This window comes from Dipodomys spectabilis, unplaced genomic scaffold (genome assembly GCF_019054845.1).
Source record: "Dipodomys spectabilis isolate Male_0828 unplaced genomic scaffold, ASM1905484v1 ptg000120l, whole genome shotgun sequence".
In the NCBI taxonomy this organism is placed as follows: domain Eukaryota; kingdom Metazoa; phylum Chordata; class Mammalia; order Rodentia; family Heteromyidae; genus Dipodomys; species Dipodomys spectabilis.
In genome coordinates, this window is record NW_024870797.1 from 3,185,062 (window position 1) to 3,329,240 (window position 144,179).

General features: G+C 38.2%; 1 pseudogene; it reads right to left on the reverse strand.

Annotated features, from left to right (window-relative positions):
• Positions 1-33,809: 33,809 nt before the first annotated feature.
• Positions 33,810-116,793, reverse strand: LOC122115529 (annotated as a pseudogene).
• Between the last annotated feature and the right edge of the window lie 27,386 nt (positions 116,794-144,179).

Below are 144,179 nucleotides of genomic sequence, written 5' to 3' on the forward strand. Positions count from 1 at the left end.
TCATTCTTTAGGTTGTGTTTCAACCCCCAGTCCAAATGACAAAGAAGCACAATTATGTAATTTTAAATAAGAACAAATAAATTATATAACTAATCCTTCAATATTAAATATTAGCTGGAGGATTAGGGGTATTCTTAATGACTTTTAAAGCAGAAAACTTGTTGAATGAGTAAAGGCACTTAGTATTTTTGTAAACTTTTACTTTACTGTACCATTTGTACTATTTTCCTGAAAGGTAATTATGAATTTAAAAACATTTTGTTGGGCTGGGAAGGTGGCTCAGTGGTAGAGCACTTGCCTTGCATGCTCAAGGCCCTGGGTTCGATTCCTCAGCACCACATAAGAAAAAAAAAAGCCAGAAGTGGCACTGTGGCTCAAGTGGTAGAGCTGAAGAGCTGAGGGACAGCGCCCAGGCCCCAGAGTTCAGGCCCCATGACCGGACCCAAAAAAAAAAAAAAAACATTTTGTGACAATAGGCATTCTTACAATACTACTAAAATGCTTAGAACAAACTTATTAGCAGTAATTTTTAACATTTTGCTCATATAAATGACAACTGTGTCTATATCAACCTACTGGCTTTCAATTCTAAATTTGCATATGTATATTTTAAAGTATTACCAAAGGGCCTTTCACATGACGAGTGGCCTCTTGCTCTGCCACTTCCTCCTCCTCCATAGCTTAGACTTCTTTGGGTCACTTTATTTCTTGAAAGAGGTGGGTATCTCCCTCTACTACGATGGTTATCAGAGGGTTTACCTGCTGGTTCTACTTTAATTTCCTTTCCATCCAAACACTGAAAAGATCAAGAATTTTTATCAATAATGCTATCTAATTTCCTTTATATTTTATGGCTATGCAAATATAATGAATTATTAAGTCAATGTTTTAAATTAACAATGGTCTTCCATCTAGAGGAAGTGTATTCATTTTCCTTCACAGTAGATAATACTACCCATAGTACCTGTTCTCCTTCAGACTAATTTTACACTACTGTATTATGGTGTAACCCATGCTAATAACTGATTAAAATATTATTTGGTTGAAAGATTAAAATTTTAGTTTACAGAGATTGTTAGCTGTTCTTTTCCTGAAAACTGAAACAGAATAAATATGTCTTAATTTCTCTTGAACTATCAAATTTTTCTCTATAGTTAATAAAACCAGGAACCAACTACAACTATTAGTTTCTTTTAACTATCATCATGTACACTGAAGAAAATGGTTTCAAGAACTAGTACTGACATACAGGAAGAAAATAAATTAAAATTATGAAAGATAACTGAAAAGTTAACAAGTATAGTACATAGTAAACAAAAATGCAGAGGATATTGGAAAGATAAACTATTTAGCAAATAGGGCTGGGAATGTGGCTCAGCAGTACACTGCCTAGCATGCATGGGTTCAAATCATCAGTACTACATGAACAGAAAAAGCCCAAATGGCAATGTGGCTCAAGTGATAGTATGCTAGTCTTGAGCAAAAAAAGCCTCAGAAACAGCACCCAGACCCTGAGATCAAGCCCCAGGTCCAGGTTTTCTCTTTCTTTCTGTCTCTCACTCTGTGTGTGTGTGTGTGTGTGTGTGTGTGTGTGTGTGTGTGTGTCTCACTCTGTGTGTGTGTGTGTGTGTGTGTATACATTTATATATACAGATACATGCACACACTATATAAATGCACACATAGACATATATATGTAAAATACATGAATATTTTAAAGGGATTAATTCTTATGAGTCAGATACAGAAAATAATATCTTCTAAGGACAAAGAGCAAGGGTTAAAATACAGGATGGCATATTGGGTAGAGCCTAAAGAAATATAAGAAATGCAAAAGATGTCAGAATTATGTAAGAAAAACCTAAAAGCAAATATCCCAAAACAGAGAATGACTGCAATATTAACAAAATCAAAAGTTTATGACAATAAAAACATTTTGACGCCAACTCCTGGTACCATAACTTGTGCTCTTGGTTACAAAGGAGTCTAGACATCTTAGAACAGAGATTTAGTACCAAACAGGGCAGCAACATCCACAAGACTATCTCCAATTAATTTAAAATGTCAGATTGACTACATGTTCAAACAGAGTCACCTGTGTGAGGAAAAAGTGGAGAAAGAGTTTGGGGACCTGAGTTCATCTTGATATTGGACCAAAAACAAACAAACAAAACCAAATAGGCTAGAGAGACATTATCTTTAGAATTTAAGATTCTAGACCCTGTCTTCAGCAATCACTATTATAAAATGACTAATTATAAAAGTGACTACTAAATTCACTCTATGAATGTAAAGAATTGCAGGAGAGAAAGAATTCATCAATTTGTCCACATGAGTTTCCATCTAACAAAAATGATTATGTATTTGAATGTAAATCTTGCTCAAACCCATCTTTTTCAAAACTTTTCTAACAGGAACTACATAATCGTTTTATTTCCTAGAAATACATCCATGATGCTGGGCATAATCCAGCCACTCTGGAGGTCACGTGACAATGAGGAGGATTAAGAATCAGGGCAAGACCTACAGACCAAGCTAGTGTCAGTGTAAGTCAGTAGGTTAGCCTGGCCAGGCAAATAAACAGTACTTTTAGCTCAAAAGATGTAACAAAAACAAGAGGCTGGAGATCTGATGCCAGAATTAGGATATGGGTAACACAATCTGAAAGGAAACATTCTTTATTTGTGTACCTCTAATCGCTTTGTACATCATCTCCATAGTAATGAGGCAAACAATTTTTAAAGTTGTAGAATAGTTGTTTAGCAGGCATGAACCTTGAGTTCAAACCCCCAAGCCCAAGGAGATACTCGGAAGTCCTCCCATACCTTATAATAGATTTTATTTTTCACTGTTTTATTCTCTTATTTTTCCCTTGTGGCAATTTAAAGTTGTTGCTCATTTTCTGGTACTAGGTTTATAGCTTAAGACGATAGTCTCATTATGCTCATTGGGCTCAATGGCATGACCTATACTACTTGAGACACACTTCTAGCACCAGGAATTTTGGTGTTTTTTTTTCCAGTCTAGGGGCCTGAACTTTGGGCTGGGCGCTGTCCCTCAGCTCAAGGCTAGCACTCTACCACTTGAGCCACAGCACCACTTCCAGCTTTTTCTGCTTATGTGGTGCTTAGGATTCGAACCCACTGCCTCAAACATGCAAGGCAAGCACTCTACCACTAAGACACTTTCTCAACCCCTTTGTTGGTTATTTTGAGATTGAGTCTCAGGTAGTTAAAGCTACAAACTTCCGGACTGCAGCCACTAATGTGACTTCAATTACAGGAATGAACCACTAATAACTTGCAAGTTATTAGTTATTATTTTAATTTTTGAAAGCTAACATCGTATCCAAAATGATGTTGGAATAGTACCATGAAACAAGTTGAATGTATCTACTAAATAATTTGTTTCCATCTACTTCCATTTGCTATATTTTGCTCTGGATGATACTGAGACTAATTCAGGACTTCTAAGGTCTTGCTCAGCTTTTTCCCTAAATAGTGCTCTAAATCTTAGACCACCTCTGGGTTTTTTTGGGGGGGGAGGGTGCTAACTGATGATAAGGGTGTCATGCTTTTGTTGCTTACTTGCCTAACAAAATGGTCTGAGGATCTCAAGTGCCTAAGTGCATAGGGTTTTAGGCATGAAGGATAGGTACATGGCTCATAACCATTTCTGAGTATACTAAAACACAAAATATCAATAGTTCAAGCAGGCAGCATATCACCTTAGAACCTGCAGAAAAAAATCAAACCATAATATTATAAAGTGCTAAACAGAAATAGAATGTTTTTTAAAGATGCTTACTTTTCCATTCATCTCTTTGGCTGCCCACTGAGCATCTGCAGGTCTTTCAAAAGTAATAAAAGCAAAGCCTCTAGATCTCTTGGTTTGCCTATGCTTCAGCAAAATAACTGCAAATACAGAAAACATTTTAATTTACATAAGTATATGGAGATTAAAATCTCATGAACAATTTTTTAAAAAAAATATCATGGGAACAGCACTGTAATAACATTCCAAACTTTTTTTTGTTGATCCTGGGGCTTGAACTCTGGGCTTGGGCACTATCCCTGTGCTCTTCAGCTCAAGGCGAGTACTCTACCTACGTCTGAAGCCAAAGCACCACTTTCTGTTTAGTGGTTAATGGAGATAAGAGTGTCACGGACTTTTCTGCTAGGACTTTTCTGGCTTTGACCATGATCCTCAGATCTCAGGCTCCTCAGTAGCTAGGCGTACGGGTATGAGCCACTCTTTTTTTTAAATCCGAAAAATTTACATTTTACATTTTGACTGGTATTTTCTATATCAACAACAAAAGCATTTAAACTAAGTCCATCACATTTTATGTCATGCTCTAGTTCCATAATATATTTGTTATTTTAATTTTTAGTGTTATATGATGCTAGGGCATTACAGCAAGTCAGTGCTTTTTTTAAACATTGTCTTTATCATGCAAGTTTCAAGAAGAGGCATTTTACTTTACCTGTTTCAAAGATAAGAGACAGAGTCTAAGAATTACCTTCTTCTAAGTGTCCAAACTCACAAAAAATGCCTTCAAGATCCTTTTCAGTGGTGTCTGCACTAAGGCCTCCTACAAACAGTTTCCTAGGCTGATCAGACTCCATCCTTTTGCTGTAAGTAGCAAAAAAATTATGTTTTTACATATGCTTAACACTCAAGTGAAAAAAATCTGACAAGTCAGTCCTTAATGATTCTTTCCTACAATCAACAAGTTCTCTTGCTGGCCTATTAAAGTACCAAGCTTTACAAGATACTAATAAACTTATTTCATGTAAAAATAAAATTTTAATCTTTAAATATAGGGTATGTCATTAAAATATGGCATTTTCATGAAAATATGTCATTTACAAGTTTCATTACAGTATGATATAAAATATATCATGGGATATTACAGCAAGAAAAATCAAACTGAAATATACCTTGTTTACATATTAAATGTCTTATTGAGAATTACATTCATTTACTGTTTTCGCTCACTAAACTATAGTAACTCATTCATTACTAATTTTTATTTTCCAGTCATGGGGTTTGAACTCTGGCCTGAGAATGTCCCTCAACTCTTCATGTCAAAGCTAGTGCTCTAATACTTGAGCCACAGCACCACTTTCAGTTTTGTGATGGTTAATTGGAGAGAAGAGCCTCACAGACTTTCCTGCCCTGGCTGGCTTTGAACCGAGATTCTCAGATCTCCAGATCTCGGCCTCATGAGCATCTAGTCTAACGATGGATATACAGATAGTAAGATATTCCATCGAAGCACAGATAGTGAAATGTGGATAAAATAAGTTTCTTTACACTATTTACACCAGAAAAGGGTCTTGACATTTCCTTGTCCTGGGCTAGATACCTAGAACCAAGAACAGCCTCAACCACCAAACCTCCAAGCCTCCAATAGGCTGTCCTGACCCTCTGACCTTTTCTTAGTTGGTCTGCAAACCTCCAAACCTCACACCTCCAAAGCTCCAACGGGGATGGCTTTTCCCTTTTTTCCTTTCCTCCTCCACTGCAGGCCTCCACTTTCCACAGGCCTGGCCTGTTCTGCTCCAGGAGGCACCTCTCCACAGGCCTCTCTAGAGGAAAGTCTCAAATGGACTCCAGAGGAGGCCCCGATTGACCACCAAAGAAGCTTCCAAATGGCCCTTTGAGGCCTGCCCTCTCTGGCAAGCTTTCACCTCCTGCCGTCTCTTTCTCCACTCGTACTACTGTCCTCCCTCCGAAATAACTAACTAACTCCACACTAACAGTTTATCCCTTATTCTCCTCTCCTCAGGACTTCAGTCTCCTCCAGACTAAGTTTTCCTCAGGAATGCTCCCTGTTTCCTCCAGACTCTGTTTTCCTCAGGAGTCTCCCTGTCATCTCCAGACTACCCTCTCCTCAGGTCCTCAGTTTATCTCCTACTCCCCCGAACCGCTCCTCCAGTCTCTGGTTTTTCTCCCACACCCCCTGGCCTTGGATCACTCAGGGTATATACACCAAAATAAGTTCTGCTCCCCGTAATGGTTTCAAACCACCATTCATGCTCCTCCCCCAAACTGCCCCCTCTTTAATCCCAATCTGCAGTTTACCATGTTGGGCTCCATGCCCCATCACCCCCAGTAGCACACCCTGCCCCCTTTCACCAGCGAGTCCCACCCCCTTTCAGTGGCATGCCCTGCCCCTTTTAGCGGGATGTCATGCCCCTCTGACATCAGCCTCTCAATGCCCTGCTCAGTCTGGTGACCGGGTCTGTGGAGCAGTGACGCTTGTCTCTTTATGCCCTGCCCCCTGCAGCAGGCCGGCTACCGAGCCACACTGACTATTGGGCCCCTGCTGATTATCGGGGTCCCACGGGTTATTACACTAGGATTTCAGGCAGTGCCTGACACCACTACCAACTTTTAGGGGGTATTTCTATCCTGAAAAGTTAAAGAAAGGCAAGTACGGGCATGTGAACACATGTAACAGTTAGTATGGTAAGGTTTGTAATAGGTGCACAAGTATCGAGTATTTTCAAATATTTTCCCTCTGTCCCCATTTACCACAGTCACCAACAAGAATTTGTTTCAGCTTTCACGTTGTGCGCGCCAACGTTTTGAACGTGCCCAGAAGAGTGCGTTATGCACAAGAGAATTCCGCCTTCAGTTGTGCTGAGGTAAACGGTGAAGGTCTCTCTCGCCCTCTTAGGTATCGAATGACTAAATTAAAAAAAACTGACAAAATTTAAAACGTCCAAATTTTCTCGCTTTTCTGTGAGGTGGCGAGTTTGCTCTTAACAGGTCAGCAGTGCCAGTTTTTAGATTCAGCGTTTGACTATCCTGCCTTCCTTTTGTAATTCAGACTGTAGGTACTAAAACTGGAAGGAAACCGAGAAATAGACGCGTCCGCGCGAATCAAAATGGCGTCCGGAGCTTTCGCCAGCGAGAAACCTTGCGCTAAGGAAGAAAAGTCGCACAAAGCCCAACTGCCACCGAGAAGCACAAAGAATTAAATGGAAATTGTGTTTCTCCCCCAACAAAAGAGCTTTTTCTGCAGTTCTTCCTCCCGGACCCACAGAGTTTAAGCCCATCCCCCTCTGAGGAACAACCTTACGGCCCCGCCAGCTTCCTTTTCAAGGGAGGGACGGACGTCTGTCCAGCATAGGAAACCAAGCTCCCTCTGGTGCACACAACAACGTATTTTCACACACACACAGACACACGCGCACACCTAGCGTACATGTGCATAAATGTGTCGTTTGAGGAAAGGATGTTTGGCGACGTCCGATAAAACCTGAGGTAAAGAAAACTTCTGCGCTACCGCTATTTTATCTTCACGAGAGGTGATTCCGCTTCCGACAATCTCTGCAGACGCTCACAAGTCACGTCAGTGTTGAAGTTTCCATATTCCTTACCTTCTTTCCAGAGTACTGTGTCCTGACGCCACAACACGCTTGCTCACCTCCCGAGTCAAGGCGCGAGCAAGATGGAGGGATGTGGGTTCCGGATGTAAGAGGAGGTCAGGCGGAAGTTGGCAGGGTGGAAGATCTAAAGGTGAAGGGGTGAGCGAATAAGTAATTTTGGACTGTTCCATCCATGGTGATGGAATGCAACAGTAAAAAAAACACTCCTTGTGAATTATTGTATTTATTTATTGTCATTGTTTCAATACAGCCAAATATTAACAAATAAACACATTATTACTAAGTGCTAGTTTTAAGGTCCCCCCCCCTAAATATTGGCATTATGTCTTCCCATTTGCCTCTAAGTAAAATCCACTCAAGAAACGAAAGTTATGACATACATGACACCGTATTACCTCTAAAGAACAAGACAATCCATTCAGGCACAGTTAAATATAACAACAACCAAAAAAATTATACAATTTATACCAGAAAACGAGCCTGCAACTACCTTGTGCTGGGCTAGATACCCAAAACCAGGAGCAGCCTCAACCATCAAACTCCCAAGCTTCCAGTAGGCTGCTTTTAGTTGGTCTGTAAAACACCAATTAGTCTGTAAACCTCCAAACCTCAGATTGCCAAAGCTTCAAAACTGCAAACCTCCAAGGGGGAAGGCTTTTCCTTTGCTTTCCTTCCTCCTTCTCTGCTGGTCTCTCCAATCTCTATAGGCCTGTCCTGCTTTGGTCTGCTGTGCTGTGCTCTGTTCTGGGAGGCACCACCCCACAGGTTTCTCTAGACGAAATCCTAAATGGCATCTCCAAGAGGCCCCAAATGACCAATTGAGGAGGTCCAAAATGACCTCCAGGTGGTCATTTATTTTTAATAAGAAAAGAGTGCATCCATCTTCATTCTGGTCTGTTGTATTGGGAAAGAGCACTGTGCATTACTTGGAAAACTGAAATAATAATAATAATATTTATTTCCCTAATAAATGGTCCCCAGATGCAGCACTTGAGTTCAGAGAAGCAAATTTTAGGATTATGATAATTATGATTCCTTTGTAGTTTTTCAAGAACTGATAAATAACTATGGCCTTGCAGCTTATTCAGTTGGGAGAACAACTGAGAATAAACTTTCCTACTTCCTGGGGAGGCAATCAGAGAAAAAAAAAATTTGGAAGTTTTCCCCTACTTCCAAGTAATTTTGGGGAGAGTTATAAAGTAGGAGATTTATACATGCATTTGCAGTATTAGGATCAGCAAATTACGACGTTGCTCTCTTTCAAATAGAGACATGCTTGCATTGTAGGATTCATTCAGTGGGTTTCTCTAGTTCTGGAATTCTTATTACAGTTGTTTGTTCTATATGTGTTTCCAATAAAAAAATTGTATGGGTATTTTTTTTAAATTTTTAAATCATTTTTTTTAATTTTATTTTATTTGTGAACATACTGTACAGAGGGGTTACAATTACATGGACAAGATAATGCATACATTTCTTACCAAGCATTTAGCCTCCTCCTTTGTTTACCCTTCACCTCCCTTCCAAGCCTCCTCCCTCCTCCCCACCCAATCCTTCCCCCCCCACCGACATTGTAAAGCTCCTTTTTGACATGACAAGTGTTAGACTGCTAGCCTTTAGCTGAAGAGCTCAGGAATGCTGCCAGGCCCAGAGTTAAAGAACAATGCAAACAAACACAAAAGGACAGGAGATTTGACTCAAGTGGAAGAATGCCCTACTAGGAATGAGAGGTCCTAGTTTCAAATCCCAATTGTGCCAAAGGGAAGATAAAAAGGGCAAGAACTTACTCTCTCTTTCTGTTTTTCTCTCTCTCATTAACTATCTACTCATGTCTCTGTCTATATGTCTGTCTTTGATAATAAGCACTAAGAACCTATAAATTCACAAATTTCTTAACAAAAAATGTTGATGAGGGTGAAAGTGGCTTATACCTCTAATCCAACTCTGGTGGCTGAAATCTGAGAACACTGTTTGAACAGGGATGTTCATAAGACTCAACATTTCCAATAAAGTACCAAAAACTGCAAGTAGAGAGGTAGCTGAATTGTAGAGTACTAGCCTTGGAAACACAAGTCAGGGACAGCAGCCAATCTCTAAGCTCAAATCCCAGGACTGGCCAAACAGAAAAGTTTATGGGAGTTTTCTTTTTGTTCTAACATACAGGCAACATAAAGACATTCACAATGATTTTTTTTAATTTGTTCATCTAAATGTTAGCATATATTAATAACACATACAGGATAATCTGAAAGAAGAAAATGACCACATTCTGGAAGCTCTCATATGCTTTCAGTCTTCTAGCTTCATCTGCATTATCCTTTAAAATTGCATTGTTTTGTTATCCTTAGAAATAAATAATCTCAAAAGTGCCTATAGAAAAATATTATGTTATTTCTTAAATGACTTTTAAAAACACGCATTAGTATAAAGCTCACCCTGCTAGTATAATTCTAGCTTTCAAGGAGGCTGAGATCTGAGAATTGGGATTTGAAGCCATCCCAGAAGGGGAGTTCATGGGACTCTTTACCAATAAATTACTGAGAATAAACAGGAAAATGATGCTGTGGATCAAGTGGTAGAGTGCTAGTATAGCTCAAAATGAAGCTCAGGGACATTGGCTAGACCCTCAATTCAACCCCAGGACCCACTCAGATGGGGAAAAAATGCTCAAAAAGCTCATTTCCTGTTTGGTTACAATCTCTTGCTTTTCCTTTGCATACTCATTACCCTCTCAAAGAACTTTTCGGTTTCAATGAGTAAAAAACATTTCTCAAACACCTGAATTGAAAGTCATATCACCAAAAGGATTTCTCTAGTTTTACTTATACAATCCACATGCAAACTTCATCTTTACTTAAAAATTTTGATTTTTATTAAATGAATGTAAGAAAGCAATGTAAAGTTTTAGGTCAAAACAACTTTTGAAAACTGAAAGGAGACCAGCACATTAGTGTGAAATACCAAGTTCAAGGGTATTTTTCTTGTATCCTATTTTCTTTCTGTTTTGTTATAACAGTCCAAATAAAGTAAGGGAGAGCCACTAATTTGGAGAAGAATAAATTATCAGACACAAATGTGTTTATTAATGTATATTTAGGGAATATAAATGATAAACATTCTATGCTTATATATAACACATATCCTTTGATTATATGATGTACACACCTACACACATACATATACACACCAATCTAAGATATATATTTCTTAAAGAGAACTGAAGAAACTAAGACATTGCTTTATAATCTTGTCCCATGCGTTAAACTATCTATTTACTACTGCATTATATATTCAGAGTTTTCTAGTTTCACACATATTTCCATGAATTAAAAAAATGTACATTCCAAGTCGTTATGTCGAAAACGAACTTTACAACTTTGGTTGGGGGGGGGCAGGGAGGATTGGGTAGGGGAGAGGGGGGAGGATGGGAAGGGATGGGAAGGGGAAACAAAGGAGGAGGCTACAATGCTTGATAAGAAATGTACTCATTATCTTGCCCATGTAATTGTAACCCCTCTGTACAGTATTTTCAAATAAAAAAATAAAAATTATTTTAAAGATCATCAAAAAATGTACATTAACTTCTTTGGTAGTTTCTGTAGTCCCTTTTCATCTAAAACAATTCTTGGGCCTTTTTCCTTTATATTCAACATTTAGTTCACTTGAGACAAAGTGGTTCATAGACAACTTGCTTTCTCAGTGTTACATGCTAACGTATATTTCTGGCAGGAATACAATAGAGAAGGAGAAAGGAATGATCAAACATCCTCTTACCTTAATTTCTATATCATCATGTAAGTTACTCCTGTATCACATTTAGAAAACTGCAAAAATTTCCTCTTACTTTAAAAGGAATTATTTTGGTATCATTTTCTTGTTGAAGATAAGCCCCACAAATTGAAACCAAACACATTTCTCTTCCCACAGACTCTACTGGTCACTGCTTCATCATCACCAAGGTCCTGTCTTCAGATTCCATGCACATTCAAGCTCTGAAAAAAGGCCAATGTCATCTTAAAACTAATTATCCAAAGAAACATTCTACCCAAAATCACTCTATTAGCAGTAGATCATCCATAATTATAACAAGGATAAAGCTCCTAAGAGTTGCATAGTATCTTACATAAGTGAGAGGCAGGGCAGTTTTTTTTCCAACTCACTATATGACATCAGCAGTATCCCAGTACCAGACCACCCAAAGATATGGTACCAATAGAAAATTTCAGTCTAGTAAGCCATTAACTTAAGTACAAACAGTTCCAACAAATACAAAAAATGGAATCCAGCAGTATATGACATACACAACGCAATGCAATTAATCTCAGATATATAAATCTGGTTGAATATCTAAAAAATAGTTCATCTTCCCAACAACCTATATGAAAAAGCACATCATCATGCCAAGAAACTAAGAAGCACTACATGATAAAAATCCCACTTCATCTATGATAGCAAAGAAAATCAGCTTTCTAGCAAGTAGTAATGCATGAAAACTAGGTGAAAAATATCAACATATACACTACAGTGACTAATAAAAAGTAATTCAAGAATATCTACAAATACACTGCAGTAACTAACAGTATACTTAACATTGAGAAATTAGGATCAAGGATGGATGTTATCTCTCACCATTCCTTTTAAATTCCAGAGAGTTGTCTCAATGCAATGAAAAATATGGATGAATGGATGAATGATAACATATTCACTTTGAAAGAAACAATAATGTCCTCATTGCATAAGCAAATGCCATTGTGAGTGTCAGTGCAGAATGTATACAACAATAAAAGAATCCTGAAAATAGCAAGTGATACTTCTCAAGGGTGAAGTATTAATACACCAAAGTAAATCATTTTTCATATGCTATCTATCATTTAACAAATGAATGAATTTGAAGAAAATGGTAAAATATAAATGGTATTAATAGAGTATATGGTATGAATATATATGGTATCACTTATGTTAGATTGATGCTGAAAAGGGAATTGTATAAATCTAACTAATATAGAGTCCATTTGGAAACATACAAAAATCTAATATAGTAAAATGAATTTAACTAGAGCAGGGATATGATAAATTTATGAATAACAAAAAGGAATATTTCCAGGATATATCCTCTCTTGCCAAGTTTATCTCCAGATCTAATGAAATGTCAATAAAAAGCCCATAATACAGTTTTATGAGTGTCAATATTAGTGTAAGCTTTAGCTGGAGAAACAAAAGCAATCATGATGTGAAGAAATATTGTTAAGTATTTTCAGAATTCTTAAGGAAAATATCAGAGGATTGACACTACTTAGTTTGTGAATTAAAAGTTGTAATTATCAAGAAACCATATTAATGGAAGAAGTAGAGAAAAATATATCCAAGGAGTAGAAATGGACCCACATAAATATTATCAACATACCTTTGCAGAAAGAGAGAAGATATTTTCAAAGCATAATATATATTCTTTTTAAAAGAATGGTTATACCACACCAAGGCATCCTCATATAAACAAAAATGAACATAAATGAAGATTTAGACTTTATACCATCAAAATTTTAGTTCACAATTGATCATAGCTTCAATGAAAAAAAAGCAACACTACAGAACTTGTTTAGATAAAACCAGAAAATAAAGTATGGTACCTTCAGCTTGGAGATAACTTTTTGATACAACATCATCAACAACAGCAAAAGAGTATTATCTGTGATAAAAGACATGATAAGCAGAGCAAAAGTGGCTTACACCTGTAATTCTGGATATTCGGGAGGAGGAGAACAGGAGAATCTCTGTTTAAGGCTGTCAGTCCAGGCAGAGCTCATCAACAACACCTCATTACAGTTGTACATATAACTGTCATCCAAGCTACCCAGGAGTCCAAGGTAAAGAGGTTTCAAGCCAGATGAAGGTGATAAGAGAGGTGGGTAGGTGTTTGAAAGACCCCTTGTCACTAGAGAAAACCTGGAGGAGATGGTCCACTCATATCTTCCCAACTGTGGTACAAAGATCTCCATCCATCCATGCAGTGATTGAAAAAAAGCAGGAGGCCACCTGGAAAAGAACCAAACAAAAAGAACTTGAGCAAGAAATGGCTTTAAGGGCAGACAACCTATATGACAAGAACAGATTTCTGAGTTCATATGTGAGAACTAGCCAAAAGAGGAGATAGAGAGAAGGGATTAAGAGGAAGAAAGAGGAGGGAAAAGAAAAGTCAGGACAAATGGAGGGAAATACAAGGGGAGAATGAACACTGAATTTAAGCACATTAAGAAGAAATCTGTTCACAAAATTCTGTTCTAGAGAGAGAAAGACTGTATGGTGAAAAGTTACAAACTGCATTTTATCTATATAAGAGAATGACATTAAAAACTCACTGAGATCTGTTTAAAAACTGGGCATGAGGAAAGGGAGAGCAAGAGACCACAATAACAAATATGCCCATTAAGAATAAGGTGATGAAACCCCTTCACACAATATCCACAAAAAGTGAACTAAAACATCCCTGTTGGTGTGGGTTGAGTACCAAGGAGAGTGTGGTATAGAGTGAATGGAGTGATGGCGGACAATATGGCCTAAATTCTCTATATGTACATATGCAAAGGCACCAAGGAATCTTGTACAATTCATTTTAAAAAGGGAAAAAAAAAACAAAATATAGCAATTGTAGGCCGCACTGTGATCCCTGCCAGTATAAGTGCATTGGCAAATGCAGTGAGCCATGCAAATTAATGCTATCTCTCAGCCTTGTGCTTCAGGTGGAAGAACAACTCTACCTACTGATGAGATAGCCATAAGAGCAAGAAGTAGGCCTTATCTTGGAGCAAACTGCCCATCACATGATGGTGCAATCCAGCATCCAGTGGTAATTAAAGAGAGTTCAGGCACACCAAAGCTAACATACAAAGCCAATGAATCACTGCCATTATTGAGTGGAGGCCAGGGAACACATCATGAGTTTTGGCCCACTTGAGGCACAGACTTGGAGTGAACCTGCAAGAGTCACACCAGCCCAGCTCTTTGAACTGAACAGCTCTTTGTAGCCATGGAATTCCAGTCTGAACCAGCATTTAGAATCACACTTGGTGGCCAAGGGTCAGTATTTACAAACCAATCCCTGGAAAACAGGTATTGCTAGGCAAGTGCTCACAGACAGAGTTCTTAAATTACTTGGACCCAGGAAGAGACCGGAAAGAAATAGGAATAGGTCAAATGTTCACCAGCTATGATGTAAATACTGATATATCCTTGAGACTGAGTCGTGCCTTGTGACTCTGATCATCAGGCACAATCCAACTTAGTTGAAGAACTGCCTCTCCAAGAACTGCCTACCCTCAAGCAGCAGAGGGTGATGCAACAAGACCCCAATAAATGGGGTTAAAGTAAAATGTTTCTCGTGGAGATTAGTGCTAGGTGAGTGAAAACTAACACTGTGGCCCTTATCCTAAGACCAGTACATGGACTGAGTAACTGATGTAACAGCAGTTCCATACTGTAGTAAGACTTGTATTCCCAAAGCATTATGCATAGCCTGTTATAGTGGTCTTTGGTCTTTAGTCTTGGGCTTTAGTCTTGACCCAGCATTGGACTGGTGGGCTTTGGAACTGTGGTATGACATAGGAGCTTCATGTCTGTCTCTTTATGTCCAGTTCTAAGTAGAGTCCTGCAGTGCCTGCTGTAGGCTGGTAACTGAAGATAAGGCCTCTAGGTTTGCCTGGAACCAACATATATGACTGTGGGCACAGACTACTTACCCTTTCTAGGTATTCTTCTATTTCTTTCTGAACAGTTCAGGCATGAACTTGCATAACTCTGGATTGTGAAACGTAATACCAATGGCAGGTTCAATAGTACACCTGCAGGTAGGTTCCCCCAAGTGCTGCAGTAATGGAAATAACTACAGAACTGGGAGAAATAACATATTGCTTGAAAAGTCTGATACAAAGATACAAATCAAGCTTAGAAAATCTGGAATAAATACTGAGGAGCTATGACATGCATCTCCTAAAGCGTCTGACAGTTGGGAAAATTATAACACCTTCTAATATTCAACACATGATGGCTATAAATGACCAGGACAGATAAATGTTGACAGAATTTAAATTACTTGTTTTAAGGAAAGTCAATGAACTAAATGAGTAACTTTGTGGGGAAACTCAATGTTTCTTAACAGACAGAAATATTCCAGGCAAATATAAGAGACATGGAAAAATATGTGTGTATACATATGTATATATGTACATATATCTGCATATACGGATATGTGTATATGTAAATATGTATATGTATACATGTGTATATGTATATGCATGTATATACACTTTTTATATATCCATGTATATATATACATACATACACACAATTTTTTTAGTTGGTCATAGGTCTTTGACTCTTGGCCTGGGCTCTGTTCCTGAGTTCTTCAGTTCAAGGTAAGATCTCTACCATTTGAGCCACACTGCCACTTTTGGTTTTCTGGTAGTTAATTGGAGATCAGAGTCTCACAAACCTTTCTGCCAAGGCTGGTGTTGCAATGCAGTCCTCAATTTTCAGCCTCCTGAGTTGCTGAGATTACAGGTGTGAGCCCTCAGTGCCCGGCCAAGATGGAAAATAATATATGAACTGAAAATACACAGAGTGAAAATTTTCATATAAGAACAGGCAGCCACAACAGGTTAGATCAAATAGAAGAATTAGTGAGATAGGAGGCACCCTATAGAAAATAACCAGGTCAAGTAAAAAGTTAAAGTAGGGAAGATTTTAAGAGCATTGGAAAATTATTTAGAAGATTACATTTGTGTGGCAAGAGGTCAAGAAATACTTGAGAATACCCATAGGTATACACCTTACTCAAAGAAATAATAACAGGAAACATACCTAAGCTACAGAAAGATACAGTTGTTCAGATAGAAGAAACCCAATGGCCACAGTGACATTGCATTCAACCAAGTCTTCCAAGATATATTATAATGAACTTTTGTGAGTGAATGATAAATAAACTTTTACGGCCTTACATGAGAACAAAGAAACATTATGTAAGAGTGTCTACGCTAATGAAATAAACTTCTTGGCAGAAATCTTAAATATCAGGTAAACGGCTTGACATTGTCCACATTACTGAAAAAAAAAGGAGAAACCCACAGCAACAAAAACTGAAAATTGTGTGCCAACAAAGCTATCCTTTGAATATTAAGAAGACCAAAGATGAACAATCTCAGGCAAAAGCTAAGAAAATGTACCTCTATGGGAATTATTATTCGGGAAATTTAAAGGGAAATTCTTCAAACCAAAAAATGAGAATAAAGGAATGAGGAGGAAACAGGAAGAGCAATTATGCTGGGAGAGCACATGCTGAAGACTGGAGGCTTGAGGCACGGCCTGTTCTCTTGGCCTCACTCTCACCTCCCACCTCATTTCTCCAGTCATGAAGGAAAAGAATCCTGAAAACTTTTGCCTGAAGTCTTTTGCCTACTTATTTATCAGCAGTTTGAGGATTTGTTGTTGGGGGATTTAATTTTTTGAGTGCCAAGTATATTTTAGATGAGACTCTTGTCTACTATATGGCTAATGAAGATCTTCTCCCAATCTGTGAGCTTTCTGTTGATCTTGCTAGCTATGTCCTTTGCTATGCAGAAGCTCTGTAGCTTTATGCAATCCCATTTGTCCAATCTTTCTTTGATTTGTTGTGTTTCAGGGTCTGTATTAAGAAAATAATATCCTGTGCCAAGGAAACCTAGGGTTTTTTCTATTTTGTCCTGTAATGTTTTCAGGGTGTCTGCTTTGACTGAAAGCAAGGTTTTGATCCATCTGGAGTTGATTCTGGTGCCTGGTGATAATGTAAGGATCTAGCTTTAGTTTTCTACAAGTGATTATGCAATTATGTCAGCACCATTTCATATACATATATATATATATATATATATGATATATATATATGTGTGTGTGTATATATTTATGTATGTGTGTATATATATATATATATATGGCCAGATAAGATGAAGTTAAGTGAAATGAACCTAAACATAGGGACACAAATGGTTCTTTCTTGCTTGCTTTTGTTTCTAACATATTTATAAGATACAATGTGATTTTTGGTTGCTTTGCATGCCCCTCAGTATAACCCCTGTTGTCACCGTATTTGATGCTGGTATAATTTGTGGAGAAAAGGGAAAAAACAAAATGCTTACATAGGGATACAGGCAGACTCATTGCAACAATGAGATGTACAAGAAAATTATGTTGAAAAATGAACTTTACAATTTAGGCGGGGGTTAGAGGTGAGTGTATTTGTGGAGGTGGGAGGGAAGGTATGGTAGGGGAAAAACAAAGGAGGAGGCAACAATGCTTGATAAGAAATATATTCATTACCATGCTCATGCAACTGTAATCCCTCTGTACAGTATTTTCATAATAAAAATCTTATTTTTCAGGATTCTTTTTTTTTCCTTTTTTTAATAATAACATTGGTTTTAATGGTAACTCTTTTACTAAAGTGACTATGTAAATAAATAACAAATACAAAGGGAAACAGGACAGGGACAGGCACATTTCTCAGCAAGATAGAAAAGAGGATGATGGCTGTTAGTTGTGTTTATATTTCTTGCAAGCAAAGCACAAGCAACAGTTTAAATCAAAGGAATGGTCTCTTGCTCCCTGTCAGACTCTGTAGGTATAGATTTCATACCTATATCAGTTGTTCAACTTAAGTTTCTCAGTCAGATCATATGACAGAAAATGGCTTGCCTGAGATCACAGACAGCAGAGCCAATCACACAACCAAATGAAGAGGAATGTCACAATGATACCCCAAGATCTGAATCCAAAGTTTTCTCATGAGCCTTTTAAAAAATAAACACCCAGAGCAGGGTGTCGGTGGCTCATGCCTGTAATCCTAGCTACTCAGGAGCCTGAGATCTGAGGATTACAGTTCAAAACCACCCTGAGCAGGAAAAGTCATGAGACTCTTTTATTTTTGGGTCTGGTGGTGGGGCCTGAACTCTGGGCCTGGGCACTGTCCCTCAGCTCTTCAGCTCAAGGCTACTGCTCTACCACTAGAGCCACAGCGCCACTTCCGGCTTTTTTCTTTTTGCTCATGTGGTGCTGAGGAATCGAACCCAGGGGCCTCATGCATGCAAGGCAAGCACTCTACCACTGAGCCACCTTCCCAGCCCCGTCATGAGACTCTTATCTCCAATAAACTACTCTGAAAATCAGATGTGGTGCTGTGGCTCAACTGTCAGAGTGCTTGTCTTGAGCTGAAGAGCTGAGGGATAGTGCCCAGGCCCACAGTTCAAGCCCCAGATCTGACAAAAAAAATAAGCAAACACCCAAATGAGGATGCTTGGGACATAGGTGGGCATGAGCAGAATTTAGAGGGCCAGCCTACCAGAGCTTTGGTTACAGTAGAAGTAACAGAAGCACCATCTTTATCACAGGATCAAGATGAAAAAACCTTAGTCATACCTGGTTGCACTGCAGACAAGAGAATGATGAAAGGAGTGAAGAGGAAGTATCCTCAGAAAAAGCATTTATATTGCAAACAGAATTATACTTATGGAGGTTGAAACTTTTATGTAATAAATTGGGAATTCTGCTTTACAAGAGAATCAGGAGGTAAAATAAAATACTTTAAGATTAAATGCTCTTAAGATTTGTATGTGTCAGAATATAAAGTGTCAAGTCTTTTGAGTCCTCTTGAGAGGAATGGGTTTCTACCCAAACCACTGTTGACTGGGTTTATAATTGTTTTCCATGTTCCCTGCTGAACATTAAATTAGAATTAAAAAATATCACTATCTTCAAATACAGTATACCATGAGAGTATCAAATCATTCTACTGTGTCTCTGTGAAATCCACCAGTCCTCTCAATTTTTAAACTTGTTCTTCACATGCATACATTGAATTTTATGCCTCTTTTATCTCATGCTTTCTTTCTTCATTTGCCTACCCTTTTCCCATTGAGCTTACAATCCCCCCACCCCAACAATGTCACCTTAAATTTGAATTTCTTGGTATTCATTTTGTTAGACCATGAGTTAGTTCTTCAAAGGAGTTATACCATTCTAATTCTCTGTTGAATATACCATATTTTATTTCATATATACATGTATACTCATACTGTGCTTATAAAATTATATATATATTTACAAATTAGATCCAACATCCATATATGAGAGAGAATATTTCTCCATTTCTCTTCATTTGATATATCATCCTTCCTGATAGATGAGTGTATATATCAAGACATATCAGATACATACCTAGATAGATAAATCAGTGTATAGCAATACATATGTATATAGGGATCTCTATAGCTACAGAAATATGCATATCTGTATCTGTATTTATCCATGTGTGTGTGAGTTTGTGTGTGTATGTGTGTGTGTCACATTTTCTTGATCCATTTGTAGAGTACAGGGCATTGGGACCATTTAATGTACTTTGGCAATGAATATGGTTATACAGGTGGCTTTATTATATCCTGTGTTGAAATCTTTTGGATACATGCCTACATTGGATCATTGGGTAATTCGATGTTTAGATTTTGAGGAATCTCCAAACTACGTTGCACACGGGTTGCCCAAGTTTACTTTCCTACCAACAGTGTACTAGGGTCCTTTACTTCATGTCCTGGAAGGCATCTTTTGTTTGTATCTGTGATGACAGACATTCTTACTTTCTTTATTGCCAGATCATTCTTCATGTATGTAATGGCTGATTTTACTTCTTCTGAAAAGTTTCTCTTCAACTGATTCTTTGTAAATTTAATTTAATTATTTGCATAATCGGGATATTAGGCTTCTGTCCTCTGTAGAGCTGGTAAAAAATGTTCTCCTTTTGTGTAGGCAATATCCATGAATGCCATATGTATCAATCTCCCAATATAATTTTTCACTGAGTTACAGACAGTGATAGAAAAATTCGTACAGGAACATAATAGTACTCAACATGTAAAACAATCTGTAAGGGTGTGGGGTGCAGGAAACAGTGCTGGAGATACCAACCACTCCAGAGTTCCATCTTTACTACAGAGCTGCAGTAACAAAAACAATAGTGTAATGACAAAAAAATAGGCTCAAAGACTTGCTTTCATTGGAGTAAACAGGGTTTTCTTGGTATCCTTCCAGGGAATCAGCAAATAAAAGAGAATTTTAGAAGTGGAAGGTATCAAATTAAATAGTTCTCTTCACAGAAAATGACATTGTTCATGTGCTAAGAAGCTTTGAAAGTTTTTAAACAATAAGGAGTTCATAATTTGTAAGATGATGTCATTTGGTTTCTGCACACTACTCTAAGCAGAAAGTGTATTTTTTTTCTGTCTTATGAAGGATGAGTGCTATAAATATAAGCAATGACAGGAGACATGAGATCTCTTCAAATGCTATTGGGCACCTGTTTTTAAAATTTTTTTGGCTTTGACAAATGTTATGGATGTGATACATTTGTTTCTATATCATCCTTGGGGATGGGCAAATGTGAGTGGAAGAAAACCATACAGTATGGGGAAGAATTCATTTTACTTTTCGAAGCAAGTTGACAGATGCTTTAGGATTACATAGAATCACTATAATTTGTCAACATTTTGAATGAATTAAAATGGTTCTGAATAAATTTCTATAAGAGCACATTTTGTCAACTATGTTTATATATATAATCTGTTGCCGGTCATTCAGATTAAACTCAGGCCAGAGCACTATCCTTGAGCTTTGGTCCTCAAACCTGCCATCCTGCCATTTGAGCCATAGCTCCACCTCCAATGGCTTTCTGTATTTAACTGGAGAATTTAATAGTCTCATAGATTTTCTTGCCTGGACTGGCTTTGAAATGTGATCCTCAGATCTCAGCCTCCTGAGTAGTAGGACTGTAGATGTGTGCCACTGAAACCTTTCTTCTACTATATTTTTCATCATACCCAGCACAGTGATTATGCTGAACATTATTTTCACATTTTCATATTTAAACTTCAACAACCCTGACACAATTATCAGCTGCCAGGTGTATACAATATTTTCAACTGTCCTTTTTTTATGTTGTTAGAATTTTTAAATTTGTATAAATAAGATTTTGCAGCATGTAGTATTAAGTTTTTAACTGCATTTAGAAGTAGAATATAATTGTATCTTTTCTTTGTGTAAAATGATTGCCTAGATACTCATTTCACTACTCATTTAAGACAATAAATATTAATGTTATGAAATATAGTTATCAAAATACAAGATAATATCTTTTTAAGTACAGTAGTTTTAAGTGCAAACATGAATCTACACAAAACTCAGGCAGACTATTACTGACAGTATATCCTACACTTAAGATGATCAGCAGGGAAACTACTTTTGTATCTTTGACCCCTTACATTACAAAGACTAAAAACATAAAAGTAACTGGGCTCATTGCTGCTACATGATGGAATTATGATATGCCTGGTAGTCACAATAAACACAAACTACTTAAAAGGAAAATTTCAAACATTATATGCTTTTCAACAGCAGCAAATTTTGTGTGGCCCCTATTGTGCTCACCTATTACATTCTTTAGTTATGGGATTTTCTCTGTGAGGACAGTATATAAACATTTAATATTTATTATTTATGAAGTTTTCTTTAAAATGATGTTGAAATTGTCAAGGAAGCTATTCTTTAAAAATAAGTGACCATTTCCCCCCATTCTTTGGTTGAATTATACTTTTGATTTTCTGAATTCATTATATTTTCTGGATGTTAATCCTCTTCCTAAACAATAGTTTGTGAAGATTTTTCTCCAACTCTCTGAGATTAACTCTTCACTCTGGTAATTCTTGCCTTTGAAGTGTAGATTTCTGCATTGATGCAACCCCACTTGTCAATTATGCTCTTATGCGTGCTTTATTGGAAATCTGTTTAGAAAATGCTTGCCTATGCCTACACCTTCTATTTCCTGAGTCTTCCTGTAATGGCTTTATATTTCCTGTGTCTTCCTGTAATGATCTTACATGAACACTCTCTCTGAGCCATTTTTAGGTGAACAGAACTTAATTTCAGTCTCCTCTATGTTTATATCCAATTTTCCCAATGCCATTTGTTGCTGATGGTATGCTTTTCCCAAGATATGTTTTTGAGTCTCTGGTCAAAACCAAATGGCTGTGGCTCTATGAGTATATTTCATGACCCTCAGTTGGTCCCTGTGATCGTTTTGTGCTGTGATGGTTTGGGGGCTGTTTTTCCTCATTACACTGTGAAATACAGTTTTAGGTAATTTTGTTATGGTGACTACAGTATTCCTATGGCTCAGAATTCTTTGGCAAATTGAGATTATTTTTTCCTCATAAATTTTTAGATTGATTTTTTTTGCGGGGTTCGATTTCGGGCCTGAACTCTGAGCCTGGGCGCTGTCCCTCAACTCTTCAGCTCAAGGCTAGCGCTCTACCACTTGAGCCACAGTGCCAAGCCACAGCCGGCTTTTTTCTTTTTGCTTATGTGGTGCTGAGGAATCGAACCCAGGGCCTCATGCATGAAAAGCAAGCACTCTACCACTGAGCCACCTTCCCAGCCCATCTATGATTTTTTAATTCATGAGAAGAATGTCCTTGCTCTGGACTCTGGTAGTTCATGCCTTAATACTAACTATTCAGGAGACTGAAATCTGAGGACTGTGGCTCAAAGCTAGCTTGGTTAGGAAAGTCCATGAGACTCTTATCTCCAATTAACCACCAGATAACCAGAAAAGATACAATGGCTCCAGTGGTATAGGACTAACCTTGTGCTGAGGAGGGCAGGGACATTGCCCAGAGACAGAGTTCAAGGCCCACAATGGACAAATAAATAAATAAGATGTATAGATATTTTTTTACAATGGTGATATATTTTATGCATGAGCAATGAAAATATTTGCAATTTTAGTATCTTTTCATTGTCTTTCCTTAATATTTTATTCTTTCCATTAGTTTGAAAACTCTGATATTATTGTTTGTATAATTATTTTTGTTTTTTTTCCTTGATCTTTTCATTTTTGGTGTATGGACATAGTTACTGGATTGATTCTGTATGTTGATATGGTATCTTACACACTTACCAAAAATAATACTCAGATCTAAGAGATATCTGAGTGTTTTGATGTTTTACACATAATATCATACTGTGTGCAGATAGAAATAGTCTTTTACCTTAATTTCAATATTATAGGATATAAAACAGTCAAACTGTCTCATTGATATCCCAAATATACTTAATTATTAGTCAATGAAAAATTGCACATATTTATGAAAAATAATATCAACAATATTAACACACCAACTAAGAGGAGATATGGAAAGAGAAAAAATGGGATATCTGAAATTTGCCTTTATAAGTGAGTAGAATTTCTGATATTTGTGTGTATGATAGTACGCACACTTACATGGTTTCTTTTCCTGAAGTGATGCTTATACATTTTGGTAAATCTCATGCTAAGAAATATCTGAGGTGGATAAAATGATAGCAAAATCTCAAAGAAGAAACAAGAGCACTCCACTTAACTAACCAAATGAAGCCTAAAAGTAGGAGAGGTAGAAAGAACTACCAGAAAATTAGACAATTGATTATATATCATACCTAAGAGCTGTTGGTAATTACTTGAATATAAATGGCTAAATTTTAAAAAAAGACAAAGAATGACAGAATGGGAAAAATAACTAACACCCGACTACATGTTGGTTATCTGAAGTTTATACCACTCTAAAGATACAAGTTGTCAAAATAAGAACAGATAGACTGTGACACTTCAGTCAATGGTATAAAACAATGAGGCAGTTCAGGCAATTAAATTTTTTTTTTACTTATTTATTTTTTTGGTTGATCATGGGGCTTGAACTCTGGGCCTGAGTGGTGTTCCTAAGCTCTTCAGCTCAAGGCTAGCACTCTACACCAGAGCTACACACCACTTCTGGTTTTCTGGTGACTTATTGGAGATGAGAGTTTCACGGACTTTCCTGCTTGGGCCCGCTTTGAACCGTGATCCTCAGATTTCAGCCTTTTGTGTAGCTAGGATAATAGGCGTGGATCACCAGTACAGCAGGCAATTTAAAAGTTAAGGTGAAAGCAGTAAAAAAAAACACCCAAAATATGAAAGTTATACAACATTTATATATTATTATATATAAATATATATGCACACACATACACACAATGAACAACTCTCTATCCATTGAAAGAGATATACAGAATACAATACTATAATAGTTCTTGACTTCATCATTGTATTTTATTTTAGAAAGATCAACTGGAGAAAAAAACAACTGCAAAGAAAGAGCAGAACTATGCTACACAAAAAAATACCAAACATATACACCTTTCAGAAGAATAGAGGAAATTTTGTGCAATATTAAGAAAATAGATATTTTAAACTACAACATACATACTATTCAACTGGATATATCCATTTTGGTCATAAGTCTCTACAAACAAATACATTTGAAATTTTATTTTATTTTTAAAATTTTTTACTTAGCTAGTCTGGGAACTTAAAATCTGGGACTGAATGCTGTTGCTCAGATTTTATGCTCAAGGTGACCCTGATACCAACTGAACCACAGTTCTACTTCCAGCTTTTTATAGTTCTTTGGAGAAAAGAGTCCATTGGCCTTGCCTGGCTGGCTTCAAAATGTGATTATCAAATCTCAGCTTCCTGAGTTAGGATGAGAGCCTTGTAAAGCCACTAGTGCCTGGCCATTCCAAGTATGTTTCATGCCCAGAGTATAGTAAACTAATAGCAAATAAAATGCCAATTAACCTACCAATTTTAACAACCAATAGGCCAATGAAGAACTCTAAAATATTTGTCAAAAGAAAGTGAAGAATACAAAGGACTGCTTTTTGCTGTATTTTATTCCTGACAGGAAATTATAGCAAGAGATACACAGTACAAATAAAAAGACATTTCAATAACGTATAACCACATCTAAGGAACATGACAAAACCCCAAATCATATTAAAAAATGTTAAAGGTCCCAGGAAAGGTCAAGGGATGTGGCAATTAGAGCCATCCAACAATTTGTGACATCATCAAAAATCAGAAATAAAATTATCAACTGCACCATGGCACACAGATGTCACCGTTCTGGTAAGACACAGAGTATAAAACTAAACATGAAGCAGGTAGAGGCAAGGTGTCAAATAGAAGGACTGAATTTTATAGCTTTGTAAAGCAATGTGGGATGATAACATCAGCCACTGAGCAAAGTATAAAAATAAAAATGGGGGTCCCGGGCGCTGGTGGCTCACGCCTGTAATCCTAGCTACTCAGGAAACTGAGATCTGAGGATATCGGTTCAAAGCCAGCCCGGGCAGGAGAGACCATGAGACTCCTATCTCCAATAAACCACCAGAAAACCGGAAGTGGCGCTGTAGCTCAAGTGGTAGAGCGCTCGCCTTGAGCTGAAGAGCTGAGGGACAGCACCCAGGCCCAGAGTTCAAGCCCCACGACCGACAAAAAAAAAAAAAAAATGGGAATTCTCCCACTGAGTACTTTTAAGCCAAGAGAAACAAAAGTCTCAGTAAGCTCCACAGATACATATGCCAGCATCTTGGAAAAATAGTTTAAGAAGGGAGTGCTGAGATTCAACAGGAAGTCTTAGAGTCCCTGGTAACATAATGGGAAGTTACTGTTGCTGTTCATGCAGCCAGACAGGGGAATGCAGTGTCTGGTAGGCAGAAAGGGACTACACCAAGCTTATTGAAACATCTTATGCTTATATCCAGTATACAGGCACAGAAAGTAAATCAGCTGTCAGGGGGGAGTAAGCAGTTTTCCAGGGGTGCAGACAGTGAGCCAACAATCCTTACTTAGCAAGCAGGAAGAGTTAGTTGTTATTAAGAGAGGTGAAGAAGTTTCATGTGATTAACATTATAAAGAGATAACAAGGCACAGGTGAGTTGCCTCAGACACACAAAAAGGGGATAATGCATTGTTCTACAGGATCATTCAGAGGAGCATGAATGGCACTTTCCCCATGTCCTCTACTCAGATCTTGGTTGGCTGGGCATCTGGACCTTTGTCCAGATAGGGAAAGAGCTTGCTCTTTGGTTGCAGTTGGAAACCCCAACCTTTCTCTGTTTTATGGAGAAGCTTTCCCCTCAATCATCAGCATAAATCCTCACACATCACACAAATCCTCAGGTGGTGTCATGGGAATCTGTTTGTCCTATAGTTACCTTACACTCACAATCAAAACATGAGAAAGGAGGAACCAGTCTAAACTTGTGTGGCCGCAAGACCCCTAGGCCTCTGCTTTTACTTGCTAATCAAGGGACCAAACCTCCAAGAAGCCAGGACAGTCATTTTAAGAAAATGGGCTGAAGAGCTGGGAACTTGGGTCTACATGGAGATACAAGGAAAGACCTTTCTGTTGAGCATATGCTCAGCCTCTGGTAAGAAAAGTGAACTCTCTGTATGGGAATTTGGATGGCAGCTGAGACCGAAATGGGCATGGCACCAATAGTCAAGATCATTCACTGATCATGTCTGGCTGTCACTTAGTGTGACTGGACTTCTTTCTATGCTCTCAAGACTCCAGGGACTTTTGATGGTAATGCAGCCAATTTTTTTCCAGGCATTTACGACGCCCATGCATAATTCAGCATCATGCATTCAGTGGGGTTACTGGAGTAACATAAAAGCAGTAACTTTCTCAATTGCCAGACCTGCATTCCCAGAACCTAGAGGACATTCCATTAGCAATACTACGAGTTCACAGTGACAAAGACAAAGACCTTCTAACAGTGCCCCATTCAAAACATACCAGTTAACTGCAAAAATCAGTCAGTACCTTGGAGTAAAGTGAAGCATCTTCTTCCTTTCTGTATCCTTTCTTCTCTACTGTTACAGTGAGCTTCATTTATATTTCTCACCTTTCTCATTTATTACTCTATTTCTAATTCTATACTTTCTAGATTTTTCAATTAATACATTATGCTGGAAGCTCTCCTCTCATTTACCCTGTGAGCTACTCTCTTTCTGTCATTACTGGGTAAGAGTTCTTATTAAAAAATAGTAACGAGTCTCTGGTGGTTGTTGACTTTAATAACATCATTTAACAAAGCATTTTAATAGTATAATGTGTCTGTTGGTGATTTTCTTGCAACTTTGATCTATTTTATCTTCCAGTTTGGTAGCATGGATGGAGACTTAAGAAAGACATGCCACATAAAAATGAAAAGCTGTAAACATCCCAACATATCACACATTGTAACATAAAAACCAGTTCCTAACTGAATTTGAAGACATGCTTGTAGCTCATGCTTGTAATCCTAGATACTCAAGAGGCTGAGAGCTGAGGATGTTGGCTTGAAGCTAGCCCAGGAAGAAAAGTCCATGAGGCTGGATCCCAGTTATCTAGCTAAAAGTTGCAAGTGAACCTGTGGCTGAAGTGGTAAAGTACCAACCTCCAGTACAAAGGTTAAGGGAGAGCTCAAGGCCTTGAGTGGTAGCCTCAAGATTAGTCCCAAAGCATTAATAATTTGAACCATGTGCACATAAAGAATTAATGCACTATGAAATTTTTGTACATGTCTGTCTGTCTATCTATCTATCTATCTATCTATCTATCTATCTATCTATCTATCTACCTATCTATCTATCTATATCATTGTACTGTCTTAATGGTCATGTCAGTACAAATAGTTTTTTTTCAACAAGAAGAGAAATAGTTCAGATTTCTCTCAGCAGATGGAAAGGTGGTGGCAATCTTGGATAATTACAGGAGATATCTGAAAGAAATCTGACATCCAGATGGAAGAGAACAGAATTAAATTAGAACCACAAGAGTCAACATAGATTCAATTACTACAGCAGATGGTTCTGCTTTAATGAAGCTGGGGAAAACTACAGTAATTTGTGGAAATTGAAGCACCACCAATACAAGCCCCTATAAAATAGATATTGATACAATATGAATCTGCCACCTTGGATCACTGTAATTTCAGCTGGAACTCCAGTAGAAGAACCATATATGCCTTTGAAAACTCACATATAATACATAAAGATGTGCATTTCTTCTGGAAAGTTTGCTTGGTTTTATAGTGTTATCTCATTTACCTCCATTATGATAGAAACATTTTTGATGCCTGTATCTTTACCACCTTAGCAGCTCTAAAAATGTATGGTTGCCCAGAATCAGTACAAATAGAGAAACTCCTGTGTTAAACCCTAAAGTAAGACCCTTATATGTCACCCTACACCAGAATTCCAAATGGATCAAAGACCTCAAATTAAAAGCAGACACCCTACAGGACACACTACAGGAAGGAATAAAAGAAATGCTAGGGCTCCTTGGCACAAGCTGAAATTGTTTTAATAAAGACCCAGAAACACAACAATTCAAACAAGATTGCATGAAACTGCATGGCTTCTGCATGTCAAAGGACATAGCTAGCAAGATCCATAGATAGCTCACAGAGGCCAGGGGATGGTGTCTCATGCCTATAATCGTAGCTACTCAGGAGGCTGAGATCTGAGGATCATGGTGCCAGCCCATGATGAAACTCTTATAGCCAACAAATTACCAGAGAACTGGAAGTGACATTGTAGCTCAAGTGGTACAGTGCTAGACTTGAGCTGAATCACTAGGCCCAGAGTTCAAGCCCCAGGACTGACAAAAAAAAGAAAGTCCATAGAATGGGAGATCTTCACTAGCCATACAACAGATAGGGCTCATATCTAAAATATACTTAGAACTCAAAAAATTAAATCCCTGAAAAAATCCTCAAAGAACAACCTTCCCATTAATAAGTGGACTAAGGAGGGATTTCTCTGAAGAGGAAATAAGAATGGCCAATAAACACATGAAGAAATGTTCAACTTTTCTGGCCATGAAAGAAATACAAATCAAAACAACATTAAGATTCCACCTCGCTCCAGGCAAAATGGCTATACTCAAGAAATCAAAATGGAAAGCTACTGCACTATTCGTGGGAGTGTAATCTTGTTCAACCAAGCTGGAAAGCAGTATGGAGGTTTCTCAAAAATTTCACATAGAGCTCATCTATGTCCAGCAATTTGTCCAAATGACCACAAACAAAGCCATACTAAAGCTACCAGTACAACTACATTATCACAGCATTATTCACCATAGCTATTATATGGAACCAACCCAGTGTCCCTTAGTAGATGAATGGATCGAGAAAATGTGGCATCTATATACAATGGAATCCTATGATTCCATCAGACAGAATGATACTGGCCCATTTGTGAGGAAATGGAATCATATGAAGTGAAGTAAGTCAGACTGAAAGAATCATAGTTCCTATGATCTCCCTTATTTGCAATAATTAGAATATGTCTAGGTTAATCTTAGCAGATGAGCAGAATAGCCCAATAGCTCTGTACACTTGACTAAGATGATTTGAAGCAAAATGTACTCCAAGATATGGACATAACAGGTTTTCCTTTGTCACTTTTGTTTTTAATGTACTATGTGATTTTTTGTTTCTTTTTTATGATCCTCCGCCTATAATATATCCTCTGTTATTGTATTTTATTTTAGTGTTGTATATATGTTTATTTGAATTAGGGAAGGGAAGGGGAAGAACAGAATGGTGAAATAAAGGACAAGGGCAAAACCTATGCAACAGTGGTACTCACAAGACAACATGGTTGAAATGATCTGTAAAACTTGGACGAGATTGTGAGGAGGGATAGTAGAAGAAAATTAAAGGGAAGGACAACAAGTTTGACAAGAAATGTACTCATTACCTTACTTACTGAAACCACTCTGTACATCACCTTAACAATAAAAGAGAGACATAAAAAAGAGGAAAAGTGATCTGAATATTAGAACATATCCAGTTACAATTTCCTTTGCTATGTTTTATGCCACTTTGTAAATAATATGACCAGACTGCAGAGAAAGGATATCTGGCAACAGGAACCTTAACAGTGGTAATGGGTGAGGAAGGCAGGCTTTATTGTCGACACAAAGCAGACAGAAATTAACTGACTGTAGTGAAGCTTTAGTCCTGACTGAGCTTAGCTGTTCCAAGACACAAAGACTAAAAAAAAAATGTATGAAGTAATTTAGAGAATGTAATTGATTGACCAGATACCACATTTCCAAGGATTTATAACCCCCCCACACACAAAATAAAACATTTGAAAGAATATAATAATAAACTACCAACTTCCACCTAGAGTCAAACTGTATTTTACAAATCAAGTTGGGTTCAGTATTTATCTGTTTTCTTGAAAGTTAGGCAGTATTTGTTATGGAAATGTGTTAGATAAACATGTAGACTAACAGACATTTGGTACTTTGGTATATTGCCTCCATCACTGTGACAAATACAGTTTTTCACTAAATGAAAAGTATTTTTTCTAGACATGTTGAATACGATCTGTACAACTTGAGGGTGAGTTTGTGGGGGTGGGAAAGAGAGAGAAAAATGAAGGAAGAGCTAAGAAGTTAGACAAGAAATATAATCACTACCTTACTTATGTAACTTTAATCCCGCTGTACATATCTTGAAAATACAATTTATGAAAATATAGCTCCAAATTTCTCCAACGTTGTTTGTATCCCAAAGAGCCAATGTGCCCTTCAAAGTGATATTATTTAACTAATAAGTATGTTTTAAAACAGTTGGACTATCCTATAGAGGCTTTCTTTCTTTGCATTATGAAACTACTTATGAATGTGAAATTAAAAGAGAATGTAACAGGAAAAAAGTGGTTTGTCTACTATGAACTCCTTGAACTCAATGAACAGCTTGAACTCTGTAACTGTTCAAAATAGAAACAACTCCATACTACTCTTGAATCTGTTTTCATTTAGCAGCAGCAATGGATTTGATCAATGGGATGAAAGAGGTTGTTTTCTGTCAAATATGTGCAACAATTTTTTGTAAGAAAGTAATTTTTCACCATGTGAAATGTGCAAATAATTTAATATCATTAGTTGGCTTTGTCTCTCTTCTTAGGGTCTAACTTAGGAAAATCAAGTTACAAAGTCATCATCACATCCTAGATTTATTATAACCGACCTAAAGGTAAAAGGATAGAACTATTATATAAACACTTTGGCTTCATGTATGTATCTTAATAGAGAGGAATTTAAACAAGAATACGGGATAAAATATTCCAAAGCTCTAAGAAACAGTTGCCATTGAGCTCCATTTTTACAGACTGAAGCACAATATCTCTGCATGTTAGCATCCTTGATAATTTTATACACTTTCGTATGGTACAAGAGAAAAATAACCAGAGCTCATAATGTATAGTTCTTACTCTATTTTCACAGCTGGTGAACACTATGCACACTTTTGTTTTAATAAATACACACTGTAATAAACTCCTTGCCCTTAAGTTTATAGTTCATAATTATCTATGATTGATATTTTAAAACTGCACTTTTTTCAATGTACTCATCCACACAACACAATGGTCAGAATAGCTCCTGGACAGCCAAAATTACTTTATTTTATGTTTACATAATGTAGAGTGAGCCTGCACTGAGCCAGATAGGAAGTTGACAGTGGAGAAGCAAATTCCTCTTGAATCCTGGAAGCCATGGAGAACGATGCTTTGGTATGGTCCAAGGAAGACACAGCAATGCTTCCTTTCAGAACACTGTGAAGTCTAAGGATTAGGTTGCCATGGGTTTGGGTGGGAGAAAGAAAATCAGACCAATGTACCAGGTACAAACCATTTCTGCATTCTTCAATTCACAGGGATTTCACTTGAAAAAGCAGAATTCTCCTTTTATTTTCTCATGAGTCTTTGTGAGGAGGAGACACAGGACACACAGGATTTGGTTTGGGAATGGCATAACCAACTGAGCTGGCTGGTGGTGACGAGGAGCAAATTATAATATTTGCTATCCAGTGTTTTGAAATTTAGACTTTTATTTATTGGGGGTAGGAAAGGGACTAAAGGAGAATTCCAATTGAAAGCAATGATGGTGAATTGCTAAAAATTTAGCACCTGACAAGCTTATCTCATAGATTGCCCTTACAGATCCTCATCTACTCATAGAAGTTCCTAGAAAAGATTGCTTCTTCTTTGCCTACATCAGCTGGGACCCATTCTTTCTTGTGTATGTGAGTCTCTTTATCGCATTTGGCTTTTGTTTTTTTATAAAATCATGGCCCTGTACTAATTGTATCAAAAATCCATGCTTTTTTGCTGGTTAACAGGAGACAAGAATGTCACAGACAATTTTTTCAGGCTGGCTTTGAACCATGATTCTCTAATCAAACATATGCATGTGTGGAGCGGGGGGGGGGGGGTGCAAAACACTGCATTAAGGAAAGTTCACCTGGTGGCAACAGACCACCAAAATAAAAACTGAGGACTTTAGAAAGTGAAGACTTGCAGCAGTGATAATAAAAATTAAACAACTGAGATTTGGTCTTTTACTACCTGCAAGAAATCTTTAATCAATAGCTACCAGCTCCTTCTTCCTGATAGTGAATTATGATGGCTTAAATATCAGGCCTGGGGCAAAGAGGGAATACACACACACACACACACACACACACACATCCCAATAAGATACTAGAATTAAAAACATCTCTAAACTTTCCCTTTATAACTTTTTCTTTTTTTAGTCCTGGTGGTTTGTGGCAGGAGGAACATGAAGTTGACAGCAGATCAAATTCTGACAAGGAAAAATAGTTAGGATCAGCACCTTCTTTGACAAGTAGCAAATTCTGGATCTTCCCAACAAACAGCAGAAGGACTGATAAAGGAGAAAAATGACACATTCTATCCTGTCTTGATATTTTAATGTTAACCTCCAGGAACACAACATGATTTTTTCATTTGGTAAAGATAAATTCATTCTAATTTACCAACATATTTTAAACAGGAAATGTGGCTGAGCATATAGAGTCCCTAAACATTAGCAGGGACTAGTAAAGCAACATAGTATCAATCAAATAAGTTTGTGCAAATCTATTGCACTTGCGGAAGCAAAAGTAAAATTCCTTCTTTGTCTCCCACCTCTAGAAAGACAATTTGTCTCACCAGCTGTATAAGATCTTCTTGTCACTCAAACGCAGGAGTTTCTATATATTCCAATATCCATTACTGTGCCTATTACTGTGCCCTTCCAGGAATTACAAGTCACAAGACGGAAACCCCATTCCTATAGCTACATATCCAGGTTTTGAGTCTAGAAATGGATTTCAGATGTGATCTAATCACAGTCAACAAGCTGATCATACAGATTCCCATGGCATGAGTAGGCTCACCATAAAAGAGCAGATAAGGCTCTCTGAGCAGCACAAACACTATGCAAGTGATTGGGCATTACAGAGAGGCAGGTCCTAGGTGACTGAGTACCCATTCATGATGAACAGAAACACCAATCTTATTGTGCATACTGTCTTGGTGAGCAGTTTAAAAACCTGTGATAACAGGATGAAAATTCTTTACATCTTGCTTTCTCTCATCCCCTTTCCTTAGAGTCAGATGTAGCAGCAGTATCAATCAACATACATGGGAGAGCTGGGAGTTGCTGCATTTGATCCAGGATTTTACAAACATAGCATGCAACCTTGACATACCTTGATGTATGTTCTTCATACATCAAAATAAAGGGAAGTTCCAGAAGCTCTTTATACTTTGGCCTTTTGGATTCATCCTTTGTAAGGGAAAATTTGACAAAACTGGTTAAACTTGGGTAGAATTCCCTCTCCTCAAAGTTGCTCAGCTGTGGTGGGTCTACTTTCACGACCTGTGTTAGCTAATCAAACACACTATTCCACTTTGGATAAGGAAATCAGCCTGGGGCCAACTCAAACTATGTGATTCCCAAACTCCAGACATTTCAGTGGATGTCCTAGCCTTGTCCAGATGCATAGGGCCTATTCCTTTAGGTATCACGTATGGCCTACACCCAGCATTTCTTGTCTTGGGGATGGAGTACACAAGCTGTCCATTGATGCCAAACTCACCGAACTTGATATTTCCATTTCTGTCTAGAAGGATATTTGAAAAGTTGATGTTTCTGTGAATAAATTTCAAGTTTCTTATAAGTGGTTTATTGCTCTCACAGTTGCTAAAGTGTTTTGCCTAAAATTTCTTCTGCTATAACATCATCTAATACACTATACACATATTTGTAAAACTTGTCAAATGATGTAGATCAGAGATGCATCTAGATCCTGTCACCCTCTTTGAAGAATACACCGTAAAATTGAACAACGTATGGACATTCACTCATTATTCTGCATTACTACATTCAAATCCATAAGAAGTTGTTTTTGTAACTTTTCATCCATCTTTTAACTGAAATTATTTGCAGTTTGGGGTTTGTGGATCATTTTGTTGACAGAACCATAGACTCATCCTCCAATCTTTCCAAGGTCTTTCAAGTCCTCTGCGGTGAAATCCCTCTGTTGCCCTGGGAAGAGAGATCTTCAGTTTTTCTAAGGATCTCAGTCTCTCACTCTGTAGATTTTGGACTCCTGTCATGTTGGGATTCAGAATAAACCTGGTTGTAGGATTAACCTTCAGATTTGCAAAATTCAGCTTCCATGATTTTCATGGAAGTGCTGAAAGTCAGGTGACCAGGGTCAGGAACACTTTGCGACCCAGGATGCCACTGATGGTCCCACCCCGGAGCCCCAATGCTGCTTGGCCTCCAGTTGCCATTGTTGGGAGTCAGGAACCAAGCAGCACTGTGGTGGCTGACAAATATTCACAAGAATTTTCAGTCGATTCTCATTCAGTTCTGGGATTTGAAGTCAGGGCAGAGGCACTGTCCCTTAACTTTTCTACTTAAGGCCGGCTCTCTTTCATTCAAGCAATAATTCAATTTCCATCTTTTTAGTTGATAATGGGAGTCTGCCTGGGGTAGATTTGAAGCTGGATCTGAGTATCTCAGCCTTGTATGTAGCTAAGGCTGCAGGCATGAGACACTGGAGCTCAGCTAATGTTTTCTCATCCTCACATTCTTTCTCAGGGTATACATAGACATTTTTTCAGGTTTAACATGGCCTTTGAAATGGTGCATTTGGGGATATATTAACTATGTACCTCTTCACAATCTGTTAACTTTCCATACCCTTCTGTTGATGATAAAGAAGACTTTTTCTCCAATGACTTCAAATATGCCAGAAAAAAAATTCTTATCTAAATGTTGACAGTTAAGTCAATGTTATACAGTTCTGTGACATTTTAAATGAACTCAGAAATCACAGGAGAGGAGGATGGTTTGAGGTAGGAGATGGGTATAACTCTGGGGTAGAACCCTTGCCTAGCATGCCTGAGGTTGATGATTCCATCTCCAGGATAGAACCACTCACGGACCAGACACACATGCACATGTGTGCTCATGCTCACACACATACACACATTTCTAGAAAAGACACTCTGATCCAGAGTGGGCAAAAGTACATTGCTGATGGGGCTGATAATCAGCTGGAAAGGACAGAATTCAAAAGACTGGTGCTGGGTTATGTTTATCACCTCATCTCTGCCAATGGTTTATACAGAGGATACAGGAAACTCTCTGCCCTTACGAAAAGACAAGCACCATTCAAGGTCTTGTCAGGAAATACTGGTAACAAGAAGGGGAATTGAGGAGGCTGAGTTATGTTAGTTCTTACAGACATCTTGGTGCGTCTTGCTGTGTGGAGGGAATTGAATTGTAGATGCCTAGGTCAAGGTGAGCTGGGAGACCCCTGCTTCAGAGGATGCAGATATCATAGCCTTGGGAAAGCTTTTCATGGAGAGTCTGAGTCTGCCTTTATTACCTCCCTAAATGCCTTGAAGGATCTGCCTCTCAGTAGCCTTTAAGATTTTCCCTATATGGAAAGGCTAAGGCCTATCTTACATTGATGAAAAAGTTCTGCTGGTACCTAAGCTTGTACCTAAGTGTGTCAAAATATCGTCTGCTTTTGTTGAGACTGAGTGTCTCTACTCCATCATATGGCTTTTGTCTGTACAAACTTTGAGTATGCTCTATTTGGGGCTATAGATCTTTGAGACAGGAGTTCATCTGCAAATGCTGGCCTCCAATAAAGACTCCCAATTAGACCTCTCAAAATGTGTCTTCTCTATTTTCTCCTGACTAGATTTCCAACTGGATTTTTCTTATAACAAAGGTGACTATACCCTTGTGTATATTAGACCCACAAGCCCAGAAAGAGGACGGTGGACAACAGTGACCCATTTCAAGTCCTCTTGTTGCTATGGAAAACCAAGTGGAGGTGGGTGACAGTGGCTCAAGCCTCTATTCCAAGTTAGTTAGGAAACTGAGATTTAAGGATCCTGGTTCAAAGCCAGACCAGGCTTGCGATTCCTATCTTAATCAGCAGAAGACAGGCAGAAGAGGAGCTGTGGGTCAAATGGCAGAGTCTAATATTTGAGCAAAATAATTTAAATGAGAAAGCAGATTTTCTTCTAAGTAAATCTGTGTTGGCATAGAATCTTCTTCTAATGACTTTTCTAGCTTTTCTGGATTCCCACAAAATTTTGAGTGAAGAGCCATTTGATAAACTTCAAACCTAAGATGTTAGTGTCACCAGGGATAAAGGTTTCATGTCAGTCATTGATACAAATGCAAAGATCCTGAGAAGGGAGGTTTGCTTGCTTTGCTTTCAGTCTTCTGAAACATGAGAAGACAAGATTTGTTCCTATCTGCTCTATCACCTTCTGCTATGGAATTTTAAAGAAGTCAATGCCTCATACCAGCATGTTGATCTTGGATTTCTTGGAATCAAGAATTATGACACGTTAATTTTTGTTCTTTTCAGATTACTGATCTTGTGTTGTCTGTTGTAGCTACTAAGAAAATGGAACCAAGATATATCACCCTTTCCTGCTTATTTGTAGGCTACATTTCTTAGCTCAGCCCTTCTAGTTTCAAACCTATCACTTCCTTCTCTCTTCCTGAAATCATATTGCCTTCTCTTGGGCTCTAATCACTTGTGTCACCCACTAATAAACACCATTTTGGGGACTCCTGGATGATCCATGAATTTTGTTATAGGAAGGTAACTATCATATAACCTAGAATTAAGACATGGAATTATTGGGGATCATTGTTCAGCTTTCAACAGTCACAAACAAACATACACATAAACTAGTGTGTGTTTTGTACCTTGGAACTTGGTATTCTTTTGCTTTCCTTTGGGTTATTGGGTTATCATTTCCTTCCCATATTCCCCTTCACTTGGCAATCAATCACTTTACTTTTCTTGGATTGTCCTAATTTTGCCTTTATTTCCAAAAGACAGTTTTAAGGATTAAAAAATGTTTGCTTGTGTGACAGTTCTTGACTTTCATCTCTTTGACACCTCTGGTTTCCATGCTTTCTGATGAGAAACTACTTGCTTTGCCATTGACACTTTCTTGTGTGTCAGGAGAGGCTTCTCTCTTTCTGGTTCTTCTCTGCTTTGTACCTAGCCCTTAATAGTTTTACAATAGGTCTCCCTAGGGACCTCTTTAAATGCAACCTCCTTTGATTTTTTTTCTTTGTAAATCCTTTTCCACTAAATTTAGGCAGGGTTCACTCACATGTTTTCCTTTATAGTTTTGTTCCTGCCAGTGTTCTGACAAATTATCTCCAGAGGATGTGATTCTCCCCTCTTGGGTGTGTTTCTCTGAGCCCATTCAAACACAGTAAGTCTTGTGAGGTAGGTGAGTGCTTCAGGGGACATCTTAGAGGTGGGTTGAAATCTGCTAAATTTGAGGGATACAGTGGTACAAGGTACATCCAGTTAGGACTCCAGTCAGGAGAAGACAAAGAAGCCACATGTTTTATCATACATATTTTTTTATTGTAAAAATGCTGTACAGAGGGGTTATAGTAACATGAGTGTGGTAGTGAGTACATTTCATATTGAGCATTGTTTGTTTTTTCCCTACCATCAGTTCCCTCCCCAACTCCACAACTCCTCGTCAACCGCAGAATTGTAAAGTTCTTTTTCAACATAGTATCTTGTACATCTTATTGTTACAATGAGTCAATCTGTATCCTTATTTAAGCATTTTATTATATCATTTACCCTCTCTGAATTATAAAAATGTATATACAAAATACAGGACAATGGAATCAAGTACAGTGAAAACATGGGTTATACCTTAGAGGAAGAACATACAAAAGAAACAAAAAAATCACATCGTGTATTATAAGTACATTAAAAACAATAGGAAGGAAGGAAAAACCACTTGTGTCCTTATCTTAGGGTTCATTTCACTTAACATCATCTTATATTGTCTTATGTATCTAAGTTTTGAACTTTTCTGCTTATCCTCGACATATAGTAGTTACTGCAAATAAGAGAAACAATGGGACCTATGTTTCTTTGGGCCTGGCTTTGTTTATTTAATATAATTTTTTCCAAGACTTTCCATTTCCTCAAAAATGGGCCAGTGTCATTCTTTCTGATGGAGGCAGAGATTCCATTTTATGTGTGTGTGTGTGTGTGTATGTGTGTGTGTGTGTGTGTGTGTGTGTGTGTGTGTAACATTTACTTGATCCATTTGTGTTGGTTCCATATCTTAGCTATGTTAAATAATGCTGCAGTAAACATGGTCATGCTGGTATCTTTGGTATGACCTTTTTTGTGATCATTTGGGTAAATGCCCAAAGTGGGATTGCTGGGTCATAGGGGAGCTCTATGTGGAGTCTTTTGAGGAACCTCCATACTGCTTTCCAAAATGACTGAACAAGTTTACATTCCCACCAAGAGTGCAGTAGGATTCCCTTTGGTCCCCACCCCTTCCAGCATCTGTTGTTACTAGATTTCTTGATTATAGCCAGATTATATATCTGGGGTGAAGTAGAATCTCAATAAGTCTTGATTTGCATTTCTTTTATGTATACAGAAATTGAGTATTTCTTCATGTGTTTATTGGCCATTCTTATTTCCTCTTCAGATAGTCTCTCTTTAAGTCTTTGGCCTACTTGTTGATGAGGTGGTTATTCCTTTGAGGATTTTTTGTCGGGGGATTTAATTTTTTGAGTTCTAAGTATATTTTAGATATGAGACACTTGTCCATTGTATGGCTAGTGGAGATCTTCTCCCAGTCTGTGTGCTTTCTATTGATCTTGCTAGCTATGCCATTTGCCATACAGAAGCTCTCCAGTTTCATGCACTTCCATTTGTCCAAATATTCTTTGATTTGTTGTGTTTCTGGGTCTCTACTAAGAAAATTTTGGCCTGTGTTAAGAAGCCCTGGAGTTCCTCCTATTCTTTCCTATAATGTTTTCAGGGTGTCTGCTTTTATTTTGAGGTCTTTGATCCCTTGGGATTTGGTTCTGGTGCAGAGTGATATATACGGAGCTAACTTTAGTTTTCAACAGGTGTTTAACCAATTTTCTCATCAGCATTTACTTCCATTCTATAATTTAGCTCCCTTGTCAAAGATTAGGTGGCTATAGGTTTGTGGGTTCATTTCTGGGTCTTCAGACCTATTCCATTGGTCCTCAGGTCTGTTGTTGTGCCATTACCAAACTGTTTTTATTACTATGGCTTTGTAGTAGAGTTTGAAATTTAGTATTGATATTCCTCCAGTGCTGTTCTTTCTGCTAAGGACTGTTCTTGCTATTTAGGGGTCTTTAATTGCTCGTTGCCAAACCTGGACTTGGACCTCTGGCTCCCACAGCCACCAATACACATGCTGCTACTCTTTTATGGGCACCATCCCTGGCACAGCCTGTGGCCTCTGGTCACTGCCCCTAAGTCTGCCTGCTGCCTCCCACTGCCTCTTCTGCACACCTACATGGAGGCCACCACCTGCTGTAGCCTGCCACCAAGCTCCACTCGGTCCTCTCAGCACCAGGACTCCCCAGGTCACATATCATGATCCTTCAGCTGCTGTGGACGCTATCTCCACCTGGTCCTGCCAACATCCAGACACTCCAACTGAGAACCTGCCAACACTTTCCTGGCCTCCACAACACAGGCTTCATGGTCCAGCACACTACCAGCTACAGTCCTTGTGAGTAACCCAGTTGGGTCTACTCCCAATTGGCAACTCTCTTTGGGATGCTAACGCCTTCTGAAACAATCCCCCTTCCAAAATGGAGTGATCACATTAGAGGCAACCACAGACCTAAGCTCTGTTCCTAAAGCTCCTATGGCTACCTGGGAAAGCCTGGGACACAGATCCAGGTCTGGGATAGCAGTCTATAAATCTGAAACCCCCAAAGTCCATGTTATTAAGCCTGGGAATGGGATTCTGGTAGCAGTCAACCACCCTTGCCAAAAGGCCATCTGGACCCAAATAAGCCAAAAGAAAGGTGAACTATTGCAAGGCATTCAAGGTTTTTTTTTCAGGAATCAGCTTAGAGGACTACGTGGAGACTCAAGCTCCCTCAAACCACCAAGTTTGTTGTATGTCTGAGCATTTGTTGTTTGTTTTTGTTTCTGTGTGTTACTTTTGTAGATTGTAATTTAGCATTTGCTTTTTCATTTACATATTCTATTTTTCACAATTATTTAGTTTTTTATTCTACTTTTCAATTTCCTAATTTTAATTTTTGTTTCCTCTTGCTCTCCCCTTTTTGTTTCTTTCCACATTATACTACTACTCTGTCAGAGCTACCCTATCTAGTTCTAAGGCTTCCTTCAATAATTTCAGGATTTATCTAAGATTAATAAACTTTGCAATTCTCTTTGAATAAAACTTTTTCTAATCTTAGGAATTCTCACAGATATACTTATATATAACTTCTTTTCTTATCTTCATCTAGATCTCTAAGCTATTCCTTACATAACCTTTCCTCAAATTCTTTTCTACCTCTTACACTCTAAAATAAGGTCTCTATTCTCTTCCTACTACACATAATGCTCCTCTAAGTTGTTCTTACCCCTCTACTATCATTATACCCAATTTTTCTTCTGAACTTAAATTTATATCTCTCCAATCCAAATGCTTCTCTTCCCCATCTCCTCCAGTCCATTGTTTCCATAATGGTTTATATCTGCCCCAACTTACAATTGCTTCCATTTTGACTGAGTACAAGGGGCCCATCTTGTTAACACCAAGGTTCAGATTACTTATCAATCAAACCCAGATCATCTCACAAGTTTCAACTAAATGTACTCTCTATCCCAGAACCACAACATCCATCTCCAAGCAAAGAAAAAAAGAGAGCTAAATAGAGAAATGCCTACCCATAATTCTGAAACCCTAAAATCTATATTTCTTCATGGATCAGTTTGGCTGCAGCCCTGAAGGAATGTTCTATTATTGTAGCAGTATGGTTCTTGTCTCCAAGTGGGTAGAACTAACCACAGAAATACAAGAAACATGGCCAATCAACTAACCCCAACACCAATTCCATGTAACCAAGCTACAGAGCGGTCCCAGAATGTCCTAGAGATAATGATCAAGATATTGTAAAAGCATGCCTGGTAAATCTGCTGAATGAAAAATTGGACAGCCTGCATAGGGCTATAAGAGAATGTGACAAATCCAGCCAGAAACTAATAGATGACTTCATGTCCTCCACAAATAAAAGGATAAACTCAAACAGAAGGAGAAAGAATCCATTAAAAAGATTGAAACCCAAATAAAAGAGTGGAAAGAGAAGTCTGAAAACCAACTCCAGGAGGTAAGGCAATCTATTCAAGACTTAAAAGAAAATCTCAATAAAGAGCTGACCATCCTTAAGAATGACCAGCAAGGCCAGGTGCCAGTGGCTCACACCTGTAATCGTAGCTACTTAGGAGCTGAGATCTGAGGATTGAAGTTCAAAGCCAGGCTTGGTATGATTGTCTGTGACAGTTTTGTCTCCAATAAACCACCAGAAAACCAAAAGTAGCTCTCTGACTCAAGTGGTAGGGTGCTTACCTTGAGCTGAAGAGCTGAGGGACAGCAACCAAGCCCAGAATTCAGGCCCCATGACCAGTAAAAAGAAAACAAAACACAAAAAGTAAGGCCAGAAAGAAGGGAGATAAACAGCAAAGTAAAAGCCTTGAAATTACAATAGGGGAGGCAGAAGAAAGAATCTGAGGCAGAAGACAGTTTAGACGCCATAGAGAAAGAGTACACAGATATTCATAACAAAACCAAGAAGCATGACAGATCACTGCAGGAAATACGGGTTACAGTCAGAAAGCCTAATTTGAGACTAATAGGTATACGGGAAGGCCTGAAGAGGGAAGCCAGTGGATTAGGAAATATATTCAGCAGTTTCCTAGCAGATAATTTCACAAATATACAAAAAGACAGGCCCATCCAGATACAAGAAGCTTTCAGAACCCCAAATAGAGCAGACCAGAATAGATCATCCCACCTCCACGTTGTAGTCCATACAGCATCAATAGCCACTAAGGAAAGAATTCTCAAAGCTGCCAGGGAGAAGAGAATAATCACATATAAAGGTAAACCAATCAGAATTACCTCAGACTTCTCAGTAGTGACCATAAAAGCAAGGATGGGAAAAAACGGTATGCCTTAAAGACAAATAACTACCAAGAATAATCTACTCAGCTAAGCTTTCATTCATAGCAGGACAAATAAAAACCTTCCACAGCAAAGAAAAACTGAAGCAATATATTGCTACCAAACCAGCTCTACAAAAATTCCTCAATGACGTTCTACACATAGAAAACCAACAAGAACAGAATATATACAATGAAATGATTCACAAACAAGAACTACATAAGCAAGCAAGAACAGCCAAGGCACAGTTCCCCCTGAAAATGGATAAAAAGGCAGAGACAGACACCTTTCAGTGTTACCTCTCAATATTAATGGACTTAACTGTCCAATTAAGCCACAAAGGTTGTCTAGTTGGAACAAAAAGCAAGATCCTTCTATCTGCTGTCTTCAGGAGACACACCTTGCCCACAAAAACAATCATATTCTAAAAGTGAAAGGCTGGAACAAAATCTACCAAGCAAATGGCCCCCATAAATGGGTAGGAAGTGCAATCCTATTATCAGATAAAATAGACTTCAAATTAAAATCAATAAGAAGACATAAAGAAGGTCACTACATACTAATTAAGGGATCTCTCCTTAAGGAGCATATTACAATTCTAAATATCTACTCACCAAATAACAGAGCATCCAAATTTATCCTAGACACACTACTTTTCCTCAAATCACACATACATCCAAAAACAATAATTGTTGGGGGCTTAACACACCACTATCCCCGCTGGATAGATCAACCTGGCAAAAACTGAACAGAGAAAGGTTTGATCTTAACAACTGCATAGATCAACTAGACTTAATAGACTTACTGGATATTTCACCCAGCAGAATCTGATTACACCTTATTCCCAGCAGCTCATGGAACAGTCTCCAAAATAGAACACATTCTAGGCCACAAAGCAGATTTGTTCAGATTCAGAAACATTGAAAGTATGCTCTGCATTCTCTCAGACCACTAGGGGATAAAATTAGAATTCAATAGCAAAAGCCATCAAAGGAAATCCTGTAGCACATGGAGGCTGAATAACACATTGTTGAACCACCAGTTGGTTATGGAAGAGATCAGAAAGGAAATTCAAACGTTCATGATATTTAACAACAACAACAAAAAAAAAACAAACACACAAATGATCAGCTCCTCTGGGACACAGCAAAGGCAGTACTCAGAGGCAAGTTTATAGCTCTGAGTTCCTATATTAACAAATTGGAGTGATCCGAAACCAATAATTTAATGAGGCACCTAAATCTCCATTAAAAAGAGCAACAAGCTAAACTTCAATCCAGTAGATGGAAACAAATTATTAAAATTAAATCTGAATTAAACGAATTAGAGTCCAGAAACCTATAGAAAGAATCAACAAAACAAAGAGTTGGTTCTTTGAAAAAAATTAACAAAGTTGACAGACTCTTAGCAAATCTTATCAGAAAAAGAAGAGAACATACACAAACTCAGAGATGAGAATGGAAACATCACTACAGAAAAAACCAAGATCCAGAACATAATAAGAGGATACTTGTCAAACCTTTATGCAAATATTGACATGCCCAAATTAAACCAAGATGATTTAAACCCACTTAACAGACCCATATCAAGCATCAAAATAGAAACCACAATAAGAGATTTACAGCTGAATTCTACAAGCCATTGAAAGCAGAACTCATCAGTGCTTAGGCCCACAGTTCAAGCCCCATGACCACCACCACCAACAACAAAAAAACAGAATTCACACTTATATGCCCCCAACTTGTTAATGAAGCCACATTTTTGAGAGGTCTAATTGGGAGTCTTTATTAGAGTATTGATGGTCTGCAAATGGACTTCTGTCTCAAAAGCTCAAATACAGCACACACAAAACTTGTAAACCCAAAACCGCATGCTTGGGTGGAGGCACTCAAGCCCAGCAAAAGCAGATCATATATGGACATATTCAAGTACAAGCTCAGGTAGCAGCAGAACTTTTCCCTCTAGGGAGATATGCCTCAACATTCCATATAGGGGACATGTTAGAGGCTACTCAGAGGCAGATGTTTAAGCCATTTAGGGAGGTAATGAAGGCAGCCAAAGAACATTCTCTGTGCAAAGCTCTCCTAAGTCTATACATCTGCAGTACTCTGAAGCAGAGTTTTCCTAACTCACATTGAGCTAGGCGTCTGAAACTCAATGAATGGCCTCTCTCATCTAGGCTTTTCATCACTGAGTGGAGAGCTCCCTCCAACCAGCAAGAGGATGGCTGTACAAAGTTACAGACTCAGCCTTCTCACTTCAACAGCAGTTGCTAAAAGAGATCACTATGTACTCTCTTCTCTTTTATGTCTGGCAGCCTGAACCTGGAAGACTGCCCCACCCTGTTTTGCAAGTCTGCCTCAAGGCTAGGAAAAGGAAGACTGGTTTTAGTCAAAATAAAACTGTCATAAAGCTTATTCTTCTTACCAAGATCTAGCTGGATCTCTTGAATAAATAATTACTTTCTTCCGTTGAATTAAAAAAACATATCCATTTCTCAATGATCTACAAAATTTATTCTGATAGTATGGACAGCTTCTTCACTGCTTTATGGTAGAAAAAAAGGATTTGGAAGTCTTAATGTCACTGTTTATTCCCCACGGTGATCTTTAGGTTTTTCTTCCTAAGGAGAATACGGAACTACATCCAGGTCTCAAATCAAAAGTGTCCAAGGAAAGGTCTTGATTTCTCACAATAACCATTTCTATCCCCCAGTTTCTACCTGTGTGCTCTGTGGTTGGTCACTTCAGCTGTCTGAAGTTGTTTTCTCTTCTTTCAGAATGGGACGTTATGGGGATCAACTATTTTATGATGGTTTTCAAGTCATTGTCAACCAGTAACAAATCAGCTTAGGGAAACATGAAGGAATTTATTTTAAATGGGGCTAATTATATTTTGTATTTCATTTTCAAATTTATTTTAAATGATGCTAATTAATGGCTGTATTCAAAGTTTGAAACCACCAAGGATGGTCTACATCTCTTGCTCTTCACAGGAATTAGTTCTATGGAGGTTTAGGCAGTTATGTGAGTGGTGATAGGGTTTAGATCACTCCATAGGAAATTTAAGAGAAGCAGGGGAACATTACAAATGGCTAACAGGAATGCAAAAAAGGGCAAAGCAGTGTGGCCCAGTCCAAAAAGTACTTATGCATATGTGTGCATTTGTGCAGGTAAAATTCTGCAGTGGCTCCTGTCTGTCATTCTGGCTACTCATGAGACTAAGATCTGAGAATCATTGCTCCAAGCCATCCTGGGTACTAACATCCTTGTGATTCTTATCTCCAGTTAACCACCAAAAAGTCAGAAGTAGAACTGAGGCACAACTGGAATACTAGCATTGAGTGAATAGGCTAAGGCACAGAGTCCATCAAAAGGTTAGCACACACACAAAATAAAAGAAATGTGAAAAATGGAAGAGAAGACAACAAGGAAAAAAGGAAGAAGAGTATGAAGTAAAGAAGGAAGACATAAAGAAGGGGAAAAGGAAAGAAAAGAAGGGGAAATAGGATGGAAGGAAGTAGGAAGGAAAAGGTAGGAAGGAAGGAAAGAAGGAAAGGAGGAAGGGGAGGAGAAAATTCTGCTGATGTAATAACTGAATGTAATAACTGAATTATGACTACATATAAAGCAAGCCAAACCAGCCTTAATCCACCTTGATTTTCTGCCTTGACATGGGAAAAAATACACTAAGATCTGAAGATAGTGAGCAGCCCTATAAAGTTTGCATCAGGATCATTAGTTTTGTTCTAGTTCATGGAATCATGATACACATCTGAGCTTCCTTCTGAGGCTCTTTTTGTAGAGGCTGGCAGGCATGTCCCACCAAACAGAATCCTGCCTTCATTTGACATAGTCTTTCCTGGTTTGTCTGGATGATGCTAAGCCACAGCAATGGGATAGAGATAAGAAGAAAAGTTCTAGACATGGTGTTTTTGGAAGTGGTTTTGAAAATTGGAGTGACAGAAATGAGTAGGCACACGTTCCAAGTCGGGAAAGCATAGGGCAAGGAGATGCTTTCAAAGTTCTTCAATACTGTCACACAGTTTATTTGATAAAGGAAACTGAGTTACTATCACAAAGAAGTGAAAAAGAACAAATGGATAGGACATGTATATGTACTATCAATTATGCCTTATTCTACTAATTATCTTCTGCAGGCTGAATGCAGGTGGTGAACAAGAGAGAAAAACACTTGTTCCCCTACAAGTTTCTCATTCCAAGTGAGGGCAGGGGGAAAAGAAAGCAAAAGGAGAACCATATTCTATGTTCATAGACAATATGGTCCTAGAGGAGTGTCAACCATTTAAGGAATATATCACAGAAGGAGATAACTTTAAACAGGGAAAGTAGAAGCAGGCCAAATTGAGGATGGATTTGTGTCAAGGGATAAAGAAGATCTCTGTCTCAAACTAAGTTCTGAAGATAGACAAACTGGCTGCCAAAATAATTAAGACTGAAGTGCAACTGGAAACTTCCCAGAAGTTTTGAAGAGATAAGTAGATAAACAATACCTAGTGGAGCAGGGAGAAGTAACAGAGTTGAGTTGGAGGAAAAATGGAAGCTTGCTCTTGTGGACCAGGCCACCACATGACTGGTTTCAGTGTTCTGAACACTACCATGCCTTTTTTCCTGTGAGTTAGTACATTATGCTGTAATCCAGAGACACTACAGTCACAGCAGAAATTAATAAAAGAAAGAAAAATGTGTGTGAGGGTAAAAGTTGGTAAAAGGAGATGGAGAGAAGTATACCAAAAATGTTAAGGAAGGTTAGAAAGGTAGAAATGAAGGCCATGGGGTGGAAAACAGTATTCTGTTCCTACGGATCAAGTGATGAAGCCTGTTACAGAATAGCCTCTCTTTGAGGATAATTTTAGTGGCAAAAAGCAGCCTATTGCCATCTATCATGGAACATCCTACAATGAATATAACAGAAAGCATGCTGTATATCCAGAGTGGCTGGCTAATGCCAAGGTTCATATGTAAAGCAGTGTCCTCTGGTCTTTGCCTTCTTAGAGTTGTGCCTGAGGTAGAGTTCTATAGCTCCAGAGCAAAAGGTGTCAAAGACACAGGAGGTAGTTGGAGAAATAAATATAAGGTGAGGACCTAAGATAGGAAGACATTGGATATGCAGGTGGCTGGAAAGTTGTGGGCAGATTTGGGGAGAAGAGGAGAGGAGGAGGGAGTGAACAGGGGAAGAGAGAAAGGAAAGCGAAAGAACACAGTAGGATAGGGGTTGGAAGTGGTGGGGAAATGTAGTAACTGGAAAGAGAGACATGATGTTTTAGCACACATCATTGTCTAGCTTCCTAGGCTGCTGGGAGGTTGGGAAGAGGTCTCAGAAGGTATCTATAACTGGCACAATAATCAAAGGAGCACAAAAGGGAGTAGACAAAAATTCTACACTACACATACTTCAAGCAACTTGGAAAGAGAAATACAACCTGAGCTTAGTATCACCATGCCGGAATTTAATTAGGCATAACTAAGGAACAATTCTAGTAGGTTGTTACTCCCCAAAAGGGTATATTGTCTGTTTGGTAGTTCTGAACAGGCAGCAAAGCCAGAGGAATTACAGCTTTGGTGTTTTCCAAGGGAAGCTGAGAATAAGAATGCAAAAATGTGTGGGAGAATATCAAAGGGTCCTAGAGAAGGCATCTATAAAATCTGTTTGGGGAGAGAAACATAAACACCAGTTAATTGTGGTCTAGGAAACAGAGTGATATCTAATGTTAACTAAACAATCCTATCCAGGCTAGAGATGGGAAAGCTACTAGGGTAGTGAGAACTTAGGAATGATCTCATTTTAAAAGAACAGTTACACAACAAGTGTGTAAATGTGATTGGGAGGAAGAGAACATACTTTGACCTCCAGAAGAATAACTGAATACACACAAGGATGTTGGGCATTATATCGAAAGACAGTAGAGGTGGTATGAAAGAAATGGGAAAGAAGAGAAAGTAATGAAGAGAAAAGCCCAGGCAGATTGTGTCACTAAAATATAGAGTGCTACGTCTCAATGTTCCTGCAGAGCCCTCCCAGCATTTGAGCCTATTAAAGAAAGTCATCTTCATAGCCTGCATGCAACATGGAACAGGAGAGGCCCCAAAGTACTGATTGTCCCTTAGACAAGACTCAGCATTCAGGGATACAATCCCATAAAAGAGAGGACAATTCCATACAAGGGAAGAGAAGCGGACGAGGGGAGTGGGGAAAACAAAGACCATGAAAAAAATGTCAAAGGGTCCTAGAGAAGGCATCTATAAAATCTGTTTTATATGGTGTACGTGTTTTATACAAAGACCAGTATTCAAACTCTCTGCTTACTCAAATCAAAAGTTTTACTGTAAGTAGATTTTGTAATGAAGAGGCATTAATTTTTTTAAATATAAGGTTGTTATAGGCACTACTGGCTCATGCCTATAATCCTAGATTCTTTGGAATCAGATAACTGAAGGTCATGATACAAACCCAGGCTAGAAAAGAAGTTCATGAGAATTGTGCACAAAAGGAAAGGAACAATATCCAGACTTTGAATGTAAGCACAGCTTCTTTCTTCCTTTCTCTCCCCCTTCTCCCTTTCTCTCTCTCTCTCTGCCTTTCGCTCTTTCTATCTCTGTCTCTCTGTTTCTCTCTCTCTCATACCTCTGAACCCCCCCACATAACAGAAAACTGCTTGCACCAAGAACATGCACACACACAGCATTTCCCAAACAGTTGAGGACTAAAGGAAAACAGTTTTATTTTTTCTCTTTTATCCATGTCAAACTTTTTATATTTGTTATTGTAAAAATACTGTACAGAGGTTTTATAGTTACATGAGTGTGGTAATGAGTACATTTGCTATCAAGCATTGTTACCTCCTTTTTGTTTTTCCCCTAAGATAATCCTTCCTTCCCCACCTCCACAACTCCTCCCTCCCCACTCCAAGTTGTAAAGTTCATTTTCAACATAGTGTATTGTCATCTCATTGTTTCCATGGGACAAATTTAGCCTTATTTAAGCCGTTTTATTATTTCCTTTCCCTTCCCCAAACTAGAAAATTGTATATTCATTATGAAGGGCATCGGAATCAAATAGAGTGAAAATAGGGTTATATGATAGGGGAAAAACGTACAAGAGAAAGAAACAAACAAAAATCATATAAATCATTATATAGTCCTTAAAACAATAGCAAGAACAAAAAAAAACCTCTTGTGTTTAGGGTTCATTTTGCTGAACATCATCTACTTGTACAGACATATGTCCATAGCTTTTGACCTTTGATGCTTGTCCTAGACATATTCTAGTTATTAAAAATAATGGAAAACCTGGGAACCTATGTTTCTTTGAGCCTGGCTTATTTCATTTAACATAATTTTTTTCTAAGGTTTTGCATCCTTTGTGATGGAGGCATAGAATTCTATATATATACATATATATATATATACACAATATTTGTATATATACACAATATTTGTATATATACCGTATTTGTATATGTATATAGTATATATATGCCACATTATCTTGATCAATTTATCTACTCAGGGACATCTGGCTTGGTTCCGTATCTGAGCAATGGTAAATAATGCTGTAATAAACATAGTTGTGTTAGGACCTTTAGTATAGCCTTGTTTGTAATCATTGGGTAAATGCCCAAAAGTGGGATTGCTGGGTCATAGAGGAGCTGCATGTGGAATCTTTTGAGGAACCTCCATACTGCTTTCCAAAGTGGTTGAACAAGTTTACACTCCTACCCACAGTGTATCAGAGTTCCCTCTTGGCTTCATCACCTCCAGCATCTGTTGTTATTAGATTTCCTTTTTTTGTCAGTCATGGGGTGTGAACTCTGGGCTTGGGCTCAGCTCAAGGTGAACACTCCATCACTTGAGCTACAGCACCACTTCTGTTATTAAATTTCTTGATTACAACCTTTCTAACTGGGGGGAAGTGACATCTCAGTGTTATTTTGATTTGCATTTTTTTATGGCTGGAGAATTTGAGCATTTCTTCATGTGTCTATTGGCCATTCTTATTTCCTCTTTACAGAAGAGGCTGCTTTTTAATCCTGCAGTTGTTTCTTTGAGGATTTTTTTGTTGCGAGATTTAATTTTTTGAGTTCTAAGTATATATTAGATACGAGAACCTTGTCTATTGCATGGCTAGTGAGTTCCCAATCCGTGGCCTTTCTGTTGATAATGCTATGTCCTTTGTCATACAGAAGCTCTTCAGTTTCATGCAATCACATTTGTCCAACCTTTCTTTGATTTGTTGTGTTTCTGGGTGTTTGAAAAGAAAATTTGGGCCTGTGCCTAGGAGTACTAGAGTTTCTCCTATTCCTTCCTATAATGTTTTCAGTGTGTCTGCTTGACTTGGAGGTCTTTGATCCATTTGGAGTTTATTCTGGACAGGGTGGTTTAATTTCCTTTTTCAGGTTTTTTTAAGTTTTCATCTAGAGGTCCTTCACTTCTTTAGTTAACTCCTAAGTATTTTATTTTTTGTGGGGCTATTACAAAATGAGATGCTTTCCTGATTTCAGCCACACTCTTCTCATTGTTGGCATAGAGAAAAACCATTGTGTGTGTGTGTGTGTGTGTGTGTGTGTGTGTAAATGCATATAGAGTGGTTACAATTACATGAACAAGGTAATAGTATAATTCTTATCAAGCATTGTTTCCTCCTCCTTTGTTTCCCCTTCCCTTCCTATCCCTTCCCATCTCTCCCAGGCCTCCCTCCCTTTCCCCGCCCACCCCAACTCCAAAGTTTGTTTTTTGAGGGTTCATTTTATACCCTGCTGCTTTGCCCAAGTTTTGAGTTTTACTCTTCTTAAGGAGTAAGTCTCATCCAATCAGGTAGGAGTAGTTCACCGCAATCCTGAGAGATAAAACTGTGAGAAGCCAAACATAGCATCCAAGAAGAGCTTCAAACTTCTCTGCATATTAGAAATTACAGTTGAACCAATGATATTGAATTAGGAAATCAAAACACATTAGGAGAAATTAGATCCTGCAGTGAGAGCACCTAATTGTGGCTCTGTGTGTGTGTGTCTGTGTGTGTGTGTGTGTGTGTGTGTGTGTGCCTGTATGTGTGTGTGTGTGTGTATTCATCCAGGGACTTGAACTAAGTGCCATGGCTGCCATGTGGCTTTTCCCTTTTAGGATGACCACTTGATCATCATATCTCAGCCTTAGGAGTAACTAGCCTTATAATCATGTGCAACTAGTTCCTGGGCTTTACTATACTCTAGCAACTGCTTTGATAGAGAGTCAGAGTCTTCACAGAACCAATAGCAGTTAGGTGACAATATGCTTGCATAGTTGGTCCTCACTAGAAAACTAGCATCCATTTCGTGGAGCTCTTTATCCCACATGCAGGATCCATAATCCAGCAATTGTGGGATTGAGATGGGGAAAGAGAATGGTGTCATATACAATTACCCTAAGGTTCTCATTTGAAAAAGTTTTAAATCTTCATCTCTGAATGTTGAATGAGATACAAAAATACAAAGATAAGCTTAGTAACAAAATAATGTATGATAAGAAATATATTATTTTTGAGACATTCACTTAATTTGTGGTTTACCCATTTCATATTCCACACAGTGTTGTGATCACAGGTTCACAGGCCTGTGGCAACATGTCCAGCCTCCCTTTCTGGTGATAAAGTTTCCACAGAGGTTTGTTCTGTCCCAAATTGTTTTTACCTGAGATCCGCCAGGGAGGGAGAATTATACACCTCCACCAATGGTCCCTGAATTAATTTTTCAGATAGGTTCTCACTACCTCCTTTGTCCAGACAGAAGATGAGCAATGTTCCTCTCATCCACAACCCCTCAGTAGGTATGATTATAGGTTGCACACCAGGATGGCAGAGCTCTTTGAGTAATTTGTTTCACCTTCTGGAAGTTCAATTATCCAGACATAGGGTCAGAGCACAAATCGAGGAAGCATGTAGGAAAGGAAGAAATAGCTTTTAAGTATTGGAGACTGATCAACTGATTCAATCACTAATTGACTGGGAAGGTTCTGTAGACTTAGATTTTCAGAGTGGAAATGACAAAAGTCCTCTTGTAATAACGTAAGAGTAGTTATCATGGCTTAAGTTTGTGTATCTGTGTAGGTCTACACAGTAGGTCTACTGCAGCTGCAGTGTTTGAAACTGCCCAGTTAGGAAGAGTAAGCGAGATAAAAAAGTATTTGAGATGAAGGAAGGATGCTCAGATGTGCAAGATATTTCCAAAAATGGACTCAGATATCTCCATTTTACCTTCATTGAGGGAGCACTCACTCACTGAGAAAGCTGAATTAACATTCCATGATGGCTGAGGAAACTGCTTTTAAAGTTTTGTCTTAGGCCCTCTGGGTAAAATGACCACCTTCCTTCTTCTGAATCAGATGAAGACAGGGATTTTGTTTCCTTGTCTTGCCCAGAAAACTTTGGAAAATAGCAGAAAGTGACAAATTCAAGTTTCTGTGGTAGAGTGAGGATAGAATTTCTGTTGTGATTAAAGAAAAGCTCTTTAAGGAAGAAATTTTTGGAAGAAAAGCTTCTTTAAAAATAGTTGAAACTGGTACTATGGAAAGTCTAGTTCAACAACTTAATCCTTATGGATTTTAGTAAAATTCAGCAAAGATCTATTGCCAAACAATAGAAGCCTCTACTTTAAACAAGGTATTTACACATATATTTCTCTTCACCCCTTACAGTTAATTTTCACCCCTTATAGTTAATTTTGAACACATTTCACATGTTAATATACAAAAGTAAAACCATATTAAAAATTTTTCAATCACTTAAGCCTGAAATCTTTAGGATTAAAGAAGATTTATTAGCAACTTTGAATCTTACCAGGAAACTCAGAATAAAGCCACTTAAGAAGGAGGTCTATGTTATGATAAAGATAGAGCATGTCTTTCACTTAAAGATAGAAATTTATGTATTTATTTTCTACTAAATACATTTTAAATAAGTAAAGCATACATGCATTATTTGATGTCTTTACCAATTGGGCTAAATTGTAGTCTCTGTTGTCATTTACTAGGTTTGACACTGATTCTTTGTTATTAAACTATATCACTTCCTCCTTTTGTTTTTATGATAATTCAAATTGTAGGGAAGGATGTTCCAACTTTTAGCAGGGATAAAAAGAAGAGTCAGGATTAAAAAGGTTCCTCCAGCAACTGCTTCATTTGTTCCACATATAGACAACAAACAGGACCTTGGAGTAGCAGGTAATGTACATCATTCCCAATTCTGATTTAGTTGCTGAAAACACAGTGATGAAATTTGGAAGTCTGCAAAAAGGCCTGATCATTTGCACTTCTTCCTTTCAATGGCTAAAGCCAGGACAAAGAGTAGATTTTTCTTCACAATCAACCTCATATTCCATCTTTATTTTCCTTTGTTCTTTTATCCTTTTCCTTGTATACTAATCTGCTATTTAATTTTTTATTCAAATTTTTTTATTGTGAAAATACTGTACAGAGGGATTACAATTACATGGGCAAGATAGTGAGTATATTTCTTATCAAGCATTATAGCCTCCTCCTTTGTTTACCCTTCCCATCCCTTCCCATCCTCCCACCCCCCATCTTAATCCTCCTCCCCAAGTTGTAAAGTAAGTTGTAAAGTTCGTTTTTGACATGACAACTTGCACTTCTCATTGTTGCAACAGGTCCACATGTATACTTATTTAAACGACTTGTTTTTCCCTTTCCCCTCCACAAATTATACTGACATCAAATACAGTGAAAGCAGGGGTTATACTGTGGGGGGGAGGGACATACAAAGCAACAAAGAAATAATCTTATAATTGCGTTAGAAACAAATGCACGAAAGCAAAAAAAAAAACATTTAAAATACATATCTTAGGGTTCATTTTCCTAACATCACCTTATCTGACCTTTTCTGCTTGACTCATGCATATACTAGATATTTCAAATAAGGGAAATCATGGGACCTATGTTTCTTTGGGCCTGGCTTACTTCACATAATATAATTTTTTCCAAGTCTTTCCATTTCCTAACAAATGGGGCAATGTCATTCTTTCTGATGGAGGCATAGAATTCCATTGTGTATATATACCACATATTCTTGATCTGCTATTTAATTTTATACTGGTTTTTCCCTCTCTTGATCTCATTCAATGGCCAGCCTTATATTGATAAAAGAACCATAAGTGATCCTAACATTTTACTAACAGTTATTCTTTTTTTCTGCTTCAGTTTCTTCTCTCCCTGAGTTTTCTTCTAGTTCTTTGGTTGGTTCAGTTCTTTTCTCTTTCCTTGTCTGTTTTCCTCCCAACACCTGTCTTCTTGCCTTTTTAGAAATATATTCCTGCTATTTTTTAATTTATTTTACCTTTTTTTCTTCCTTCCTATTATTTTTCCTCATTACTACTTTGCTTGCTTCTTCTTATTTTCCTTTACCCTGTAACTGAAACCTGTCTTCATTCCTTCTTTCATTCTTCTTTTCCTGTCCTTTCTTTCCTTTTTAAGTGTTTTTACTGGTGAGGACCAAATCACAAAATATGTGTGATATCTACTTACCATTTTGCTCAAGGAGAGCTATGTACAACTTGATATGAATTTCCATGTCTAGTTTTTTGAATATTCACTGGATGTAAGTCTCAGAGTCAAGCCTGCCAAAGATGATTTGAAACCAAATCCTGAATCTCAGCCTCCTCATTACTGAAATTTTCAACCATATCCCTCTGATGACAGAAATTTGCTCCCTTCTTTTACTCTTAGTATTTGTTTTTTCACTTTTAAATCTTCTTCCTACATTGGAGTCAACCTATCTCTATGTCTTTTCAGCTTGTTCTCTTCCTTGCTTTATTTTTTCTGCCTTGGATTTTTTAATAACCAGCCTTTATGTATTTTACCATTCTCTTTCCCACCTTCCATTTCTCCATTACCACTACCTGCATACCTATCCTTTCATCCTGACTATCCTTTCTCAGCTTTTTATAATAATTTTAAAATAATTTTTATTATTCTTTTATTATTCTGTATTATGTAATCTTCTCTTTTCCCCTCTGCCTTTCTCCTGCCCATTATTGGTTTTACTTTTTCTGCTCCCATGTATTAATTTCTTCTAGTTCCTTTCCTGTTTTTATGATTTTCAATGGATTTACAAACAGAAAAATGTATAGAGCAATAAGATTTTGGGGCTGTTACACCGAGGCTTCAGGATATTACCTAACGACTATGGACTGAAAGACCTGAAAATCACAATTGAAAGACATCCAAAGAAATATTAAATAGACAACTTGGACCTGTGGCTGAAATACCACAGCTTGTACTCAACAGAAAGAATCTCAGTGTTAATGCCTAGACTGTGTGTTCCAAAAACAACAATGGGCCCTAAAATAACAGAAACCCAAACACATTTTGGATGGTAATTTTGGACTTCCACCCTGCTACCAACTCTTTGCACAACAGGTGTCCATGTGGTGACTATCTTGTGCATCATTCTGTGTGGAGACATGCTCAATCTTCCTCTGGCTTATATACCTTTTCTTAGCTGCTTTACAGCTGCAACTCTCCTATCAGATGCTTAGGAAGAAACAGTGTTTCAACAAGGTAGTACCTCTTGTCAGGTAACTCAAGATATTTGAACCCTATATGTCACCTATCTCTCCAGGCAACTTGTGGGTTTTAAAATCTATCAAATGCTTCTCTGCATGTAGAAGAGAATCAGAGAGCCTGGAGTAGAAGAGCAAAATGGAGAAAGAAGGGGTTTAAATACTGATGAAAAGGCTTGTTTTAGGACTATGAGAAAGCACAGGAGGTGTGGTCAAGCTTCTTCATGCTGGTTTTAGAAAGCTCTACAACTCTGCAGTGTTTCCACTGATTCATTGAAACAAGTAGTTCAATTAGTGATAATAATGCTGAGAGTCTGAGACTTACCTTCAACTGTCCTCCAAGAAATGAGCAATGGAGCTGTGGCTCCAGAAATAAAAGGCTAGCCTGGAACAAAACCACACAGATATCACTTTGTACCTGTGTGTATGCCCATGATTGGGAAAAACAAGAACAAAGCAAGGAAAGGGACAAAAAGGATATGATAGGATGAAGCAAAACAGGAAGGAAAATGAAAAGATGAAAGTAAGGAAATAGAGATGGGATTAAGGAATAAAGGAAGGACAGTAAGAAGAAAGGTAGGATGGAAGGAAAGAAAAGAAAGGCTAAAGGAAAAGGGGAAAAGGAATAAAGAATTAGTGGAAGGACAAACAGGAGAAAGATGAAATTAATGATAGAACATGATAAAAATTTACTAAGGAGAGAAGTATGTAACAGAGCAGTTTCAAGGAAGGACAAAAGGAAAGAAGAAAAGACAGAAATAACCAAAGGACTGAATATAAGATGAAGGAAAGGGGGTGCATTATCCAAAGTTTTGGACTTTGAAGGGGGTCAAGAGAGGGTGAAAGGGTCAGAATATTAGACATGGCAAAGAATGAAGGAAGAAACAAAGGGAGAAAAACAACGGAGGAGAAAGGACTGGGCTGGAAATAAAATCTAGTCTTTGTCATTGCTATAGCCAATGAAAGGGAGAAATACAAAATTTCATGCCCTTCTGCACACAGAAATGTACATGAGAGTTGTGTAGTCTCCTAATACCATGAGGTATAAGTAAGCTTGCTAGACCTGCCATGAAATGCTAACTTACTCCAGAAAAAACACACAATCACATTCATCCTTCTTGACATGGCAGTGGGATGGGGAAAGCCTAAATAGGTGATGGCTTTGTCAAAGACAGTTTCTCAGCTAGAACTTACATTCACACCCCAGGATAAAAGAACCTGCACATGCCAGAATAGGATTGCAGCTGAGGTGAAGAGAGGAAAAGGAGAAAAAAAATATTCACTGGGTTTTAAGTAGGGAGAGGAGACAAGGGGAGGCCTTGTGCAGAACTACAGTTCTGAGGTGGGGTTGGAGGAATCTGCCAATCATTGCTCTCCTAGGGTTACAGGGAAGAGACTGAAGGGAACTGAATTGCTTTCACTGCCACTATCAGCTGGGAATTACACATGAACACAATCAAAATTTTCTAGCAAAAGAATCCTAGAAGGCAGGTCTGGATCCTTAAGGTAGGTAAATAACTGCCAGTGTGTGGCATGAAAACACACAAAGGTCAAGAGCTACCATAGAGGTCATTCAAGACCTTATAAAAATAGAGCTGCCTGGAAAACTGTCTTGGCACAGAGTCTTGGCAAATCAGCCATATTGCTGCCCTTAGAGCCTATACTGCAGAAGTCTGGTGCTTACACAAACTTAGTGAAAATGATCAGGACTCTAGCATTACTATGGAATAAAAGGAATTCCTTCTGATTAGACTTCCCAAGTTACTGCTTGCCCAGCCTGCTTCCTTCCTTCACAGGTTTCAACACTCCCTTGCAAGTTTTCAGCTGTACACTTTCAGACTGTTTCAAAGGGAGTGACAATTTTTCAAATTCAATCAAAACCTTGGGGTCAGCAAATAATTGGTCCATATTTGTGACCCATTCATTTTTCCAGGGTCACATACAGCAAAAGCTCACTCACCCATATTCTCAAGGAGACTGGAAGGTGCCCCATGTTCATGACATGCACCAGGTAATCTGTCTTACTTAGATAGTAGATTAGGTAAATACACTGCAGGGATAAGATTGGCTCTTTTTCTGTGTAGATTTTTTATTTGGTTTCATTTTGGTTTTCTTTTCTGACATTCATAGGGTTTGAACTCAGGGCCTGAAATCTGTCCTTGAGCATATTTTGTCAGGATGGTGCTTTACCTCTTGACTGCTTTTCCCTTCTTGGTTTTTTTTTTTTTTTTGGTTGGTTGTAGAGCTTGAACTCTGGGTCTAGGTGCTGTTCCAAAGCTTCTCCGTAATCAAGGTTAGTGCTTGCACCACAGTACCACAGTGTCACTTCTGGTTTTCTGGTGGTTAACAGGAGATAACAGTCCCATGGGCTTCTCTGCTTGACCTTCCTTGGAACCAAAATCCTCAGATCTCAGCCTCCAGAGTGGATAGCATTACAGGCATGAGCCACAGGTTCCCAGCTCTAATCTTTTTTTTTTTCTCCAGTAGTCAATTAAATATTAGAGTTTCATGGAATTTCCTGGTTGAGTGCTTTGAATCTTAATCCTCGGATATCAGCCTTTGAATAGCTAGAGAACGATTGTCTCCTGCTTTATATCCTAGGGTCAAGAAAAGCACTGGTGCCTGTTCAACTGCTTATCCATAGGCAGGTCATTAGGACCTTGGCACCCAGAAGACAATAGTCCCTCATGCCAAAAGCACATTCCATCTGGGCCTGCCCAAGGACACTGCCGTTGGTCCCAAAGAAACCATAGCCCCTGTTTTATTTTCTGCTTTCCTGAAAAGACCTATATAAGCCTACCCAAAACACCATTACTCTCTGGCAATGAAGAGTTCTAATCTGTTGTGGACTGAGGCTTGCCTATTGCTTTCTCACTCCTCCATTTTCCTAACAGCTGGAATTGCAGGGTTGAGCAACCAGTGGACATCCAAGAATGGCTTGTAATATCTGGGTGCTTAACAACCCAAGTATCTGGAATGCAAGATAACCAGGAAAATCGCTGAGACTCTTATCACCAGTTAAATGCTGAAATAATACTAATGTTGTAATACTAGCATTGAGCAAAAACTTTAAGGTGCTCAGTCCAAGACCCATGCACCTCCCCCCCTTTTATATGGTGAGAACAGGGAAGACACATTTTGAGAGGTTGAATCTCAAGTGTTTACTAGAGCATTGGCAACCTGCAGATGGACTCCTATCCTAAAGATCTGCAGCCCCACAAATACACTTAACAATGTCAGAAAACAGCCATGAGAATTGGAGAGGAAAGACAAAGCAGAAAACTAATACCAACCTACCAGATCAACTCCAATAGAGAGGTGAAATGACACACTTTGGTGACCAGAAGAGTTAGGAGCCAAGAGCTTGAACACAAGACAGAGGACAAAAGACAGAGGCATGGCAAAATGGCACCTGAGCTGGTCTGTGCCTACATAGGGAAAGGTCAGAGGCAGAGTCATAGGGAACTTGAGAGTTAGGACACAAGACTGGAAGGCCAGTAACTTGTTGTCCAAGTCCCTGCCCCTGTCTCTCTGGATTCAGGTATGGTCATTACCAGGAGGTGAGATTTCCTTGAGGGCAAACAACATTATACATGTACATATCCTCTTTGGTTCTAAACAACATAGTTAATCTGCAGTTCAAAAATGGCTTTTCTCACCTCTAGTCTTTGGAAGCCCTCCTCCTTCCTTCCTTTAACTCCTCCACTATCACCTGGTTAGGTGCCAGGATGGCTATGAAAACAACATGACTTTCTTAGGGAGGTCTTCCCTTACTTCAACCCTACTCCTCCCCCACCCCTCAACACCCATCCATACCTATCGCATATACATACTATGGTTCTTGGTATGCATTGTCATCGAAAGTAAACATCCTCAGTAAACAGTGATGGCTGATTTTACACAATCCCATTGAGGATCAAAGATCTTTCATCCTCAGAATCCATGAGTCCCTAGGCATTTCTGGGACACAGATACTTCTCAGGGGTTGTCATATCTAGGACACCTCTTCATAGGGTATCTCCTTAGTTTCTGTGGATGAGTATACCACAAACTTGAGGGCTGTTGGCATGGCTTCCTATCCCTCTGTCTCCAAAGACACACAAGACTGGGAAGATAAATTTCTGGGAGGCCTCAGGCACAGGAGCCATCACACCACAAATAGAAGATACATCTTGTTCTAAGAGACTCTATAGCCAACACCTGATGACACCAAGGCCCTCCACTAGAACCAGATAGTGGAGTGCTAACAACAGTCTGTCTTTTGTTCTAGTGTCTTTTGTTCTAAAGCAAACAATGCTAGATATCTAGACATCTGAAAATCGCCAATTTGTTTAACGCCTGCATTAGCTTGCTTAGTATGGCCAGGGGACTACCATAAAGGATTTTAAACAGTGAGTACCCAGAGGGCTTTGGTGTGCAGAGTTCCCTGTGTAAGATTAGAGGCAGTGTCTATACCCAAGAAGACTGTTCTCCTAGCAATGTGTAGCTAGGGTAGCTTTTAGGGTCTGGTTCATCCCCTCACCATATCCATGAGCATTGAGGCCTGGAACATGTATGTAGCTTGCATTTGCCTTTGAACATTTTGGGTCTGCCCTGAACTATTGCAGCCATGCACATTGTCCATTGTTTGATATGATGGAAAGGGAAGTCCAGAATAAAGAATGACTTCTCTCAGGAGGGTCTTTACCAGCTCCTGACCTTTTTCAGGAAAGACCTCACTTGACCATCCTGGAAGAGTAGATACAAAGAGCGGAAAAAGCAAATCTCCTGGGTAAGGCTTAATTTCTGTAAAGTCCACTTGCAGGTCTTCAAAAGGCATAGTAAATGTATCTGAAGCCCATGGCTTGGTTTTAGCCACTGGTGTGCTTATTTTGAAACACCTAGCACTTTTTTGGGTACATAAAACAGGTAAGTTAGGGATGAAGTTGTATCTGCCTAAAGGATTTTTCTAGGGCTGTCTTTCCCAAGTGGGTGAGTTTATGATATTTTTTTACCAAGGGAATGGCTATGGCCCTACCATCAAAGAATCTGATCAGGCAGCTTCTGCCATCCCTCTGCTTCATTTTTTACCTTTTTCATCCCTTACCCACTGTACTGCTTATGTAATGCCAAATTCTGAAATCCTTACCCAAAAGACCACCAGAGACCGTCACCAATGTAAAAGCAAAGGAGTCTTTATTGCAAGCTCAAGCTTGGTCCCCTCAAGTGTACCTGGCAGCAACCAATGATGCTGAGAGGCCCTGAGCATAGGCTCTTGGCACATTTTATACACATGAACAAATAATGTTATGGGGTTTCCAGCTTGACAAGCATTTGATTGGTTAACTCTTACATAGCAACACTAGTTCCTATTTTATTGGTCTCTGTTTTTGGACCCAAAAACCACAAACGGTCATGAGACACAAATCATAAGACACAGCTGGGAATTTTTGATTAAGCCTAGGGGTTGTTTTTGCTGATGGACATTTTATAGTATTTCTTGGATCTTGTTTGTGCAAGGAGTTATTTTAGGCTCAGTTTTTAAAATGGCCTCTACTGTCCCACAATGGATTCGGTTCTGCTCTTCATTCCCCACTTCTTATGGGTATCGAGGGAACCAATCATGGTTACCTGGTGCAGAGCTCTGTATCAGGGTCCAGGGGACCGTTTGTTTTAAAGGGTTGGTAGTGGGCTTCAGAACTAATAGTTGTACTGTGCTGATCCTCTCTTTTACAAAGGACACCAGTCTGTTGGCTATACAAGGTGTGATGGTGAGTAACAAAATTAACAGTACGAAATACCCGTACATTTTTTTTAACAAGTCCTGACTCCGTATAACACAGCTAACTTAAGTTTATACCAGCTGTACGCGTAAGCTCCAGTTTAAGACATATTCATACCATTTGCTACACACTTAAACTTTGAGGTTTGTATTCTTTTTTAAAAGATAATCCTTTTTTTTTTTTTTTTTTTTTTTTTTTTTTACCAGTTTTGTCCCAATATCTTTCCCAAGGCTTTCTTTGCTACCCTTTTACAATTTCTTGAGCTTCTTTATGGCTAGAGTTTAAAACTGCCCAATTTTTAGTTTGGCTTGTGGAACCAAGTTATCTCAGAACAGCCTCAAGGCACCAGTGGGATGTTAGATTTTAAGGCTAACAGTAGAGCTGGGTCTCATTCTTTTTGATAACACACACTCAGGAGGAAGCTGGTTATTACCATACCAGAGCCAAACTATGCGGTGATTATAGAGTGGATTTCCAGTCACTATGTCCTGAAGTGTCTAAGACAAGCCAGTGATATCCTTGCCTCCAATATCCAATGTGGGAATAGAGAGGATTAGTGTATATCACCAAAAGAATGTCCCACAAGATCTTAGTTTTAGAAACTTTCAACCAGGAAGCAGTCTTAGGTGATGGAATCTGGAAGAAGTTTAATCTACTTTTTCCACGGCGGAGGTGGTCAGGGTACATTTCCTCTAGGTGACCATCAGGCTGTAGCAGCAGCAGGGTCTTTTCAATGGCTCCAAAGGACTGTCACACCTCGTGCTGGGCTGCAAATTTGTACACAAACTGGTTAAGGATACAAGTAATACATAGGCTCGGCAGGCTGTGGCCCCCTTAGTTTTTAGAACTGTTTAGACAATAGCTCAGGACAACTAACCAAAATGATAACTTTTTTTTACTAACCAGATAGTTTTGTAAACAGAAACAGAAGGCTTAGTCTTGTAACCATCTCTGATGGATGCAGTCTCCACACTTGCACACCTGTTATAACACTATATGCCTTTTTCTAAAAAAATAATTATTTTATCTTTTTTGCCTTATTTTTCCAAAACTGACTCTGGACTCTTGATCTTAAAAGGGGGTTGATGGATGAAGGCCCATATCCTGTAACTTCATGTTGACTTCAGCAGTGCTGATCCTACCTAGCCAGAAACCTCTAATATTAGCCTATTTTAGTTACCAAGTTTAGATGTCATTAAGAACAATATTTTAACTTTTAACAAATGTACAGACCTTTTTTCCAGCTACAGCAGTGTAGCTTGTTTAGCACTCTGGTTTGCAAAATCATCTTTCTAGATAGCTTAAGAATGCGATCGATCTCTAATGACCCTAACAATGCCTAAATTACCTGTGCAGGCCTTCAGACAGATGTCCATAGAAACACACTCTGAGGTTTACAAACTTTCTCCTGAGCAGATTAATTTATTGCGAATTAGAACTTTTGGCACATACAGGGGAGATTTAAACTACCCCCCATATTTTATAACTTTACCTTTTTTCTACTATGGCAGAGGATGGCAAGTTCCTGTCCCTTACAATGTAGATAGTCATGGACACTAGGCATGCTTACAAACTATCTTCCTATGACCTCCTGGCTCTGACCAATTTTTGAAGGGCCATGCACAAATGACTCCAGGATCTGACATTATTTCTGCCATCCAAGCAGGGGCTTACTGCCTCTGGATGATCCTCCATTGCTTTCATCCCAGGAGGTCTTCTCCACACTGTGATAAATGCCTCATTGGCATTTCCCTTAGCTGGTTGCTGGACTTGAACACGGGGCCTGAGTGCAGTCCCTCAGCAATCCAGCTCAAAACTAGCACTCTGTCACTTTGAGTCCCAAAGCAACTCTGCTTGCTCTCTTAGCCTACGGTTGGCTGAGTAGAAGTGGCAGTCTCACAGGGACCTTTTCTGCCAGGGCTGGCTTCGAACCAGTTTGTAAATGAATGAGTCTTATAAAAAGCCACTTTACTCCAATTAAAAGCTACAAGGTTTTTTTATTTTAATTATAATTTTAATTTTTTTATTGTGAAAATAACATAGGCGTTACAATTACATGGGCAAGATAATGAGTACATTTCTTCTCAAGCACTGTAGCCTCCTCCTTTGTTTCTCCTTCCCATCCCTTCTCATCCTCCCTCTGCCCCCCCCCCCACCCAATCCTACCGGCTTACCACTCCTCCATCTCCCCATCCCCACCCCTGCACCAAGGTTGTAAAGTTCATTTTTCTACATAACGACTTGTACATCTCATTGTTGCAATGGGTCCACCTGTATCCCTATTTAAACGATTTGTTTTTCCCCTTCCCCTCCACCAATTATACCGACATCAAATACAGTGAAAGCAGAGGTTATATTGTGGGGGAGGGACATACAAAGCAGCAAAGAAATAATCTTACAAATGTGTTAGAAACAAAGATTCTTCAGTGTAGTAGATTGTTTGAATGAGGCTGAATGCTTATCAGGAGAAAAAACTATGGTAAAATTTAAAGAGTCCAGAAACACTGCTGGGAGACACATCACATTTAAAAAAAAAAAAAAAAAAAAAAAACAGCAACATGCTCTTAAAAGCATGCTCTTACCTGGAAGTTATGAAGAGCCAGAGTTTCATCTGACCAATTTATAAGAATCCTCTGTACTTTGCTCTGGCCTTGCTGGAAACTGTTAAAAAAACAAAAAACCTATAAAAGCAAACTGGAATAGCAATTAATTTGGTAATCCCAATTTTTCCTTTTTGTACTTTAAGGCAAATTTTAAGAACAATTTTACTTTTAAACTGCATATCCAAAAATCCATTCTTAATGTTTGTAAGCCTCTTATTAATCTCTTTTAATATTTTATACTTTAGTTTTTATTTGCACTTTGAAAAGATCCCTTGAAATCTAGAGGCCAAGTGTCACTCATTGTCTCTTGGCTGCATGTTTTAAAACAGTTACACATTAAAACTTTTAAACTCAAAAACACTTTTTTCTTAATGCAAGAATTACAATCACCATCACTGTACTAAAAAGCTAGACTTAACACATTTATGACTTTTAAAAACATCCTAATTGTAGAACATCATTGAAAGCAAGTCACATTATATAAATAACTTCTTAATTCTCTTTTTCAGGCATTTTTTATTTTAATTTTAACACATTTAAGGGGCAGCTTTAGCAACACTATTTAGATCATCAGATCACTCATTTTAACCATCCTGTTTCCAGTGTCTATCTGCAGGGAAAAGGGACAGAACAAAGATGGGCCCCTTGGCCCCTCTGTGGAATGGGGACACACCCAATCTGACTCTTTAGGGTTAAATGAACTGCCTTTGTGGCAGCTTTTCCTCTTTTATCATGCTGGACTCCTCCCAGGGTGGGCGTATCCCACCAAGCATGACCAGCTGAACTGCACTTCTGCCTGTTCACCCCTCACCCTAAAGATAGGTCTTCTGTGGCTTCTAGGTTTTGTGGGGTTTTTTTCATTTTTTTCTTTTGGTTCTCAAATGAAATACACAGTTTTAGACAGAACAGGTAACATTTTTTTCAGTATTAAACTAACCTTTACACTTAAATTTCAAATATTTATCCCCAAATTTTAGCCAAGGGAACTAAATCAATCCCAAACAGCCAATGCATTTTTGTTAAGCCAGATAATTTAATTACAGTGTAAACAGCCTTATGCATTCATTTTAAAATTAGATTTTAAAATACCAATTTTCTAATTTTCAAGTTAAAGAATCCTTAAAAAGCCTTTAAAAACAATGTGAAGATTCTTTAAAATTTTTGGTAATGTCTAAACCTCAGGACCTTTTGAATTTGAAACTTAAACTTACCCAATTGTTACAGCATGCTGACAATTTTTATCTTAAACATGTCTACAAACAGATACAAACTACACACAAATACTAAAGTGCACAAAAATCAAAATCAGTTGTACATACACTTTTAAAGTTTTTAAATAACAAATATTTAAGACAAGATTTTCTTCCTTTTTTCCTTTATTTTTTTTTAATGAAGTACCTTTGTTGGGCTTCACTTTCCCAGGGCTTGCTTATTGGCAAAGAATTTCACCAATCGCTCTTTTAAATCCCTTCTGTTGAAGGAAGGAAGGAGTAGGGGGGGTCACCTGACACCAAACTGGCCTGATTTTTATCCAGTTTAAGACAGGAGCACTTTACAAACTGTTTCATTGTCAAGACTAGCTGAAAAGTCAAAACCAGGCACACAACCTTCTCCTGCTGCCTCCACAAGGAGAAAATTGAGCCTGAGCCTTGAAGGGAACCAAACTAGTCAGGCAACCTTCCATGCCTCACAGGGAGGGGGGCATAGCAGGTCTGTGACCAGCCCAGCCAGAGGCTGGAACTTTTATTCCCCCACAGATGTTCAAATAAATAACAAAACACAAATGAACACAATACCAAGGATCCACATTTAAAACTGGTACCAATTCTAAAACAGAACTAGACAAGACAACAACCAAAGGCTAAGTTGGGAACTAAAGGGTCCCCAGTTTACCCTACCAGAACTCTGTGCTACTCCCACTCAGTAAGCTGAATCCAGAGTCTATCCTCTTTAAGCAAACTCCCTTTGTGTGTTCCTGCCATGCCTGTGTGGCTGACACAGGGTGGGGTGGTTGCAAGCCTCCAAATCTAAAGCAACTTTCTTTGTCTTGCAAATGAAGTCACTGAAACCAGCTAAGAACTCTGCTTGAACTCTATCCCTGACAGTGGCTGGCTGGCACACGCTGAGGCCACCTTCTCCCTTTTACTTCTCTCTCCTTTTCCCACCCAAAAATCTCATAATGGGAGCAGTTAGACAGATAGCATATCTAAAAACAACCGGTTCCTTTTCTTTCCTAAGCCTACTTACTTCAGAATCTGGATTCTTAATTTCTTCCATAAAGCCAAACATATGACCCCCACTCTTCCCCTAAGCTTACTCCTTGCTTCATTCCTCTAGGTGTTCAAAGATCACTTCATATGGGAAGGTGTGTCTCATTAATAAAATGTTTTAAAGTTTCCTGTCCTTGGACAAGCATGGAGTTATGTTGACAGAAATTTGGTGTCTTCAGGTTTGTCTGGAATTTTGTTTGGTGACACCTGTTTTTCTAGCGTTGACCACATAGCTCTAAACTTATGTCTGATTTTCATTTTTTTAGACCTAAGTATGCCTTAAAATTTTATGGACAAGTTGCTCCCATGTAAATATGTTCAAAGTAATCCCACTGTAATACATAAAAATTGTTATCACAATATAAGTTATTTGCTTTTGATTCAATTATAACTAATGTGAACCTTGTGTTAAAGGAATTAATTGTCAAATGTACTGTTTGCTAGAAGAAAAAATCCTTATCATTAAAAGCTGTCATGTCAGCCTAAAGTCTAGTAAACTGCTTTATCCCTGAAGTCGGACCTTGGGTGGAATAACAGTTAATTGTTTTGATGTAGTTCTGAGATCACCTGGCTCCACAAGCCAAAGAAAAAAGAAAGAAATTTTAAACTCAAACCATAAAGAAGCTTACAAGATTTGGGTACAAACAAATGAGTCTAAAAATTATGACATTATATTAAGAAAAACTATGTTATATGAGTTCAGAAGTTTCGTTTAAATTCAAAATGAATTTCTCCAAAACACAAATTAAAGAAAAATCAGTAAAGAGATTAGGAAACATAAATGAAAAAGTTAATAAAAAAAGCCTTGGGAAGTAAGAATTATCTTGTGTTTGTTCCAAAAGGAAAAAGAAAGAAACTAACACTAACCACAAAACATTTGAGTAATAGATATTGTAAGTATATCTGAGTTTTATAAGATGTCTGGTTTAAGTAAACATTAGTGCTATTGGTGTGTACTGAAGTTGGCTGTAATTTAATTATACATTAATGTGAAATCAATATTTCATTTATATGTTCATCTATAAAAGTATTGTTCACTATTTAGTTTGTCAAGCATTTAATATGTGGTTTTTAAGTATGTAAGCCACTTGGGACAGAGTTGACAATGGATGTTTCAATCTTCAGTAGTATCCTAAAGTGCTATATGTATTTAAACAGATGCTATTTTAAAATTCTCATCATGTCCATTGAGATTTGTCACTGCAGATTTTACCCTCCTCTGCAGAATTTAGCCAGACCCACAGAGAAAAATAACTCTGACAAGTATTTGTTGTTCAATTCTTAACTTACAGGCAAGCTCTGTGTTGGTGTAACAAGAACACCAATTGGAAATATAAAGGGTTTTTGTAGCAAAGACTCATTTTTACCTAGGGACTGCAGTTCAAAGCCAGCCCAGGCAGACAAATCCCTCTAAGACTCTTACCTCCAAAGGAATGAAAAGGCTGTGTTAGCCCAATGAGCTCCCTTCCCATAGCTTAGCATACTCCCTCCCACTTCCACAGCTTGGCATGCTCCCTTCCTAGGCAACTCTAGGCAAATTTAGTAAAGACAGTAAATAATCAGCTTCCAACCCTCCCTCCCTGCTTTCCCAATGGCCTTTCTGCCTTTACCTTGAAATGGCACTCCTTTGGGTCAGCTACCACCAAATAAGGCAGCAATAGCCCTAGAATGATGTTTAGATCTTGGCAGCTGCAAAGCCTGTTATCTACTACTTGGGCAGCAGCGATCAATCCTAACCCACCATAATGAAGCCCCTTGGCTTCACACCAGGGTCCACACACTCCAGGGTCTCTGACTCCAAGCCCCTCCTCACCCCTCCTAGGCTCAGTAGCTTATATACGTCGCCTCAGACAATAGTTGGTGGTGCTTCTCACTTCTTCCTTGTGAGAAGGGGTGTGGCCAGTCCCTTTGCTGGCAATAAACTTTTTCTTTGATGTTTGTACCTGGATGTCTATGTGGATTTCTGGCAAAGTCTAATTTACTCTCACAGTCTGGATGTGGCACTATGGCTCAAAGTGTTAGAGTGCTAGCCTTGAGCAAAAGAGCTCAGGGACAGTATCCAGGTCAATAAGAAAAATGTCAACTGGCAAAAGCCATCTAAACCCCCAGGGCAACTACACCCACAGGATGAAGCCATTCCTGTCAATAAGGAATCATGGAGAGAAGAAAGAGGGGATGGTGTCACATCCTAAATCAAGTCACTTTGTGCTCATTATTTCAAAATTAACCAGAGCCAGAACAAGAGAAAAACATTAATAAACTTGATCATATAATGTTTGTAACTGCCCACCTTCTAACTGAACAAGAACTTACATTTTTGTACTTGTTACACACTATTTCTATTTACTTTGAGTCTTCAACTCAGGACAGTTACCCTGACAGCTTCCAGGTTTTCCCATATACATTCTATAATCCAAATATCTACCAAGATCACCAGTTGGGTCCTTAACCACTGGAATCCAGCCCGAGACTCTGACTAGTTATTCTCCACCAGTCCATCATACTCTCCCCTACCTAGTTGCCAGATACCCTAGGCACTCCCTGCCTGGCCCCAGTCCAGTTACATGGAAATTCCTCTTTCCCTATAATAGGCCATAACTGAATTAATGCTGTAAATAAACCTGTTCTTACCTAGCCCAGGGTGTGTTTTCCTGTGTCATTCATATCAACTGGTACTACCTCCTTGTCAGCCTTTTGCATGAGCTCACCTTTTCAAACGTTTCTCTTTAACAGGACAATAGCCCTTACTCAGGATACCAACGGGGCACAAGTCTAAATTATACTATTACTGCAGGCCAACCAGAAACTACACTTACAGCATCTTGAACTGCCCAGCATACACCTGGACCCGGAAGATTCTCAATGCCCCATGCCAGTAGAAAGTGGCCAGAAAAAGGTCATGATTCCTGTTGGCTCTGGAACTTTAAATATTGCTGCTATCTCCTCCATAGGTTCCTGTGATCCTAAGATAAAGCTAAAATGTCTCTGTTCTCCCTCTAGGGTTCTGGGAGTTAGTTACTATGCTATATGTCCAAGACTGAGAAGGCATGCTCCATTTCTACCCTGTGCTCAACCAAAGTTTTGGTTATATCAGTTATCACGGTGCACAATGGAACACTGTCCTGGTGTAAATACTACTTATCATTCTGTATGGGACCTAGCACACATTTTCCTTGTAATGTAGTAACCCCAGTTCCAGACAGAAGCAGCCCTCCTCCTTCCTCTTTTGGTAGGAAGAAGCCTGGTAACTACTGTAACATCTGTAAAATGGCCACAGGAGTTCTGTAACACTCAATAACCTCCAAGAAGCATTAGCCTACAGGCTAAAACCGAGTGGCCCTTAACCTGCTAGATGTACATTCTTTGGCAGACATACAAAACCAAAGGCCCCTGGAACTTCTATCAAAAATATGCTAATGCCATTACACTCTCTGGGGAAGGAGGAGAAATGGCTTCAGGCCACCCTCAGCCCTGCTAGACTCATTGCTTCCTGGCTCAACACACATTGACCCTTCAATGGCCCGACCAACACTGGGATTTTTACTACCTTGTATCTTTAAATGCTTACAGGAGGTGCTTCTGGAATGAGGCAAAGTTTTCAACAACTGGATTATAAACCAGATATTTCTACATGGGCAGGTACAGAGACTACAGCCACATTTCTACCCACAAGTCCAGTGCATGTCCAGACCTTTAGGAAAACACTCAGAAAATGATACAGTCATTGCCCCTTCTCAGCAGGAAGCAGCCTGAGAAGATTGACCACCTTACTTTATTCTGGATCTTAAAAAAAAGGTGAAATGTTTGCTGGTGCCTGACTTTCTGGGGTCTGGTGGCTTGTCTTGACCCCTTCCCATAATTTTCTCTATTCTATCCCACTGACTATACAGTTCCTTTTCTTACAGATCCCTTATCCTGTAACAATTCCACTAGGTTAATTGCAGCTGCTCCTTTCTATCTTGCTGGAGTGAGCCTGCTGGTCTCTCTGATATTAAACCTTTTATCCCCTTTCAGATAACGTTTGCTTCATCTGCTAGAGACATGTAACACCTGCAATCCTATCTACTGAGCAGGTTGATACTGGCTACTCAGAAGGACAATATGTGAGGATCTACTTTGAAGTCAAAGTGGAAGGGAAATTGCTGATATTCTGATCTCCAATTGACCACCAAAAACCCAGAAGTAGAGATGTAGCTCAAAATGTAGAATGCTAACATTGAACAAAAATGCTCAGGGATAGAAATTAGGTCCCAGATTCAAGCAACAGCATTGGCAAATAACAACAACAACAACAACAAAGAATGAAGGAAAAGATTAAGGAGAGGGAATAAGCAACAGAGAAAGAGAGAGAGTGATACTGGGTAAGAAAGTTTTATATAAATTTTCTGGAAAATTAAATATGAAGAAAAACTGAAGAAATCCAAAATAGAAACATAGGCAATCACTCAGAATTGTGATTTACTTCTAACTCACTACACGTTTCATGTTAGTGGTAGAAATTTGCCAACAAACCAGCTACTGGTAGCTCACACCTGTAATCCTAGTTACTCAGGAGGCAGAGATCTGTGAATTGTGATATGAAACCAGCTTGGGCTATAAACTACTCAATAACAAATTACTCAAAAAAGCAGAAAATGGCACTGTGGGTCAAGTGATTGAGCTCAGAGACAACACTCAAATCCTGAGTTTAAGCCCCAGGACCCAAGTAGCTGGGGTCAGGGGGAGAGGAGGGCAGGAAGGGGGGAAGGGAGCAAAAAAAGAAAAACCAAAGAGATAGAGATGAGAAGTATCATCACAGAAAGACAAAGTGTTAACAAAACTTAGAAAAATTCAGAAAGATTCTACCTTAGTACAACTAATGAGTAGTGATATGGATTGATTTATGATTGATTTATTGATTTATGATGGAATAGTGCTCTCATAAAACATAGTTTCTGAGTTCAAATATCACTCAGTACCCTGAATTTTTAATATAAAGATCCTTTTTGGCTAAAAATTGAAGCTTACAATTATATCAGTAAAAAGATTGTTAATACAAGAAGCCTAAGTCTAAAAGTCTTACCTTGTTGATGCTCTTAACAACAGCTCTCTTTCCTAAGATTCAGTCTCATTTTTACTTCTTTGCCTGCTTTTTCTTCCTTTACCTGAATAGCAAAAGTAAATGAGAAAACCTAGTAAACTGTTATATAAGCAATATTAAGCCACTTAGGTTCAAAATTCAGGATGGTTCTGTGTACAGAAAAGAAAAGACAAATAATTTGGAATTGTTACACATGGCTACAGAATAATTGTTATGTTCAGTGATACCAAGTTCCAGGAAATCATTTAATTATGTGCAAGTTTTATGTGCTTTGTGATGTGTCAACTGGTTTTGGACACCATAGATAGCATGTTGTTGTGATACTGAACTGAACAAGTGAAATGGAACTTCAAGCATTTTGCGTGGAAGTGCGTCTTATTAGATACAGGGAAAAATAAAGTAGCTTTTCTGCAGCCAGCTGTCAAATACCCAAAATGGCATATAGCTCTGAGCACAAGAACAGAAATAGCAATGGATTTTGCAGGTTGTGCAAAATGGTATAACAATATGGTTTTGATGACTCTATATCAAGTAGGGTAGAATATAAACAATCTGGAAAGAGGCTTTAGGACCCAATCAAAGCTATGATTGGAAAGGGACTGCTAAAAGACAGGTAATGAGAAGCAGAAGCAGAAGACAAGACCATACCAGTGGGGTAACAGATTTCTGCTAGAATGCAAAGGTGAAATGAGAAATGGCTTCTTCAGTTTATAGGGGGAGAATATTTAATTAAATGACTATAACTTTCAAAGCAATTTTACCTAATAGAAAACAAATAATCTCCAAACACAAACAAAAACAAAGCAGGTGAAACTCTTTGTAGGGTGGGGCTTACAGCCATGGTCCTGGTGCCTCTGTTCTCTGATTAAGCAATAATTACCAATTCTTCATCCCCTAGCCACTTTCTGGCTCCTTCTGGCTCTGGCTTCTTGCAGGTGAGTTCTTTTGCTTTAGTTTCATTTCTGCATGACCCTCTAACCCACAAGCCTACCTGCATTGTTAAGCTATAATTACTTCTGAATTCTGTGCTTTCTGAGAACCTTCTTTAGTATGACAACTTTCTGTCACTCTCCATGATAAGGAGGACAAAGAATGTCTTATCTCTCCCTAGCAGAGACTCCTACAGCAGATTAGTTCTTGACTTGGAAGTAAGGATTTCAGGTTGTGTTTACTTTTGTCTGAAGCTGGATTTGATGTTATGTTAGTGGAGATTAACTGAATCTGATCCAGTCTAGCAATCTACAGAGTGCCCTCCTCCAGCTGGTGAGCCAGGGGCTGTAGTCTAGGACTCCTTGTCATTTTTCCTCTACTGTGTTTACTTAGGTGTCAATTCCTGGGTCACCTGGTACTCCTTGTATTTTCTTCCTTTTCACCACTCTTCTTTTCCCTTCTCAGAATTGAGTCACTTTTGTGTTATTGGTTCTTCTCATTCACAGAGCAAAAGAACAGAAGTGGCTTTCAGTTTACTTGTTTCTAAATTGTACAATGACACATTGTATGTTTAAGGTGGGACTAAGGTCCAATTTATTCCAACTAGTAAATTGTACACAACTGTAAAGGAATTAAGGTGATAATGTCTCCTGCAGACAACAATCATCTGTGATATTTGTGGTTTCCTTTACATGAACAAGGATATCTTTATCTCCCTTGGTAGGAAAATTTTGAGGACCAGATTGCTGCCTTGCTAATCTTGAGGAAGTACTACCCTAGGAATAATAACCTCTAGGAGAGACAACATTATACACTGCAGGTGAGCTAGCACAGGAAGACATATACACATTCTCAGTTTCCTGTGTACTCTCATACACATTGATGCTATATATCATCATGTTTCTCTGCTACTCATAAGGTATTTCTTGTCTTTAAGTATTCTTTTATGTAAGAGCAATGTGTATAATTCTATTCCTGGAAATCCAAATTGGCTTTATTCCACCCATATTAATTCTAATCCCAAAACTATTTGTTGTATAATACAACACCCTCTTATCTCTCCTTCTATCTTTCTCAATTCTCTTAGTACAAGTTCTTAAAGAAAGGCATTGAGAAATTAAATTGTTTCAGGAAGAATGGAGCAAGGCCAATGGTTATTGGTACCTGAATTGTAGCTTTCCTCCAAAGAACTCCTCAAAATAGATGCGACCAAATGAATGAATTGAGAAACAGCTACGGGACAAGTCTTGTTTCTCTTCATTTACATCATTTACAACAATTTCCCTCTGTTGTTCCTCTCTTTTAGAAAATAGGTTGGTGCATAATCATTATGCATGTTAATTTTGTATGTTTCTGCTGTCACAAGGTATCCTTTTTTAAGCAAAAGAGGTATGGTCATATGCTCCTGGACAGAGCTCTATCACACAATTAAGGTCTTACTTTTTCTTATACGTGGGCCTTACCTTTTCTTGTATTGTGCTTTGATTTACAAATATTCCTACACTACCTTCTGTCCTTGACTAGATCTAATCCCTTCTTTTCAGCACTGAATCTGCAGGCCTTTTCATCAGACTAGGGTTTTGATGCTTCCCCCTATACAGTTATACTTTTCCTCTCCAGCTGTAACCCACTTGCACATTATCTATGTCTAAATACCAGGTGCTTTTGTTACCTAGGTCTAGCACTTATTACAACTCTAGCACTCTCTTAAACTATAAATATCAGAGCCAAAATAAGAAGTGAATATATGTTTACTAGAGACTGTTTTGGACAATCTTCTCCTGAATCATCCTGTACTGGGCTTGAGCTGTCCGCATGCATTTTCTATATACTTGTTTTTATTTTGGTCTGTTCTGGGTCTTGAGCTGTGGACTGGGGCGCTGAGGTTGCACTCTTCAACTCAAGGCAAGCACTCTACCGCTTGAGCCATAGCACCACATTCCATGTTTTCTAGTGGTTTTATTGTAGATAAGAGTGGCACGGACTTTCCTTCCCAGGTTGGCTTTGAACCGTGATCCTCAGATCTCACCCTCCTGAGTTAGGATTAGAGGCATGAGCCATCAGCGCCCAGCTTTCTATACACTTTAAACATAAATTTGGTGCTTGCCCTCCCTTCCCTTTGCCTTTTTTCTCTCTCCTCCTTCCCTCTTCTCTGTGTTTCTCTCCCCCCACTTTCTCCATTATCTTTCTGTGTGCAGCCCTGAATTTCAGATCTTGAACAGAAATGTGTGCCTATGTGTTTAACTCATATACTCATTTCTGCTAAATTCAGTGTCCCATTCTTCAAGTCTCTCTGTTAATCTTTTCTGTACAATTTTATAACTCTGCAAGGAATCACACCCTATTGGTGGGCCCTCTTCCCAACACTGATTTTTATTTTTGATCTTTGCTTTGGGATTCTCTTTTATTTTCTCAAGGTTTACTAGCATCAGGTAGAGAAACTTTTCCTTCACGCAGGTTCAAGTCATATGAAGCACTGATGACATGTTTCTTCTCTGAAATGCCCAGGAGTGCAGACTAACAATTCTGGGGGTATCAGCACGTATGGTTTGGATGGATCCAACTTGTCTGTCCTTTTCAGAGGTAGTTCTTAACACCAGACTGCTGGGATGCTCTGTTCGTTTAGTCTGAGCCCTCTGATTTGTGAGACTCCCACCATCCAAATTAGGCCAACCACTATGTATATCTCAAAAGGACAGTCACTAGTATATCCTTAACAACCTGAGAAAATATTGCACTTGGATAATGCAAAGCCTACGTGACTGATCTTTTACTTAAAAGTAACAGGTAATTCTAATCTATAACACAATACAAATTACAGAAGACAAATACTTAATGCAAATAAGGTAATGATTCAAAATGAACTTGGCACTTGTAAATTCAACATGACCAGAGAAACAACAGGGTGCTTTGGATTCCAAATTCAGAAAAACCTTACTAGCTTCTTTGGTACTAGTCAAGCCTTTGTCTATGTCATCTTTAAGCTCTCATTCTACCATTCTTGCAGGTCATATGAAGTCTTTCTGCTTAATAAGGGCTCCACAAACAACATTTCTACCTAATCATACCTCTCAAAAATATCTTTCTCAGGCTTTTGTCCTGCCAAGGAAACTCTCCTTCATCCCCCTCAGACATTCAAACATGTACTTCCCTTCACAAGGCTCCGCAGTGCCAACCATCTACATGTGCTCTCACTTCTACCTCCTCCCTATTCTCAGCCCACATCCCTCCAATCTCCCACTTCAGACATGTTTTCCCAGTCTTTACCCCTCCTTTTCTCCCCAAACTTTACCCTTCACCTTCTTACACACAAAACTACATACTCTCTCACTTAGCCTCCTTATAGCTCCAAACCCAGGTCCTATTCTCACTCTTAACAAATGTCTTCACTCCTCTATATCTGAACCTACTATGTAATCTACAACCAACATCCACACTTACGACTTAAATATAAGGATAACACGTCCAATTCACCTATTTCTTCAGAAAGCAAAACACATCTTTTCATCTCTATCTGGATTTGATTTGGTTTTTATTTGGATTATTTCTTCTTATACTAATCAATTTTTAACTCTTTATATAGTGTATTGTTTCTCAATTGGATTGCTAGCAAATATTTTTTTCTATTCTTGGGTTATCTGTTGATTCTGGCCATTGTATTCACTTAATGTGTATAATCTTTTAAATTTGATGTAACTAATGTGTTAATTCTTACTCTTATTTGGTGAACTATTGAAGTTCTATTCAGGAACTTTTGTTTCTGCCTATACCTTACAAGGTTTTCATTACATTTTCACATAGAAAATTCAATCTTTCAAAAGACAGAAACATAGGGGAAAACCATCATAATCAAACCTAGGATTTTTAGACTTGACACCCAAATCTTGGTTAGTAACAAGTCAATTTGACTTGAATTCAAAACTATTTCCTCATAAGGACCTGTACATCTCATTGTTGCAATGGATCTACCTTTATCCCTATTTAAACGATTTGTTATTTCCCTTCCTCTCTGCAAATTATACCAACCTAAGATACAGTGAAAGCAGGGGTTATACCATGGGGGTGGGGCATACAAAGCAACAAAGAAATAATATTATAAATGTGTTAGACACAATCTCCTGAAAGAAAAAAAAATTTGAATACTTATCTTAGGGTTCATTTCCTTAACATCAATTTTATCTGACCTTTTCTGCTTGACTCAGACATATACTAGCTATTGCAGATAAGGGAAACCATAGAACCTAAGTTTCTTTGGGCCTGGCTTACTACACTTAATATAATTTCTTTTGAACTTTACAACTTTGGTGGGGGGGCTGGAGGGTTGGGTGGGAGGCAGTGAGAGGAAGATGGGAAGAGATGGGAAGGTGAAACAAAGGAGAAGCTACAATGCTTGATAAGAAATGTACTCATCTTACCCATGTAATTGTAACCCCTCTGTCTAGTATTTTCACAATAAAACAAAACTTTTCCTCTTTAAAAGACCCTATTAAAATTATGAAAGATAGACTTTGCAGACACTGCTGTTGCCTGGAATAGCTTGATGTTGTTAGAATCACATAACAACTCTCTGTGTTACAAACTTATCGATACACAAAAGATATAGGAGATATTGTCAATGCAATTCATTTTTACAGAAAAGTGTGCAATGCCATTATTATACTATCCAGAGAGGGGAAGCACATCTGGAAGGGAGGATTTTTTTAAATCCCAGTGCTAGTTCTCAACAAAGAGTTAGGCTCTTGTTTTAGGTATACTTGATTACCAAGTCTAGAAAGGGGGCTGTTCTTTAATTCTTATCAGGTTTATATTGCTTCTATCACAGCTGGATGAGAGTGGGCCTAAGAATGGGGTGGCTGACAGATACAGTCTCAAGAAGCCAATGAGATGAGTGGAAAGCTCTCACTCAAAATAGGGTCTTATTCTGATAGACTCCATTGATGAAGATTTGTTTACTGCAAAAGCAGCACTCCTACTTGCAGTTTTAGCCTTTTAGCTCCTTTTGTAAAGGAGCTCAATCTTCCCAACATAGCTAGCTCATTACTGCAGCCATATCACCTTTCTTGCAATTTATTTTTAACTCCTTTAATATAAAATACATATTTCTAACATGGTGGCTGGTCATAAACAGTACAGATAATTGTTGAAATGGAAGTAAAAGAAAAGCAAATAATTCTGGGAAATATTGGTATATAATATTGGGAAATATTAGCATATAAGATAAAGGCACTGGGCTGGGAAGGTGGCTCAGTGGTAGAGTGCTTGTCTTGTGTGCAATGAGGCCCTTGTTTCAATTCCTCAGCACCACATGCACAGAAAAGGCTGGAAGTCACTAAGCGACAGCATCTAGGCTCAGATTTCAGGCCTCAAGACTGGAAAAAAAAAGACAGCTGTGACAGCTGTCTTTTTTCTCATCTGTCAACCATGTAAAACCCCAATGTGTTTGACTGATGTTTTGTTTTGTTTTTGTTTTGGGACAAAGTCTCACTCTTCGGTCTAGGTTGACTCAGCTTCATAAATGCAGGGATTTCAGGAGTGAAATAATATCTCTGTCCAGCCCTAACCCTATGCATTCTTCCATATCAGCACATATGCCTAACCCTTCTGCTCTATTCCATTTGATTTGTTTACAAATTTTCAAAGACATAGTTTACAGAACTTGGAAAGAAAAAATTCATTTATAAAATCTCCTATTTTTCAGGATTTCTTTATATCCATAAGGGAATAGTAGCAATTCTATCTATGAAAAAAAAAGTGATTTTTAACATCATCTTGGAGCATACATCCCCTAGCATCTTTATCCTGGGTAGTGTTGTTCTAAATCATATGGATTGCAAGGTCTTCACCTTATCCCCAACACTGAATGATTAGTTATCAGTCCTCACATCTTTCAAAGGTGAAATGAGGATCTGAACTTATTGGAAACTATGCAGCAATTTGGTCCAGAAATGGGAAAACTAACAAGATCACCACTAACTACAGCAGTCTCTCATCCATGTCATTTGTGGGTTATCTTAACTTCCAGACAATTCCTTTGGTTGCTTAGGGGAAAACATCTCAGCCCTACCTGCTCACTTTAATCTTTATGCTCTTGATGCAGATCTGTAGGAGTGAAAGGTGACAGCTCCCAGAAGTGCAGATGCAGTAGACTTATGCACCAGAGACCCCGCCTAATACCCGATCACCTCTCTACTCCCCTCCCAGTGAGCATTCCCAGGACCTCTGCTACAGCCCACGTGGTCCCTGGCAGCTCTGGGAGTGGACAAAGCCAGGACTTTAGAGGAGCTGCTGCTGCTGCTGTGGCCTGTGTTGGCTGAGGCAAAGCAGGACCTTGTTGGCCCTGGACCCACACTGTGTTCTCAGGTGTGCTTTCTGGACTAGGGCTGGGAGCCTACTGTAGGGTGGACCTGGGCTCAGGCCCCAGCGTGCTTTCCACTTTGGCTACTCAGTCCGGCCTTGATGGGCTTCATGGAGCTGGCAAACAAGGGATCCGGCAGCCATTCTCTGGGCCCGGAGTCGAGGATGGTCCCAGAAAACAGCCAGCAGCTTATGACAGCAATGGCAGTCGGTGGCAGAAACGTGCACTAGAGGACAGTCACCAGCTCCTACAGCAAAAGCATTGGACGTGCAGGAAACCACACGGAGAAGGCTGTGAACTGGCCACATTGGCACAAACTTCCCAGTGTCACCCTGGGGCCCCTGCCGTCCCCAATGCATGAGCTCCTCCTCTGCCAGGAAGCCCCATCCAGTCGGCAGTGTCCTGGACCAAGGAACAGGTCAGATTGGAGGTGGTCTTCTTATCACAGCCAGGGTGACCAAGGCCCCAGCCAGAACTGGGGAGAAAGAGGTTCTGTCCAAGATTGCAACTGGAGGAGAATGTGTGCTTTGGGGAGAGTGGCACTGGAGGAGAGGGAAGAGCCTGTTGAAGATGGAATATAAAATTCATAAATATTTTCAGGGAAAACTAAGGTTGAGGACTTGGCTGTATATGAAATCTAAGGACTCAGGGAACCCTGTTGAAGACAGCTCTTTCTGTGTCTACTCCACCCTGCAGTGAGGAAGACTCATTTGGTGCTACACAACTCAGCCTCACAGCAATAACTGCAAGTGAATGTAACCGAACACAATTCCTGTTATTCTGGATATTCTGTCTGCAGTGTGTGTGTGTCTCTGTGTTCAAGCTTTTGTGATCCTGTTTGCCTGTGTGCAGGTGGGGGTTGTGCTAGTGTGTTCTTATGAGTGGAAATGAAATCTCAATGAAGATAATCAACAGGAAAATTTGTTTTGCAGCCCACAGTGAATACTGGTTGTGAAGTTATACAATATATTGAACAATGGGCTATATGATACTGAGGTACAGGGAAAATATTAAGAAGGTTTCTGGGTGACAGAATGATAGAATAACTTTCTAGCATTTCAGTGAAATAAACTATTTATGTATGCTTTGGACTTTCTTTGGAATTTTCTTTTTATTACAAAATGGATGGAGAGTGTGAATCAAATACTTTGTCCATTCACATGCAGCTTATGTATCTATCATCTAGTCAAAGCCATCTGTGATCATGAAACATATTCACATCCATATCCAGACCATCACCAATACTGAGAAACCATGATTCTGTGAATGGCCAGGAGCTACTTGTTGAAAACTAAAAGATCCTTCTGGCTTTCCCTTGTGTGCCTGACTTTACTACTATGGACATTATTAGGTCTATGCATAAGTACACAAAGAAAATCTTAGGGTTATGTATTTCACCAAAGTGAGTTCCTCCTCATTCATCCTTTCTCTGAAAATCATGGTCCTGGTCCACTTCCAAACTGAAGAAATCCTATTACAGATGGGGATTAAAATATATGGACTCATAGCTGTCTTGTCTTGTAAAAACTTGCAGCAACCTTGGCGACAGTGCTTTGCTTGTTGTCCTACAGTTTATCTCTAGATAGATAACAGAGACTTGGCCATACCCTGTCTGACAGCTACATTCAAAATGTGGCGATTGTGGGGCTGGGAAGTTGGCTCAGTGGTAGAGAGCTTGCTTTGCATGCCTGAGACCCTGGGTTCGATTCCTCAGCACCACATAAGAAAAAAGCTGGAAGTGGCGCTGTGGCTCAAGTGGTAGAGCGCTAGCCCTGAGCTGAAGTGCTGAGGGACAGCACTCAGGCCCAGAGTTCAGGCCCCACGACCAGACACAAAAAAAAAAAAATGGGGCGATTGTGTCCCCTGTCCAAGATGGCTCTCCCTAAGAAATCTCTATGAGAAGATAAGTAAAGGGGAATGGCAGACTGAGTGGGGTGAAACTTATCCCATGCATATGTCTTTCCTTAACCTGGTTCTTACCTTTGGGAGCAAAAAATTCTAGTCTTTCCATCCTAGGTAGGCTTTTTGAACAGCTGCAATTTACATGTCATTTTTATCCCTATTCTCCCTATGATACCCATAGACAGAATTCTCACAGCTTACTAAGTAGTGAAGTGCAATAAGCTAAAAAGATAATACAATTTCTTTAGCCACAACCCACTATATCTCTTTAATAGGTCAGTAATATCCCGTGTCAAGTGACAACTATCAGATAATTAAAAATTTTTTGTAGACTTACATTGTGCTGGGAGATGTCAGAAAGTCAGCACTTCTCTAGATTTCTGAGGTTGTAATATTTTTCTGAGATGCCTCTTCAGTTGCCACCATTAACATAAAGGCAGAAGCTCTAAAGGCCAGTCTGCCTGATCAGGTCATGACAATTGTGAAGCATAGGTGAGGAAGTCCACAAGAAATCTGCTCCCAAGTAGTGTGTTTTTCATAAATCATGGAAACCCTAGGCATAGCTGTCTTTGTAACTTGACATAAGCCCTCGTCTTACTGCCAGAGATATAATAAACATATCAAAGCTCATCCATAGGAGAAAAGGCTGAATCTAGTGAAATGCAGTGGTATGAGAAATGTGTATGAAAAGTTGCCAGCTGCAGGCAGGACTTCAACTTGTTAAATGTCCAGATATTCTTTAACTGGTTAAATGTTGACAAATGGCCAGGTTGTATCCGGATTGTTGAGTGTGTCTTTTCTGGAGTCATTGTCTATGAAATTTTTTCGTTCTACAATTCCTGGTACATGTAGTAAGTACTTAATCTGTCCTTTCCAGTTTTACTTTCCAGGTCATTCTCTAGAACTTAGGGCTCAATTACCTGTTCTACAACCTTAAAGATACAGTTTTCTGGAGACAAAGCAGACAGCATTCTAGGTTAACTAGCAGACAAGTACTGAGCTCCCCCTTCTGTACTTCCTGTAACCCTAGTGGGTAAACTGAGATTATGGGTATGTTATGTGAGCTTGTGCTCTGGATACAGGAATTCAAGGTTAAAAACAGAAATTATTAGGTCCCTGTGGTGATGTATGGCCCAAAATAGAAATTCTAGGATGCTGTTCCTTTACTTCTCATGTGACTTTTTGTCCTGAGGCCTAATGAGCCACATCCAGATGGGATCCTGACAAAATTGAAAATCAACACATGATGCTAGAAATAATTTCACAAGTCCTCTGTTTCAAGTCCATACTGAGAAAAGGCCTATTAACACTGAAAATGCATTGAAACCAGTAGTAACTGCTAAGAGATTACTGGAGGCATTAAGGATCCAACTGGAGGACATTTCAGGATGTCACAGAGTGGCACTGTATACTCCATCCATAGAAGTGACACAGCAAAGTAATCATCTCCCACAGTATACAATGAGTGTCATTAATGTTACAACCCAAAACTTGCTGATGGATATAATGTTCTCCCTGTGTTTATATACGTTTGCCCATATTTTGCCTATGTATTTCTCCTTCTCTCTCTATATTAACACGTGTATGTGCACATGTATACATATGTCAACACAATACATATATGTAAATACAAATGTATATGAGCACACGTGTATAATTATGCACTGGTACCATGTGTTCACATATATACATGTGTATACAATTACATATATTTGTATGTGGATGTGGATGAGTTTATAGGAAATGTGTTTTCACAGGAAGAAACATTAACTCTATGATTGTAATGAAGAAAGCACCTTCAATGACTGCTTTTGCTGAACCTTCCATTATACCTTAATTGATGAATTTGGTAGTTCTCAGACAGGCAAGCAATAGGAGAAATTTCATGCTGCCAGAATGCCAGAGAGGATTGAACAACATTTCCATCCCATATCAAGTGAAATTATCTCACATGAATCCTTTCATTATGAATTAATATTTGTTGTTAAACCGATAAGAAATAGAGTCTGAATTCAGTATATTAGGGTTTCTCCTTTGCATCATTTGATCCCTCTGTAGAAAGAACCTGTGAGCTGGTGGCAGGCTGACTGGGGAAAATAGCATAAGACATATTGATACCTAGCTCCAGGTTCTTCCAAACACAGCCATTAGATTTTGTTACCCTGTGAAAGTGGTTTGTTTTCAGAGGTCCTCAAAGTACTCGAGAGTCTCTACCTATATGAACACCTAATGACTCTTGTGTTAGAATCAGAAGAATCTTGCATGTACAACCCTCCAGGTTTTAGTGTTTGAGAACAATTATAATAATGGGGGTTTATGCAGTAGTTCAAAGACAAGCAGACAAGAAAACAGCCAATGTGAACTTTTTCATGCCCATGTGCAAAATCCTCATTTATACCTTGTTGAAAAACCATGCATGTTGTTATGTTGTCCATCTTTACCCACTCTCCCAAGTATGCTTTCTCTAGGGCTTATTACTCTGGCTTGACAGAGGGAAGTCCACTGATAAGGAAAATAGCAGATTGCTCATTGGGGTATATGTATATTCAAGATACTGCTCAATGGCTAAATTCTAGCCTCATTCTATGACAACTGAAGAGAAGGTGGGAAAAATCTGCGACTCTGATGAATCAAGTAGCATGGCATCATGCATATTCAAACAAAAAACAGAGAGAGGACATTTTTCATACTTGTTTTGTCCTGAGTTTGGAGTTAGCAGTTCTAGCATGTGCATGTCAATGAAAAAGAAATTCCTGCATTGCATGTGAGTTGCCGAACATCTCTCCATTCCTCATTCTAAGATTCTTGTCATGAACTTTAGGATTGTTTTATCCTCCCTGTCTCCCCATAGTATCCAGCTTCTAGTATATTGTGGAGTAAACTGTGGTCCTGACTGCCTCATGAGCTCTCAAAGGGAAAGCATTATCTGGAAAATCGACAACCAATTCTTCTATTTAGTCAAAGTCCTATGACCACAAGTACTTCTGATAGCATGCTCTTTTTATTGATGACAGTCCCTTTGTAAACATCCTCTAGAGAGCTGGGTGTCTAGCTACCCAGGAGGTTGAGATCTGAGGACTGCAGTTCAAAGCCAGCCTGGGCTGGAAAGTTCATAAGACTCTGATCTCCAATTAACAACCGAAAAACTGAAAGTGGAGTGCTGTGGCTCAACTGGGGATGTGCTGGCTTTGACCTGAATATCTCAGCGGCAGTGCCCATGTCGCGAATTCAAGCCCCAGAACAGATCCTTCCCCCCCTAAAAAAAAAGATCCTCGGGAGAGCTCCACAGTTGATAGCAGGTTGAGAGATGAGATCTGACTTCTTTGCCCTTCAGTATTCTGAATTGAAAAATAGAGAAGCATTCCCAGAATCTGTTACATTCATCCAGTGTCTATTGCACTCTACAGTGGAACAAAGGACTATCCTATCAGAAAACTTATAGCAAATTTCAGACGCTACTAGTGGAATAGGGACAGCACTCTAATGTCCAAAAATATCACTGAGAACAGCCCTCATGCTCTAGGACTTCCAAGGGTGACCTTTAGAAGATCTACTGGGGAAGATCTGATAGGGGAAAGACAAAAGAGTGTTAGGTGACCTAATCTGGAGCAAAGAAAACTGACTCAGGTTATCTCCTCCTCACACTCTTGCAAAATTGCCGATCTACCTAACTACACACATTCCATTATAATTGGTCCTCTACCATTAATTGTTCCTCCATTCTTCCCTTGCTTTTTCTAGTCCCACAGTTACAACCATGAACTTTGAACTTTCTATTTGCAATTACCAACCTTCTCGTTCTTCTTCTTTTGTTGTATTCCCTTACATGTATACAGCGTACTTTTAACATATCTATTCTTCTTTTTTTATTCCTCTCCAAAACAATTCTAGAAAGCTAGAGTACATTATTATTTCCATATATGATTATAAGGTATCCTGAATATGAGGTATTTTGATCAGTCAGCCCTTTCTCATTTTCTTTCCCTCTCCATTGTCAATTGTCTCTTTCATACTTTTTCCTCTGGATTCTAACCCAAATTTTTATACTATTCTTTAAGGAAACATTCTCACCTATGTGTTGCTTAGTAATAAATTCAGACAGGAGATGCGCTTCATGCACATACATTTATTTTGTGAAAAGGCCAACATAGTAACTTATACAGAGAGTTTTTTGCCTATTGACACAAAAAAACCCAATGCTACAGTTAGGCCAGGAGTCCAAAGTTGTAACTCTCTGGACAACTAGTGAAGTGTTTAACAAATGAACTTCAGGAAGCAGAAACATGTTGGGGGGGAGGGGACCTGAATGAAGGTAAACAGCGGGAAAAAGCGTCATATTCACTGCACGTTATGTAAAAATTAAGCTATAAAACTTCAAGGAAGGGATGTGATGGAAAAATGAGTGAGAAAAGTGGAAGGGGAAAACACGAAACACTGTACTTGCCAGGTTTGGTGGCTCACACCTGGGATACTAATAACTCCTGTTATTCAGGAGCAGGGTGAAGCCAGCTTGGCAGCCTGGTCAGTAAAGGCCACAAGACTCTTATTTCCAACACAGCTCTTGCCTTGCATTGATAATGGCTCAGGGATAGTGCCCAGGCCAGACTCAATGAGTTGTAACCTCTTATATAACTCTTAACAATAAAGTTCTTAATTAACTATTTTGACAGTTAATCTCAAATTGTAACTTCTCTTTTCCAATAAACATGAACTTCAAAATTACTGTTGGTTGAGATGAAATATACCTCTTTTAAAGTGAATGTAAATATATGCTCCTTCCTCTAAATGATAATTTTTTAGAAATAGTCAGTTAACACAGAAAAGTACTATTCTATTGGAAAATGAAATTTGGTAGACAACTGAAACATACTGTTTTATTATCTTCTGATTCCTCTTTCCACCATAATTTCCCATTCTCCCTGGGAACCTTCATACCCTGAGCTACTTTTATGACTCACGAGGAGCATGGTAACCCTTTCCCTTAGAAGAGAGACCACTTTCTTGTCTCCTACCATATTCACGACCACGGTAATAGATATTGCTTTGGCTGCTTGCAAGATTTTCACTTCTTCTACTATATTCATGTTGTGAGCTGCGGTTATCATCATACCGATTGTGTCCACCATAGATCCTAGGGAATTTTTGAGTAGTTGGTATACTATGGTAATTCCCTGCAATATCAAAGATGAACAAGCATGCTATTAGTTACATTGTTTTTACATCATGAGTTTTAAGTATCGTCTGCTTCGGAGTACCGAGTTTTGATTTGGTGAAACTTGACTGAAATTTTAACTGTTCACATTATCCCTGTGCCAGAGTGCTAAACACCCTTATATACGATGTTGTAACCAATTTCCTTAATGTAAGAGTGTGAGACACCTTATTTATCTTTCAAATTAGAGTGATTCAAACAATGCAAACATTCTCAAACTAACCAGAAGAAATGGATTCTTACCATAACCGTCATCTCTATATGAACCTCCACTGGATCGACTCCTATCATAGCCACCACGACCACTAAATTTAAAACAAAGCCAATGATTAATGCAAGCAATAACAATTTCTACAATACGTTTAATAGAATATGTAATACCTATAGCCTTTGGAAGTACATTCATCTCGTGAACTGTAACGACCATAATCGTGGTATCCATATTCCCTAGTTGCTCCAGCATAATCCTCTCTGTCTCGAGAATTCAGGTGGTCTCCTCTTGAATAATTTAAAGTAGAAAATTAAAAATGACAACTTTTAACTTCCAGAACAGAATTTTCAAAAACAAGGAGATTCCAATGTTAAAAGGGCCGAAGGAACGGAATAGGCATTTCTACAATTCAGATAAACCAATCACAATGAAATAATTCAGAATACAACTAAAAGCAAATAAAAATATGAATTAATCAGACACATTTGTGCCTGCCAAAAAGCCTAAAATTTGCGATGTAGTGCATTGTTGGAAAGAATGTAAAGAATACACTTTGTAAAATTGGTGATTACACAATATTTAAAAAATGTCCTATTAATTCTATTCCCATCCAAGTAAGGGATTGAAAACAAGTACTCGTGTATCTTATACATAATCAGTTACTACCTCATTGTAGAAACACGCTAAGAATATGCCTGGTAATGTATTATTGTACACACACAATTGAATCTTACTAAACCATAGAAAAATAAAGTGCTGATGTATGTTTTAACGTAGCCAGATCTTGTGAACATTATACTACAGAAAAAAAAACCATGACGTTAGTATTTCCTTCCATTAGCATGGAAAACACATATTAGAATAACTAAATGCTTAAGTAGATAACACTTTCCATGCAGGGTATTGGCTGTGGAACAGAAAACCTGTATTGTACAATGCTGAATAAAATACACTGTACACTCTGGACCACTCCACCACATAACATACCAACTATTTGTTATCTTACCTATCTTCAGTAGGGTAATTTTCATCTCTTGGTGATGCACAGTCTTCTCTCTGCAAAGAGACTGGGTTTCTTTGTGACATAACTTCATAATTCTCTCCCCCACGTGACGGCAAACCTTTAATTGAAAAATGATTACATGAAGAATTTCATATTAAGCTGGGCATCAGTGGCTCATCCCTATAATTGTTGCTACTCAGGAGACTGAGATCTAAGGATCTCAGTTCAGAGCCAGCCTGGGCAGGAAAGTTTGTGAGTCTCTTATCTCCAATAAACCACTCAGTAAACTGGAAATAGCACTGTCGCTCAAGTGATAGAGCGCTTGACATGAGCTGAAGAAGTGAGGGACAGCACTGCATCCACAACCAACAAAAAAAAATAATTTCATGTTGACGATTTATAAAAGGAAATAAAAATTAAAACACTGGTATATCCTGTCACAAATATACTTAAGGTTTTCCAAAATATACCACTTACCCCTGACATTTAAATATTAATTCCTATATGTAACTTCTTTTGCCTTTCCTAGGTACATAATACTTATTTTAATCACTGCTATTAGATACTATCTCACAAATTTGAACTAAAAATATCATGTATGATATTATAATGTGATTCTCACAGTTTTTACATCTGTTTTTTCTCACTTAGTTGTTATCAGGAATATTATGTAAAATATGTATATATATAACATTCATTCACACATAAACATAAATATACACACACACATTGGGATCTATTTTTAAATAGAAAATATACTTAATATAGCTCACCAACCATAGATTATCAAACAAGTGCCTTGTCTACATTTGTATCTTGCACCTTTTTTAATAGTGTTGTAACTGGACTTCACTCTTTGTAAAGCAATACAGTGTTCATCTGCAATGAGGAATGCAGTTCCACTACACCTGAAATCCTCTCTTAATCCTCAAATTGATATTATCATTCTGGTTAAAGTCTCCTCAAAAACACAAGTTTATCCATGTTCTTACCTAAATTGTTACCTATGTTTTCAAAGCACCATTTAAAGCCTCACAATAGCTTAGAGAACTTTTCCTTGCTAAAATTATCAAGTATTTTGTAGAATACATTTTGAATGCCTTATTAGTATAGCAAAGATCTTAACAAATGTAGAGAAGCTTCCTGATTTAAAGTGTGGTAACATTCCAATAAGCATCATCAATATACTTAAATATATCTCATTTGCCATAGCTTACCAACAGTACTCTGTGGAGACTAGCTTAGTGTATCTCTATTATAGTGTGATGGTATGCTGCAACTCATGAGAATACCACAGGGACACATGTGGTCCCGAAAAATAAAATCAAACTTTAAACCTCAAAGTATAGTTTCTTTCACAAAATTGTGAAATTGACATATTGTCAATGTTATTTGAAAGTTCACTGATATACACATTAATACATATTAAACTTGTGAATTAAGATAATCTTATTTTATGCTAATATACTTTCCTACTACATGTTGTCAATATTACTTGGAAGTTCATTAGTATGTATATACAAATACATATTATTTAGTATATATACAATGTCTTCTAAATCAGTATATAAATATATCTTTATAACCTATATTTTGTATATAATATACAAACTATATCTTCCCAATTCACTTATAAATAAACATCTTCATATGCAAACTCATGTTCTTGATTTCTAGAGTTAAGCTATTTAAATCACTGTTCAATCACCTAATGGGAATAAGGTGGCCATCTATGTATTCTACATTCAAAATTCAAAATTGACAGTAAACTTCCTTCCTACCATTTCAAAGGTCAAACACCATGAGTTACAGAGGAACTAAAATTTTGTCTCTTAAATATATGACTCCCACATTATTAGCTATCTTTTAATTTTTTATAATAACTGTTTATGTATAACTTTATTTCTTCTGCTGAATCTGCATTCTTAAAACTCATCATTTACATTTTTGCTACTTAATTTATCTTAGATTTTAATTCTGTCCTCAAGTCATTTCAAAATATCCATCATGCATGGTTAGAGACTTCAAATGTCTGATCATGGTGATTCATATGTTTCTATGGGAAAATACACTGCTCTTTGAAATTTACAGGCAACTAAAATGTCTTACCACTTCAAGTTTGCCTTTCATACTTTTAAATTTCATTTCAAATGTCGTCTAAGCTACAATGATTCATTTCTGCTAATGACAATTCATGTTTCACATTAAGATTTCCCTGTGTTTGTCATTTGTTTTTATTATCTTTTCCTTTCAAAGGACAATTCTTAACTAGATAATATGGATCTTCGATATTTTCATATGCCCACTAGTTTTACAGAACCAAAATCAATGATTCACACATTAGGTATCACTTAGGTTTTATCTTCCAACCCCACTTGTAACTTTTATATGGACATCCAGAAAAATAATTAACAGGCTTTAAGAGGAAGAATTCATGTAGAGGCTAGTTTACCTTTCATTTCTTGTTTTTAAAACAATTTCAATAAAGCACTGTCATTATTCAAATATAAAAGTTTCACTCGTGTCAGCTAATTATACACTAGAAAGCAGGGATAAAAAGGAAAAAAACTACCCTACAGAAATCTTGCATATCCTATTAAAGGGAAATGTAATTATCTCCACAACTCACTTCAATATTAGAGAATTCAGACAGAAAGTTACAGAGAAATACTGAAAGCAATATACATACATGATGGTAGTTAACTGAATATTACACCAATAATATGAAGTATTGATCTTACAATATTTTTAAATCTACAATCATTAAGCACTTATGTATCATGAAGTTCAAAGATTATTTGACAAGGAAAATAAAACTGAAGGCTCAATCAAGATATCCACACCATTCCACCCCGTTTTGTTTCTTAGATTTAAAGGATCTCCTTCAATAGAGCTTTACCTCATTCATAAGATTCTATATTCATTTTCCAGGAACTCTCTTTTACTAGGCATATAGTACATACCTTCTTCTTGCATTCTATGACTGCTTTGCACTGGAGCAGAATGATCAGATCTTTTAGGAGGAAGACCACTACTTCTGGAAGATGGACTTCTTTTACCTGCTAATTGTCTCTTAGAAGAACTTGCGTTGAAATTAAGGTTAGATCTGCCGTTATCTGTGTTGAAAACAACACAGTTGTTGCTTACTTAAGTAACCAATCTTTGAAGTACCATTGCTTAATTTCTATTTATAAATATTAAGAATACATCATCGTCTTGAGGAATAAAGTTTCATCAAACTCGTAAGATTCAGAATTACCTGCTCTTTTCTTACTTTCTTTTTTCTAAGGTTTGAGACTGGAACTGGAACTTGATACCTGATGCACTTTCTCATCGGCTATGCTCTACCAAATGAACCATGCCACCTCCAGCCCCTAGTATTACCTTCTACTTTGCAAGTATAAGTCAAGAAAATTGTATTAATAAAAGTCCAAATGAGAGTTTTGGGAAAAATATGTTAAGCACTCTAGAAACATTTGAAGACACATGAAGAGAACTGGAGAGTAGAGAAGCAAAACTCTGTTACACTGACTATGTTTCAAAGCTAGGGAGGATTATAAACAATGTTTAACTATTACAAGGAATATTGACACATATGTATTCAACTAAGTCTGGTGTGCAAAACCTTTTTCCAATCACATTGTTGATATAAACCCAAATATCATATAATATAAATCCAAATAACGTCTATAAGACAAAGAAATGATACATAAAAAAGATAATGTCCTATATATGGAATATATACACAATAAACATCTTACACTGATAAGATCAATCTTTTATCACTTACATCATTTCTACCTGGAAATAATGTGTAGATATGTGAGGGTTGGGTAAAATTTCTTGAAAAGAAAATGTATACTCATATAAACACATCAAGATTTGAAATTTGATCCTCAAATTAAATTTGACATTAAATTTGGTACTCAAGCTCAATTTACTGCAATGGGAAAGATCTAAATCTACATATTTCAATTTGAAAAAATACTGCAATTATACTTTTGAAAGTTATCTGCAAGATACCACCATACCCCAGTTAGAATGGTTAGAATCATGAGCTCTAATAACAGATGCTGGAGGGGATGTGGGCAGAAGGGAACCTTATTGCATTGTCGGTGGGAGTGTAAAGTTGTTCAACCACTTTGGAAAATAGTATGGAGGTTCCTCAAAAGACTCCACATACAACTCCCCTATGACCCACCAATCCTACTTTTGGGCATTTACCCAAATGATCACAAACAAGATCATACTAAAGCTACCAGCACAACTATGTTTATTGCAGCATTATTTACCATAGCTAATATATGGAACCAACACAGATGCCCCTCAGGAGATGAATGGATCAAAAAAAAAATGTAGGATATGTACACAATGGAATTCTATGCTTCCATCAGAATGACATTGCCCCATTTGTTAGGAAATGGAAAGACTTAGAAAAAATTATATTAAGTGAAGTAAGCCAGGCCCAAAGAAATATAAGTCCCATGGTTTCCCTTATTTCCAATAACTAGTATATGCCTGAGACAAACAGAAATGGTCAGATAAGTTGATGTTAGGCGTAATGAACCCCAAGATAAGGGTTCAAATGGTTTTTTTTCTTTCTTGAGATTATTTCCAACATATTTCTAAGAATATTTCTTTGTTGATTTTTATGTACCTCCCCCAGGGTGTAAGCCCTGCTTTCACTTTATTTGATGTTGATATAATTTGTGCAGGGGAAGGGAAAAAACAAAGTGTTTACTGTTACAGGTGGTCCCATTACAACAATGAGATGTACAAGACATTATATCGAAAAACGAACTTTTCAACTTTGGCAGGGTTTGGGGTGGTGAAGATGGAAGGGTTGTGGGGGGGAGGGGTGGGTTGTGGAGACAGGAAGGAATATGTTGGGGAAACGAAAGAGGCAACAATTCTTGATAAGAAATGTACTTCCTGTCTTGCCCATGTAATTTTAACCCCTCTTTATGGTATTTTTCACAATAATAATAAAAAAGGAAGTTATCTGCAGTGAATATCACTTGTCATTATAAAAACTAATAGCTCTATACTTGACCTTTTCAAAATAAGTTAGAAAACTCAACACATACTTTCAATTTAATTTTTAATGCCAAACAAATCTTTTAAGAGTGAAATTGTAAGGATTCCCTTTTCCGAGGAAGAGAAAATGGTATCTGAAAATAATATGAGGTATCATTTTTATGGCTTAGTCCCTTTCGTAAACATATGAAAGACACATAGCATGAGTTTTAAGTTGGTCCCAGAATCAAAAGCAAGTTTGAGAAAACTAAAGCTCTAGTTAATTCATAAAGTAAATCCATTCTTCAGGCTGTGGTTCAAACTCCATCCAAGTATCAAAAGAGCACATCTACATAATTTTTAACAAGAACAAATAAATTACATGACTAATCCTCAATATTAAATATTAGTTGGGGGACTAAGAGCATTCTGAATGAATTTTAAAGCAGAAAACTTGTTGAATGAGTAAAGGTACTTGGTAGCTTTGTGAATTTTTACTTTATTGTACCATGTGTGCTATTTTCCTGAAAGATAATTATGAATTTAAAAATATTTTGTGACAACAGGTATTGTTACAATTACTACTAAAATGCTTAGAACAGACTTCTTATTAGCAGTAAATTTAATGTTTTACCCATAAGAAAATAAATGACAGACAGCTGTATCTATATAAACTTACTGGCTTTCAATCCTAAATTTGCATATTTATATCTTAAAATATTACCAAAGGGCCCTTCATATGAAGAGTGACCTCTTGCTCCACCACTTCCTTCTCCTCCATAGCTCAGACTTCTTTGGGTCACTTTATTTCGTGAAAGAGGTGGGTGTCTCCCTCGACCACGACGGCTATATGAGGGCTTGCCTGCTGGCTCTACTTTAATTTCTTTTCCATCCAAACACTGAAAAGATCAAGACTTTTATCAATAACATTACCTAATTTGGTTTATATTTTATGGCTATGAAAATATAATATACTATTAAGTCAATTTTAAATCAACTACGGTATTCCATTTAGGGGAAGTGTATTCATTTTCCTTCACCCTAGATAGTAACAACCACAGTCCCTGTTCTTATTCAGAAACACTTTCCACTAATGTATTAAGGTGTAATCCATGGTAAGAACTGATTACAATATTGAAAGAAAGATTAAAATTTTAGTTTAGGGAGATGGTTATGTTCTTTTGCTGAAAACTGAAGCAGAATAAATATTTGTTAATAATAACTCTTCAACTATCAAAATTGTCTCCATAGTTAATCAATTCAGGTTCCAAATGTGACCATTAGTTTCTTTTAAATTTCATCACATACAGGAGAAACACTCAAGACAATGTTTTCAAGAACCAAATAGAGAAATACAGGAAGAAAAGAAATTAAAAATGACGAAAGGCAATTGAAAAGTGAACAAGAATATTATATAGTAAGATTAAATGCAGAAAATAATGAGAGAATAAAGCAGAAAACTGGGCTGGGAATATGGCTCAGTGGTAGAATGCTTGCCTAGCATGCATGAAGTCCTGGGTTAGACTCCTCAGTACCATGTACAAAAAAAAGCCAGAAGTGCCACTGTGGATCAGGTGGTAGACTGCTAGCCTTGAGACAAAGAAGTCTCAAGGACATTGCCCAGGTACTGAGTTCAAGCCCTAGGACTTGTAATGTGTATATACATATATACGTATATATGTATATATGTGTGTGTGTGTGTGTGTAATATATATATATATATATATATATATGTATATATGCACACACTCCCAAACACATATGTGTGTATATATACAAATTTGTTTATACATATACATATGAAATATATGAACACTTTAAAAACAATTCTTGTAAGTCAGATATAGAAAGTAGTATCTTGTAAAGAGCAAGAGCAAGGGCTAAAATACAGAATGGTATATTGCGCAGAGCTTAAAGAAATATGAGAACTGCAAACGATGTCAGAATTGTGTAAGAAAAAACTAAAAGAAAATATCCCAAACTATCCCAAACAAAGAATGACTGAAATATTAACAAAATCAAAAGTTTATGACAATGAGAACATTTGAAGCCAACTCCTGGTTTAATAATGTGTGCTCTAGGATACGTAGGAGTCTGGAGATCTTAGAACAGTAATTTAAAGGCAAGCTGGGCAGCACAACCACAAGAATATCTCCAATTAACTAGAAAAAATGTAGGATTGACTATATGGTTCAAACACCTGTGAGGAAAAAAGGGAGCAAGAGTTTGGGGACCTGAGTTCATCTTGATATTGGCACCAAAAACAAAACAAAACAAAAACCCCAAGAGGCTATAGAGACATTATCTCTAGAATTTAATATTCTAGATCCTGTCTTCAGGATAAAAGTGTGGACTCAGCAATCACTATTATGAAAAGACTAATCATGAAAGTGACTACTAAATTCACTCTATGATGAATGCAAAGAATTGCAGGAGAGAAGGGATTCATCAATTTGTCCACATTAGTTTCCATCTAACAAAAAGTGATTATATATTTGAGTGTAAATCATGCTCAAACCCACCTTCCTCAAAAATTTTCTAACAGGAACTATCTATGTATCTTTTAATGATTTTGTTTTATAGAAATACATCCATGATGCTGGGCATAATCTAGCCATTCTGGAGGTGGCAATCAGGAAGATTAAGAATCAGTGCAAGTTTTACAGACCAAGCAAGTGTCAGTGTAAGAAAACTATAGGTTAGCCTGGCCAAGCAAGTAAGCAGTACTTTTAGCTCAAAAGATGTAACAAAAACAAGAGGCTGAAGATATGATGCCAGAATTAGAATATGGGTGACACAATCTAAAGGAAACTTTCTTAATTTGTGTACCTATAATCCCTCTGCACATCATCTTTATAGTAAGGATGCAAACATTTTTTAAAGTTGTAGAATAGTTGTTTAGCAGCATGAACCTGGAGTTCAAACCCCAAACCCCAAGGAGTTCCTCAGAAATCCTTCCATACTTTATAATACATTTTATTTTCATTGATTTTTATTGTCTTCCTTTTCCTTTTCCCTTATGGCAGTTTATTTTAAAGTTGTAGCTCATTTTGTGGTACTAGACTTTCAATTCAAGTCCTTAGGCTCAACAGCCTCATTGGCTTGACCTTTACCACTTGAGTCACACCACTAACACCGGGAATTTTTGTTGTTTTTTTTTTTTCCAGTCATGGGGCCTGAAATCTGGCCCTGGGTGCTGTCCCTCAACTCTTCAGCTCAAGACTAACCATGAACCACTTGAGTCACAGAGCCACTTCCCGCTTTTTCTGCTTATGTGTTGCTTAGGAATTGAACCCATGCCTCATGCATGCAAGACAAGCACTCCACCACTGAGGCACCTTCCCAGCCCCTTTGTTGGTTAGTTTGAGATAGAGTCTCAGGTACCTAAAGCTACAAGCCTCCAGATTGCATCCACTAAAGTGGCTGGGATTACACGAATGAATATAATAATTTGCAGGTTTTAGCTGTTTGAAAGCTAACATCCTATCCAAAATGGTATTGGACTAGTACCATGAAAAAAATTGAATGTATCTACTGAATAATTTGTTTCCATCCACTTCCATTTGGTATATTTTACTCTGTGCTGATACTAAGGACTTCTAAGGTCTTGCTCAGCTTTTTCCCTAAATGGTGCTCTAAACTTTTTACCACCTCTGTTTTCTTTGGGAGGGAGGCGGGAGGCGCTAACTGATGATAAGGGTGTCATGTTTTTGTTTGCTTACTTGTCTAACAAAATGGTCTGAGGATCTTGGCTGCCTAAGTGCATAGGGTTTTAGGAATGAAGGATAGGTACATAGCTCATAGCCACTTCTGAGTATATTAAAACACAAAATATCAATAGTCCAAGCTGGCATATCACTTTAGAACCTGCAGAAAAAAATCAAATTATCAAAATTATAAAATGCTGAGTAGAAGTAGGATATTTTTAAAAGATGCTTACTTTTCCATTCATCTCTTTGGCTGCCCACTGAGCATCTGTAGGTCTTTGAAACGTAATAAAAGCAAAGCCTCTAGACTTCTTGGTTTGTCTATGCTTCAGCAAAATAACTGCAAATACAGAAACCATTTTAATTTAAATAAGTATATGGAGATTAAATGTTCATGAACAATTTTTAATACAAAAAATGTAATAGCATTCCAAACTTTTTTAAATTCCCAAAACTTTACATTTTACATTTTGATGGTATTTTCTATATCAACAACAAAAGCATTTAAACTAAGCCCATCACATTTTATGTCATATTCTATTTCCACAATATATTTGTTATTTTCAGTTTCAGTGTTATAAGATGCTTAGGGCATTACAGCAAGTCAGTGCTTTCTTTGAAACATTGTTTTTATCATATAAGTTTCAAGAAGAGTCATTTTACTTTACCTGTTTCAAAGATAAAAGACTAAGTCTAAGAATTACCTTCTGCTAAGTGTCCTACCTTCTGCTAAGTGTCCAAACTCACAAAAGATCCCTTCAAGATCCTTTTCAGTGGTGTCTGCACTGAGGCCTCCTACAAACAGTTTCCTAGGCTGATCAGACTCCATCCTATTGCTGTAGGTGGCAAAAAAATCCAAGTTTTTCCATATGTTTAATGCTCAAGTAAAATTCTGACTTGTCCTTAATGATTCCTACCTACAATCAACAAGGTCTATAATACAGAAAGCGAAGTATTACTGGCCTATTAAAGTTATAAGCATTAGAAAATACTGATAAATTTATTTCATGTAAAAATATAATTTTTAATCTTTAAATGTAATGTATGTCATTACAATATAACATTTTCATTAAAATGTCATTTACAATTTTCATTACAGTATGATATAGCGTATCTGTGGGATAAGACAGCAAGAAAAATCAAAGTAACTTACATATACCTTGTTTACATGTAAAATGTCTACATGAGAATTACATCCATTTCCTGTTTTCCTTTACTAAACTATATATCTATATCTATATATTGTTGTTGTGGTTTGTCTTGGTGCTTGAAATCGGCCTGTGTGCTGTCCATGCGCTCTTCAGGTCAAGGCAAGCACTCTACCACTTGAGCCACAGTGCCACTACCACTTTTCTAATGGTTTATTGGAGATAAGCATCTCACAGATGTTCCTGCCCAGGCTTGCTTTGAAACCCGATCCTAGATCTCAGCCTCCTGTGTAGCTAGGATTACAGGCATGAGCCAACGGCGCCCAGCTTCTCACTAAACTATAATAACTCATGCATTAAAAAGTTTTTTTTCTGGTCATGGGGCTTGAACTCTGGCTGGGTATGTCTTTCATTTCTTCATGTCAAAGCTAGTGCTCTACTACTTGAAACACAGCCCCACTTCCAGTTTTCTGATGGTTAATTGGAGAACATTCTCACAGACTATCCGGCCCAGTTTGGCTCTGAATGGAGATTCTCACATCTCGTCCTCCTGAGCAGTTAGTATTACAGGCATGAACCACCAGCGCCTAACATCACTACCAACTTTTAAAGTAGTATTGTTCTTAATTTTTTTTTAGGTTTCTTTAATTTTTTGTGAAAATGCTGTACAGAGGGTTACAATTACATGGGCAAGATAATGAGTGCATTTCTCATCAATCATTGTAGCCTCCTCCTTTGTTTCCCCTTCCCATCCGTTCCCATCCTCCCTCCGCCCCCTCCAGTCAATCCTTCTGCCCCCAACAAAGGTTGTAAAGTTCATTTTTCCACATAAGGACTTGTATGTCTCATTGTTTCAATGGATCCACCTGTATCCCTATTTAAATGATTTGTTTTTTCCCTTCCCCTCCAGAAATTATACTGTTAAAGAAAGGCAAGTACGGGCATGTGAACACATACTAACACAGTTAGTATGGTAAGGTTTGTAATAGGTGCACAAGTATCGAGTATTTTCAAATATTTTCCCTCTGTCCCCATTTACCACAGTCACCAACAAGAATTTGTTTCAGCTTTCACGTTGTGCGCGCCAACGTTTTGAACGTGCCCAGAAGAGTGCGTTATGCACAAGAGAATTCCGCCTTCAGTTGTGCTGAGGTAAACGGTGAAGGTCTCTCTCGCCCTCTTAGGTATCGAATGACTAAATTAAAAAAAACTGACAAAATTTAAAACGTCCAAATTTTCTCGCTTTTCTGTGAGGTGGCGAGTTTGCTCTTAACAGGTCAGCAGTGCCAGTTTTTAGATTCAGCGTTTGACTATCCTGCCTTCCTGTTCTAATTCAGACTGTAGGTACTAAAACTGGAAGGAAACCGAGAAATAGACGCGTCCGCGCGAATCAAAATGGCGTCCGGAGCTTTCGCCAGCGAGAAACCTTGCGCTAAGGAAGAAAAGTCGCACAAAGCCCAACTGCCACAGAGAAGCACAAAGAATTAAATGGAAATTGTGTTTCTCCCCCAACAAAAGAGCTTTTTCTGCAGTTCTTCCTCCCGGACCCACAGAGTTTAAGCCCATCCCCCTCTGAGGAACAACCTTACGGCCCCGCCAGCTTCCTTTTCAAGGGAGGGACGGACGTCTGTCCAGCATAGGAAACCAAGCTCCCTCTGGTGCACACAACAACGTATTTTCACACACACACAGACACACGCGCACACCTAGCGTACATGTGCATAAATGTGTCGTTTGAGGAAAGGATGTTTGGCGACGTCCGATAAAACCTGAGGTAAAGAAAACTTCTGCGCTACCGCTATTTTATCTTCACGAGAGGTGATTCCGCTTCCGACAATCTCTGCAGACGCTCACAAGTCACGTCAGTGTTGAAGTTTCCATATTCCTTACCTTCTTTCCAGAGTACTGTGTCCTGACGCCACGACACGCTTGCTCACCTCCCGAGTCAAGGCGCGAGCAAGATGGAGGGATGTGGGTTCCGGATGTAGGAGGAGGTCAGGCGGAAGTTGGCGGGGTGGAAGATCTAAAGGTGAAGGGGTGAGCGAATAAGTAATTTTGGACTGTTCCATCCGTGGTGATGGAATGCAACAGTAAAAAAAAAGTCATTGTGAATTATAGTATTTATTTATTGCTATTTGTTTCAGTTTTGCCAAACCTTAAGGAAAAAAGATTGTTTATTACAAAGTGATATTTTAAAAGTCCCCCCTCCCAAATATGACATTTTCTTCTCATTTGTTTCCATCTAAGTAAACAGCACTCACAAAATTACACTATCCAAAGCTTGTTTGTATTACCATGGCCTGATGTTTGAATTCCCAATATTCTCCTTCATTCGATGACTATAATAATTTCACCCATGTTCATTTATTTTGCTTTTTGTTCTATTTTTAATTTGCTGTTGGTCGTTGTTTGTTGAGGTACAAATATTGTTGGCAGAACTCATCTACTGGCACTTTACTTAAATTTAGAACCTTTCTCCCAAATCTCAGCCTCCTGAGGTTTGAAGGCCAACAAAGCCTTCATTATAGTTTTTAAGTGCACCATTAATTATCTAAAATCTCAACACATTATATGCTTAGAATTTTAACACATTATTATGAATAATAAAATATTTCCTAACCTCAGTACTATTTTTCCTTCACAGAAACGAGTTTTACACACTTACCAAGCTTATACAATAATGCATTAGAAATGAAAATTACTATGTCATAGGGGAGCTCTATGTGGTGTCTTTTGCCGATCCTCTATACGACTTTCCAAAGTGGTTGAACGAGTTTACACTCCCACCAACAATGCAGTAAGTTTCCCTTTAGGCCACATCCCTTCCAGCATCTGTTGTTAGAGTTCTTGATTATAGCCATTCTAACTGGGGTGAGGTGGTATCTCAATGTTGTTTTGATTTGCATTTCTTTTATGGCTAGGGAGGTTGAGCATTTCTTCATATGAGCTCCCTTACGATCCAGCAATCCCACTTTTGGGAATTTACCCAAATGATCACAAATAAGACCACACTAAAGCTATCAGCACAACTATGGTTATTGCAACATTATTTACCATAGCTAAGACATGGAACCAACCCAGATGAGCCTCAGTAGATGAATAGTTCAAGAAAATGTGAGATATATACACAATGGAATTCTATGCCTCCATCAGAAAGAATAGCATTGCCCCATTTGTTAGGAAATGAAAAGACTTGGAAAAAATTGTATTAAGTGATGTAAGCCAGGCCCAAAGTCCCATGGTTTCCCTTATCTGCAATTACTAGTATATGTCTGAGACAAGGAGATATGGTCAGATAAGTTGATGTTAGGTAAAATGAACCCCAGGATAAGGATTCAAATATTTTTTTCTTTCTTGCGGTTGTTTCTAACATATCTATGATTTCTTTGTTGCTTTGTAGGTCCCTCCTCCACAATATAACCCTTATTTTTACTGCATTTGATGTTGGTATAATTTGTGAAGGGGTGTCAATGTCTAGTGCGTTGGGGTTCCTGGGTAAGGGTCACGAAATCACCAGGACACAGGGGATACAGCGTGCAAATAGCAATTGCCACTGCATGCTGTGCTTTATTGTTAGTGGGTATTTAAAGACAAGCAAGCATAATCTTTGCCAAGATTTAGTCAGAAGACATTCACACAAAAAATTTCCACAAATAGATTTTTGCTTGACTTATGAGACTAATGTCTAGGAATATTATTATCTAAACTATTTTAGAGCAAGCTCAAACCACTTCTCCAATCTCAGGATAATGCTTGACCAGTTGTTCATCTGTGCTTAAGCAAGCAGAAGAGCTACTTCTTCAGCTCCTAGGAGTCTGTGACATGTATTTTGAGATAGGGAGAGAGAACATTTTCCCTCTCTAGCCTGGCGTTCCAAGAGCTTTCCTAATCCCAAACACAGTCCTCAGATAATCCTGAGGCTGGAGCCTGCATCATTCTGCCCCCTCAACATAGACCCCAAGTCTTCACAGAGGAGAAGGGAAAAACAAATTGTTTAAATAGGGATACAGGTGGACCCACTGCAACAATGAGGTGTACAAGACATTATGTCAAAAAACAAACTTTACAACTTTGGTGGAAGTGTTGGGGGAGAGATGGGACGGGATGTGAAGGGGAAACAAAGAAGGAGGCATCAATGCATGATAAGAAATGTACTCATTACCTTGTCCATGTAATTGTAACCCCTCTTTGCAGTATCTTCACAATAAAAAATATCTAAAAAAAAGGAAAATTACTACTTTGACTTCTTTATCATATTGTCTAATCTAAGTTCCTTTACTAATCTAATACATTCTTCCTTCAGTAGAGATTACCTGTTTTTCATGTTCAAAATGTAACATGGATACTTATTTCACTTCATATTCCTTTGAGGAAATAGTTATTTGAGTTTTTCAATGATATGGTATATTTTCTCAAGATGATAATTGAGTACACAGGAAAAAATTTCATAGAAATAATACATTATATAGTTAGTGACATGACAAAATTGAAACTATATTCTACAAAGTAGAATTGAATGTTTTATATCATGTCATTTTCTTAAAAAAATTAAGCACTATCAAGCAGTGACATGAAGAATATAAATGTATTTCATAATTACATAAATTTTAGACTCCTATAATAGTACACTTTTAATCCCTGTTTTGCAAAAGGTAAAGTCTGTGAAAGACTGTAAAATTTGTTCAACAACCTTAATGACTATAACATGTTATAATGAATGCTGTGACAAATATAAAATCAATCGTATCACCATAAAATTTGTTTTACACCAACATAACTTTTAGGACTCTAATAACATTATTACTTGATCAAATTGATTTTACAGGGAAAATAATTTTATAGGACTTAAGATATAAAACTGAAAACTGGCCAACAATTTCCAAGACTCTTTGGATAGGAAACCGGATATGAAAAATAGTGATCTGTTCTCAAATTCACTGCTAAAGAAGAAATATTATGAAGATATATGATCTGTTTACCAAAATATATTTTTTAGATGATGTAACCTTATGTGTTTCACCTGTTAGTGGATATCAGTATTATAATGAAAGGAGTGAGCAAATCCAATATAATCAGGGTTTTAGCAAAAAGACTAAAAGCAGACATGTTGGGATTTAAACTGAGGGCCTTGTGTTTGTTTGCTATCCAGCCTTTTATTTTTATTTTTGCTGGAGTTGGCAGTGTTGTTTGCAGTTGCCAAGAAGACTCTTGACCACATGTACAGCCCTCTTGTTCTGATGATTGTTGAAATAGTGTCCTGCTTTAGGTCAGAGCAAATCTGGACTGTGAACCTCCTTATTTATACTGTCATATCTGAGATGGTCTATACCAACTCATCCAGCTTTTTCTGCTGATATAGCGGTCTCAGGGTAATTTTGCCCAGATTCTGCTTTGAAACACATTCTTCCTGATCTCTTTCTACTGATAAATTAAAATTATGGATGTGTAGATGCCTACCATGACCACAGAAACATCTTGACCTAGAGCTCACTTTACTTCCTTCTATCTCCTGTGAGGTTGCTGATTTTGTTAAACTGCAGTCTGATCTGGGTAAGGGCCACATCCTGTTTGGCCCAGAAATATCCAGATTCTGCCTGTGTCTGGATTCTGATTTTGTACAAGTGGGTCTAAATCCTGTTTTTCTCTATTGTAAATCTTAAAGAAATTAATAACTGCAGCATTTATTTCTGGAAACTTGCTTGCCTTGCAAGACAACACTTGATTGTGGTTTTATGTTCAAAAAACCCTGCCCCTTCTGGCAAGAGGGGGTGGCAGTCACAGTTCCTGAATCTGTGCTGCATCCATGGCTGGTCAGTTGAGCTCCTGTATAATAAAGCTTAATTTTAATCTTTGAGCTTTAAGTGGTGGACTCTTTAGACCCCACAACAGATGAGAACTAAGAATGCCCATTTTCCTCTCTTCTGTCATCCATGTACCTCTCTTTCTTCCTTTCTATGTCTGTCTTTCATTTCTTCTTTCTCTTACTTTTCTCCTTCCTTCCTTTCTTCCTTCCTTCCATCCTTCCAATCTTTTTCTCTCTTTTGTTCTTTCTTGCTTTCTTGATTTCTTTTTTCTCTTCTGCTGTCTCTGAGTTTTTATGCTCAAGTCTCATTTCTTTCATTTGAGGCTACACCTACAACTTCTAGTTTTTTTTGAGAGCTAATTGGAGATTTTCCTGTTTGGGCTGTCTTTGAACTGAATTGTTAGCTTTTAGCCTTCTCTGTAGCTATCCTTACAGGAATGAGCCACTATGTTGCTTCCCTAGGTATGTGATACGTGTTTTTTAAGCATGTTCTCAGGTTTTGCGGAGTTGAATGAAGTGGGTTTTTACTGTCATGACCCTCTCTGTATTATCTTTCCAGTACTGGAACCTGGAGCCTTGCATATAGAAGTCAAATGCTCCTGCACCTAGTGTCTTTTGGTATGCCCAGATTCTCTTTGGTTGCGTAAGACTAGGTTCTCTGGATTTGTAGGAAGACCTTTGTGTTAAATCAGGGTTACCAAGGGCAGTCTGTGTAACATCCTGTGAGAGGAATGAGGGTTCAGTGTTGTTATTTTTGTTTGAACTAAAGTCTTGTTTTCTGTAGTCCTCAGATAGGTTCAAGCTAATGATCTATTTTCATGGAATGTGTTACATGAAATTGGGTACTCTGATACTCTGAGGAGTATCTGTAAAACCTTAGTAGGGATGTTCTACTAGTACAAGGGTTTTATGACCTGCAGTACTTTCAAGGTGTCTGCTAACTATGTGATTCATACCTAGGCTGTGTGTCTTCTCAGCCATGTTGAGGTAGCACTGGTTTGATCAAAGTCCTTCTAATCCATTAGGCTCCAGGTACATGGTGCACTGAAAGTATTCACTGCCTGATGGGTTCCCTAATTTAGAAATTCCAATCCTTTAGAAAAATTGAGTTTAAATTTACACAATATAGTTAGCTAACATAAAACAAGTAGTAACTTTATTTTATTTTATTGTAAAGATGATGAACAGGGGATTAGAGTTATATGAGTAAGAAAATGAGTACATTACATGTCAATCATTGTTACCCCATCCCTTGCTGTTTTCCCATTATTCCTTCCTTCCCCTCCTTCCCTCTCCCACACTACTCCTCCCTTCCACCACCTCCCCATCCCTCCACCTGCCTGAAGTTGTAAAGTTTGCTTCCAATATATTGTCCTGTGCATACCATTGTTGCAATGGGTCATCTTGTGTCCTTGTTTCACCATTTTTTATTCTCTTTCCCCTTCTCATATTGCACAAATACATATATATATATATGATGCTGGGTACCAAAATCAAGTACAGTTAAAACAGGAGATATAGAAGGGAGAACATACAAAGGGAATTAATATAATCTCAACAGTATATTAAAAAAACAACAACAAAGGCAGAAGTTTTGTGTCCATATCTTGGGGTTCATTTCACTTAGCAGCAAAATATATGATCATATATACATTTGAGCTTTTTAGTTCATCTGATAAGATTTTCCTATACATATATTAAGTATTACAAATAAGGAAACCATGGGTTCTAAACATTTTTGGGCCTGGTTTACTTTACTTAATATGATTTTTTCCCAGTATTTCCATTTCCTAACAATGGCATGATGTCATTCTTTCTGATAGAGGCATAGAATTCCATTATATACATACATATGTATACATATATATAATGCTTTTGTCCTCAATCCTACTCTTTTACTCAGAGTTCCTTAGCCCTTCTATACACAAATAACGATTTTAATCATGAATGATCTCTACTTGGATACTGGAGGTCCACACCGATAATCCTAGCTACTCAGGTGGCTGAGATCTGAGTATCATGGTTCAAAGCCAGCCTAGGCAGGAAAGTCCATTAGATTCTTATCACCAATAAACCACTAGAAAACTGGAAGTGGCACTGTGGCTTAAGTGGTAGAGCCTGCCTTGAGCTAAAGAGCTGAGGGATAGTGCCCAACCCCAGAGTTCAAGCTCCATCACCCACAAAAAAAGGACTCTTCTTCTCTGCTAAAAAGGGATCCAATATGCTGTTTGTAAATCCTTCCTTCTTTTTGGCAAGTATGTATTTCTCTTCCATCTTCTTGGTAAGTGTGTATCTCATTATTGACTTCCCCCACCTTAGTATTCAAGTTTTTTATTTGTATCATTTTTGTTTCTGTCTTGTTTGAACCTCAGGATAGAAATGTTTGGTCTATATTAGCTGTTATTATGACTGCAAGTTTTATTTCAAGTATTAGTTCATAATGTTTCATTATTATCCATTGTAGCATTGAGCCATAATATCTATTACAGTATTTCCTCCTGAAAATTCTTTATTATTTTTAGTTTATAACTAGTGCCCATGTATGTATGTATGCATGTATGCATGTATGCATGTATGTATGTATGCATGTATGAATTTATGTATTTATGTGTATATGTATATTGCTGCCAGCCCTGGGCTAATTTTTGGTCCTAAAATTTTCAGTCCTTTTTTAACTCATAGATAGCAACATGTAACTTATGTCATTCCTCAGGCTGATGTGATAGAGGGATGCTGGACCAGGTTCAGATATGGTGACATTTTGCAAGTGGAAAGATATAGGCTATCCAGGAAAATAATCAACTGCTATTTTAACAGAATGCAGAAAAACCTAATTTCACCTTGAGTGTGTGTATATGTGTCTATGTAGGGAGCACAGCCTACATGAAGTAGAGCTGGGTGAAATGAGGATGGAACCATGACCTTTGCTTATAAAATTCTGAATCCTATATACACAGAGGGTGATGGCACCTCCCAGAGAGTGGTAACATGTTTGAGATATGGAGGAGACATAGTGAATATAACTGCTTTGGTGATTTAAAGGTGGGTAGAGCTGAGAAAGAGCCTCAGGTTCAGGAACCATCAGACCACACATACAAGATACACCTTGTTCTAGGAGGCCTTATAGCTAGCACCTGATGACAGCAAGGCCCTCCACTATAAAACAGACAAAAGAGTGCTAGCAACAGTCTTTTTGTTCCAGTAACAGGGTGCCGAACCTGCCAATTCTAAAGCAAGGAATGCTAGATATCTAGACATCTGAAAATCCCCAATTTGTTTTAAAACTACATTAGCTTGTTTAATATGGGCAGGGACCTCCATAAAGGATTTTAAACAGTGAGTACACATTGGGATTTTATATGCAGTGTTCCCTGAGTGAGGCTAGAGGCAGTATCTTGCATCAAGAAGACTAGTCTCCTAGCAAAGTTTAGCTAGATTAGGTTTTAGGGTCTGGTTCATACACTCACAATACCTGGGAGCTCTGGTACCCGTAAACTGTATGAAGCTTTCATTTGCCTTTGGGTATGTTCTGAATATTACAGCAATGAAAACTGTCCATTGTCTGATCTGATGGAGAGGGAAAACCTAGACCAAGGAATGACTTTTCTCAGGAGGGTCTTTACCACATCCTGAACCTTTTTAGGAAATACCTCATTCAACCTATCCAGGATAGAGTAGGTGCAGAGAAAGACCAGAAAATGCTAATCTCCTTGGTAAGGCTTAATTTCTGTGACGGCCACTTCCACCTCTTGAAAAGTCATGGTGAACATATCTGTAGCTCAGGGCTTGTGTTTAACCCCTAGTGTCCTTATTTTGAAACACCTCACACTTATTTGGGTATATAATTTAGGTAATTTATGAAAGAGATAATATCTGTCTAAAACATTTCTCTACAGTGTCTTTCCCAAGTGGGTGAGCTCATGATATTCTTTTATCAAGGGAATAACTTATGGACCTAAAATTAAAGAGGAGGAAGTGGAAAGGGGAGGAGATAAAAGAAAGGGAAAGAAATACACAGTGAGACAGAGGTTTAAAATGGTGGGGAAATGGAATAACTGGAAAGAGAGGAATAAAGTTTTGGAACTCATCATTGTCTAACTGATACAAACATTAAAGTTGCCCAAAAGGAAGAGGACAAAAATCCTACACCAGACACACTTCAAGCAACATGTAAAGAGAAATACAACAAGCTCAGTATCACCACAATGAAATTTAACTAGGCATTTAAAAGGAACAATTCTAGGAGTTCTTTCTGTTAGAGGTTGGTACTCACAAACATTATATAATGTCTCTTCGGTATTTCTGAATAGGCAGCAAAGTTTGGGGAATTATAGCTTTGGTACTTGTCTAGGAGAAGCTCAGAAGGATCAAAAAGTGTGTGGGGAATATGAAAGGGTCATAGAGAAGGCTGCATCTATCTAATTTGTTTGGGGAGAGAAACAAAAAACACCAGTCAATTGTAATCTAGGAAAAAAGTAATATCTAATGTTAGCTAGACTCTCCCAGCCAGACTAGAGTTGGGAAAGGTACTTGAATAGTGAGGATTTAGGAAGGAGCTCATCTTAAAGGAACAGATATATAGCAAGTGTGTTAATCTGATTGGGAAGGAGAGGAGCATACTTGAACTCCAGAAGAATATCAGGATACACACAAGGATGTTGGACATTATAAAGACAGTGGAGGTATTATGAAAGAAATGAGAAAGAAGAGAAAAGCCCAGGCAGCTTGTGTCACTAAAATTTAGAGAGCTCTTTCAGCATGTTCCTCCAGAACCCTCCCAGCATTTGATCTTAATAAATAAAGTCATCTTCATAGCCTGCATGCAACAGGGACCAGGAGAGTCCTCAAAGTACTGGCTGAATGATAAACAAGATTCAGCATCTGCTTCCTTTCACTTAGGGAGACAATCCCATAGAATGGACAATCCCAGCCGGGCGCCGGTGGCTGAGATCTGAGGATAGTGGTTCAAAGCCAGCCAGAGCAGGAAAGTCTATGAGACGCTTATGTCCAACAAAAACCACTAGAAAACCAGAAGTGGCACTGTAGCTCAAGCACTCGCCTTGAGCTGAATTGCTGAAGGACAGCGCCCAGGCCCAGAGTTCAGGTCCCACGACCAACAAAGAAAAAAAAAAAATGGACAATTCCATAGAAGGAAACCGAAAGGAAGGAAAGGGAAGGGAAGGGGACAGAAAGGAAGGGATGTTTGAAATAAACACTTATCAAAATACAAGATATTTATATATTCTCTTTCTAAGGGCAAAGATGAACCTATAGAAACACAAAGTATTTCTGAAAGTATATCCTATGTGTAAAGTGATCAGAAGGGAAAACACATCTTTTGACCTTTAACCACTTACATTATTATTATTATTAAAAATATCAAAATAATCGGGCTTACAGAGCTGCATGATGAAATTATGATGTCTGGTAGAAGCAATAAGCACAATGTTGTGATTTTCTCCACTTAAAGGGAAAATTTCAAACATTTTATGCTTTTTAGTGGCAGCAAATTTTAAGGGTGGTCCGCCTCTCATGGTCACATTCTTAGTTGTGGGACTTTCTTCATGAGAAGAGTATGTAATATGTTTGTTACATTTACTAATTATGAAGTTTTCTTTAGGATGTTGTTGAAACTGTCAACAAAACTATTCTTTAAAAACAAGTGGACATTTTCCATCATTTCATGGGTGTATTATAGGTTTTTGTGGGGATATTTTGGTGGTTTCTTTTTTTGTCATTTTTGTTTTGTTTTGTTTTGTAGGTCCAGGGGCCTGAACACTGGGACTGGGCGCTGCTCTCAGCTCCTCAGTTCAAGGCTGGCACCCTACCACTTGAGCTACAGCCCCACATCCAGCTTTTTCTACTTATGTGGTACTGAGGAATCGAATCCTGGGTCTCATGCATGCAAGACAAGCCATGTTCCCATTCCTGTATTATACTTTTGATTTTCTGAATTTATTGTATTTTCTGAATGTTAATCCTCTTCCTAACCAATTGCTTGTGAAGATTTTTCTCTTGCTCTTTGAGATTAACTCTTCACTCTGATAATTCTTGCCTTTCATATGTAGCTTTTTACATTGATGCAATCCCACATGTTGATTCTTGCTCTTATGCATGGGTTTTGGAAATATTTTTGGAAAATCCTTTCCTATGCCTATATCTTCATGTGTGTTTCCTGTGTCTTCCTGTAATGGCTTTAAAGTTTCTAGTCTTACATGAACATCTCTGAGCCATTTTTATCTGTTTTGTACTGGGTGAACAGGACTTAGTTTCAGTCTCCTCTATGTTTACATCCAATTTTTCCAATGCCATTTATTGCTGAAGCTATGCATATTCCAAGATATTTTTTTGAGTCTTTGGTCAAAACCAAATGGCTGTGGCACCACAGGTGTATTTCTGGGTTCTCAGTTGGTCCCTGTGATGGTTTTGAGCTAGTTTAGGGCTGTTTTGCCTCACTACACTGTAGCAATATAGTTTTCCATAATTTTATTATGATGCCTCCAGTATTCTTATGGCTCAGAATTCTTTGGCTACTTGAGATTCTGTTTCCACACGAATTTTCAGATTGATGTTTTAATTCCTGAGAAGAATGTCCTTGAGCTGGGCACCACCATAGCTCACACTGTAATACTCATTACTCAGGAGGCTGATATCTGTGGATTGTGGGTTGTTTGTTTTTTTTTTTGTATTTCAAATTTTTTTTTATTCTGAAAATATCATACAGATGGGTTACAATTACATGAGCAAGGTAATGAGTACATTTCGTATCAAGCATTGTTGCCTCCTCCTTTTTTTCCCCCTTCCCATCCCTTCCCATCTCCACCTACCTTCCTCATTCCTCTCCCCCTGCCACAGCTATCTTACTAAAGTTGTAAATTTTGTTTTTCATCATAACATCTTATATGCATCATAGCATCTTTTATGCCTCATTGTTGCACTTGTATCCCTATTTAAACAATAAGAGTTTCCCTTCCCCTCCACAAATTATACCAACATCAAATACAGTGAAAACAGGGGTTATACCATGGGGGAGGGACATACAAAGCAACAAAGACATCATCTTATAAATATGTTAGAAACAATAGCAAGAAAGTAAAAAGCATTTGAGTCCTTAACTTAGGATTCATTTTGCCAAACATCAAATTATCTGACCATTTCTGCTTGTCTCAGACATATACTAGTTATTGCAAATAAGGGAAACCATGGAATATATGTTTCTTTACACCTGACTTACTTCATTTAATATAATTTTTTCCAAGTCTTTCCATTTCTTAATGCAGGCTTACAATTCCATTGTGTATATATACCAAATTTTCTTGATCCATTCATTTACTGAGGGGCATCTGGGTTGGTGCAATATCTTAGTTATGGTAAATAATGCTGCAATAAACACAATTGTCCTGGTAGCTTTAATATGGTCTTATTTGTGATCATTCAGGTAAATGCTCAAAAGTGGGATTGCTGGATCATAGCTCTATGTGGAGTCCTTTGAGGATCCCACATACTATTTTCGCAGTGGTTAAACAAGTTTGCATCCCCACCAAGAATGCAGTAGGGTTCCCTTCTAGCTACATCCCCTCCACCATCTATTGTTATTAGAGTTCTTGATTAGCCATTCTAACTGGGATGAGGTGGTATCTCAATGTTGTTTTGATTTGCATTTCTTTTGGGACTAGGGAGGTTGAGAATTTCTTCATGTGTCTATTGGCCATCATTCTTTCCTCTTCCAGAAGTTTCTCTTTAAGTCTTTAGCCAACTTATTTATTGGGCAGTTGTTTATTTGAGGATTAGTTTTTGAGGGATTTAATTTTTTGAGTTCCCAGTATATTTACATATGAGACCCTTGTCAGTTGTATGGCTAGTGAAGATCTTCTCCCAATCTATGGGCTTTCTATGTCCTTTGCCATCCAGAAGCTCTGTAATTTCATGCATTCCCATCTGTCCAACCTTTCTTTGATTTGTTTTGTTTCTTGGTCTAAAGAAAATTTCAGCCTGTGCCAATGAGACCTAGGGTTTCTCCTATTCCATTCTGTAATGTTTTCAAAGTGTCTGCTTTGACTCCAAGGTCTTTTCAACCACTTGGGAAAGGAGTATGGAAGTTCCTCAAAAGGCTCCACATAGAGCTCCCCTATGACCCAGCAATCCCACTTTTGGGCTTTTACCCAAATGATCACAACAAGACCATACTAAAGCTACCAGCACAACTATGTTTATTGCAGCATTATTTACTATATGGCACCAACCCAGATGACCCTCAGTAGATGAATGAATCAAAAAAATGTGGTATATATACACAATGGAATTCTATGCCTTCATCAGAAAGAATGACATTCCCCCATTTGTTAGGAAATGGAAAGACTTGGAAAAAATTATATTCAGTGAACAGCAAGCCAGGCCCAAAGAAACATAGGTCCCATGGTTTCTCTTATTTGCAATTACTTATTTGCAATTATGCCTGAGACAAGTAGAAATGGTCAGATAAGTTGATATTAGGGGAAATGAACTCCAAGATAAGGACTCAAATGTTTTTTTTTTCTTGTGATTGTTTTTAACATATTTATAACATGATTTTTTTTGTTGCTTTGAATGTCCCTTCCCCACGGTATAATCCCTGTTTTCCCTATATTTATGTTGGTATAACTTGTGGAGGGGAAGGTAAAAAAGAAATTGTTTAAATACAGGTGGACCCATTGCAACAATGAGATGTACATGACAGTTAGGTCGAAAAACGAACTTTACAACTTTGGCTGGGGCAGGGGTGGGGGGTGTGTGTGAAAGGACCGCCAATGGGAAAAGATAGGAAGGGATGGGAAGGGGAAACAAAGGAGGAGGCAACAATGCTTGATAAGAAATGTACTCATTACCTTGCCCATGTAATTGTAACCCCTCTGTATGGCATTTTTACAAAAAAAAAAGAAGGGAAAGAGTTGCATCCAGATCCAGTTACCCTCTCTGAAGAGTGTACAATAAAACTGAACAATGTAGGGGAAGTCACTCACTACTCTGCATTACTACATCCAATCCATAAGAAGTTGTTTTTACACTGTATCATCCACTATTTAAGGTATTCTTTGATTGCCATTATCTACCCACTTGGTTTGTGGATCCATTTGCTGACAGAACCATATATCCTTCTCCAATCTTTCCAAGATCTTTCAAGTCCTCTGCAGTGAAATCCCACTGTTGCTTAGAGAAGATCTTCAGTTTTCCTAATGATTTAATACTGTTTGTTCTCATTCTCTCCATGTGTGGATTTTCGACTCATGGTTGGATTCAGAGTAAACTTGGCTGTAGACTTGATCAGTGGGTTTGCAAAATTCAACTTCAGAGCTTTGTGCTTACCCTGCATGGTGCTGATGGCCAGGTGGCCAGTTGCAAGGAAACCTTCAGTACCCAGGAGGCCACTAGTGTTGCGACTCCAGAGTCCCCACCTCCGCTTGGCTTTGAGCAGCCACTGTTGTGAGTCAGGAGCCAAGCAGCGCCACGGTGGCTGACAAGTATTGGCAATAATTTTGTTATTTCTTACACCTCATTTATTTCTGGTCTTGTATGAAAGAGAATATACATACATAAAAGATTCTGAATTTTCTGAGTCCTTCAGGTTCCCACATCTATTTTCTTCCAAATTCTCTGAGCCTTTCTCCACTTTGAGGATGACTTTGCTGCACTGAGGTGCTAACACATGGCTGTTGGAATGTGTGCTGTGCAGGCAGTTTGGAGACAGAGTGTCACTTTATCTGAGGTGAAGGAGTGGACAGAGCATGAGCAGTTCTCACTAGGACAACTTGCTGATAGATGGTTTCCAGTTTGCTCATTACTTGTGACATTATCATTTTAGAGACAAGCAAAGGTCAGCAGAGCCAAAAACTGTGCATCTCAGAAGTCTTCTTTGTCATCAGTCACGGTTCAGCAGCTCTTATACATATGCATAATGCAACATAAACGTTTCTCAGTTTGACCTCCAAGCTGGTTCTTCCACAGATACAGAGCAAGAATGCTTTTGCCTACCCCATTGCAAATGTCTGAGTAGATTTAAGATTTAAACCTTTATTGAGACCTTCATAACAATCTAGGTTCACCCTGTTGTAATTAGTCTATGTTTTGCATTAATGCTATGTATAAAGCCATCTATCTGCTCATTGCTAATAAAACATTATTAAAACCAATAGCCACACCTAGCATCTGAATAGATTAGGCTTAGCCCTGGGTCACTTTGGTGGCTTCAGTTATTGGCAATGGGTTTGAGGCTTTGACATAGGCTAAGGAAGTCATGCCTAAGCATTGACTATTGGCTTCCAGGGAGATATTTAGCCTTTGGCCATGAACATCATTGTTTATGTTCTTCCTTTCAACCTTTTTCAGGCAAGGCAGTTGTCATAATACAGAAGATGCAATTTATTTTGGTCTTGGCAAAGGACTTTTGCCGTTTCCCAAGCTTTCAATCTTCTTTCTCTCTCTTTCTCTGATAGTATTTGTCAAATGATCCAAAAAGTAATTTTCAGTACCTTTTTTTTTTGGTCAGTCATGGGGCTTGAACTCGGCTTGGGCACTGTCCCTGCACTCTTTGGCTCAAGGCAAGTGCTCTACCACTTGAGCCACAGCGCCACTTCTGGTTTAGTGGTTTTATAGAGTCTCACAGACTTTCCTGCCTGTGCTGGCTTTGAACCATGATCCTCAGATCTCAGCTTCCTGAGTTGCTAGGATTACAGGCATGAGTCATCAGCCCCTGGCCTTCAATACCTTTAAACAGTCAATTCTCATTCAGTTCTGGGACACTGACCCTTACATTTTTTTATTCAAGGTCAGCTCTCCACCATTCAATCAATCATTTGACTTCTATCTCTTTGGACCATAATTGGAATCTCAAAGACTTTGAACCTGGATCTGAGTATCTCAGCCTTGTAAGTTGGTAAGGCTCCAGGCATGAGCCAATGGAGCTCAGCTAATGTTTTCTCATCTAACATTCTTACACATTTTTTTTGTCATTGGGCTTGAACTCCGGGCCTGAGCACTGTCCCTCAGTTCTTCAGCTCAAGGCTAGTGCTCTACCACTTGAGCTAAGTTCCATTTCCTGTTTTCTGGGGGTTTATTGGAGATAAGAGTTTCATGGACTTTCCTGGCTGGTCTGGTTTTGAATAGTGATCCTCAGATCTCAGCCTCCTGATTAGCTAGGATTACAAGAGTGAGCCACCAGCACCCCGCTTACATGCATATTCTTTCAAGTTAACATGCCTTTAAAATGGTGTATTCAAGGATATATACACCCTGCCTCCTTTATCCAGATTACCTATGCACCTCTCAACAGCATGAAAACTTTTCATGTCCTTCTGTTGATGATAAAATAACCTTTTTCTCCAATGACTTCAAATATGGTAGAACAAAAATTCTTATCTAAATGTTGACAGTTAAGGTTATACAGTTCTGTGGCATTTCAAATGAACTTGGGAATTGATGCAGACCGGCTCTGTCGGGATGATGGAGGACACCTAGTAGAGGAACTGGAACAGGTGGGGAGATGGCAAACAGACAACTCACACACAAGAGGAGTGAATGCTGAGTGCGATTTATTGCAGAGGATAACAAGCTTTTATAGCACAAGTCTCCATGAGAAAGGGCAAAAGGTTACACAACCTTGCTGCAGGGCTTCGTTCTTGGGTGGTCACCAGCTGGTCGCCTGATCTTGTGTTTTGGATGACGAGCTATGACGATAGGCACTTGTTTTCGGCTTTACCTCTATTTTTAAGAAATACAATGGGTTTTGATGTTTATCACCTATTAACCATTAACCAGAGCAAATGGCCAAGGTGCTGGACAGAAAGGCATGAACGCTAGTACTTTATTATTACTTTTGTTTAGTTTTGTACTTTATGTGTTTCAAATCTTTTCTAAGCAATTGTGCTCCTTTGCCATTCTTTAGAGGGTCCCCAATTTGTGGCCCAAATCATGATATTCAGTATAGTTAGTTAAATCTGGCCATGTATCAAATTTAAGCTCATAGTGTCTTTTCTGTAACCCTTTCAGATAATCTTTTACACTTCTCCATAGAGGCCTTAACTGTCTCATAAGATCTTTCTTGTTCCTTCTTTGATAGTAAGCACCAAGGAGGCCTACATCTAGCAAGTCTCTTAGTAAATGAAAGATAATAATAGGAAGTTCTTTCTCCTAAGTAGTTTTCCCAATGGTTGCCATCCTTATCATACACACCTGTAAAAGGCTATGGATCTGGGGGAAGTCTTTGGGGTCCTCTAGATAATGGAGGATCCCACCATTTTCCTCTGATAAGCCATTGCCATCTTCCAGCTACCAACCTTTTAGGAATCTTATCTAGCTTTTGGTCTAAATATCCCTCTACATCTTTCTTATCTACAGGATATCTATATAAGTCTATTGTATATGCTCCAGGATTAAAGGGAAGTCTCCAATAGCCATACACTCTTTCTGCTCTAATCGTGCCTACAGCTTCTTGTAAATCTCTTACAAACAATTCCTTCTGCTGAAGTGACGTCATGAAACACCCAATACATTTTTTTTTTGGTCCAGTTGTGGGGCTTGAACTCTGGGCCTGAGCACTGTCCCTCAGCTCTTCAGCTCAAGGCTAGTGCCCTACCACTTAAGCCACAGCACCACTTCCAGCTTTTTTCTTTTTGTTTATGTGGTGCTGAGGAATCAAACCCAGGGCCTCAGGCATGTAAGGCAAGCGCTCTACCACTGAGCCAACTTCCCAGCCCCTATCCCCAATACTTTTATATTTACTTATGATTTGTCTAATAGCCTCCATAAGAAGGGCTTTTAGGGTAGCACTTAACGCTGGTGAGTTAGTCACATTCTCAGGACACTCATCGGATGTTGGAGTCGTCAACACTCCCAAGAAAGAGCCCTGAATAAGGGAATGTTGAGCATGAGTAAGTAGAACAAGCAACAGGAGCAGTAAAAGATTAATAGGCACTCCTATACAGCGAAGAAAAGAAAAACAGGAACACATCTTTCCTAGGGGCTTGCCAGCCTTTCCAGGAGGTAGGCCTCTTTGAAGCCCCAGTCTCAGATCTGAAAGCAGGTGTCCCATGCTAAGCAGACTCCACCGGAGTAGGCGTGGCAGGGAATCAGAGGGTTTGGGGAAGGAGATGGATATTAAGTCTGGGGTAGAACATTTGCCTGGCATGCCAGAGGCTCCTGATTCCATCTCCAGGACAGACACACTCATAGACACAGACACCTGCATGTGCACACACATATACACATACCACTTTTCCAGAAAAGACAAACTGATCCTGATCCACAGTGGGACGAGGCTGAAAATCAGATGGAAAGGACTGAAATTTGAAAGGGTGTGGTGGGTTCTGTTTATCACTTCGTCTCTGCTGATGGTTCACATAGGGAATAGAGGAAACTCTCTGACCTTATGAAAAGACAAACATTATTCAAGATCTTGTCAGGAAATACTGGTAACAAGAAAGTGAAATGAGGAGGCTGAGTCTAAGTTATTTCTTACATCCATTGATGAGAGGAGGGATTTCTCCACCCAGCACTGGAAAGCCTAGAATTGAGAGAGACCATTTATTGAATTGCAGATGCCTAGATCAAAGTGAGCTGGGAGATCCCTGCTTCAGAGACATATATGTCGTAGGATTGGGAAAGCTTTTCATAGAGAATACTATGATTCTGCCTTCATTACCTCCCTGAATGCCTTGAATGTTCTGCCTCTCAATAGCCTTTAAGATTTCCCCTATATGGAAAAGTTGAGGCCTATCTTCCCAAGATGGAAAAGTGTTGGTACCTGAGCTTGTACTTAAGTATGTCCAAATATGGTCTACTTTTGTTGAGATTGAATGTCTCTATCCCAAACATATTGTTTTTTGCCTCTACAAACTTTGTATACTCTCTGTTTAGGAGAGAGACAGATCTCTGAGACAGGAGTTCATCTGCAGATGCTGGCCTCCAATAAAGACCTCAATTAGACCTCTCAAAATCTGTCTTCTCTGTTTTTTCCCTCGACTGGATTCACCTTACAAAAAGGTGACTAATCCTTTGAGTATAATATCCCCAAATGTTCAGAAAGAGAGTGGTGGAAAACTGTGATCCATTCAAGTCTCCTTGTTGCTATTGAAAACCAAGTGGAGCTAGGTGATGATGGATCATGACTTATAATCCTAGGTACTTAGAACTGAGCTTTAAGGATCCTTGTTCAAAGCCAGACTAGGCAGGAAAACTCTTAACATCCCTACTTCAATCATCAGAAGACAGGCAGAAGTGGAGCTGTGGGTCAAATGGCAATCAATAAAGAAAGCAAGCTTTTCTTCTGAACAAACCTGTGTTGGCACTGAGTCCTCTTCTTACCTCTTTTCTAGCTTTCTTGGGTCTAACTGAATTGATGTAAAATTTCCACAAAATTTTGAGTAAAGAGCCAATTAATAAACTTTCAGCCTAGACTTGGAAAAAATTATATTAAGTGAAGTAAGCCATGCCCAAAGAAATATAGGTCCCATGATTTCCCTTATTTGCAATATCTAGCATATGTATGAGTCAAGCAGAAAGGTCAGATAAGGTGATGTTAGGAAAATGAACCTTTAGATATGTATCTAAATGTTTTCTTTTTCTTTCATGCATTTGTTTCTAACACATTTATAAGATTATTTCTTTGTTGCTTTGTATGTCTCTCCCCCACAGTATAACCCCTGCTTTCACTGTATTTGATGTCGGTATAATTGGTGGAGGGGAAGGGGAAAAACAAGTCGTTTAAATAAGGATATAGGTGGACCCATTGTAACAATGAGAAGTACAAGTTGTCATGTCGAAAACGAACTTTACAACTTTGGTGGGAGGGGAGAGGATGGGTAGGGGGTGGGGAAGGCTGGGAAGGGATGTGAAGGGTAAACAAAGGAGGAGGCTACAATGCTTGATAAGAAATGTAATCATTATCATGCCCATGTAATTGTAACCCCTCTCTACGGTATATTCACAATAAAAAATAAAAAATAAAATAAAATAAAATAAAAAAATAAATAAACTTTCAGCCTAAGATGTTAGTGTCAAAAGGGATAAAGGTTTCATGTCAGTCATTGATACAAATGTAAAGCTCCTGAGAGGGTTGGTTTGCTTACTTTGCTTTCACTGTACTGCAACATGAAAAGACAAGCTTTGTTCCTATCTGCTCTATTAACTTCTGCTATGGACTTTTCAAGAAATCAGTGCCACATGCTAATATGCTGATTTGGGTTTCCTGGACTCAAGAACTATGAGACATTAATTTCTGTTTTTTACAGATTACCAGCCTTGGGGTATCTATTGTAGCCACTAAGAAAATGGAACCAAAATAAATCACCCTTTCCTGCTCATTTGTGCTTTCTTTGTGACAGTTGGTGTCTTTCATCTCTTTAATGCCACTGGCTTCTATGGTTTCTGATGAGAAACTACTTGAGACTTTCTTGTGTGTCAGGAGGGGCTTCTGTCTTTCTCGTTTTACACCTCCATGTCTGGTCTTAACAGTTTTACAATACAACTCTTTAGGGACCTCTTTAAATGCAACCTATTTTGAGATTTTCTAAATGCAACCTCTTCTATCTCACTTTTTGTATAAATTCTTTCCCTCTAAATTTAGGTAGAGTTCATTGTTATGTATTGCTTTTTAGTTTTGTTTCTGAAAACCATTTCTAGAGGAAAGCTCTCCCCTATTGGTGTACTTATCTGTGGCCATTGAAACACAGCCACTTTTGTGAGGTAAGTGAGTCCCCCAGAAACATCTTATAGGTGGGTTGAAATCTGCTATTTTTTCAGGGAGACAACATTGCAAGGTGAATCCAGTCAGGAATCTAGTTAGTAGAAGAGAGAGAAGCCTCATTTTTGAGAGGTCAAATTGTGAGTCTTTGTTAGAATACTGGTGGTCTTCAGACAGACTCCTGTCTCAAAGATCTATAGCCCCAAACAGAGCATACACATAGCTTGTGAAGACAAAAATCACATGCTTGGGGATGAGGCACTCAAGCCCAACAAAAGCAGACCATACTCAGGTACCATCAGAAATTTTCTGTCTAGAGGAGATATGCCTCAATATTCCATAAATGAGATGTGCATCAGCCTTTCCATATTGAGGATATCTTAGAGCCATTTAGAATGGTATGAAGGCAGCCAAAGAACATTCTCAGTGCAAAGCTTTCCTAAGCCTATGCAGGTTCCTCTGAAGCAGATTTTTCCTACCTTACCTTGAGCTAGGCATCTGCAACTCAATAAATGGCTTTTCTCACCTTTAGGCTTTTCAGCACTTGGTGGAGAGCTCCCTCCAACCAGCAAAAGGCACCTTGATGACTATAAGAAGTTACTTAGACTCAGCATCCCCACTCTCACTTAGAGATCACTGTGTAATCTCTTCTCTTTTATTTCTGGAATCCTGAACCTGACAGACTGCCTGACCCTATTTTTTCAAGCCTACCTCAATACTGGGAAAAGGAAGACTAGATTCAGTCAAGATAAAAATGACATAAAAATCATTGTTCTTACATTGTAGCTGTATCTCTTGTATAAATAATTGCCTTCTGGGTTGCTTTGAAATAAGACTCAGTTTCTGAAAGTTCTGCAAAATTTCTTCTGAAAGGTATGGACAGCTTTCTCACTTCTTTTATGGTAGAAAAAATTTTGAAGTCTTCACTGCTCTGTTTTTTTTTTCTCATGGTGATCTTTAGGTTTTCTTCCTAAGGAGAATATGGAACTGCATCCAAGTCTCAAATCAAGTGTCCCAGAAATGGTCTTGATATCTCACAACAATCATTTCTTTCCACTAATTTCTATGTATGTGCTCTGTGAGTGGTCACTTCAACTATATAAAGTTGTTTTGTCCTCTTTCAAAATAGAACTTTAGGAGGATCCGCTAATTTATGATGGATTTCAAGGCAGTGTCACTCAGAAAGAAATCAGCTTAGGTAATAATGAAGAAATTTATTGTTTAATCTTTTTATTGTAAAAATAGTGTACAAAGGGGTTACAGTTACATAAGTAAGGTAATGTACATTTTCTATGGAGCATTGTTACCTCCTCCTTTGTTTATCCCCTACCATCCTTTCCTTCCCCACCTCCCTCACTCCCCCAGCCTCTAAGTTGTGAAATTTGTTGTCAACATACTGTCTTGTACATCTCATTGTTACAATGGGTCAACCTGTATCCTTGTTTCAGCATTTTGTTATTTCTCTTCTCCTCCCCAAGTCAGAAACATGTATATACAAGATTCAGGACACTGACATCAAATACAGTGAAAGCAGGCATTATACCATGGGGGAAGTCATACAAGAGAAAGAAAAAAAAAATTCACATCGAGCTCCCCTATGACCCAGCAATCCCATTTTTAGGCCTTACCCAAATGATTGTAAACAAGGCTATACTAAAACTACCAGCACAACTATGTTTATCCCAGCAGTAGTTCCAATAGCTAACATATGGGAACAACCCAGATGCCCCTCAGTATATGAGTGGATCAAGAAAATGTGATACATACATACATACACACACACACACACACACACACACACACATATATATATATATATATATATATATATGAATTCTATGCCTTCATCAGAAAGAATGATATTGCCCCTTTGTTAGGAAATAGAAAGACTTGGAAAAAATTACATTAAGTGAAGTAAGCCAGGCCCAAAGAAACATAGGTCCCATGGCTTCCTTATTTGCAATAACTAGTATAAGTTGAGGACAAGCAGAAAAGGAATTTATTTTAAATGGGGCTAATAACATTTTGTATTTTATTTTCAAATTTATTTTAAACAGTGTTAACTAATGGCTCATTAGTTAGAAGTGGTCTACATTCTTTCCTTTCATGGGGATTAGTGCTAAGGAGATTTAGGCAGTTGTGTAACAAGGTGATAAGGTTTTGGATTGCTCCCTAGGAAATTTAAGGGAAGCAAGAGAACATTAAAATGGCTAACAAGAAAACTAGGGCAAAGCAGTGTGGCCCATTGCAAAGTTACATGTGCACATGTGTGCAAGTCTTTCCATTTCCTAACTAATACTCTGTGCCTATGGTGATCATTTGGCTTTTTCCTCTTAGGGTGACCACTTGACCCTCAGATCTCAGCCTTGAGAGAAACTGGGCTCTACCATACTAAAGCAATTGCTTTGATAGAGTGTCACAGTCCTTCACAGAATCAATAGCAGTTAGGTAATGATATATTTGCACAGTTGATCCTCTTTAGGAAACTAGCATCCACTTTTGTGGTGCTCATTATCTCATAGGCAGGATTCATGAATCCAGCAATAATGGGATTGAGATGGCCAAAGAAAATGGGGTCCAAGTTGAAAATATTTTAATTTTTCACCTCTAAAGTTTGAATGAGATACAAAAAATACAGAGATAAACTAAGCCATCAAATAATAGATGGTAAGAATGATATTATTTTTTGAGACATTCACCTGTTATGGTCTACACACTTTACATTCCATACAGTGTTGTGATCATAGGTTCACAGGCCTGTTGTCCAGCATTCCTGTGATAAAGATTACATAGAGGTTTATTCTGTCAGGGAGAGAGGATTAAACACCTCAGCTAATAGCCCTGAATTTATTTTTCAGCTAGGTTCCCATTACCTACTCTGCCTAGACAGGATTTGAGCAGTGTTCCTCCCATTTCCAACCCCTCAGTAGCTATAATTAGAGGCTACACATCATAATGGCAGAGCTCCTTCAGTAATTTGTTTTACCTTCTGGAAGTCCAAATATCCAGACCTAGGTTTGGAGCACAAGTCAAGGACACATGTAGGAAAGGGATGAAATAGCTTTTATTTCAGTGTGGCAGTTTGATCAACTAATTCAACCACTGATTGACTGGGAAAACTCAGTGGACCAAGATTTTCATAGTGGTAAGGACAAAAGTCTTGTAATATCATAAGAGTAGTTATCATGTCTTAGGCTTGTCTATCTGTGTAAGTCTACTGGAGCTGCAATATTTGAAACTGCAGATAGGAAGAGTAACACAGAAGAAAGTATTTGAGATGAAGGAAAGATGTTCACATGGCAAGATACTTCCAAATATGGATCCACAGACTCAGAGACCTCCATCATACTTTCATTGAGAGAGTACTAACTCACCAAAGAAAATGAATTAAGATCCCATGATGGTTGTGGAAAATGATTTTCAGGATTTCTAAGTAAAATGATCACATTCCACATTTGATGTCTCTGAATCAGAGGAAGAGAGTGATTTTTTTCCTGACCTTTCCCAGAAAACTTTGGAAAAGGGTAGAATGTGACAAATTCAAGTATATTTAGTGAAGAGAGAATGAAACTTCTGTTGTGATTGAAGAGATCTCTTTAAGGAAGAAATGTTGGGAAGAAAGTTATCTTTCAAATATTTAAAACTGGTATTATGGAAAGTCTAGTTCAACAACTTAATCTTTATGGATTTAGTAAAATTCAGCAAAGATGTGCTTCTACAGTTTACTTTGCTGCCAAAGAATGGAAACTTCTACTTAAGCAAGGTATTTATGTACAGTTTTAACCACTTATAGATAAATTATTTTGTACTTCACTTTCACATGTTAATAGTATTCAAAAGCAAAACCATATTAAAAATACAATTACAATTTTTCAATCACTTAAGCACAAATTAAGCCTGAAACCTTTATGATTTAAAGAAGATTTACTAGCAACTTTGAATCTTACCAGCCACTTTGAATCTTAAAGTCACTTAAGAAGGAGGTCATTGTTACTATAAGGGCACCACATGTTTTTCACTTAAGACAAATATATTTACATATGTGTTTCCTGCTAAACACTATTAAGAAAGTGAAGTATGCATTCATTATTCAGTTGCTTTAACAATTGGGCTAAATTGTAGTTTCTGATGTTAGAGACTAGGTTTGACAGTGATTCTTGGTTATTAAACTGTGCCTATGAAACATACTTGTTTGGTTTTAGTTGCTGTGTTACCATAATCCAAATTTTAAGGAAGGATATCCCCAACTGTTACCAAGAATGAAATTAGTCAGGATTAAATATGTTCCTCCAGCAACTGCTTCATTGGTTCTGCATATGGACAACCAACCGGACCTTGGAGCAGCAGGTAATATGCATCATTCCCAATTCTGATTTAGGTACTGAAACCACAAGGATGAAGCTTGGAAATCTGCAGAAGGGCCTATTATTTGCACTTCTCCCTACCAATGGCTACAGCCAGGACAAAGAGTAGATTTTCTTCCTAGATCAACCTTACATTCCAACCCTATTTTTCTTTGCTCTTTCATTCTTCTCCATGTGTAATATTCTGCTGTTTAATATTCTGCTGTTTTTTTCTCTTTTGATCTCCTTCAATGGCCAACCTTATATCAGTAAAAGAACCACAAATGAATTCTAACACATTTCTTCAGTAACACATAGTTCTTTTTTTCTACTTCATTTTCTTCTTTCACTGATTTTACTTTTAGTTCTTTGGTTGGTTCAATTCTTTTCTCTTTTCTTCTGTACAAACATCTCTGTTCTTGCCTTTATTTTTTATATATTCCTGCCACGTTTTCTCATCTACTTTACCTTTTTATTTTCTTCCTCCAATTGATTTCCTCAATCCTTACTTACTTACTTCTTCCTACTTTCCCTTCCTTTGTTTTGTCTCTTTTGCATTCTTCTTTTCTATTCATCTTAATTCCTTTCTTTTTTTTTTTTTTTTACCTGTTTTGGGCCAAATCATAAAACCTGTGTGATATGTGCTACTTACCTTTTTGCTCACAGAGAGCTATTTACAACTTGAGATGAAGTTCCATGTCTAAATTTGAAGTATCAAGGTCAATCCTACATAAGATAGTTTGAAACCCAGTCCTCAATCTCAGCCTCCTCATTGCCGAAAATTTGAACATTGTACATTAGGTGCCAGATTGTTCCTTTCTTTTTCCCTTAGTATTTTTTCACTTTTAAATTTTCTTCCTGTATTGCATTCAATGTATCTCTATATATTTGCATCTTTTTCTCTTGCTTGCTTTATTTTTCTTGACTTCCAATTTTTTTAATTATCATCTTTACATAATTTACCAATTTCTTTTCTTCCTTCTCTTTCTCCATTCCCACCTCCTGCTTCCCTATCTGTTCTCTCTCATTGTCCTTTCTCAGCTTTTACATCTCTTTATTAATCTTTTATTTTCTCCTATACGTTTCTTCATTCCAATATTTTTTCTGCTCTTTTGTATTCATTTCTTCTAGTTCCTTTCTTATTTTATTCCATTCAACACATTTATAAACAGGAAAAAGTATGGAGGAATAAAATTTGGGGGCTCTAACACAGAGGCTACAATTACTTAACTATTATGGACTAGGAGACCTGAGAATCACAACTGAAAGACATCCAAAGAACTATCAAATAGACAACTTGGAACTCTGGCTGAAAAACTACACCTTGCACTTAATAAAAAGAGCTCAGTGTTAATGCCCAGAGTCTGTGTTCCAAAACCAAAACAGGCATTAAAATAATACACACCATAACACATTTTTGGGTTTTTAACTTTGACTTGCTACCCTGCTACCTACAGTTTGCACAACATGTGTCAATGTAGTGACTATTTTGTGCATCATTCTGTATGGAGCCATGTTCAACCATCTCTCTGGCTTCTGTAACCTTCCTTAGTAGTTTCAGGGCTGTACCTTGGCTGCAGGATGCTAATGAAGAGACAATATTCTAAAAGGGCAGTACCTCTTTTCCTTTATCTCAAGATATTTGAGACCTACTTGTCACCTATCTCCACACGTTAGTTGTGGTTTAAAGTCTGCCAAATGCTTCTCTGCAGTACAGAAGGGAATCAAAGACCTTGGAGTAGAAGAGACAAAATGGAGAAAGAAGGGGTGGAAATATTGATAAAAAGTTTGCTTAGGACTATGAGAAAGTACAGGCAGTGTGGTCAAACTTCTTTACTTTATGCTGGTTTTGAAAAGCCCTAAATCACTGCAGTACAGTCTCTACTGTTCTACTGAAACAAGCAGATCAATGTAGTGATAAGAATTGCTGAGAGCCTGAGACTTACCTTCAACTGTCCTACAATAAACAATTAATGGATATGTACCTAAAAGGAAAGAGGGTTACCTTTGAACAAAACTACATGCAGACATCATCCTGGTCATGAGTATATGTCCAGGATGGGAAAAAAATAGAAAGGAAAAAAGATAAGGGAAAAAGAAGAAAATATAAGAAAAATGAAGGAGGATATGATAAACAGAATAAATCAAAACATGAAGGCAAAATGAAAAGACTGAAAAAGTGAGGAAATAGAGAAGGGGTTAAGGGATTAAGGAAGAACAAAAAGAAAAAATGAAGGAAGGAAAAAAATAAAAGAAAAGCTGAAAGGAGAAAGGGGAAAAGGAAGACAGAATTAATGGAAGGAAGAATGGAAGAAAGCTGAAATTGATAAAACATCATAAAAATATATAAAGGAGAGAAATATAGAATTGCACAGTTGTAAAGAAAGAAGAAAAAAAAGTAACCAAAGAACTAAATATAAGCTGAAGGAAAGGTGGCACAATTGGATTCAACAATGGTTATTTTATCAAAATATTTGGCCTTTGAAGGGGGTCAAGAATGGGAGAGAGGACCAGAATATGAGACATGAAAAAGAATGAAGGAAGATGCACAGGGAGGAAAAAAGGGAGGAAATAAGTATTATCTGGAAGTAAAATCTAGTCTTTGTTATTGCTATAGCCACTGAAAGTGAAAAGTAGAACATCAGATCCTTCTTCACAGAGAATTGTACATGAAAGTAATATGGTCTCTAAAGCCATGATGGGTAGGTTAGCTGTCCTTCCATGAAATGTTCACTTGCTCCAGAGGAAACACACAATTACACTCATCCTTTTTGAAATGGCAGTGGGATGGAAAAACTATTAGGTAATGGTTTTATCAATGAGAGATTCTCAGCTAGAAACTATATTCACCCCACAGGATAAAAGAACCTGCACATGCTAGAAAGGGATTACAGCTGAGGTGAGGAGAGGAAACAGAGGAATAAACCTCACTGAGATATCAGTAAGGAAAGGAGACAAGAGGAAGCAGTGTGCAGAACTAGAGTTTTGAGATGGGGTTGGAGGAGTCTGCCAATTATTGCTCTCCTAGGGCTTTGAGGAGGAAATTGAAGGGAACTGAAATGCTTCCACTGGCACTATCAGGGAGAAGTTAGATCCAAGAATGCAAAATTTTCTAAGGAAAGCATGCTAGAAAGCAGGCCTGGACCCCTGAAGCAGCTAAGCAACTATGTTGATCAAACTTCCAAAGTGTGGAAAGAAAATACTCAAAGGTCAAGAGCTACCATGCAGGTCAATCTAGGTCTTTCAAATACAGAGTTCCTTGGAATACTGTTTTGGCAATGTGTCTTGGCAAAATATCTTGACAAACCCCCACACTGCTTCCCTTGGAGACTATCCTGCATAAGCCAAGTGCATACACAATCTTACAGAAAATGACCAGGACTGTAGCATTAATTGGGGGATAAAAGGAACTCTTTCTGAGTAGAATTCCCTAGTTGATGAATGAATCTGGCCTATTCCTTTTCCAAACTCCTCCAATTTCCTAACAGCTAGGATTACAGGAATGAGCAACCAGTGGACATCCAAGAATGCCTGTGATATCTGGGTGATTAACAACCTAAGATCTGGAATCCAAGAAAACCATGGTAGGACAATCATTGAGACTCTATCACTAGTTATATGCTTAAATGAAGGTCTGGTACTAATATTATATCACTAGCTTTGAGCAAAAACTTCAAGGACAGAACCCAGGTCCTTGTCCAAGACCAAGGAACATTCCCCTCTTACATGGTGAGAATAGGAAAGACACAATTTGAGAGGTTGAATTTGGAGCTTTTACTAGCATAATGGCAGCCTGAAGATAAACTCCTATCCCAAAGATCTGCAGCCGCACAAATACACAATTAACAATGTCAGAAAACTAAGCCATGAGAGCTTTCACCTCCCCAATGGGGGTGAAATGGGACATCATGGGGACCAAAGGAGTCAGGAGCCAGGAGTTAGGACTATTTCTCTCCTTTCAGACATATGTGTTGTGCTTCATCTGGTCAAGATATCTAACACCTTCAATCTTAGCTACACAGTGGACTGATACTGGCTACTCAGAAGGACAATATCTGAGAATACTCTGATCTCTAAATGACCATCCAAAACCCAGAAGTAGAGCTGTAGCTCAAACTGTAGATTATTAGCTTTTAGCAAAAATGCTCAAGGATAGAATCTAGGTTATGGGTTCAAGAAACAGCATTTTTGAAACACAAATGAACAAAACACAATGAACAAAAAAGTTAGGGACAGTAAGTGAGAAACAGTGAAGGAGAGAGAGAGAAGACAAGGAAGTTTTATGTAAAATTTCTGGAAAATTATATATGACAAAAAAAAAAACTGAAGAAATCCAAAACAGAAACATGGCAAACTGCTCAGAATTGTGACTAAGATCTATTTCAAGTGTGGTCATGGTAGAAATTTCCCATAAACCATATACCAAAAAGATGGGAAAGCTGGGCACTGGAAGCTCATACCTTTTATACTAGCTACTCAGGAGGCTGACTTCTGAGTATCATGGTTTGAAACCAATCTAGCAATGAACTACTCAATAATAAACTACTCCATAAAGCTGCAAGCAGCTCATTGGGAGAAGTGGTAGAGCACTAGCCTTGAGCACCAAGAGGCTCAGAGACAGAACTCAAGCCCTGATGTCAAACGGCAAGACCAAGATAAAAAAGTGGGGCAACAATAATCAAAGAGACGGAGATGAGAATGATTATCACAGAATGACAAGTGTTAGCAAGACTCTTTCCATTAAAAATAATGGATGGCATTCCTTATGGCCCAATTACACAGGAGGCAATAAGAATGAAGAAACCTAGTTAAAATAATAATAACAACAATAAGAAAAATAAGAAGCAAGCAAGCAAGAAAGAAAGAAAGAAAGAGAAAAAAATTCAGAAAGATTCTACCTTACTAAAAGTAAAGGATTAGGGATGTAGATCCTGATTGTATAATACTTTTCATCAAGCATAGTCACTGAGTTCAAATATCACTCAGTACCCTGAATTTTTTATGTAAAGATCCTTTTAGGCTAAAAAATGAAGTTTACAGTAATATTAGTAAAAAGATTGTTAATACAAGAAGCCTAAGTCTAAGACTTATTTACCTTGTGAATGCCCTTTAATTTCTACTCTCTTTCCTGAGATACAGTCTCATTCTTACTTCCGTGCCTGTTTTTCATTCCTTACCTGAATAGGGAAAGTAAATGAAAAACATTAGCCATAGACATATTAAATCACTTAGGATCACAATTCAGAATGGTTCTACATACAGAAAAAAAAAGGGAAATGATTTGTATTGGGTACATGTGGCTACAGTGTAATTGTTATGTTCAGTAATACCAAGTTCCAGGAATTCATTTAATTATGATCATGTTTTTATGTGCCTTGATAAACATAATTTGTGATCTGCCAACTGGTTTTGGAAGCAATAGAGTGGCTTAACTTCAGGGTACTGCACTGAACAAGGTGGAAAAAAACTGCAAGCATTATGTGTAGAAAGCATGTCTTAGTAGGTAGAGGAAAAACTAAAGTAGCATTTCTGCAGCCAGCCATCAAATACCCAAAATGGCACATAGATCAGAGTACCAAAACAAAAACGTCAATGGCTTTTTGCAGGTTTTCAGAATGGTAAAATGAAATAATTTCAGTGACTCTACAATAAGTAGAACAGAATATGAAAAAGAGAGAGCTCCATGTGCATTAAATATGAACAGAGTATAAACAGAAAGGGGCTTGAGTTTGCTACCCAAAGCTATCATTGGAAAGAGACTGCTAAATGACAGGTAATGAGAAGCAGAAACAGAAGACAAGATTATACTGGTGAGGGTAACAGATTTATGCTGGAATAAAAAGGATAAATGGGAAATTATTTTTACCAATTCATAGGGTGAGAATATTTAATTAAATACAATATTTAAAGCAATTAAACCATATACAAAACAATCTCAACAATAACAAAAAGAACATGTGAAACTCTTTGTAGGATGGGACTTACATAGTCCAGGTGGCTTCCTGATGATGAGTTTCTTTTGCTTTAATTTCTTTTCTGCATGACACTGTAACCCACAAGACTACAGGTGTTGTTAAGCTATGATTATTTCTGAATAATGTGCTCCCAGAGAATCTCTCTCAGTAGGATATCTTTCTGTCACTCTTCATGAAAAAAAGGAAAAGAATTGTCTTATCTCCTCATAGCAGAGTTTTCCACAGAATATTATTTATTGCCTTGGAAGTAAGGCAGGTTGTGTTTACTTTTGTCTGAAGCTCGATTTCATAACCTCTTGGTGGAGATAAACTGATTCAGATCCAGTCTTGCAATCTACAGAGGCTCTCCTCCAGCTGGGTAAACCAGGGGCTGGTCTAGGTCTCCTGGTCATTTTTCCTCTGTTGTATTTACTTAGGTGTCAATTCCTGGTTCACCAGGTACTTCTTTTAGTTTCTTCTTTTTTTCCACTCTTCTTTTCCCTTCTCAGAATTGAATCACTTTTGTGTTATTGGGTTCTTCTAATTCACAGAACAAAAGAGCACAAGTAGCTTTCAGTTTAGTTGTTTCTAAGTTATACGAGGACACTTTGTATGTCAAAGCTGGAGCTCCAATTTATTTCAACTAGTAAATGTCTACTGTAGACAACCATCATCTGTGATCTTTGTGGTTTACCTTTTGTAAACCATATCTTCCTTTTGAAGGTAAAATTTGAGGAACAGCTTAATGACTTTCTAATCCTGGGGAAGTACTACCCTAGGAATAATAACATGTAGCAGAGACATGAGTATGCACTGCAGGTGAGCCAGCACAGGAAAACATGCACACATTCTTCATTTCCTGTGTACTCTCATACAAGATGATGCTGTAAGTCACCATGTTTCTCTGCCACTCACAGATTAATTTCTTTTCTTTAAGCATTCTTTTATGTAACAAGTAATGTGTATACTGCTAGTCCTGGAAAGTCAAATTCCCTTGTTTCCATCCATATTAATTCTAATTCCAAAACTACTTATTGTATTATACAACACTCTCTTATCTCTCATTCTTTCTTTCTCAATGCTCTTTGCAGAAGTAGAAGAAAGGCATTTAGAGATTTAAAGATTAAATACAAACATGGAGTAAGGCCAGCAGTTATTGGTTCCTGAATTGCAACTGTCCTCCAAACAAATCCTCAAAATAGGATGTCAGGAAATGAATGAATTAAGAAGAGCAACAGGACAGGTCTTGGTTCTCTTCCTTTTCATAATTTATGACAGTTTCCCTCTATTGTATTACTCTCTTAGAAAAAAAGTCAGTGGATAACTATTATGGACATTTTGTGTGTTTCTGCTATCTTTAGACAATGTCACGATGTCTTTTTTTTCTGCTCCTGGGGCCTGAACTTTGGCCTGGGTGCTGTCCTTCAGCTTTTGAGCTCAAGGCTAGCACTCTACCACTTGAGCCACAGGACCAATTCCAGCTTTCTCTATTTAGTGGTGCTGAGGAACCAAACCCAGGACCTTATGCAAGGCAAGCATTCTACAACTGAGCCACTTTCCCAGCCCAAGATGTCATTTTTTAAGCAAAAATGGTTTCATTGTATGTTCCTTATAGGTATAGAAGGACTTCCCATACCTAGACACAGCTCTATCACAAAACTAAGTTCTTCCCTTTTCTTATATTGGGCATTACCTTTTCTTATATTGTTCTTTAATTACAAATATTCCTACAAATAATCCCTTTTGTTTGGTACTGAACCCACAGGTCCTTTGATCATCCTTCCTATATATTGATACCTTCCTTCTCCACCTATAACTCATTTTGCACATTATCTATGTCTAATCACTAGTTACTTTTGCTACCAAGGTCTAGCATTTATTACAATTCTAGCGTTCTCTTAAACTCACTATAAACATCAGAGCTAAAAGCAGGAGTGAATGTAGTTTTGCTGGAGATTCCTATGGACAATTTCTCCTGAATTAACCTGTACTGGGATTGAGCTATATTTATACATTTTCTATACCATTTGAACATAGGTTTGGTGCCTAAATCCACAGTGAGAATATATATTTGATTCATGTTCTCCCCTCCTTTGGCTCCTATCCTCTCTCTAACATTGATCTTTATTTCTAGTCTTTGCTTTGGGATTCTCTTTTATTTCTCTCAAGATTTAGCTGCACCAGGCAGAGAAACTTTCCATTCAGAAAGGATCAAGTCATATGAAGTAGTGACAACCTGTTTCTTCTGTGAAATGCCCAGGAGTGTATAGTAACAGGTATAATGCTGGGGGTGGCTGAATGTATGTTTCAATGAATCCTAGTCTATCCTTTCCAGAGGCAGGACTTAACAGCAGACTGCTGGGATGCTCTGTTCTTCTAGTCTCGGCCCTCTGATTTGAGAGAATAATACCATCCAAATTAGGACAATTATGTAAACCTCAAAAGGACAGTCACGAGTATGTCCTTAAAAGCCTTTGCCCTTTGATTATGCAAAGTCTTCGTGACTCAATTTTTACTAAAAAGTAACAGGCAATACAAATATATAACAAAATACAAATTATAGAAAACAAAGACCTAATGCAAATAAGATAATGAATAAAAATGACTTGAACTTGGCATTTATAAACTCAGCATGACTAGACAAAACATAGTGCTTTTTTTCCAAATTCAGCAAAAGCCTAAAAGCATACTTCAGTGCTATGAAGAGTAGTACAGTATTCCTCATATTCAAGGCTTTTTCTACATCAGTTTAAGCTCTAATTTTACTATTCTTGCTGGTCATATGAACTCCTTCTGCTTAATAACAGCTCCTCAAGAAACAACTCATAATCATACCTCTCAAAAAAACTTTCTCAGGATTTTGTCCAATGGAGGAAACTCTTCTTCATCCTCCTCAGACTTCCAAGTGTGCACTTTCCTTTGTAAGGCTCTGCGGTGCAAATCATCCTCATGTGCTCTCTCTTCTGCCTCCTCCCTATTCTCAGCCCACATCTTTACAGTCACTGGCTTCAGAAATGTTCTCCTAGCCTTTACCCCTCCTTGTCTCCCTTTACTACCTTAAACTCAACCCTTATTAACAAAACTTCAAATTTTCTCCTTTCACCTCCTTACAAACCCAGATCCTAGTCTCCCTCTTAACAAATATATTAACTCCTCTGTGTCTGATCCAGTATGCACTCTACAACCACTTTATATCATCCAGATTTAAGATTTACCTGGAATTACACGTGTCATTTTCTTTTCCTTGAATATAAGGATAACATGTCCAATCTACCTATTTCTTTTTTTTTCTTTTTTTTTATTGTGAAAATACTGTACAGAGGGGTTACAATTACATGGGCAAGATAATGAGTACATTTCTTATCAAACATTGTAGCCTCCTACTTTGTTTCCCCTTCCCATCCCATCCTCTCCCGACCCCCCCAACCCTCCCCCCCCCCACCAAAGTTGTAAAGTTTGTTTTGGAGATGACGACTTGAAGGTCTCATTGTTGCAATGGGTCCACCTGTATCCCTATTTAAATGATGTGTTTTTTCCTTTCTTTCCCCTCTACAAATTATAACAATATCAAATACAGTGAGAGCAGGGGATATTCCATGGGGGAGGGACATACAAAGCAACAAAGAAATAATCTTATAAATGTGTTAGAAAAAATCGAATGAAAGAAAACATTTTAATACATATTTTAGGGTTCATTTCCCTAACATCAACTTATCTGACCTTTTCTGCTTGACTCAGACATATACTAGTTATTGCAAATAAGGGAAACCATGGGACCTATGTTTCTTTGGGCTTGGCTTACTTCACTTAATATAATTTTTTTCCAAGTCTTTCCATTTCCTAACAAATGGGGCAATGTCATTCTTTCTGATGGAGGCATATAATTCCATTGTGTATATATACCACATTTTCTTGATCCATTCATCTCCTGAGGGGCATCTGGGTTAGTTCCATATCTTAGCTATGGTAAATAATGCTGCAATAAACATAGTCGTGCTGGTAGCATTAGTGTTGTCTTGTTTGTGAACATTTGGATAAATGCCCAAAAGAGGGATTGCTGGGTCATAGGGGAGCTCTATGTGGAGTCTTTTGAGTAACCTCCATACTGCTTTCCAAAGTGGTTGAAGAAGTTTACACTCCCACCAACAATGCAGTAAGGTTCCCTTTTGTCCACATCCTCTCCAGCATCTGTTGTTATTAGAGATCTTGATTCTAACCATTCTAACTGGGGTGACATGGTATCTCAATGTTGTTCTTATTTGCATTTCTTTTATGGCTAGAGACATTGAGCATTTCTTCATGTGTCTATTGGCCATTGTTCTTTCCTTTTCAGAGAAGTTTCTCTTTAAGTCTTTTACCCAATAATAAGGGCAGATGTTTCTTTGAAGATTTGTTGTTGGGGGATTTAATTTTTTGTGTTCCAGGTATATTTTCGATATGAGACCTTTGTCTTTTGTATGGCTAGTGAAGAGCTTCTCCCAATCCGTGGGCTTTCTATTGACCTTGCTAGATATGTCCTTTGCCATGCAGAAGCTCTGCAATTTCATGCAATCCCATTTGTCCAATCTTTCTTTGATTTGTTGTGTTTCTGGGTCTCTATTAAGAAAAATTTCGGCTTGTGCCAAGGAGACCTAGGGTTTCTCCTATTCCATCCTGTAATGTTTTCAAAGTGTCTGCTTTGACTCCGAGGTCTGATCCATTTGGAGTTGAATCTGGTGTAGGGTGATATATAAGGATTTAGCCTTAGTTTTCTACAAGTAGTTAACCAATTTTGCAGGCACCATTTACTGAAGAGGCTGTCTTTCTTCCATTCTATTTTTTTAGCTTCCTTATCGAAGATTAGATGGCTGTAGGTCTGTAGGTTCATTTCTGGGTTTTCAATTCAATTCCATTGGTCCTGAGGTCTGTTCTTGTGCCAATATCAAGCGGTTTTGAATACAATGGCTTTGTCGTAGAGTTTGAAATTTGGTATTGATATTCCTCCAGCACTGTTATTTCTGTTGAGGATTGTTTTTGCTATTCGGCGTCTTTTATTGTTCCATATGAATTTTTGGATTACCTCTTCTATTTCCTTGAAAATTTAGGTTGGAATATTGATAGGTATCACATTGAATTTGTAGATAGCCTTGGGAAGTATTGCCATTTTCACGATGTTGATCCTTCTAATCCAGGAGCATGGGAGTTTTTGCCACCTTCTAAGATCTCTTTTGATTTCCTTTTTCAAGTTTTTAAAGTTTTCATCATAGAGGTCCTTCACTTCTTTGGTTAAGTTAATTCCTAGGTATTTTACTTTTTGTGGGACTATTACCAATGGAGTTGCTTTCCTAATTTCAGCCACACTTTTCTCTTGTTGGCTTACAGAAAAGCCATTGATTTTTGAGGGCTAATTTTATACCTGCTACTTTGCCAAAGTTTTGAATCCGCTTGAGTAATTTGGAAGTGGAGTCTATGGGATTGTTTAAATACAAGATCATGTCATCTGCAAAGAGGGAGAGTTTTACTTCTTCTTTCCCTATTTGGATCCCCATTATGTTTGCATCTTGTCTTATTGCTGTAGATAGACATTCTAATACTAGATTGAAGAGAATTGGAGAGAGTGGACATCATTGTCTCATTCCTGAGTTAAGAGGAAATGGCTTTAGTTTTTCACCATTAAGTATAATTCTGGCTGTAGGTTTGTCATATACAGCCTTTATTGTATTGAGGAATGTTCCATGGATTTCTAATTTTCCCCTTATCATAGATGGGTGTTGCATCTTCTCAAATGCTTTATCTGCATCTATTGAGATAACCTGCTCCTGTTGATGTGATGAATTATATTAATTGATTTGTGTATATGGAACCAGCTTTGCATCCCTGAAATAATCCTGTTTGATCATGGTGTATGATTTCTTGAATGAATTATTGAAGTCGATTGGCCAGAATATTGTTGAGAAGTTTTGCATTAATGTTCATTAAAGAAATGGGTCTGTAGTTCTTTTTCTTTGATGAGTCTCTGCCTGGTTTGGGGATGAGGGTTATGATGGCTTCCTAGAATGAGTTTGGGAGTGAACTTTCTCTTTCAATTTCATTGAAGAGTTGAAGGAGTATTGGTGGGAGTTCTGCTTTTCAGGCCTTGTAGAATTCCGCCATAAAACCATCTGGTCCTGGACTTTTCTTAGATGGGAAGCCTCTTATTGCTGTTTATATTTCAATGCTTGATATGGGCTGTTAAGATGGCTTAACTCATCTTGGTTTAGTTTCGGCATGACAATATTTGCTAGGAAAAGGTCCCTTTCTGCCAAGTTCTCAACTTATTAGCATAAAGGTTTGAGAAGTATTTGCTTATAATATTCTGAATCTTGGTTGTTTCTTTGGTGATATTTCCATTCTCATCTCTGAGTTTATTTATTTGGGTGTGTCCTCTTCATTTTCTGATAAGATTTGCTAAGGGTCTGTCAATTTTGTTAATTTTTTCAAAGAAGCACCTCTTTATTTTGTTGATTCTTTCTATGGTTTTTTGGAATTCTAATTCATTTAATTCTGATTTAATTTTAATTATTTCTTTCTGTCTACTGGATTGGGGTTTATCTTGCTGCTCTTTTTCAAGGAGGCTCAGATGTATCATTACATTTTTGGTTTCAGATCTCTCCAATTTGTTGACGTAGGAACTCAGAGCTATAAACTTGCCTTAGAGATGTCCCAGAGGAGCTTGTACTTTGTGTGTTCATTTTTGTTGAATATCATGAACATTTGTACTTCCTTTCTAATCTCTTCCATGACTCACTCATGATTCAGCAGTGCATTGTTCAGTCTCCATGTGTTACAGGACTTTCTTTGGTGGCTTTTGGTGTTGAATTCTAATTTTATTCCCTTGTGGTCAGAGATTAAAGGCATAACTTCAATGTGTCTGAATTTGGACAAGTTTGCATTGTGGCCTAAATTGTGGTCTATTTTGGAAAATGTTCCATGTGCTCCTGAGAAAAACATGTATTGTGATCTGCTGGGTGAAATATTCAGTAGATGTCTGTCAAATCTAGTTGACCTATGCACTTGTTTAAATCTGCAGTTTCTCTGTTGAGTTTTTGCCAAGTTGATCTATCTAGTGGGGAAAGTGGTGTGGTAAAGTCCCCAACAATTAATGTCTTTGAATCTATGTGGGATTTGAGGTAAAGTAATGTTTCTTGGATAAATTTGGGTATTCCGTTATTTGGCCAATATATTTTTAGAATTGTAATATCCTCCTGAAGGAGAGATCCCTTAATTAGTATGTAGTGACCTTCTTTATCTCTTCTCACTAATTTTAATTTGAAGTCTATTTTATCTGATATTAGGATTGCAACTCCCGCCTGTTTATTGGGTCCATTTGCTTGGTAGATTTTATTCCAGCCTTTCACTTTCAAAATGTGTTTGTTTTAATGGGCAAGGTGTGACTCCTGAAGGCAGCAGATAGAAGGATCTTGCTTTTTAATCCAACTAGACAGTCTATGCCACCTAATTGGAGAGTTAAGTGTGTTAATGTTGAGAGATAGGACTGAAAGGTATTTGGGAGTTCCTGCCATTTTATTGACCTTCTTGGGGGCTGAGGTAACTGGGATCTTCCTATGGTTCTTGGATTATCAGTTTGGATTCAGTTCCTTGGCCTTTATTGTGGTCTTGTTGGTTTCTATGTGTAGGACATCTTTAAGAATCTTTTGAAGGGGTGGTTTAGTGGAAATATATTGTGTCAATTTTTCTTTACTATGGAAGGTATTTAGTTGACTTCGGTTATGAAGGAGCTGGGTATAGTATTCTTGCTTGATAGTTGTTTGTCTTTAGGGCATGGCATACATCATTCCAGGCTTGTCTTGCTTTAATTGTCTCTGCTGAGAAATCTGAGGTGATTCTAATTGGTTTCCCTTTATAAGTGATTGAGCTTTTCTCCTTGGCAATTTAAAGGATCTTTTTCTTGGTCTGAATTGATCCTGTGCCGATTATAATATGACAGTGGGATGTCCTGTTCTGGTCTGGTCTATTTGGAGTTCTAAAAGCTTCTTGTATCTGAATAGGCCTATCTTTTTGCATGTTTGGGAAGTTTTCTGCTAGGATCCTGTTAAACAAATTTCCTAGACCATTAACTTCTGTCTCTACAGCCATTATCTTTAGCTTAGGCCTTCTGATGGTGTCTTCCGAATTTTGAATAGATCTATCATATTTTTTGGATTTGTCTTGGATGGTTGTATTTTCTTTCTCTATAATATCTAGGCTGTCTTCAATCCCTGAGATTCGATCTTCTGCATGGTCTCACCTACTATCAAGACTTTCTACTTTGTTTTTTATTTCTTTTCCTTATAGTTGTTTGGCTTTAATGGCTTCAAACTCTTTGTTAAAGCTTTGTTTTAGATCTTGTATGAACTTCTTTACTTCCTTAATTTGGTGTTCAGTGTTTATTCTCAAATCACTTATTTGATTGGTTAAGGTTTCCTTGGACTCTGATTCCTTCTCTTGGGCTCCATTCAGCATTCCCTTTGTGGTCTCTCTGACTTCTTTCAGCTCTCTGTTTATAGATTCCTTGAATGCCTTTAGTGATCTTTGTCTATTCTCATCCTGCTCTCTCAATTCCTGTATTACTTTATGATTATCATCCTCATGCTCACGCAATTCCTGTAGTTCTCTTTGAGTGTTCTTAGCCTGCTCATGCCATTTTTGACTTTCGCTTATCTGTTCTCAGCCAGCTCCCATAATTCCTATCTCTTTGACTGATCTCAGCCTGCTCATGCCATTCCTTTATTCCTCTTTGAGTGGTCTCAAGGTGCTCACCCAATTCTTGCATCAATCTTTGAGGAGATTCCTCACGCTCATGATATTCCTGTATTGACCTTTGGTTTGCTACCTGTCTCTCTCTATCATGCTCATACAGAGTTCTTTGCAGGTTTTCAATCTTTCTTTTACCATGTTTATCAGTAGTGTTTGTAGAGATTTTTGGGAACTCTCCTCTGGATTATTCATTATCTGTTCTGTTCCCTGATTATCATGAGCAGGAGTTGAGATACCCAGACTTGCCATTTTTCTTGTGTTTTCTGGCTTGTTCTGCCCATTTGGGATAAAAGTAGCACCAGTTTTGTGCTAGAACACTATCTTAAGGCAAGTATCAACCCAAGTATGTAGTTGCACAGTCAAAAGTCTGAAGATACTATCTAGTGCAACAGGTATATCTATTCAACATCAAACAACTATGTATTAATGGGCTATGAACTGCAAAGAAGAATTTGGCAGAAATTATTAGGTTTAGGGAGAGATGTATGTAAAAATAGGAATAGAGGAATGTGGAAAGGTAGAGTGAGAGTTAACTTAACTAAGTCCTAATCTCAAAGCAGGAAATAGGCTGGACAGAATGATAGTAGAGAGAGAAAAAAGAAGAAAGAGAAAAAGTAAAAAAAAGATAAAAATAGAAAAACAAAACTTAAAAAGTGAAACACTTAAAAAAAACTATGCAAATTTAAAAATGTAATATATAGAGAATAGGGATAGGGTAAGAGAAGGAGGATAGAAAGGAGATGTGAAAAACTTTTAAAAATGCTTAAAATATTATATAGGTATGAAGAGGTAGTAGAGGAATTTAAGTCTAAGAGGTTTTGAATTGAGTAATAAACTTCTGGATTAAGTGTATACACAATGGGAGATAAGATCTAATAATCACCTACAGGTATATCTGAGGATGAGCAGAACAGCAATTAAATCACACGAAGAACAAAAGAGAAGAAAAAGTGAAAAGAATGAGAAAGAAAGAAAGAAAAGGATGAAAAGATCAGTAGGGCTAAACAAAAGGAAAGCACAGACATATAAAAATTATAAGAGGAAGAAAAAAAGTTACTAGAAAACATTTTTTAAAGTTAAAAATTAAAAATTAAAAAAGTTTAAAAAATTTTTAAATGTACAAAAAAAGAGTTCTTTAATTTTTTGGGGGGACGGGGAATGGGAAGATCCTGTATCTCCCTTGTGTCCATAGTCTCTTGTTGGAGTCTCTGGTCAGCTTGTGTTGTTTGATTTTCCTATGGCTTGTTTGTTTTCTTAAGTCAGTTTGTTTGAGCAGGCAGAAAAATGCTCTGCTTTACCCAGAATTTTGTGATCCTCCTCCCAGGCTGCTTCAATGGGAAGGATATCTGCTTTGAGTATCACAAAAGAGGGAGATGACTGTTTCCTCTAGTTTGAAGATGTTGTGATGAGGCTAGGTTCTGAGTAGAGTTGAGGCCTTTCAGTAAACTTTTGCTATTCCCTGAGGGGCTAGCTTCTGAGGCACTCACAGAGCCCAGCCTGGAGCCTTTCTCAGGGTTTATGTTTACTGAATTTCAATTGATTGTCTAGGCTGCTGGAGGGAGGGTCAGCCTCTGGCTCTGTTTACCCAGTGAAGAAAGCCTTTCCTGGTGCTGGTGGAGCTTGCTCGGCCTGGGCTGGGTGACTTTTCCCTAGGTGGAACTGAGCCTGGCAGGTCAGGTCAGGTTCCTGTGACCTGCTAAATGCCTCTTTTGTTTTCTTTCAAGGCCTGAGTTGGAGCTAGCTGCTCAGCCAGGCCTTTGTCAGTATCAAAGATGGAGATCACTGGCAGTAGGGCGAGAGGGGTGGCCTTCCCTCCTCTGCTCCCTGAGAAGGAGCGAGGATGTCAGGCTTCTACTCACGCTGGAGTCTTGGTTCCTGGGTCCTCTCTGGTCTGCGATCTGCAGGATGAAGCTGTCTTCTCCTTATCAGTTCTTACTGGTGTTTAGTAGAATCCGCTAGCCCGCTGCATCTGCCTTTGTCCCAGACTCTCTGTGTTGCAGGTATGGTGGCTATGGCCACCACTGCTGCCACCATGACTGCTGGCAAGTGCTCAGATCTGTCTCCTTGCCTGGATTTTCCCTCTCTGGCCTAAGTCTCTATACTTTAATGGCACACTTGGTGTGATTCTCTAGCTTAGGACTGTGTTCACTGGAGTACTAAAACTGCTTTCTATGTGAGAGCTTGTTTAGCCTCCAGCTTCTCCGCCATCTTCCTGGAACTCCTCTCCTCCTTTGTTTTTTCCCTACTATCCTTTCCCTCCCACCTCCTCAACTACACTCCTCCTGCATCCCTCTCTGCCTAAATTGTAAAGTTCATTTTTCAACATAGTGCCTTGTACATCTCATTGTTACAGTGTGTCAACCTGTATCTCCTATGTAAACATTTTGCTTTATCCCTTCCCTCCTCCAATTATATTGACATCAAATACTGTGAAAACAGGGGTTGAAAACAGGGGTTATACTATGGGGGAGGAACAAAAACATCACATGGTACCTTATAAATAAATACATTAGAAACAATGGCAAGAAAGAAAAAAAACACTGTATGATCATGTGTACATAGATTTTAAAGTTAATGTGTGTGTGAAGTCACCAGCAATGCCTGTAAAGTTTGGGACCTGTTCAAATTCCCTTTACTTATGACAGTGTATTGTACCTTTTGTGGTGTTTTAGCAGACTTTCCTTGCATTTTCCTAACATCTTCCACTCATAGGATTTGCTTTCATTTCTGTGCCTAACTTTTAGGTCTGTTTTCCTCTCCTAATCCCAACAATTTCATGTGGCCAAATTCAATGTGGAATAATGAGAAATTGCATAAGTATTTGGAGTGAAGTTCCCTCATTACCAATGGTTTGATTTTTCTCTATACAAAATTCATTTCTATTTCTCCCACTGCATCATATTTTATTTTCTGTTCACTTCTTTAATTACTCTTTGCCCCATTACTTCTTTCCTTCATCATTTCCCTTCTGATTATCTATTTATCTCTCTATCTATCTATCTCCCTGTCTCTCTCTTCTCTGTCAACTCTCACTGTATGTCTGTCATCTTTACTTATTTTCTCTCTCAGCTTCATTTGTTGTCCTCTTCTATCTCTGGAATCCGTTTTTTAATTCCTCCCATAATGACCCATTGCTTTCTCTGTCAATCTGTTCTTTTTGGGGGGGGGGGAGGGCTGTCATGGGGCCTGAACTCTGGGCCTGGGCGCTGTCCCTCAGCTCTTCAGCTCAAGGCTAGTGCTCTACCACTTGAGCCACAGTGCCACTTCTCGCTTCTTTTTTTTTGTTTTTTGCTTATGTGGTGCTGAGGAATCAAACCCAGGGCCTCAAGCATACAAGGCAAGCCCTCTACCACTGAGCCACGTTCACAGCCCCTCAATCTGTTCGTTATGTTCATTTTACTTCATGTCTTTAATCCTAAGGAACAAAATGAATTCATGTAAAAGAATTATTCAATATTTGCCAGGCAATTTGTACCTTTCTTCTTTTTTGTTACTGGTCTTTGTACTTGAAGTCATGACCTGAGCTGTCAGACTCCCACTAGAAGCTGTTTTTTTTTCTGGACTTCATTAGAAATCATTTTTTTCCAAGTGTCCTTGTCCCAACTAGGGTTGAACAAGTTCCACAGGTCTTGAGTACCAGAATGGGTAGGATTATAGGCAGGGGATAACTGGCACTCAAATGAACAACCATTCCTGTCCCATGGTATGCTAACAAAGTGTGTGACAGCTCTCTCTGTTCTTTTCCAGCTCTCTGCTCTCAGCTCTCTCTCTGCTTTCTCTCTTCTCTCTCTGCTCTCTCTCTCTGTTCTCTCTCTGCTCTTTTCTAGCTCTCTCTGCTCTCTGCTCTCTCCTCTCTCTCTCTCTGTTCTTTTCTAGCTCTTTTCTCACTCTTTCTTCTCTTTCCCTGCTCTTGCTTTTTCCCAGGCTTTTCCTAGCCACGTGGAGTGCCAAACTTATCTAGTCCCAACCCCTTACCTGAATACCATGTGTGTGCTGCTGTTCTTACTCGGCCACCTCTTTTTAAAAACCTAACATAAATGGTGCCGTGCCTTGGATAAAGGGCTTAAAGTCAGGATAGCTGGGATTCCTCTCTGTTTCTTTCCCTCTTTTTTTCTTTTTCTGTTTTTCCCTTTTTGCTCTGCCCTCTCTGTTCTTTTCTAGCTCTCTCTGCTCTCTCTGCTCTCGGCTCTCTCTCTGCTCGCTCTGCTCTCTCTCTCTTCTCTCTCTCTGCTCTCTCTCTGCTCTCTCTTTATGCTCTTTTCTAGCTCTCTCTGCTCTCTCCTCTCTCTCTCTGCTATCTCTGTTCTTTTCTAGCTCTTTTCTCACTCTTTCCTCTCTTTCCCAGCTCTTGCTCTTTCCCAGGCCTTTCCCAGGCACGTGGAGTGCCAACCTTGCCTGGTCCCAGCAGGTCTACTAAATAAACCAATCCCTTACTTGAAAAAAAAGTGTGTCACAGCCTACTTAGTATTTCATGCCTGGTAGCTGACTGCATGTATTTAAAATTGAGACCTTGAGACACTTAGAGAAACTGGGAGGTGGAGATGATGGAGGTAAAGAAAGATTTAAAGTGTCCTTTTCCCAACATTTGGGGATTGAGCAGTACACTATATGGACAAATTGGTTTGACACAATACAGGTACATGGTTCTTAACTCTTTTGTGTGTTGAAGCTTGCTTGCTTCAACATTTTTTTATTGTGAAAATACTGTACAGAGGGGTTACAATTACATGGGCAAGATAATGAGTATGTTTCTTATTAAGCATTTTTGCCTTCTTTGTTTCCTCTTTGCATCCTTTCCCATCCTCCCCCAAAGCCCCCCGATCAAAGTTGTAAAGTTAGTTTTCGACATAACTACTTGTAAATCTAATTGTTGTAATGGGTCCACCTGTATCCCTATTTAAACGATTTGTTTTTTTTCCCCTTCCCCTCCACAAATTATACCAACATCAAATGCAGTGAAAGCAGGGGTTATACTGTGGGGGAGGGACATACAAAGCAACAAAGAATTAACCTTATAAATGTGTTAGAAACAATCTCATGAAAGAAAAATAAACATTTGAATACATATCTTAGGGTTCATTTCCCTAACATCAACTTACTGACCTTTTCCGCTTGATTCATACATATTCATATCTAAAGATACTTCTTTTTCAAAACAAGGGCAGTGCACTTGGTTTCACTCAAACTAAGCAACTACTAGCTGACATTGTTTTGTTGTTCCCAGAACAGACCTTTCCCATTTTAGAAAGAAGAAGGAAAGAGGAGAGAAATTCCTCCCTTAGTCTACAACTGTTGGCAGTTATCCAAAGCAGGAGTTGCCATCCCTTACCTATATATGCATAATTGTCATAAAGAAATCTTTATACACTATTTCAAATTGGTTTGCCTCTGTAGCTTCCTGGTTTCCTCATACGGGGCACCACATCCCAGTTGCATGCAGCAGATGATGTAATAGTACATAAAGGATTCTCTAGTCAGTGATATTCCATATCTATATCTGTATTTAATATCACCCTGAAAGGTGTGGAATAAGTTTATTGGCAGACATAATTAACTGAAGGAGTCTTTTCCATCCTCCCACTTTTAGGGACTAGAATGAAGTTTCCTCAGCGAAGGTTTTGGTACACATCAGAGGAGGCAATTTTAGCAGGTTGTGAGGAATAAGTAAATACACACAAGTCTGTATCCTGTCTTTAGCAAGAATTACTTCAGTAAGTCAAACACCTAGTATCCCATGTATTTAGTCAAACAAAATATAAGCAGTTACACAACAAGCAGTTTATCACTGGCATCAAGCATTGTCCATGGACAGTGTATCATTATTCCTTCATTGTCATTGTTCTTACAGAGTTCTAGGGTCCCTACACATGTGTATCATCACCAAATGGTTGCTACTGAAGCAGATTATGTCTGAAGCCTGACAGAAATCATGCTATCTTGTTCCCCAAGGAAAAGGCATGTTCTGAAAAAAAATTGCATCTTGGTCTGAGAGAATACAGGGAATAATTTGTGTATTTCTGAATTTGCACAAATTTGCTTTTTGTCCTAAAAATGTGGTCTATTTTGGGCAATGTTTCATATATTGTTGAGAAGAATG